Here is a 127497-nt window from a genome sequence, read left to right on the forward strand (position 1 = left end):
AACAATAATAAATGGTTCATAAATGGTCACAGCATTCATATGCACTTTTTTCGGGGGTGGGAGGGCAAGATATTTACATCCGGCCCTCCACTTCAATTTGATTTCTCAAAGTGGCCCGCGGTGGAATTGAGTTTCACACCCCTGCTCTACTAGAACCCCAAACATGACATGCCTGACATAACCAGGTCCGGTAACTGACGTAACCACTGTGAAAAATGCATGGATGTGAACACAGCACAAGCTGAAGCGCTCACACAGTGAAGTGTCTGCAGAGTTTGTAATGTTTTCTTGAAAGGCATATACTCCCAGGATATTCACAGGTACTGGAGCATCAATCCTTTTGAGAACAGATGAAGCAAGGTACCACGTTACATCCTTTTGTGTCGGCCACTTCCAGCCCCCTTTGCATGGATGCAAAACACTGAGGAGCTCCTCTGGCAGGGCCGGTATGGTTTCTTCAGCTATGCCAGGGGAACACTTGCCTTCATACATAACAATGCAGTACTCATTTACTGACAATTCAATGATTTTGAATGGATACTTTGCCATAGCTGTTGCTTGATTCACAATGCCAAACACACTGACCACTTTCCAGTCAGGCTGAATTTCTTCCACAAATGGACCTACTGTGCTGAGCTCAAGTTCAGTGTTGCTAAGCATTCTAGCATAGTGAATGCTGTGCGTGTTTGGGGTTTTCTTTGGACAGTTCTGTTCCCACCTGTTTGCCCATTCATCTTGTGCCTTCTATACCACATGCTTTGTAATATAAATGATGCTCACATTTGGACATGCTTCTTTTGCCACCTTAGCAAATTCTTCTGCTGTGTTGACAACAGCATGCTTTTGCAGAATGCGCCTCCAAACTGCACGCTTTACTTTACATGCAACTCCAGCAACTGGCCCTTTGCCATGTGCTGTGGCAAAAAAGCTCCAATCAGCTTGATGCAGACTACAGTGTACATTGCTCGGCATGGTAAGGGTGGACAAGATGAATCTGTTTTTAAATTGGCTCGCAAGACCATCAGAAAATATGTGCAAGTTAGAGATGTTGGTTGAAGTTGAGGCTTCATCAAGAATAGCCCAATTGTAGCAAACAACTGCAAATGTGTCATGTTGCTGTTCATCACTGAGCACAACATAAGAAGTACTAACAGACTGAGCTGTGAGGACTGCTGGAAACAGAGGCACTCCTTCTGTGATCCAGGGAGCTCATATTATTTCAGCTTGCTTCTTTATAGGGAAATGTTCTGAGAAATCTTCCTGAAGTATAGCTTCACATTCATTTCAATTCATCTTCAGTGTCTTGATTTGGTGAAGTTGCACCTTGGCAATAAAACTGTGGCTCCGCAGAATGGTCCGCTGGGTTTGAGCTCCTCCTTGGCATCGTGTAATGTTGACTCAAGCAGTTCCTTTTTATTGTTAGCCATCTATTGGTAGTAGTGTACAATTGTATCTTCATTATCATTGCCTTGTATTACCTGATAGAACTAGCAAGGTCTTGGTATGTGTCGCACTGGCCAAGGCAGCATTTCATCTGCCAGTTGCAAAGTGACCCAATGACCAGGAGATTTCCATTGGGGATATTTTGGCAAACCTATTTCAAACCATCTAGTAGCATCTCTGTGTTCTCATGGTAACGACAGACAGGCAGGTTGAACCTGCACAGGGCGCAATGCTGCAGACTTTTTTTGATGTTCAGATTTTTACATCAGGATATTCATTCTTGAAGAGGCGGTGAGCTTCAAGATCCGTCATCAGGAGCACTTTTTTATGCATTTTTTTTGTGCATCCTCTCTTCTGATAGTGATGCAGTCTTTTCATCCAGGCAGCTGACGGGACACACAATCAATCTCATAGAATGCACAAACCTGACATTCTGTTTCACTACCTTCAGCTCATTGTGTGGAAGCGTGCTTATCTACCAGAGCCAAACCAAATTGAGTTGCCAGTTTCTTTACCACAACACTTTTCTTCCTGGGGCTCTTTGGAAGTGCCCGGTTTACTCCACTTACTGCCTTCCCTAGTGACTGAGCTGAAAAGAGAACTTTTGACGGTGAGTTTGTCAAATGATTCTCATTAAGTTGTGGTTCTGGTTCATGTCATTTTGAAAGATTTCTCCTATACTTTCTCATTGTTTCTTTGCTCTTTTGTGCTTCCCTTTTCTTCCTACCTATACTCCACTTGCATGCTTTCTGCTGCTCTCTGTTCCTTTATTTCATCCCTACTCTTTTCTATTCTCACATCCTTGCATGATATGCACGCATTCTTTCTGCTGCAGGTATTGGAAGCATTTTCTAACTTTAATCTAGATAAAAGAAAAACAGGGCTGATTCAGCCAATTAAAACACTGAATTCAATACATCTTTTAGAGGAATTTTCATGTTCTTTACTTTTTTTAAATATTCACAGTAAGTTGAGACAGCTTCTGAATGGCTTCTGAACGGCAAAGAAACTGCATCAGCTGAAAATGAGTTCAAACTTAAGAGCACTGCTTGGCAAGAAGTGGCTGCTGTGCCAGGGAAGACAATTTGCATAGAAAAGACACTTTGCATTGGCAGCACATGCTTCAGTGCTCCGGGAGTGTTTATAGCCCTGTGAGTTTAACACTTCATGATTGAGAGCTGCCCTTCATGGCAACAGAATCCAACAACAATGACTTTTATCAGCATCTTCATCTGGGCACTTGTCATCTGCACTCAGGGTAAGAATCATTTAGAAAAAAAAAATATGAAAAAATCTATTTGTTGTACAATATGTGTTAAAAATTAAAATGGGCAAAATGAAAACAAAAATTATTTAAATCCAATGTCTTTTCATAATTTAATTAAATAATTTACTATAATTGTCTATATTATTGTCTATTATTTTCAGAATCCAGTGGACAGTATACTGTGACTCAGACTCCAGCAGTGAAATCTGTTCTCCCAGGAGACACAGTCGCTCTGAGCTGTAAAGTCAGCAGCACAGTGTTCAATAACAACTACCTAGCCTGGTACCAACAGAAACCTGGAGAAGCTCCCAAACTTCTGATCTATACTACAAGTACCCTTCAGTCTGGGATCCCAACTCGCTTCAGTGGCAGTGGCACTTATATTTTAAAACAATTGAACTGTATGCATATTGAGATTGATTTATTTATGATCCACTGGACAACATATTAAAAAAGATGTCCAGCAAACAGTCCTTCATTCCTTATGTGTGCAGCAGCTCCCTGGCACACATGTCTCAACACTTATGGGCCAGTTCATTCTGAACAGGCAGATTTCTAATGCCCCTCCTAGAGAGCAGGAAAGCACTGAGAGGCTAAACATAAAACCACAGGAAGGATAATCTAACTGTACTGTGAGTCACCCAACCTTATCAAGTCCCACCTGTGTTCACAGCTCAGATCTCATAGAACTGTCTGTGACACTTATTGAAACAGAAGTGCAGCACTTAGAACACATATACAAATAGGACTAATCCACTCTTCTATTAAACTGTGAACTTAGTGTTTGATTGAATCCATCTCTGTGTATAGCCTGCAAACAGGCATCAGTGTCCTGCCAAGCTGCACACACTGCCATCATTCACACTGACCACAAGAGGGAGCCAGAGCACCACTGCTGTCCAGAATGTAAAACACAGTAATAAGACAATTGAAATAGGCAGCAGTTACCTCCCAGTCAGCCCAGTTCTCCCATTGTTAACACAAGGCTCCTCACACCAGTCATCAAACACTACAGTGTGACTAGACCCCTAAATAAATATATAGTGACATAAAGAAATACATTCACAGGCACGTAGTTATTCATTCATTTATTTTTATTTTGATGTAGAATGTCCTCCATACAAAGGGAGTAGCCATACAATATTAAGTTCTCAATGTACCACTGTGACAGGATGGGCGTAGTGTGGTGTAAAATAATAGACCCCAGTCCTCTATTCAATTAAGCTCCTTGGTTTTTTTTCTTTTCAATTAGAATACCAAAACGGACTCAAAACCATAGGGAAAATAAACAATAAGGAAGCCGGGGTACACAACAATGTGTAACCCGACAAAATAAAGAGAGACAGGGTTGCAGTCCCAAAATAAACAAACAACAAAAACAATCCGTCTTCCCTTTTGTAATCCGGGAATGGGAAAAACAAAGGGGTGGTCCCGGAGTGTCCCGTTAGTGCTCTAAAAAATACAAGAAGTAGAAGGGTTAGCAAGTAAATCCACAATCGCAAAAACGACCCGTCTTCCAATTCCCGTCTCTCTCTCTCTCTCTCTCTCTCTCTCTCTCTCTCTCTCTCTCTCTCTCTCTCTCTCTCTCTCTCTCTCTCTCTCTCTCTCTCTCTCTCTCTCTCTCTCTCTCTCTCTCTCTCTCTCTCTCTCTCTCTCTCTCTCTCTCTCTCTCTCTCTCTCTCTCTCTCTCTCTCTCTCTCTCTCTCTCTCACAGTACCTTGCCAGAAGGAACAGAACCCCGGGCCACGCCCCCTTTTGTACGCCCCGTCCCGTCCCCATTGGTCAACGAGGGCAACCGTGGTCAGCCAATGCGTGATTGCCACCACGCTTCCCGACCGGGTCTGTGACGTTGCGCACCGCGGCTCCGCCTGCTCCTCCTCCCCAGCGTCCTCACCGGTCGGGAGGGAAATCTAAAACAAGAATTCACTCTCTCTTTGTCAAGACCACATACACCGCTGTTATTCCACAGGTCGAGACAGAATGCACCACTGCATTTAAAAACAAAGTACAATTAAATCAAATATACTATATATTAAAAAGAAATAACACACAACAGGAAATGTACCACACTGTGCAGACTTCGCCTTTACCGCCCCCTGCTGGCCTTGTTAACGATGACTGCTGATGATGAGGGTGACGCTGCCATTGTTTTACCTCACGCTGTACAGAGGACGTGTCGTCCATTACCGTGGCAGCTGATTGAACTGCTTTTGACTCCAAGAGAAAGTCTCACAGCAAGGAGCTCTAGAATCTCACATGGAGTGTCTTCCTTATGTGGAGACAGTGGACACATGGTGTAAGCACAGCTGGGCGACTTTCAAATGAGAAATACAATTGCAGCGATCCGTCACACCAGAACCGTGTATATAATAACTAATTTATGAATGTATTAATTACAAAATGTATTCATTAATGTATGTATGTATTTATTTATAATTTTCACATGGAACATCCTTGCTCATAATTGTCTAACACCCCCTGTTCTGTGTGTGTTAAGCTGGGTCCACACCTGAACCATCAGTTGCACAACGTATTTTCATTCAGCTGAGTGGCTTATGCCTCGTTTCCACTGTCGGCCGCATGTTTCCACTGCAGGCCACAGAGGCCCTGGCTGGCCGTGGCCTGCCTTCCTGCCTCCCTTTGCTTTGTTGTACCTGACTTGGCCAGACAGCAGACACAGGAAGTTCGTCATCACAGAGCTGGGAGCGTGCGTTTGTAGCCATGGAAACAGAACCATTTAACCCTTTCCAATGGCTGCCGTTTGCAGTGTGTGGGAAAACAAAGAAACTACATTTTTGTTTTCAGAGTGGGCTGACTCAGAAATTCAAAAACAGTTAATGGGTGCTGTTCGAAATATTCGAGTTTTTATAAAAAAAATAACGGGTTCTCATGAACTCCACAACAATGCCGGGACAAAATTAAATAAATAAAAAACTGCATGCTGTGTACAGGAACATTAAAGACAGCAATAATCGGAGCGGGAACAGTCCTCAAACATTTCCGTTCTGTGAAGAAATGGACAGTGTTTTGTGGTGCCGGCCAGTGAATGAGCTGAATGGTGTTGTCAATAGCATAGTAGCTTTCTGGAGATGGCACGATGCAGCAGCATTGCAGTACAATGTGTACAGGTATATATTACTCGAGCTACATTCCTTTCGCTTGTCCTGCGAAACAATTGTAACTATTCCCCCACAGTCTGATAATGCGTTTTTCAAATGTTGATACAGTAGCGCTTGTTAAGCACCTACACCAGGGCTCAGCAACCTTTTAGTGCAAAAGAGCCAAACGGAATGAAATCTTTGAGCAAACGGTCCGCAAAGAGCCAATCGTACAATTAAAAAAAAAACACATAAACGTAAATTCTGTTGACTGGGCCGGCCAGCAGTGTAAACGAGGTATTACATGTGGATGTCCGTGCAGACAGCTGCTTGAAGTTGAGCCGGGCTCTGCTTTCCAAGCAACCTACTGAGCGACTTCTGTAGACATACAGATCACGTGGCAATTCAAGAACTCTGATTGGTTCTTATAATGCTGACTGCATGGCTTGCATAACCAATCATAAAGAAGCGCTCATTTAAAACATAGCGGTAATATTAAAAGATTTCATTCAGCTTTAGGGAATATATGGAATTTAAAATAACAACAGTTTAGCAAGGCGAGGGTTGTGTGCGTCTTTCCATGTATATATAGACTATTGCTTATTCTGTTATTCTCACAGATCGGTATAACGATATCAGTTACTATGAAAGACACTAAACCTTGAGCACGCCTGATCTCAGAAGGGCAGACCTGTTTAATACTTGGATAGAAGACTGCCTGGGAACACAAGGTGCTGTAAGTTTTTCTTTCGGCAGGGGGCGCTATTTCTCCACATATTTCTAATACTGAAATATCCTGGTAGCTCCTGGTAGCTCATCAATTTTGCTTTTATTTTAAACTCGGATCACTGGATTCAGAGTCCAGAGTGCTAACCATTACACCATGGAACCACCCATACAGGTCCCCCATTGCTGGGACTCTCGTCAATTTTGCTTTTATTTGAAACGGTTTCAATGTATTATGTCTGCAGCTATCCTATGGAACAGGTGCTGAAACCACATCCATTCATCTTCCAGGGACAGGTTTCCTGTGAAACTGCAAGCAAATGTGCATAATCAGGCTCTTAAGAACAGGTTAGAGGCTTCTATACCTGTCCTGTTCTGTGAAAAACAAGGAGTGTTCCACACTCTGGAGTCTACTGGAAAAGGAGTGCATGTATTAAAACAATCTGGAAGCAAATGGTTTAACCTGTTGGGGTGACTAAACTTTTATTAGGTCATTGAATCACACAAAGTGGCTCAAAGGACACTATAAATCAATAAGAGTCTCTAAACCAATTAAAACGCTGAATTCATAAAGATGCCAATACATCTTTTAGGGGAATTTTTCTGATCTTTACTCTTTGAAAATATTCACGGTAAGTTGAGTCAGTCAAGCCTGTCTCTCATGGCATGAGAATATCTCTCTACAACCTTAAAATGAGAAAAAAACAAGTAAATACAAAGTATTTACATAAATCTTGCAACCAAAATTCCCCAGATATTTCCTTTATGATATCTTGGAGAGGGCTATAAAAAGAGAAAGGATCAAAACTCACCCTCTTTTCATGCACATCTCTGGTCCCCGGAGAGATCTTAATAAATTCCAGTTGCTCAATATACCAAGATCACTGGATAAAAGTAAGTTTTTAGTCGATTTATGATATATATATATATATATATATATATATATATATATATATATATATATATATATATATATATATATATATATATAATCCATGTGATTTCCACAATGTGATGGTTTATCTTATTTTGCCTAGAATAATGTTAAATATAAAATATTATAAAGATAAAGTAGTATACAGTTTGAACACATTAGAAGATGTTCAAGGACGCACATTTTAATGACTAGTCAACCAGCTAAAAACATTATTTGATTTTCCTGTCTTTATTTTTAACAAAGACAATAACGTTTGCAGACAGCATGTTAGTGTTCTGTTCAGCGAGAAGTACTGAATAACTGTTTGCACTGTTCCATGTTTGTTTTCAGCTCATTGAAAGATGATATTCTACAATGACATTTATCCATTTTACCCTCAACAAAGGTGGCTGAGGCTGCTTCTTCAGCCTCAGCCAGCTCATAATCATGCTGGTGTTTTTAATCCTTGCTTGCAGTTTCCTTGTTATACTAACAGTCATTTCTAATATGAAAATACTGTTTCCAGCTAAACCGCCACATGCACCAAAATGTGAGTGTAACAGATTATTGTGTTCCAGTTTCGGACTGCAAATGTATGTAATGAACTTCTCTTCCACTAGGCGTCGCTTAAAACACAAGAATACACTGTTATTTAATATTAATAACCCTCTTTCCAAACAATACACTAAATAATATATCCTTATCTTTATGAAACTTTCTTTTGTAAGACATATCACAATGCTAACAAATACAAAACGCTTTCTTTTCTTTTAGTTGTCATTTATAAAACGTCACGAACCACTCAGACTGTGTTTTCTTCCTCCACACTCAAAAGAGAGCGGAACGGTCATCAATGAACAAGAACAACTACAGTGAAGTAGTATTCAAGACCCGCTTCGCGCTCAGAAGAAAACACTGTAACTCCTCATCATGGTTAGCGAGACCAGACACTTTAGAAACACATTTCACTAAAAACAAACTATAGAAATGATCCCTGAAAGTATAGTCTTAATAAATATGTGGGTAAAACAACTTCCCTACTCCCGGCATGTATCACTGCAGTGACGGTGTATGATTCAGTTTCCTTTCTAGTATAACACTTGTTCATAGTAATGTTAATACTTGCCAATGCGTTTCAAACACAAAATTCACATAATGAAATAACCACTCAATTAAAGTATAATGTAAAAAAGAGAAGTTAAGTAATACCCAGGGTGCACCTATCTATGAATAATTTAAAGAAACAACCAATCACCAATCTCTCTAGCCGGGGGAGGATTCAGTCCCCGCCCACCTGCATAGTATTCAGGAGGAGGAAGGCTCTGGTCATTTCAAGGGTTTTGCTGCAAATGTGTTTCTTACCCTTTAAGTGCCATTGTCCTAATCTGAGGCTACTTTGTCATTTTTGGCGCATTTTTTTAACTGGCATCTTATTTAAATGTTATTTTAACTCTATTGTTATGATAACTTACTCTAATTGTGTTAACCATAACAGTTAAATCTAGATGTAACGTATCAGATTACATAAACACACCTTGTATTCAGTTTTTTTTTTCAAAAAATAAATCTATTGGTCCTCTATGGGTAGAGGCCGATAAGCTGCATACCTGCCGTTTCTACACATTAATATTTATGGAATACACACACTAAATTGAAATGTAATAACACAAAGACTTGCCTTCAGTTAATATTTTAGAAAAATCTACTTTGTTAACAGAAGTACAACAAGCTAGCAGAGAATGGTTTCGATCCATCGACTTCTGGGTTATGGGCCCAGCACACTTCCGCTGCGCCACTCTGCTACAGCTGCCTCAGAACTGAATTACCAAGCAACAGGAAAAAAAAAACTGAACATCGTTTTAACCAGTCACACGGCAGTGGCCGGGCCGAACCATGGAAACGTTACAAATCAAAGATGATCCATTTTCTTTTCTCCCAAATATGTTATGCAAAGTATGCAACTTTTATTTATGTTGCTTTTGTTGGTAAATTAATACAATACATTTTTGCATTCTGCCACGTCATTAGACGAGCAAAGCCCCTTTGTGCCAGTGCGCATTCAGAGGAGACTCGCTGAGAGAATCCGTCTTCTGTGTCAATCAGTACTGCCAGCTTTCCCACGTTGGCGGTATGTTGGTCATCATAGCTGCTTTCCAAGTAATTGATCCGAGACGATTCCCAACCAGTACACCTGTGTTTATGCCCACGTTTCAAATAATTAACATTATAAAAGCAAATCGCATTGTTTTATGTTTTCTAGATGAGAATCAAACACACTTCCGACAACTTCATAGCCCTGCTGGCTACGAACATGTATTGAGTCGGCTGTTTCCTATGACCCTGGTGATACCGAGTGTTTTCCTAGTATCGTCAGCATTAACATTTTTGGGATGCTTGCTGTGCACTCTAGCATTGCATAACAAGCATGTACTATGCTAGGACTTTGTGGCGCAGTAGCGAGTTCAAATCACGTCGTGGTCAATATCTGCTTTGTTTCTATTCCACACTACTTCATTTTTTAAAGTGTTTGGATTTGAATGTTTCCGGACATTTATTTATAAAATTTAGCCTACACAACATATTGATTGTATAGCGATCAAACCGAGATTTATTGTGTTGTGATTGTTATGTTTCATTTGATACTGCACAATAAATTAAAGTGACAGAATATCCTGACTCCCTAATTCCCTGGATTTTATGTTTCAAATCCCGGGATTTCTGTATTAGAAAAAGGTCCGGGAATCTGAGACTAGATTCCATAATTATTATGCATAGATGACCTTTGTTTATAGATAAAAACATGATACAGCTAGCTGTTTTTCTTTTAAATATTTTCTCTTACTCTGTTGTTGATCTTATTTATTTGTTGGTTAGTGTTAGATACACATGCTGAAGGGCTTCAATCTTCTCTTTTATCCTTCCTCTCCTCCCTGAGCCTCTCCCAGGGAGTGAGTCAGAGGGTGCTGTCCGGTGCTGAACCTCCAGCAGACCAACAGAAAATGGGCAGAAGCTCTGAGCTTCTCCCAGAGGCCAGGCTGGGAACGTCACTGATCTCCGCCTCACTCTAAACTCATTAAAGAACCAGAGGCACGAAGGGCTGGAGACAGTGCTGTGTATCAACTGAGACAGTGACTTTACTGAAGAATTACACAATTAGATGTAGTTTTCCAGAAAGCTTTTGACAAAGTCTGTCATAAAAGATTAATTCTCAAACTGAACGCAGTAGGGATTCAAGGAAATGCATGCACATGGATTAGGGAGTGGTTAACATATAGAAAACAGAAAGTACTGATTAGAGGATTATCCTCAAAATGGAGCGAGGTAATGTGGAGGTGGAATTTATATCTAACATTTAATGCTTAATCAGCAGGGAGCATTTGCCTTCATAATCTGCTTAGTTACAGTAATTTTGTATCTAAATGACTATGACCCATGATGTTTGTGTATAAATATATGTGTTTTTATTAATTAAGTATTTGCTTATAAGTTTTCATTTTATTATTGCTTCGGCTCAGAACTCGGGGCGCAGTTCCGCTTCAATGTGTCTGTAAGATGTGTTTATACTTCTGCAAAATCATGGCATGCTCCGGCAGCAAAAGGAAAGACAACAGAAACTAGAACAGAGAACAAGGCCTAAACAGCACGAATACGTGCAGGAATGAACATACACTGACAGTACTGGGTAACAACGACAAAAACTATGAAAAACAACTCCTTTTAAGGAAAGTCTCTGTTCATCCTATATGACGTCAATGTACGTATAAATCTCATGAGAATATCTCTCTACAACCTTAAAATGAGAAAACACCAAACAGCACAAACTCACTACACTCTGTGACCACAAGAGGGAGAGAGAGAGTAATAAAATGATGCTCTTTAATCCAGAGCAGTGGTTCTTAACCTGGGGTCCTCAGAGACAGTCTAGGGGGACCACAGGAAAAAACTGGGAACTTTTCACTCAACAGTAGCAATGTGCAAAATCAAAATGTTTGCTGCTTCAATGGATTTGCTTTCCCAAAGTTTATGATGGATCTGTTAACCTGCAGGTCTGATTTTAATATTGTACAATTAATAATTACTTATACTGTGTAAGAAAGCTATATAAATCACAGCTGTGGCTAAGATGAATTGTTTGCGAGAAGGGAGAAGAGAGAGAAAAAGCTTTGTTTGTACAAACTCAACACAAAGACAACTATAAGCTATTTGTTTTTCTTTTGGCCTGCAAGAGAAAACTTTTTTAGTTATTTTTTAGAATGGCAAAGAAACTGCATCAGCTGAAAATGAGTTCAAACTTAAGAGCACTGCTTGGCAAGAAGTGGCTGCTGTGCCAGGGAAGACAATTTGCATAGAAAAGACACTTTGCATTGGCAGCACATGCTTCAGTGCTCTGGGAGTGTTTATAGCCCTGTGAGTTTAACACTTCATGATTGAGAGCTGCCCTTCATGGCAACAGAATCCACAACAACAATGACTTTTATCAGCATCTTCATCTGGGCACTTGTCATCTGCACTCAGGGTAAGAATCATTTAGAAAAACACTTAAAAAAAATCTGTTTGTTGGATAATTTACAAAAGTGTCAAAAAGAAAAGAAAAAGTCTTGCCTTTTAATGTGTTTTCATAATTAATTCAATCATTAATTTAATTTTCTATATTATCTATATTTTCAGAATCCAGTGGACAGTATACTGTGACTCAGACTCTAGCAGTGAAATCTGTTCTCCCAGGAGAAACAGTCGCTCTGAGCTGTAAAGTCAGCAGCGCCGTGTACAGCAATAGTTATGGCAACTACCTAGCTTGGTACCAACAGAAACCTACAGAAGCTCCCAAACTCCTGATCTATGTGGCAAGTACCCTTCAGTCTGGGATCCCAACTCGTTTCAGTGGCAGTGGATCTGGGACTGACTTCACCTTGACCATCAGTGGAGTCCAGGCTGAAGATGCAGGAGATTACTACTGTCAGAGTTTCCACTACCCCAGCAGTAGCTGGGTGTTCACACAGTGCTACACACCCGTACAAAAACCTCCCTCAGCAGGACTGCAGGTGAAATTGTTCATTTTCTGATATTTATATACAAGCTGAAAATAAAGTATAAGTATAAGAAAAAAAAGTAAACCAAACATTTTACTTCTCTTTCAGTAAATGTATATATATATATATATATATATATATATATATATATATATATATATATATATATATATATATATATATATATATGAATAAATTGCATATTTAACTTCAAATTGTATTATTTCCTTTTTTTTTCATTTTACTCTTTTAATGATTCCACTTCATCAGCAACACATTCTATATACAAACAGAATGATGTTTATTTTTTTAAAGCAATTGAACTGTATGCATATTGAGATTGATTTATTTATGATCCACTGGACAACATATTAAAAAAGAAGTACAGCAAACAGCAAAGCCCATTATTGCAGTGATGTGTAGTTACACTTTCTGTCTCTGTGGAGTCCAGCTGGATATTTCTCATTGTGTCAATCTGATGTGTTTAAATGTATTTTCAAAACTAATATGAAATAAATGAATAACATTGAACTTTAACATATCTTTTATGAAAATCAAGACACAAATTACTGTTACTTACAATGAACAAACCATGTCTTCTTTTGAAATAGAATTTTACACGTTATTCTTAGTTACTGAAAAAGATATGAATACTCTATTGATATACCTCAGATTATAACTTATTACAATAAAAAAAAACAATGTATCTAAATTGAAATACAAATAAATAAATGAGGTATTAATAAATTCCTAAGTGAATTCTTATTTTTTATTAAGGAGCAGCACATCAGTGTTATTGAAGGCAGTTCATTCTTCATTGTCTTGCCTCCTGTGTCATCCTTGTTACCCACCTGGTCTCCTTCATTCCTTATGTGTGCAGCAGCTCCCTGGCACACATGTCTCAACACTTATGGGCCAGTTCATTCTGAACAGGCAGATTTCTAATGCCCCTCCTAGAGAGCAGGAAAGCACTGAGAGGCTAAACATAAAACTACAGGAAGGATAATCTAACTGTACTGTGAGTCACCCAACCCTATCAAGTCCCACCTGTGTTCACAGCTCAGATCTCATAGAACTGTCTGTGACACTTATTGAAACAGAAGTGCAGCGCTTAACACATATACAAATAGAACTAATCCACTCTTCTATTAAACTGTGAACTTAATGTTTGATTGAATCCCTCTCTGTGTTTGTATAGCCTGGAAACAGGCATCAGTGCCCTGCCAAGCTGCACACACTGCCATCATTCACACTGACCACAAGAGGGAGCCAGAGCACCACTGCTGTCCATAATGTAATAACAGTATAGTAATAAGACAATTGAAATAGGCAGCAGTTATCGTACCATGGTAAAATAAATAGTACCATATAGTACCGTGGTGTAGTGTTGCATTATACTGTAGATACCAGGATACTTCTTAGAAATAAAAAGTACAATCGTATTATCATGGTGGTACTGCATTATAGTACCATAATAGAGCATTGTACATTGATAGTATCGGATACATTGTGTTTTTCTATCATTTGTTTTTAATTATGTATCCATGAACGTTATAGTACTGTATTTAACTTCAGGTTTTTAAGTCTAATTTATTTTCATTGAAAAATGATCTTGTTTTGAAAGCAATACTTAAAAAACGTGAACATGGATACTCCATGCTTTTTAAAAAAATAATCTATTTTTTTTCAACAATAAGTCCCTTTTGCCATTGTATAGTAGTGTTTATTTGTTTTCACCCAGTGAACCCCTTTTTGATTTCTTGTTGTTTTGTGTAGAAACCTTTTATTTGGCCATTGTGACTATTTTGTGTTTAGGCTATTTGTTTAATTGAAGTCTTTTGTTTAACTGCAACCTTGCTATTCTGTCACAAATGCTCTTTTTTCAGGTTCAGATGGAACCCTTGTTTAGAAGAAAGGCTGATGGCAGCTCAATCTGACTGATACAAAGTAATCCATAAACTGGTATCGCCCCAGAAGGTTCAACCATGTAAGTTCGAATTTGAATCAATGCTTATAAAAATAATAATCTTCACATTATGACTACTTTATAGGTCTCCCTTTCAGTGCTAATTTCATTATCTATTACAATGCATTTTTATAACTGATGGTGTGATTTGAACTTGGGTGCTATATAATGAATGTTCTAGTATACACATATCAAATACTGGCATTATTATATTTGGAGGAAAACAGTCAGTTGATATAAATGATATGTGGTCCAGTTACCATACCAGGAACCTATTGCTGTTGTTTTTCAGCTCTGATGACTGGTGCTGAACTGAGCAACCAAGAACACCAGAAAAATCGTACCTTCTTACACTGGACCATGCAAATACACAGGTACAGTGAACTTGATAAAGGATTGTCAGTATTACCATTAAAAATGTAGGAATAAAGCTTCTAAATTATTAGCGCAATTTTCTCTGAAATTCCACACAAGGAGCTGGTAGCAGTGTTTGATTTTTATAATCTTTCATAAATAATTATAACGTAGAGGGATTTCTAAATTACAAATACACAATTTATTTATTTTTTTGCAGGGGAACTAATTGGTGTGGAGTATTTGTACAATCAGTTCTCCATGACGACGGTGCCATGATTGAGAGGTTGGAGGCTGGCTCTGATCTGTCTATTGAATGGGAGGAAGATGAGGGATTTCCTGACACCGAAGGGTTTCAGGATCTAACAGTTCCAACACTAGACAGAGAACCTTCCTGCAGCTGTTTCAGTCCAATTGCTCGTATCAAGCTGCAATGTAGCCTATGAGAATCGCGAGCACAATTCAAGGGGAATTAGCTCAAATGGTAGAGTGCTCACTTAACATGTGAGAAATAGCAGAATCGATTACTTAATTCTCCAAATAATTTTAATATATGTGCGTATTTAGTCCCAACGCATTATGGAGATACATACAGTGTGACAATTCTTTGTAACAGAGACAACCGCCCTACATGTGTATTTTAAAGCACAGTCTCCTAATTTGTAATATCCCGCAGACTGAAAAACTGCAGTGCGCCCTCCATCGTATGCCTTCCGAGAAGCACAAAGGGAGATTTTTTTTTTTTTTTTTAACAATTGAAGAGTTTTTGTTAAATGAGAATATTTTGAAGAGTTTGTGTTAATTGAAAGTTTGAAGTTTGCTTTCATTTGTAATGTGTTTGTAATGAAATATCAATTTTTGTGTTTTTACCAATCATTGTACTGTATACTAGCTACTGTTGCATGTCCATGATTTTGCTACTTAGCTTCCCATATGGTCTAGCGGTTAGGATTCCTGGTTTTCACCCAGGCGGCCCGGTATGGGAACGTCTTTGTTATTGTTATTTTGTTACAGAACTGTGGTCATACACATATATAAACACACACACACACACACACACACACACACACACACACACACACACACACACACACACACACACACATATATATATATATATATATATATATATATATATATATATATATATATATTATACAAAAATATATTTACAGAATGATGCAAATGTATTTGACTCTATTCACATCCCCTCACATTTTTAAAATCCTCCACAGGTTGGATTGGATACTGTATAAATGCAGAACCAATCGTTCCAGATGGAAGAGACCATTCATTTTTAAATATATGTAATTCGATTTTTCATTTGATATTATTTGTATTGAGGCAGGGAGGCTGCAGTTGTTTCTAAGCGACAATGAATCTTGAATAACATTCTTAGGGTTCGTGTCATATGACTTTGTCTCATCCAACCTGTTTCTGGTGACGTCCAGTGGATTATATTTGGAATCTTTTGTCGTTCAGTATTTTCTCAGACGACAAATTAATAGCTCAATTGGTTAGAGTGAAAGAAACTTCCTCCAGTCAGCCCTGCTAGTTCAGTTGGTCAAGCATAAGACTCTTAATCTCAAGGGCGTGGGTTCGAGCCTCACGTTGGGCGTCCTTTTTAAATACAAATTGAAGATGTTTCTTTGAGACAACGGAGCAATGTCTGATTCACATTGTATACAATATTGCAACAAAATTACTTATTGGTCATTGTCAAATAGCAATTGCTATTGTAAAAAGCATGCATCGTTTATAGCTATAACGATATTGAAATAAAGAATCTTACTTTTCTGGGTTGGCTTCAATCCGTTTCTTTTTTACAATTGTCATTACATCATTCATGGAGCATCAGTTGGTATGTGCGTAATAAACCCAATCGGGCCTTGATACGACCCCCAAGAGTGTGCTGAAATAAATAATGTGGTTTTCTACATTCACAAACGCAGATTGTCAGAATGGCCGAGTGGTCTAAGGCGCCAGACTCAAGGACTCTGTCTTTCTAAAGAATTGTGTGTTCTGGTCTCTGAATGGAGGCGTGGGTTCAAATCCTACTTCTGACAGTTGACTTTTACTTATTTTTAAAAATAATAAATTTCAGCACTCAATACCATTTTAATTTCCATTTTAAATCGGACTAAAATAGTGTTCCTAAAACAGATTGCATTTTTGTTGTAAAAAGACTACTTGTTAAAGTCACTGAAAAATATTTTGTGTCCAAACATGTTATTTAACTTGATTGTTTTAAAATTCCAAATAACATATTACTTTGAAAAACATCTCCGTCGACCACTGGATCGTGGTCTCAGGCTGGGATGTGGACCATTGAGAACAGTATAAACCATCTATTACTAGACGCAGCTTACAGGAGAAATGCCCTCTTTTAACATGCTAGGATGATCGACTTCGGCATTCTCCAACTGCTGTTTACATTTTCTAACACGTTATGAGGAAGAACAATATTTTGGTGTCCAAACATGTGTTATTTAATTTGATTGTTTTAATATTCCAAATAACATATTACTTTGAAAAACATAATATATGTTTAATACAGTCCTATTTGAGTATTTAAAATATGGTTATATTCAGATGCCAGCAACGGTGTGTTAATTTAACGAAGCGCCTAACGCCGCTCGGAACGTTCGCATTTTTAAATCCTAACGGTCTCTGCTCAGCTGAGTGGAATGTTCACGAGCCGGTTGCCTAGCAGCGTCTCCCCCTCCTTCTCTGCCCCGCCCTCTCGCCCTCTCTCATTGTACCAGCTAGGAGTTCAAATTTAGCTTCGTTATATTAGCGCAATTCTTTACTAACTTTTACAAATTAGCTTATTAGGGGTTCGTGTTTTTAAGATGGTTCAGGTGCACTCCGGGCAGACTGACTGCAGCATCCTTACAGTATACCGCACTGCGCTCAGCTTTGTTTGGCCGCTGATACACAAAATAATGAACGACTGTTTAACTAAATCACATGTATTGCTTTTTAATGCTAAATATGTATCTGGTATTCTAAGTATTATCAACAATTAATAATTCAGCTCTATTCATATTCAGAATGTAATACAGTATTAAAACTATCAAACTGACTGGAAACATGGAACACATAAGTGCTGTTGTGTATAGACAATGTCATAAACGCCGAAATGAACATGGACAGTCTTTATTAAGGGCTGACTCGTTTAGATGTTAGAGAGATCTAGGTGTACTGGACAAATCTACTGGATTTTTTTCCAAATCGTAAGTGTACCGCCTGTGATAATACATTTATTTATACAATTTAGCCTATACAACATATTGATTGTATAGCGATCAAACAGATATTTATTGTATTGCGATTCATTTTTATGTTTCATTTGATACAGCACAATAAACTAAAGTGAATCTGAAATTACTGTTGACCAGTCTTCATTGACACAGTTGGGTAATAAAGTCATATTAACACTTCCTTGCATGAGATAGTGAAAATGTGCGTAACCTTTCAGTAAGTATTTTAAATTCATTTGGGAAGGTTTAAGATTGTGAAGAAGTTTAAATATGCTGCGTATTTGCGCATTGGGAACTTTGCATAATGACGTTTTTATTAATGCCACTTTCTTACGGACAGTAGTCGGGGTGATGATACAAGACCAGAACCAATAAACCTGTTACTTGCTTGTCCTTTCACTACCATATTCTATTGTGCTTGTTCAGAATACGCGTGAATCCTGAAAACATCTCGTTAATATTTAAACAAAGCCAGCAGTCACTTTATTGATCACCCTGTGGATTAACCGCTATTGGAATACAGATGATTGTGTTAAAGATGTTAATAGACTTTCTATGTACACGTTTTAGAGCTAAGCGTTTCTTGAGGCAGTTCAAGCGCGGCACTTTCAGGCAACCAGTTCCAGTGTTTGCCTTTTGGACTTACTCTGGAAGGAATACAAAAAAAAAAAAAACATTTGTTGAGAACCGCATTTGGGAGAAAACTTAACAGTTTCGAAAAGCATTTGTAAAGGCTTCGGATTCTATTATGGTGTTGCCGAGCTGTTGAACGTTTTTCATTACAGGTTTACTGGATTGCCAAAAAGAATGCTATCTCGAAACATCAGTCTAGTCACGCCAAAATAGCTCAGTTGGGAGAGCGTTAGACTGAAGATCTAAAGGTCCCTGGTTCGATCCCGGGTTTCGGCAAACAACAAGACGTTATTGGTTTTGTATTATTTTGAACTAAAAAAAACAGAGCACATTTATTCTTCAGCGTAATTGGATGAAATAACAGCGTATCAGAGTGCCATTTTCTAATGTGATTAAGAAATGCAAAAAACATTGTCCCTGGGTGGGCTTGAACCACCAACCTTTCGGTTAACAGCCGAACGCGCTTACCGATTGCGCCACAGAGAACAACCTGTTAAGCAGCCAAAGCATACGGGAGTGATGAGCAAGGCGAGATTCTGCAGAACGTGATCGAGGGAGCAGAACTCATCAGAACCTGAGATCACATCTAAGAAGAAAGCAACACGGGGCAGGAAATTCTATGTAATCAATTATGGCAGCACAGCATATGCCGTTTTGTTAGATAACACCCTGGGAGACAACAGAGCAGTGTGTGTAAATAGCTACAATGGAAACCATATACTTACGACTTAATTTTGATACAGAACTGTGGTCATGTGTAATCTGTTTTCATTATGATAAGAAAACTACAGTTCAGTGGATTATATTTGGAATCTTTGGTTCTGTCATTCACTATTTTCTCAAATAAGGTGACAAATTAATAGCTCAGTTGGTTACAGTGAAAGAAACCTCGAAAAGTCAGCCCGGCTAGCTCAGTCGGTAGAGCATGAGACTCTTAATCTCAGGGTCGTGGGTTCGAGCCCCACGTTGGGCGTCCTTTTTAAATACAAATTGAAGATGTTTCTTCGAGACAACGGAGCAAAGTCTGATTCAGTTCACATTGTATACAGTATTGCAACAAAATTACTTATTGGTCATTGTCAAATAGCAATTGCTATTGTAAAAAGCATGCATCGTTTATAGCTATAACGATATTGAAATAAATAATCTTACTTTTTTGGGTTGAATTCAATCCGTTTCTTTTTCTTAGAATTGTCTTAACATCATTCATGGAGCATCAGTTGGTATGTGCGTAATAAACCCAATCGGGCCTTGATACGACCCCCAAGAGTGTGCTGAAATAAATAATGCGGTTTTCTACATTCACAAACGCAGCTTGTCAGAATGGCCAAGTGGTCTAAGGCGCCAGTCTCAAGGACTCTGTCTTTCTAAAGAATTGTGTGTTCTGGTCTCTGAATGGAGGCGTGGGTTCAAACCCCACTTCTGACAGTCGACGTTTACTTATTTTTAAAAATAATAAATTTCAGCACTCAATACCATTTTAATTTCCATTTTAAATCGGACTAAAATAGTGTTCCTAACACAGATTGCATTTTTGTTGTAAACAGACAACTTGTTAACGTCACTGAAAAATATTTTGGGTCCAAACATGTTATTTAACTTGATTGTTTTAAAATTCCAAATAACATATTACTTTGAAAAACATCTCCGTCGACCACTGGATCGTGGTCTCAGGCTGGGATGTGGACCATTGAGAACAGTATAAACCATCTATTACTAGACGCAGCTTACAGGAGAAATGCCCTCGTTTAACATGCTAGGATGATCGACTTCGGCATTCTCCAACTGCTGTTTACATTTTCTAACACGTTATGAGGAAGAACAATATTTTGGTGTCCAAACATGTGTTATTTAATTTGATTGTTTTAATATTCCAAATAACATATTACTTTGAAAAACATATATTTTTTAATACAGTCCTATTTGAGAATTTAAAATATGGTTATATTCAAATGCCAGCAACGGTGTGTTCATTTAACGAAGCGCCTAACCCCGCTCGGAACGTTCGCATTTTTAAATCCTAACGGTCTCTCCTCAGCTGAGCGGAATGTTCACGAGCCGGTTGCCTAGCAGCGTCTCCCCCTCCTTCTCTGCCCCGCCCTCTCGTCCTCTCTCGTTGTACCAGCTAGGAGTTCAAATTTAACTTCGTTATATTAGCGCAACTCTTTACTAACTTTTACAAATTAGCTTATTAGTGGCTTCGTGTTTTTAAGATGGTTCAGGTGCAGTCCGGACAGACTGACTGGAGCATCATTACAGTATACCGCACTGCGCTCAGCTTTGTGTGGCCGCTGATACACAAAATAATGAACGACTGTTTAAATAAATCACATGTATTGCTTTTTAATGCTAAATATGTATCTGGTATTCTAAGTATTATCAACAATTAATAATTCAGCTCTATTCATATTCAGAATGTAATACAGTATTAAAACTATCAAACTGACTGGAAACATGGAACACATTAATTGCGATCGATTCGATACCTATAGGATTACATAAGAGCTGTTGTGTATAGACAATGTCATAAACGCCGAAATGAACACGGACGGTCTTTATTAAGGGCTGACTCGTTTAGATGTTCGAGAGATCTAGGTGTACTGGACAAATCTACTGGATTTTTTTCCAAATCGTAAGTGTACCGCCTGTGATAATACATTTAAAACTAAGAAAATGTACAAGCCATACAACGAAAAAAAAGAGTACAGTATCTTACAAGTGATTGTGCTTCAGCTCATGTCATTAATGTGATTTCTTGTCCTAGCCATTTGCAATATGATGGTAAAACTACTAGACAGTTACAATTGCGCATTAATGAGCGAGCATAAAAGTTCAATTAGGAGAAAATATATTCATCCACCACTAGCTAGACATTTTGTAGATGCCAAACATTCCGTTTCAGATCTTAAATTCTGTGGCATACAAACATTTTCAAGATCGCAGTGGTGGTAATGTCACGGGTGACGAATGTGTTGATTATTATTTTATTCAGTGTTATCACTTGTGATTTTTGAATTTTAATTGGATTGGTTTTCCTTTTTTGCACAGTTTGTTTATTTGAATGATTGTTTTATTTTTGAGCATTAGATGCATTTTAATGTGTATTTGTTCACTTAACCATACGTCATCCACTCTCTGGTCCAGACCTCCTCTTAGGGCTCCTGTCCAGACGCCTGTTTGGGCAGCCCTCTCCATAGGGTGCTGCGCTTCAGCTGAAGTCCTCAGGAGAGATCCTGATATCCTGACATAAACCACGAACGCAAAGGTTCTTGTCAGTACCTCTTTTCAAATGTCTTCAATCACCAAATTCCGCAGTCCTCCCAGAGTGAGTCTACGAGAAAAAATAACAAAACGAAACTGACACTGTCCGTGCACAAAAAAACCCCAACCACTCGCTGTCTAATCTCGTCCTCTTTATTTTCGTTTACTTCCCTCAGCTTCTCTCTCTTTCCTTTTCCGGTATCTCCTAGTTCCATGCTCCCAGTCTATTAGTTCCTCACCCTTTTTATACCTCAAAGCCCTTCTAATTCCAGGTGTGTACAGGTACCTGCAATTGTTTGGGGCGGGACCTGAGGTCCGTGTGCACAGTGCTTGTGATAAACAAAACAAAAAATACTTTAATTACGAACTCCGTTTCACCCGTGCACCAAACAAAACAGAGAAATAATAATCAACACAGCAAAAACACAGTGCAAAGCAAACGGAAAATTGTGAAAAGAAAAAAAAACGATCTAAATAAAATATTCACACAATACTAATTAATATGTGCAGAAAATAAATAAATAAACACAGGCATAGGGTCATTTGTATACACATGTATTTATGTTTCTTTTGGTGGCAAATTAACCCAATACATTATTGCATTCTGCGACGTCATTAGATGATCAAAGCCCCTTTGTGCCAGTGCGCATTCAGAGGAGACGCGCTGAGAGAATCCGTCTTCTGTGTCACTCAGTACTGCCAGCTTTCCCCCGTTGGTGATATATTGGTCAGTTATAGCTGCTTTCCAAGTAATTGACCCGAGACGATTCCCAGCCAGTACAGCTGTGTTTATGCCCACATTTCAAATAATGAACATTATAAAAGCAAATCGTATTGTTTTATGTTTTCTTTACTATTAAAGCTGAGAATCAAACACACTTCCGACAACTTCATAGCCCTGCTGGCTACGAACACGTATTGAGTCGGCTGTTTCCCATGACCCTGGTGATACCGAGTGTTTTCCGAGTATCCATGTTTGGCATGCTTGCTGTGCACTCTAGCATTGCATAACAAGCACTCACTACGCCAAGATTTCGTGGCGCAACGGTAGCGCGTCTGACTCCGGATCAAAAGGCTATGTGTTTAATTCACTCGAGGTCAAAGCCTCGCTGCTTCAATAAAAAAAAAAAAAAAAAAATTATTTCCAAAATATCCTGACTCCCTGATTTTATGTTTCCAATCCAGGGATTTCTGTATCAGAAAAAGATCCAGGAATCCGGGATTGGATTCCCTAATTATTATCCGTAGATTTCCTTTGTTTACAGATGATGTAATTGGCATTGAAAAAGTGATTGTGAATCATAGAGGTGGAGACCTACATACAAAATGAATTCAATGGGAGTCTTTTTGGACACACCCCCTGAATACACTGTCACCAATTGGGATGAGCGAGGAACTGGATTTGGTAGCTTTTTATCATTTAGAATTTGGCCTCCTTTATAATTTGGTTGTTTTTTCATTAATGTATGTAATATTTTGTTCAGTTATTTATAATCTATTTAATTAATAGTGATGCATTTAGAATGAGTTATTGAAAACCAATGAAAGGTGAATGATGCTTTGTTTAATACAGTATTGATGGCTGTGTTGTTGTATATGTTATGATCCACTAGACAGCATATTAAACAAGAAGAACAGTAAAGCCTGAATCACAATATTGCAGAGATGTGTATTATATACACTTTCAGCCTGATTTTCGCTGTTTGTGTCTGTGTGGAGTCTGGCTTTATATTTTTGACTGTGCAAAGCCACAGGACTTTTGTGAGCGGGGCCTCTGTTTAGAGGAGCAGCGCACGCCGCCTTCACTGGAACTTTGATTTGGAGTTTCTGGATGTTTTGCTTTGCTTTTTGTACACTGGGCTGTATGTCCTCCATGAGTTCCCATAGCTGGTAGCGTCACGTGAGTGTGTGTGTGAATAAATCCTGAGTGCCTGTGTCTCTGTCCCTCCCTCTCTGCCTCTCACCTGCCTGCCTGCCTGTCTCAACCGCTGTGAAACACACACTTCTCACACACTGGATTGAGAGAACTGACTTTTTATCTGCTTGAAATAAAATGAAAGGAACGTACTTCTGATTGTGCAACCATTCTTTAAATTCAATTGTATATATTAACATGGTATGCACCTCAAACAGATGGAAGATTGAGTTTGTGAGGCTTCTTTATCTAACTCAGGTTTTAACTTATTATTATTATTTATTTCTTAGCAGACGCCCTTATCCAGGGCGACTTACAATCGCAAGCAAATACAAATACATTCAAGTGTTACAATATAAGTCATACAATAAGAACAAGAAATACAATAATTCTCAAGTGTGACAAACCACAATTCAATAATACAGCAGATAATAGTGAAAGTTACATCAGGATATGATTAAATAGTGATAGTTACATCAGGATATGATTAAGTACAAAATACTACAGATTAATCACTTGGCAGATTACAATATTCTGAGGTACAGGATTAAATGCAGTAAAATAGGGGGCAGATAAGAGCAAAATAAAGCATATTTAAATGAAGGGTGATAGTGTCCCAGGATGCAACAGAGGAGTTCTATAGGTGCTGTTTGAAGAGGTGAGTCTTAAGGAGGCGCCGGAACTTATAATAAATTATAATTAACTTATAATAAAGATAAAGTTATCTCAATTTAAGACACATTTTTTAAATAAGCAATTCATATATTTCTGAGTGAATTCTTATTTTTTATTAAGGAGCAGCACATCAGCGTTATTGAAGGCAATTTATTCTTCATTGTCTTGCCTCCTGTGTCATCCTTGTTACCCACCTGGTCTCCTTCATTCCTTATGTGTGCAGCAGCTCCCTGGCACACATGTCTCAACACTTATGGGCCAGTTCATTGTGAACAGGCAGATTTCTAATGCCCCTCCTAGACAGCAGGAAAGCACTGAGAGGCTAAACATAAAACTACAGGAAGGATAATCTAACTGTACTGTGAGTCACCCAACCCTATCAAGTCCCACCTGTGTTCACAGCTCAGATCTCATAGAACTGTCTTATTGAAACAGATGTGCAGCGCTTAGAACACAGATACAAAGAGAACTTATCCACTCTTCTATTAAACTGTGAACTTAGTGTTTGATTGAATCCCTCTCTGTGTTTGTATAGCCTGGAAACAGGCACCAGTGCCCTGCCAAACTCACACACTGCCATCATTCACACTGGCCACAAGAGGGAGCCAGAGCACCACTGCTGTCCATAATGTTTACTTGCTCTTATCTACACCCTATTTTACTGCAATTAATTCTGTACTTTTGAGTACTGTAAGATGTCACAAGTGTTATTTAATCTGTAGTATTTTGTATTTAATTATATCCTGATGTAACTATCACTGACACTGTTATCTGCTCCGTTATTGAATGGAATTTTGATATACTTGTACTTGCTAGAACCGAAGTCATTGTATTTTTATCTTGCTCTTATGTATTTACTTGTACTGTGATTCTTGAAATGTATTTTTGTTTACGACTGTAAGTCGCCCTGGATAAGGGCATCTGCTAAGAAATAAATAATAACAATAATACACACACACAGAGACACACACGAATACACACACACACATACACACACACACTGACACACACACATACACACATACACACACACTCACAAACACTCTGACACACACACACACACACGCACGCGTTGGCAGCACGAGAGGGAAGGTAGAGAGAGAGCGCGAGAGGACGAGCAGAGCGAGGGTGCAACACGAGCCGTCATACCGGTGCAGCGTTTGAATTTTTATTGTTGTCAAGTCATTTTCATCAAGTCCCAAATCAAGTCTCAAGTCAATTCTTTCACATCTCAAGTCTCAATTCAATTCGTTGAAGTCTCAATTCAATTCGTTCAAGTCTCAAGTCAATTCGTTCAAGTCTCAAGTCGAGTCCGAGTCCCAGACTCGAGTGCACAGCTCTGTCTAAAGGGACCTCGCAGTAGAATTGAGGTGGTCAGCACAAGAAAGAATATCAAGGCGACGGAACAAGCCTGCTACAAAAGCGGCGCTATACTAAACATTACCGATGCGTTAGGAATAGACACCATTCATTTATTCATGCTTTTACATATCAGCTAATTGCATTCCGCATTTACAGAAAATACATGAATATCGTGAACATTTGATAAAATCAAAAAATCAAAAAATTCCACTGACTCACACTGCTTTCACTTTTTACCATTTACTTCTCGCCCTTAGCTTGCGTCTCAATGCGTGATGACGTTTGTTTTGTTGACTCGGTTGCCATAGGAACGTTTAAAACTCTGCGACAAACTTTACTCAAATGCACAGCTGCACAGAACACACCCCCTCAGACATGTGCTGTCTATTCACGGGAGCAGACTACTGAACCAGTTAGTTCAGATGAGCGCTGGATACACAAGAAACAATCTGACAATTTCACAAATAAATCCGTTTGTGTTCAACCCTATGAGAGGTGGAATGTAACAAAAATGTGAACTGCAAAAGACAGAGCGTCAAACATCAACGACAAAGTTCAACATTTGAATTGAAATAACAGCTGTCAAATAGACAAAGCACAACACTCGAAGATAATGTGCCAAATTGAAAATGCTCAACACGTTAATTGAATTAATTATACATAAAATAATGAATGTAATTAAGCTCAAAAATTGAAATGGGAACTTCAAATCTTAAATAAATTGATTACAATTCAAATTTCCAGCACGCCATCCGATTTGTGTTTAGTCTGTTCTAAATCAATACTGCGCGTTGTATTTCAGGTTAAGCGCTGTGCTTTCCATTTGCCACTAGGTCATTCTATTCCCCGGGACTGCCCCTGTCATGGCAAATCTGACATAGAAGAGATGCTTTGCACTGTTTCTTAAATCGAGTGGCCTCAAATAAAGTGTCTACATTAATGTCTGCCTTGCCTACCTGTCATTCTGGTGAAATTGTAAAAATGTGTAATTGACTTGTGGATGTTAAATGTCAAACTGGCGCAGGCAACACATCTGCCTGGATTCCTGCATGATATAAATGTGTTTCTTCATTTGCGCGGCCTGCTTTTCATTATTCATTGGGGTTTGTTTACTACATGCCTCCATAACGGAGCCTTTAATCAGACAGTCCTTGTCGGTGACAGTCCAGTTTGTTCCGCACGTACTTCTGCCAAACTTAAATTCAAAGTACAATCTTCTAAATGGGTTATTATTATTATTATTATTATTATTATTATTATTATTATTATTATTATTATTATTATTATTATTATTATTTATTTTAATTAACGTACTGATTGAAAATTAGAGGACTAATATGAAAGAGGTGCGCGCATCAATTGCAGCTAATTAGCTCCCATTAGCACCTGAACCTCTTTATAAACCCATTGCGCTCTAAGGAACACTAAACTCAACTACTGACGGTTTTGTTTTTATTATTGTGTCTTTATAACGGTGAAAGAAGTTCACGGTCGGGGCTGCCTTGGATTTAATGATGCCGTGTTGTCTTAGATTTGGGTAATTGTTGATCTTTTCTCTACTTTAGAAACGTTCATTTTATTGTGTGTTTCTCACATGCGTGTTTTTGTTTCCAATGCAGAATAACATTGCTGTTAGCAGTGTTAGTCACTGAAGTTTGGACGCAGAACCCCCCTCTAGGTACGATAACGGTCGCTTCAGCAGAGCTGTTCTTTTAGCTTCCTGTTTATTTGCCGGTTGTGTGTTTTTCAAGTATCGTTGTCTTCTGCAGGCTCGGTGAGGACAGAATGTCAAGGGAGTGTGATGATGATGATGATGATGATGTTGGAGAAGTCTTTTGTTGGGAAAGTATTTTCGCATCAATGTGATTGGTGAGTGATCATTTTTCTTGAATGGAAAGCTTTTGATGTACAAAGCCTGTTGACTCGTAATGTAATGACGTGAATTAAGTACAGAGTACTTCTGCACTGTATGGCAGCAACGAGGCTTTGTTTTTGTAAGATGCAGAGTATGAAAGGCTCTTGCGTTAGCTTTAAAAGCATGTTGCTGTTCACACTAAATAGACCTGTGTTGCTACAACCTTAGTCAGATTTGTTGACTGCAAGCGCAGAAATAGGGATCATTTACTTTTAAGCTTACTGTTCTGAATGGGTGTATAATTCTACTTGTATGAATCGTTTTTACAAAATTGCAATAAGTAGATGGCACTGGACGGTGGGGGTGTTCACTTTGTTATATCTCTACCTTGCTTGATCATGTGTACAGTTTCTTGAAAGGCCAACCGGATTTCTTTTCCATAGACAATAAGGGGGTGCTTGTGTCCCTCTCTCCAAGACTGGCTGCACAGTGTGGATATAGCTTAACTGTTGACTTCTTGGGAAATGCCAAGGTCCTTGCTTCTGTGCTGAGCTGCTTTGCTCAGAACACAGTGAGTCATCATTTTATTTCTTGTAAACTTGTTTCTAATGGTGACATGCTGGCACTAACTTTATCCTTTGTTTCCAGAATGATGAGACCTACAAGCTGACAGTACAAATCAGTGTCTTCTCAAACAGTGCTATGACTTCAGCTTCCTCCTATGTTCAGAGCATGACATGCCCCTATTCTCCATGGGCAGAGAGGGAGATTATGTGTGAAAGAAACTACATGGAGGTAAAGGCTGTTGGGATGTGATAATGCTGTTCAGTATAACTTGTTGGGTTGTGTGGGTATTTTTAATTGTCACTACAGAAGTGCTTCACTCGTGATTAATGTGAATTCTCTTTAGGTTTCTGTGAGAAGAGGTATGCCACTTATTGAGCCAAACTTTGTTCAAGATGATCCTGATTGGTCCCTTGCATACCCTGAGGTAGAATCATGTGACTTTGCATTTGCTTCATTCACGTCCCCTTGGTCTTGCCTATTGAGGTCTACTCTACTGTCTCATCTAGAGGAAGCAAAAATCTAATGCCCCCCTAACTTTAACCTGTCTCCCAAGAGGGTGGCCATATTGGAATTGTGTGGCATTTAAGGCATTGGCTTTGCATGTATTCTGATTGCTTTGGTGAAATATGATTGTGGAGAAGTTAACCCTTTCTTGTCAGTGTGTAAGCCTTGTATTTCAACCACTGAGATAGTGGCTTCATATGTGCAGGGTTATAAACCCTTCATGCTAAATGTGTCCTGATTTACTTTTTGAAGTCTGCTGCATAGGTGCAATTTCAGGTATTGTCCTAAAGTTTGGTACACTGATGTATTAAGGTCCAGTACAAATGAATGGCTGTAAACTCTGCCTGTATCGGATACAGTCTACTTGCTTTCACGTAGGCTCTTTCGTACGCAGTTGCATTTGAGGATTTACTCTGTTCCATTAGATGCCCGCTGAACCTAGAACTTTCAGTGATGCGTTCTTAAACTTTCACCTTTTCAGTTTTAGTTCCTGTTTATTAAACAAGACATCTGTTATGACAAATCCTTTAGACTGGGGATGCTTTGTGTTCAAACTCCCTAATCTAATGAGATTTTCTTCTGCTAGGCAACTGCTGCTGACAACAGCATCTGGAAAGTTGTGTTCCATCTCCCAGCAAATAGAAAGACAACCATGACTGTTGCTCAGGCCATGACAAATGGCTATGGCATAAACACTACACCAACTCGAATTCTGGTTAGAGCTGCATACAACTCCATAGAAAGCCAGCCTCAGGTGGTAAGTAGTCTAGGCTTCATTGTTGTCTAGTACAGTATATCCAGACTATGAAGGTAGATTTAGTCTTGCTTTTATTTTAGTAAGTTCCCCCTCCCCTCCAACAGATCCAAACTGTACCAATGGCTGTGCTAAGATCAACCACCTTTTATAAGCAAAGATGGATGGTCATGATGGTGGACACTGCAGTTGCATGTCCTACTGGTGAGTAAGCTTTTGGAGGGCAACGGTGATCAAGAACTGTTCTACGTTTAAGTGAGTTTTCTATACCAAGTCTATGGTGTTCCTTTCTGTCAGATGGAACAGCCTTCACAGAACAGATGATTACATGGAATGTTCCCCGTGTTCTACCTCCCCTTGTTCCGACACCACAAATTACTACCCTTGATGTTCAAATGGGAGGTGATGGCCGCAAGCTTGACCCTGCAACGATTCATAATAGAGATTTATAAACTGGATGTTGGTCCCCAGCTAATCACTGTAAAAATTCCTGTGGGAGCTGATGGTGGATATTACAAGGTATGTAGAAGTTCAACATTTAAGTCATTCTCATTTAAAAGCTTGCTTCCTAAGATGCTTCTGTGCTTTCAGAGCCATGTATTGGACAACACCTATGTGATCTCTTACTCTATTGAACCAATGCTGGAGCATACCTGGCAAGATGGGCCTGAGAAGACCAAGTACACAGTACTTCATCCAATAACCACTCCTTTCATGCCTCGGCCACCAGTTGTCAAACAGTATGTAGAACTTGTCTACATGCAGTAAATCGAAGGGATTTGCTGCAGTGCTCCACTTCATATCCTTCATTTTAACTGCATGCTTTAATTTCAGACACTGTTCCTAAAGCCAGAGTGTTCAATGTGACCCTGGGGACATTCCTGCCTGATGTGGAGCTGGTCAAAATTATAGTTGGACCAGAGACGTTAACTGTGCCAGAAGCCAACCTAAAAGGTTATAATGTCCCGGAGCATGTCTTTCCCAATGGATCCAAGACCTACACTCTCCAGGTGCCATTTGAGGACCCCAATGTGAAGCAAAAGGTAACATCCCACCTGTTCAACCATCCAATTGCCCTTTGAAAACACTTGCTTCCTGTGGACGTGTTGCTTGCTGTCTGACTTTGGGTTTAATCCTACAAACCCTTGCTTTTCTTTCAGGTAACTCCTCCAGACACCAGAACCTACATTCTGCCCCTGACCTACTTGCTAAATATAGTGCCAGAGAATACACCCTTTAATCATCCTGCTGTAGTTGAAGCCATTCTCAAAGACATCAGTAAGTGCCTGACTCTTTGGTCTACAACTTCCCTTTTCTAACCAATCCAGTCAATTGCCACAACTGCTCTTCCTCTTGCAGTTCCACCTACAGTAACTGGCTACTGTGATGGTGCTGCATTCTATACCATGGTAACATATGGCAACATGGGTCGCAACTGGATTCCTTTTGTGGGCTCAAGAGAACTTGGTGGAAGTCTGCTTGCCCTGTACAAGTATAATGCCAACTCTACCAATTTCTGGATGACTGTGCCATACAATTCAGCTGATGCCACATACGAAGTAAGTGATGGAACTTTAAAATGTGGCTTAGCTGTTTTTGGGTTCACCACATTACTGACCTGATGTATTGTCTAATGTAGGTGATCGGTTCTTCAGGCATCAGAAGCAGGCTTGACTTGACCTTGAAGGATATTGGGACCATGGTTGTGGTGGCTGACTTCTCTCTGTCCTGCAGTTTCCCTACAAAGATGATTGGTAACTCTCCTGCAGACCAAGCATTCTGTATAATAGCTGCATGAATTGGTATTTAAGCTATAATCTGTTTCCTTAACCTGGATCCAAATGCTGTGTTTCAGATTGCTTCACCAATGGAACTGTGGCAGCTCTTGCTGTGAAAGTGGAATCTGTCCCCAGCTTGTCTCCAAGTCAACTAACTTTAAGGGATCCAAGTTGCCGGCCTCTTCAGTCTGATGCTATCAATGCGGTTTTCTACTGCAATGTCAACTCCTGTGGAACAACTAGAAGGGTTAGTATTGACACATCGAAAATCCTATTTGAGGAAGTTCATGTTGACAAGGAGTGGCCACAACACACCTGGATCATTCTGGGGACCCATGGTGACCTGTGTTTTGTATCCGCTGAATTGCTTGCATGAATCGGACACTTGTCATCTGAAGGATGCCACCATTGTATTGATCAAGGTGCTGTGATACAGGACATGATTCTTGGATATGGTATTGGATGTGCTGCCTCTAGACCTTTTGGGTCAGTTGCAGTGAACTGAAAGGAGCATACTAACTGGGGATGATCTTGTGGTTAATACCGAGGACGGGACTAAACTAGTAAATGAGTTAATACCAATTGCAGCTCAAGGGTCGCCAGCTGTGTATTTGCAACAAACCCAAAATAACTGCTGTTGCCCTCCTAGAGGTTACTAAAACAATATTTAGTCTAGCAGTTTCTATAGACAGCCTTGTGGTATTGTTCTAACATGGAACAAATATAGTAAGTCTCATGTTCAATTGTGAAACTGAACTATTTATAACCAAAGCTTTTTTTTATTTTTAAAATTGTGAAATTGGTTAGTACGTAGCTGGGGGTGATCCTGAGTACCATATTGGCTAGTCTGCAACTTGGTATGCAGCTCCATACTAAATCTACAAGTTAATTGCAACCTGAGCCTTTGTGATTTCTCTTCCCGTTTGACAACAACCTCCTGACTTACGAGAATGAAGTACTGTTCACATCTTACCGGTAAGGATTGCAATCAAATTGAGTATCCTTGTGGTTGAGGCTGAAACTCTGCTAACCCCATCTCCTCTTTCCAGGTTGAGAGTTGCCTGTCACTATCTAGTCAATGACACCAAGGTAGTGCAGTTCTTGTACGAGAATAATTCTGCACCTGTAGTCCAGCCTGGCATGGGGGACCTTGCAGTCATCATGCGGCTTGCATTGGGAATGACTTGGCAATTAAAATAATATAGATGCTCTAGTAGCGTGTTTCCACCTATAAAATTCTCCCTTGCATCTCTGCAGATTCAACCTACAATGACTTCTATGGAGCTCAGGATTACCCTGTTGTGAAGTACTTGCGAAGACCCTTGTATTTTGAGGTAGAGCTCCTGTACAGCAGGGATCCACAGGCTGAATTGTTTTTGGACAACTGCTGGGCAACCTATTCTGCTGACAGGAATAGCTCTCCAAAGTGGGATGTTGTTGTGGACAGGTAAGATCCTGGAATATGATATTGCTGCTACAAAACCTAGGAATTGGAGTTGTGGCTGATGTGCTCCTGACCTACTTTCTCTTTCTAGCTGTGAGAACTCTGCAGATGAATACTTGACCATCTTTCACCCAGTGTCCAGCAATGCAAGAGTGCTGTTCCCTTCCCATCTGAAGAGGTTTGAAGTGAAAATGTTTTCCTTCACAAGCGGCTGGGATGCACTGAAAGGACAGGTAAAGTGGAGTGTTGGTATGGGGATCTTGTACCTCAATGTGTGGTTTGGATTGCTTTGCAAGCAGCAAATGGTCACTGTGCTCAAATCTTTAGTGAGTTGGAATGAAATATAACTGCACACTTGCAAGAAACACTTGCTATGATGCAATATATTTGTTTTTCAATTCAGTAATCCTCATTGGATGATGGTCCTGCCTGATCTATTGATGCTTGTTTTGCTTGACAAGGTGTACTGTCTTTCAGATTTACTTCCACTGCAGTGTTGTGATTCAAACCGGCCATCAGACAGCCTCTGTAGCAGACGGTGCATTCCAGGGAAACAGAGGCTTGGTAAGAGCTCTGTCTGTTGGGGGGGGGGGGGGGGGGAATTTTGCATGCATTTGTTTTGATGGACTCCTCCTAATTCCTCCTGTAGGTCGCAGTGCTGAAGGGATGGACGGTGGTGCAGTAAAGGCATTTGTGTCTTCTGGCCCAATTGAGCTGAAGAGAGATGGATCCCTTCACTTTATGCCTAGAAGCGGTAATATGCATGATGTGAACACAATTGCAGTTAAAGTAAAATATATAACTATCTCTTTATATTCCACTAACTTTCTTTCTTCTCTTGCAGCCCAATTCAATGTGTCGTCCCTTCTGGGAGCTGCAATGGGTGTGTGTTCAGTGGTTGTCTTCGTAGCTGGAGTTGTATATTTTTGGAAAATGCCCAAAAGTGTGTATTGATAAATAAAAATCTTGCTTGTAAAGACTGGTTTTTGGTGTGTGGGTTTTTTTTATTTTTTTTTTATATATATATATTTTTTATTTATTTGGTGGGTGCTTGACTAATTCTACATAGATTATATATTGGTGTGTGTCAGAATGGCCATGTTAATGGGATTCTCTCCTCTTACTGCATTGAATGCTTTGCTTGTTTCCTGATCAGGCCATTCTCAATATGGTGTGTTACTCAAGGACTCTTCATTAATTCACTGTGTGAACCCGGGTCAAAGACTTTCCTTCTCCATTAAGTTATAACCCTCTTTATGTTCCTTTTTGCTTTGACATGCTGCTTTCAGTATGCAAGTTTAGGGTGAAATTATCAACACTCCTATATATTATACCTTATTCTAGCGTCACAAAAAGTGTGTAGATTTATATGGGCTGATTGCTTGTTTTTTTTGTTATGAATGCAAGTTTGTATTCATTGTGTTCACTGCAGTTTATACGTCTTTTACTGGAAGTGGTCCCTGGTGAGATCTCCAAGTAAGGTATTAGTTTAACTTTTTCAGTTTTGACACTGTACAAATGAGTCTTACATTTTTTTTTTTTTGAGTTATTGGTTAAACAAACCACTACTTGGCAACATGTTCTCTTCATGTTTGTTTTGACTGTTTTATATAGTCTGTTACTGGATAAACTCCTTTTACAAAACACGTTCCATAACAAACCGGTACACCCGATGCGGGGAATCTTTAGATCCGCGCACCAGTCTGAACCAGAAGTTCCATTCTTTGAGCTGTTCGGTAAAACAGGAGAATTAACATATCTATGAGAGAGCTGAGATATTGGAACTGAATTCACTACACCCGCTGGCAACCCCTTGTGTAATGTGTTTATACTATATAGAGGACACTGAGTTTGATGCAAGACTCGAGCAGACACATTCATATTATTAAACCTACTCGCAGACTCTCCGGCGCCGTCACTCTGAGTGCTCTTTGAAACAGACTGGGTTTGTATTTATATTCATGTTCGGTTAATCAGAGATTATCGACGGCCCGTCTGTAATACTACCGGAGATTTTAATTGCCCAGTTTGTACCGCTCTGTGCAGCACCGTCCCGTTTGTAACACTGTACGTGAACTGCATTCTGCTAAACAAAACATCACAACAGCAGCAGCAGCGCCATCTACTGGACAAAACCCAGACATACACGTTGAAACTGATCCAGTTCAATATCTACAAAGCCTAAATAAGAAACTATTAGCGAAGCCCCGAAAAAGAAAATATTATTCAAAACGGTTTAAAATCAAATGTTTAATTGTTAATCTCACCATTTTTAGTTACTGTGGAACTACTTCTATCAGTGGAACACAAATAAAAAATATTAATATTAAAGTCTTCTTTATTTACCAACAACACCACACTCCTAGACCCATTTAATAATAGCAATAATACACTCCAGGGTGTGTGTGTGTTATCATGAGATATATCACCACTTCCTGGGCGGTTGAAGAACTCGACTTCGTCTAGTGCCTCCCAACGCACCCAAGGCATGGTGATATTACCTCATGATAACACACACACCCTGTCGAGTATTACTGCTTCATTAATGTAGTCATTAGGTTTATATGTCACATTCCTTTGTTGTCACTGTATTGATTTAGATATTCGGGTTGGATACCTCGGAAGCCAGCGGAACTCCAGCGTTTCTCCGACAACCACTGATAACCCCTCCCGTGATGATCGGCGCTGCCATGACAACCCATGACATCACCCGCACAAGTTACAACACGGCGAGTCATTTTTTGTAGCACAATATTAACGTGTTATTGTTTTCACAAAATAACATCAATAAGATTATCAGATCACCTGCTAGTGTGTACTAAACAAAACCTCAAATATCAGTGAATTGATACAGAGACAAGCCGTGACACCAGCAAGGGGTTAAAATTAAATTAATAAATACATTACGACATGAAACAAAAATACATGTGGGTGTATTTTAATCAAAAATCCATGCATCCATAATTCTGATTATAATCTCGCAGCTAATTATTATCAAATGATCAATTTCTATATTTCTCGGAGTGCTAATGTGGTGTTATAGTTTAATATATTAATGGATTTTAGAAATCATCTATGCTAGTCTGCCCCTCAACCAGTTTTAAATATAATTTAGATTTAAATGGCAGGTAGTATATAAATCCATTTCTAAAACAGGTCGCATTTTGTAATTTAAATAGGCCTACGTCTGAGATACCAAAACGTATTTTTGTTTCATGTCGTTATTAATGTATTTACTTATTAATTTGGTTAAACTTGAATCTAGCCTTACATTTTAACTTCTTGAAGTTACCACAGCGTGTCTATGTATGAATTACTGACGAGTAATATTTGTGATTTGATTACTCTAGCAGATGAACTGATAATGTATGGATGTTATTTTGTGAAAACAATACATTGTTAAAAAAAGAAATACTACAACATTTAATAAATAAATAAATTATACACCAAACTGAAGCACATTTGTTTAGTCTTAATATCATAACAAATATACTTATAAGTACGCACTTCCTTTTATTTGTTGGAAAACGGTCTGGAACTGAAGTAAAGTGTTTTTTTTTAATACAGTGCTATTTGAGTATTTAAAATATGGTTATCTTCAAAATTAAAATGCCAGCAACGGTGTGTTAATTTAACGAAGCGCCTAACGCCGCTCGGAACGTTCGCATTTTTAAATCCTAACGGTCTCTGCTCAGCTGAGTGGAATGTTCACGAGCCGGTTGCCTAGCAGCGTCTCCCCCTCCTTCTCTGCCCCGCCCTCTCGCCCTCTCTCGTTGCTCCAGCTAGGAGTTCAAATTTAGCTTCGTTATATTAGCACAATTCTTTACTAACTTTTACAAATTAGCTTATTAGGGGCTTCGTGTTTTTAAGCTGATTCAGGTGCAGTCCGGCAGACTGACTGGAGCATCATTACAGTATACCGCACTACTGTCAGCTTCGTGTGGCGGCTCATACACAAAATAATGAACGACTGTTAAATAAATCACATGTATTGCTTTTTAATGCTAAATATGTATCTGGTATTCTAAGTATTATCTACAATTAATAATTCAGCTCTATTCATATTCCCAATGTAATACAGTATTAAGACAGGCTCCAGTATTATAAATAAATAAACACGCTTTAAGAGAAACAGCAGTGATGTTTATTGACCATTCACATACATTCTCTATATGTTTCTACATTGTGGTTGCACAGGGACAAGGGACTCAGTGATGTTAAAAAAAAATTAGAGCCTACAATTAACTAATATAGAAAGGAAGGGGGGAGAAATGTATTGCCTGTGTGCAGTACCTTACACTTTCCTCTATTAAATGTCATTTGCCATGTGTCTGCCCAGTTCTGAATGCTGTCTAGATCATTTTGAATGACCTTTGCTGCTGCTACAGTGTTTGCAACTCCTCCTATTTGGAACTGCAAACACAAGTCAAAAAGGAAGTTAGAAAGGCCAAGAGAGATAGATATGAATGAACATTGCTAAGGGGGCTCAAACCAATTCCAAAATGTTTTTCCAATATTATAACAGCAAGGGAACATTCAAAGAGAAGGTTAAATGTCTAAGAGATGCAAATGGCAAAATCATAGACAAAGAAAACAAAAATAGCAAATATATTAAATGATTACTTTTCACAAGTTTTTACAAAGGAGGATACGGACAACATGCCCCACATGTCGACCTGTTCCTATCCAGTTTTAAATAACTTTAGCATAACAGAGGCAGAAGTGTTAAAGGGACTAGGAGCTGTTTTTTTTTATTTATTTATTTATTTTTTTATAAATTTAGTCGTCGCCAATTATTTTTACCCCAGTTTTCACCCCAATTTAGCATGCCCAATTATTATCTGTATCCCTGGCTCACCGCTCGCAACCCCCCCGCCGACTCAGGAAACGGAGGCTGAAACACGCGTCCTCCGAAACGTGCTCCTTCCAAGCCGTCATTTTTCGCACTGCAGATCCACAGCAATGCTACCAGACCTATAGTGCCGGAGGACAACACAGATCTGGCGGCCCTATCGGCCACAGGGGTCGCTGATGCGCGGCGAGCCGTGGATTCCCCTGCCGACCTAAGCCCTCCCTACCCGGGCAGCGCTCAGCCAATTGTGCGCCGCCCCCTAGGAACTCTCGGTCACGGTCAGCTGTGACATAGCCTGGATTCGGACCTGCGATCTCCAGGCTATAGGGCACATCCTGCGATTTTAACATCCAGCCTTTACTGGATGTGCCACTCGGGAGCCCCAGGAGCTGTTAAAATAAACAAATCCCCTGGGCCAGATAAGATCCTCCCAATAGTACTCAAAGAAATGAAAGAAGTTATTTACAAACCGCTAACCAAGATCATGCAACAGTCTCTGGACACAGGGGTTGTAGCGACAGACTGGAGAATTGCAAATGTAATACCGATCCACAAAAAGGGAGACAAAACCGAACCAGGTAACTACAGACCAATAAGCCTGACTTCTCTTATATGTAAACTTATGGAAACTATAATAAGATCTAAAATGGAAAATGACCTATATGGTAACAATATCCTGGGAGACAGTCAGCATGGTTTTAGGAAAGGGAGATTGTGTCTAACTAACCTGGTTGATTTATTCTCAAACTGAACACAGTAGGGATTCAAGGAAATGCATGCACATGGATTAGGGAGTGGTTAACATGTAGAAAACAGAAAGTACTGATTAGACGAGAAACCTCAAAATGGAGCGAGGTAACCAGTGGTGTACCACAGGGATCAGTATTAGGTCCTCTGCTATTCCTAATCTATATTAATGTGAAATAAACCAGTCCAAAACGAGACATTGATGCTAATAGTTTTATTGCTGAAAAAGCTTTACAGAAAGAGAGAGGCTTTTACCCAGTTTCATGTAACAGCAGATCGTGTTGTTTTGGCAGGACAGCATTTATACTGGTCAACAGTTTGAGCATTTGTTGTCATGAATGCAAATAAAGAGATTTTAAAATAAGTGAGAGATGAAGAAAATCTCTATATAAACACAATGTTTTTGTCAGTCTGTGAACAAGGCCTGTCACGGGACACTTGTGACATCACAGGGTGGCTGTGAGGAGCTGGGAGAAGAAAGGAGTCTACTGGTCAAACCTGACCCGGTGCAGTGATTATGAGCTGGGGCAAATCAATCAAGCACGCTCTCCAAGTAACGCTTTGTATATGTGCCCATGTGCAGCTGTGTTTCTATCCAAACATGTGTGAGCATGTGATCTCACTGAGAATCTGAGACGACATGTTAAATAAGTACACCTTTCCATACAATGTAAAGACCTGCTTCATGAGAGGCAGGGAATCACCCAATAGAAAAACAATGTTTTCTCTATTATATATCCTTGAAGAGATTGACCAAATGCACAACAGGGAGCAGCTGTTTTAAACAAACTGGGAATGGCCTGATAGAAATAAGTATGGGTGCTGTAGCTGTGTGTGGGGAGAGGGACCACAACAGAAAGGTTACAGCCATGCTACAAAATAAGGTTGCTGGTGTGTTTAAGCTTTGCTTGCAGGTCTGCTGTCAGGTAAACTCCAGCACTGTGATCCCTGGGCGCTGCTGCTTCTCAGTAGTGCTGGCATCGCCTGCAGCGGTAGGTACGCCAGTCTGAAACCAATTGAAGACATTATCAGCAACCTGGGCAGAAAAGCTATTGTTCTGATTGATACCCTACAGAGCATTGCACAGCTAGGTAATGAGACTGTGGGGTGGTAATGGTCAGCATTGTCTAATAATATAGATAATCAGTGTCACACTGAGCTGCATAATTGAACTCCCTCCCATGTGTAGATAGCGTCCTCCACACTCTTTGTATTGCACTCATTTGAATTACAAATTTGAAAAAAGCTTAGTGTAATTCAGCATGCAATTTCACAATCCCAAAGGGTATGGAATCAACTGCTAAACTGTGGAGCCACCACAACCTCTCAATACAATCCTATCAATAAAAGACATGGAAACCCTCTATACTAGTTCAAATGCCAAACACGTTTCTGAGGTTTTATTCAGAGCAATCCTGGATCAAAGCTCATCTGTTTTGACCCCTGATTTTATATTTTATTTCACTAAAATGACAAAAGTTCCACAGGAGATTGAGGTCAGTGGACCCTTCTTCTCAACTCAAAGCCAACCCTGACATAATGACCTCCCACAGAGAACTACTGTACACACACCATAAAACAGCAGCAATCCCATTCATCAGATCTCCTGGGATTATTTGTGGAGTTGGTTACTCCGGCATGAGATCACACACATGTAATAAGTTTAAGTATACATTTCATGACTGAAGGAGACAGGTTAGACTTTCCTCTTTCCAATAAGTTACGAATGAGATCAATCGATCAATAGTTTGAGACAATGCAGTTGAAAGATGAATCATAAACTCGTCTTGATATTTCCAGTTGAAGGATTATGATGGATGGCATCTGTTATAAAACTTATTCCAACAATTCTGTGTCTCTCTTGGAGTTCCATCCATATTTGACCTGGTCGACCTCATGTTCTAAACTGATATGGAATGACACTTGGTTTTCTATTTCAAATTGTTCTAATATATCCCTCAACCAATGTATACAGAAATAATAAGGCATACTCACAGCGAGCGCAGCGGTACCCATGACGGTAGTAGAAATAGTAGTGATAGTGATGAGCTACACAAAAAAGAAAAGATAATTAGGAACAGTCTATTTTTAACACAGAGCTGCTTAAACCCACTGCCTTCCACACTGTAACCCAGAACTCAACCCCCTGAGCTACTCAGGGACAGTGGCCCAGTGGTTAAAGAAAAGGGCTTGATACCAGGAGGTTCACATCACGGCTCAGCCACTCACTCACTGTGTGTGACCCTGAGCAAGTCAAAACGTAAAACTGGGGTCCTATTATAAGTGACTGCAGCAGCTGTTGTTGATGCATAGTACACCCCCTAGTCTCAAAATCACTTTGGAGAAAAGCGACTGCTAAAAGACTAATGAATAAAAAAGTAATACTCAGATCCACAAGCATGCATATTGCCTTCCACTCTGCAGGGCACCACTTTCTCAAACCACTGAGCTAGTCAAACCCACTACCTTCCACACTGCAGCTCTGCACTCTAGTCATTGAACTGCTCAAACCCACTATCTTCCACACTGCAGCTCTGCACTCTAGCCACTGTGTCACTGAAGCCTCTCAGCAAAGCTACACTGATAAACAATTCGTGCCCTGATTGAAAATAATACATAAAACCCACTGATTGCTGCATCAAATAAAGTAGAATCCATTTACTTACCATAGTAGCATCTGTACCTTACTGTGAAAGATAAAAGTGATATATTGAGTTCAGTCCATTTGAAGTCACTGCAGTGGCTGCTTCATACAAGAATGGGGCCTCAGTAGTGTATTAGAGAGCTATATACAGTGCATTGCGAAAGTATTCGGCCCCCTTGAACTTTGCGACCTTTTGCCACATTTCAGGCTTCAAACATAAAGATATGAAACTGTAATTTTTTGTGAAGAATCAACAACAAGTGGAACACAATCATGAAGTGGAACGAAATTTATTGGATATTTCAAACTTTTTTAACAAATAAAAAAACTGAAAAATTGGGCATGCAAAATTATTCAGCCCCTTTACTTTCAGTGCAGCAAACTCTCTCCAGAAGTTCAGTGAGGATCTCTGAATGATCCAATGTTGACCTAAATGACTAATGATGATAAATAGAATCCACCTGTGTGTAATCAAGTCTCCGTATAAATGCACCTGCACTGTGATAGTCTCAGAGGTCCGTTTAAAGCGCAGAGCATCATGAAGAACAAGGAACACACCAGGCAGGTCCGAGATACTGTTGTGGAGAAGTTTAAAGCCGGATTTGGATACAAAAAGATTTCCCAAGCTTTAAACATCCCAAGGAGCACTGTGCAAGCGATAATATTGAAATGGAAGGAGTATCAGACCACTGCAAATCTACCAAGACCTGGCCGTCCCTCTAAACTTTCAGCTCATACAAGGAGAAGACTGATCAGAGATGCAGCCAAGAGGCCCATGATCACTCTGGATGAACTGCAGAGATCTACAGCTGAGGTGGGAGACTCTGTCCATAGGACAACAATCAGTCGTATACTGCACAAATCTGGCCTTTATGGAAGAGTGGCAAGAAGAAAGCCATTTCTTAAAGATATCCATAAAAAGTGTCGTTTACAGTTTGCCACAAGCCACCTGGGAGACACACCAAACATGTGGAAGAAGGTGCTCTGGTCAGATGAAACCAAAATCGAACTTTTTGGCAACAATGCAAAACGTTATGTTTGGCGTAAAAGCAACACAGCTCATCACCCTGAACACACCATCCCCACTGTCAAACATGGTGGTGGCAGCATCATGGTTTGGGCCTGCTTTTCTTCAGCAGAGACAGGGAAGATGGTTAAAATTGATGGGAAGATGGATGGAGCCAAATACAGGACCATTCTGGAAGAAAACCTGATGGAGTCTGCAAAAGACCTGAGACTGGGACGGAGATTTGTCCTCCAACAAGACAATGATCCAAAACATAAAGCAAAATCTACAATGGAATGGTTCACAAATAAACATATCCAGGTGTTAGAATGGCCAAGTCAAAGTCCAGACCTGAATCCAATCGAGAATCTGTGGAAAGAACTGAAAACTGCTGTTCACAAATGCTCTCCATCCAACCTCACCGAGCTCGAGCTGTTTTGCAAGGAGGAATGGGCAAAAATTTCAGTCTCTCGATGTGCAAAACTGATAGAGACATACCCCAAGCGACTTACAGCTGTAATCGCAGCAAAAGGTGGCGCTACAAAGTATTAACTTAAGGGGGCTGAATAATTTTGCACGCCCAATTTTTCAGTTTTTTATTTGTTAAAAAAGTTTGAAATATCCAATAAATTTCATTCCACTTCATGATTGTGTCCCACTTGTTGTTGATTCTTCACAAAAAATCACAGTTTCATATCTTTATGTTTGAAGCCTGAAATGTGGCAAAAGGTCGCAAAGTTCAAGGGGGCCGAATACTTTCGCAAGGCACTGTATTTCAAAGGAGTGTCTCTCTATTTGTACATTTCTATTATTGGCAAAATCCAAAGCCAGGGCTCCTTCTTTATATCCCCTCCCACAGGATACAGAACACCTCACTATGTGAGTATGTATTAAATGAAGATGGCATTTCTTATTAAGAGCAGCTAATTCATACTATTATACAATAATACCCCATTCCATATTCTCAACATCAGCTGTAGGAGGCCCCATTGTTAACATGTATTCATTTCTTGTGAAGCGCACAGTACATGTGTATTGTATTGTAGTGTACAGTCACATTTTTATTAAAATATCAGATTCACACTTACCACGAGCACAGATGCTGTAATCTGGAAATGAAATAAACACACACCATTAAATACAATTTAAAACAATATATACAATTCATTTCTATATATTAATGTACCATAATGAAATAAAATACTTACAACAGTAAGCTGTTCCAAAGAAAAAGAAAAACAGAAACAGTGGTTATTGGATTTAATAGTTCACTTTATATTCATGTTTGAGTTCCATTTACTGGAATGTTTTCTGTTCCTCTGAGAATATCAGTTGATTCTGATAGCTGTTACAGGCTTAATGAAGACACCAAGGGGCTCATTTCAAAGTGTTTCCACCAGTCTGTCCACAACTATGAAACCACTGCATGGTAGAATATGCTGTAATACTGAAGTGTTTCTCAATGTCTTCAATCAATTGACTTGCAGTCTACAATCCATGCAGTTCACCCAAACCAGGAGCCAGCTCCAGAGAGACACACACTTACTTCTGTAGTGTCTTTTGGACAGAGCATCCTTCTTCACTACCATGGACTGTGTCAGGACCACTTCAGAATCCACTTCAGGAGACAGAAAGCACGTGAAGATCATTAAACAAACAGTAGGTTGCATCCCTTCTATTTAAACACAGACCATGTTGAGGAACTCTCCAAATCTGGATTAGGATTTCAATGTACATTAAAGAAGATTGCTGAACAGTAAGGAGCTTCAGATTTCATTTTGTTAGAGTGTGTGTTACAATGTTTTCACCTGAGTTCAGGAGCTGCTCTTCAGTTCTAGTTGCCTGTCTTAGATATATGTACAGAATGTAGGCTGGATCAGTCAAAGTGTCTTTATAGAAGAGCCAGTGACTGGATCACGCTTCCTTCTGCTTTCAATTCACTGCTATGCACTAGATGGTGATGGCACTTACTAACAGAAAGATATTTCAGTCTGCATTACATATGAAAAGAATCACACAGACTTATGCACAAAACAACTGTGGTCAACTATGAAAGGCGCTATATAAAATAAACATTGATTGATATAAAGGTAAGGGAACAGGACAACCTTTTAGTCAAGTTATTATATCTCAGTTGGGCAATCCTTCTTACTGACATGTAAGGAGATCAATTAATACAATAAGTCTTATTAAAGGTGCTGCATCAACACATTTAAATGCACATGTTAAATGCAAACAGATTAAATATTTTCAAAGTGTATATCCCTCAAGCTTTGTGTTTTCCTCTTCCGCATCAGTGTGACAGACAGACAGACAGACAGACAGACAGACAGACAGAAACACACTCAACAGAAGAAGCTATAGGCCGTCTGTACTCACTGTCAGCTCTTTTCTCCATCATATTGTCTCCTATCAGGTAAAACAGAAATAGGTTTATACAGTTAGAAGTACATTAGGAAACAGATCTGGGCACTTTGTGTTAGTGCCAGTAGAGAAACAGCAGCTAAATGTGCTCAGATTCACTGGGGTTTGGCCTTAAGTCTATCATCTGTAATTCACAATGTGTTCCTCTTGAAGGTTTAACGTTGTACCCACACACTACCCAGACGTGCTTTTCAAAGGACTCACCCAACTCCCGCTCTCCTTTGAGTCCATCACTGTCCAGTTCAGCATCACTGTCGCCTGAATCCTCTGCCTCTGGAACAGGGAGAAGAGAGCTTCATGAAGCAATGAAGGATTCCCTCGACTGCAGTGCACAGCTTCATAGGACACTCAACACAGGGAGGCAGAGAGTTCCCCATTACATTGCAATGCAGAGCTGTGAGGTTTAACCAGGAGATTTCTGGATATACAGTAGCCCTTGATGTTATGCATGATTAGTGATGATTAGTCAGGTTGAGTTTCTAAACAAATTATGTGGTCTGTGCTTTTTTGTCATTGCTTAACTTAAATCCTGCAAATAAGAAACTTTCTTTCTTTCTTTCTTTCTTTCTTTCTTTCTTTCTTTCTTTCTTTCCTTACCCAGCGCTCTCCTGTTCTCCAGTGCTCCTTCCTGCTCCTCTGAGTCTTCCAAAGTGTTGCTGAGATCTGTAAACACAGGCTGTGGTTACATTTTTAATGAGAGCAGCCCTGTGTTGTATCCAGTGCTATGAAAGGAATGACAGCATGGAATGGAGAATGCAAACGGACTGATTAAGATTTTTAGGTCTATATGTTTCAAGGATATGTATATTTTGTGAAAAAGGTAAATCAAACTGAATGAACATTTTAAAATCTCAGTGTATTTTATACACACCCTGCAATGGTTAATTGAAGAGATGAGCAGGAGGCAAGAGCGACTCGAAGGGAAATTTCAAATGCAAACCTTGATTTGTGTTTTCCCCCCAATATATTTAAATATTTACAGTTGATGACTGTTTCATTTCTAATAAGTTCTTATAAATGATAAGAAACGACGAGTTGATTTGGCTATTCACGTGGATAAGCCACAGCTGCATTTTACAGTACCAGGGAATCCTTCTGGTCTGAAGCAGCCTCTTAATAAGGGGCCCCCATGGTGGGAGGTGGTTGATGCAACACATGGGAGTTTTCAAGCTCTCTAAATGCTGTGTCTTATTCTAGTGGAGTACAGGCTCATCAAATCAATCCCCAAGACAAATAGACAAACCTCTGTGTTGAGAATATAGGATTGAGTTCTGGAAGAATGGATCTTACCCAGTTCTCTCTTGCTGGCCTGGTAATCATCATCTCCCAGCTCTTCAGAGTCCTCAAGGAGGCTCCTTGCATCTGCACACAGAGGAAATGGAGGGGGGAAATCATTCTTTTAAATGGCAATGTACAAATTAAGAACAAAGAAGGATATTCTTATGGTAAGTTGATTATTCAATAGTGCAGCATTGAGGAAAAGCCTGCCTTCTCCACTATGTTATCTCATGGAAGACTGTCTGCTATCTCCCTACCCTTCTGTTATTCTGATGAAAGTCAGTCAATGCCATCTCTTCCCCCATTTATTTTAGGTTGAAGGCATTCAATGCAATCCCTCCCTCCCTCCCCATGTTACTCAGGAGAAAGGCAGTCTTACCAGCCCCTGACAGAAGCAATGCTGTCAGGACAGAGAGGAGAATGGCTCTTGTAGTCCAGGCTTTCATCTTGACAAGGTGCTGATGCTGCTTTTCCACTCTTCAGCTGCTCTGGTCCCTCCACCCTGCTCTGTTTTATACCCTCTCCCAGGCAAATGCACTCCTTCACCACTAAACCCTCATCAAGGACCCTTTCTTTCTCTACACTGTGATACTGTGTGATGCCCTCCTCTTCCAAATTTCCATACTTCACTTGAAAACTATTTCCTCTATACCCTATGATCCAAATCTATTGACACAGTGTCAGTGATCTCCATTGTTCTCTTAACACAGTGCAGGATCAGTGCTGGGATCAGCAGGTGCAGACAGGTGGCCCCATATACAGTATTAAAGGCAATAGAATGATTAGTTATCAGTCATGCAAAATGAAGCATTCTCTGGAATTTCATTTCTACAGTACAGTACTGCAAACACTCAGCTCACAAACATGTTCATTATACCAGGTGTTGTGGTTGAGCTGCTTCTTTCATTAGCAAATCAGTCAGCTGCTGTACGGTGTGGAGTGCATGTTTCTTATTGAAACATTTCACAATTGTATTACTAAGTCTCTTTTTAGAAGGAAAAATGTAGGATTGAAATACCCAGTGGGTATGAGAGAAAGACCTTGGTGTTGTGATAGACTCATTTCTACCAGCAACGGGGAAGCAATCATAAAGGTGAAGACTAATCCCAGGGCTTAAAATTAACCCAAACTAATACCTCAAGCATAGCACTGACACCAGGGCCAGAGGACACTGCTGGAAATTAAGTGTGGATAGCCATAGGACAGAGGGTAGGAGACACCTTCTCACAGAGTGTGGTGAGGGGATGGAATGGGTTACCAAGTCATGTTGCTAGGGCTGGGATCCTTTAAGACCCTACTTAACAGTTTTGAGATCAATCAGCTGCTGCACTGATGGGCCGGATGTCCTCCCTGGTTCTGTGTTCTGAATTCTGGATCTCCAGTGTGCTGGCATTGATTGGTAACTCCTCTCCAGAGTCAGTTGTTTTCCTTGTACACTCAACCAACCCTAAATATGCTGAGAGAACAGTTGAGGGAACTAAATCTATTCAGTCTGGAACAAAAAAAAAAGACTAGAGGAGACTAAAGGTTTTAAAAAGTTGAAGTTAACTGTAGTCACTCTTTCAAGCACAGCAGAGACAAGTACTAGAGAGAGAGGGGAGTATTCAACACATCGGGAGCAGAAATCACCTTGTTAAGAAGCAATGGTATGCAGCCCATTAAAGTGCTAAAAGCTCTCTGGTGCACCCTGCTGGAAACAGTATTGATTTTACACTTCAAGCTGCCCGCATGATAACTGTGGTATACTGTGCTGCGTCTTGAGGTACCGCAGATTCACCATGGTATCAGGGAAGATTCCACACAAAACACTGCAAGAGGCTGAGCAGTGCAGGAGGAAAAAGAGAAACTTGTACTCATAATAACAATCTATTTAATATATTACTAATGTGATGTAACACAATCAGAATGCTCAACAACATGATGAACACAGATTTTGGTGAGTTTTTGATCTGAACAAATTGTGATTAGGGGTGACCAGATTTATCAAGCCACTTCTGTTTTCAGTTAATATTTCTGTATTTAGTCAAATGCACTCCTGTTGTTTAGTTGTCCCCAAGTGTCTGCATTTCTGAGAATGTTCTCTAGTCCTGTAAGAGTCTGCAACTGACTTCACTTCTTCACACTAAGTGCAGGGATAGGATTACACACCTATGTGAATGTTATGGTGTCTTTTAAGGTGTCCTAACTGGTTGAATCTCTTCCCACAAACAGCACAGTGATAAGGTTTCTCTCCTGTGTGAATGCGCTGGTGGATTTTAAGGTTTCCTAAATTACTTAATCTCTTCCCACACTCAGTACAGTGATAAGGTTTCTCTCTTATGTGAATGTGCTGGTGTGAATGAAGATTTCCTAACTGTGTGAAACTCTTATCACTGGTCTGTATGTGGGAAGGTTTCTCTCCTGTGTGAATGCGCTGGTGTCTTTTAAGCAGTGATATATGATTGAAACTCTTCCCACAATCAGCCCAGGAAAACGTAGTCCCTCCTGTGGGATTTCCCTTGTGAGTTTCAGGAGCGTCTAATTGACAGGAACTCTTCCCACCTTCAATAGAATGAGGCAAGGTCTTCAAGTTGCCCTGGGTTTCAGAATTGTTAAAACACACAGAATGTGCCGTCTCTGTACTCTCCACAGTAAGTGGGTGACTGTCCTGTAAAGAAGGGATTTTAACTGAGTGAGTTCTCAATGTCTTCACATACTCTTCTTGGGGTGTCGTTTCTCTGTGTTTCTTGCACTGTGGTTTGCCTCTAGAAGAGTTTTTGCACTGGGGTGATAGAGTGGAGTCGTGTTCTCCTTCATCTACTTTAGAAGCTAAAGAAAGAAAGAGAAGAGAGACAAAGGTTATTGTACAGAATTCTTCCACATGCACTGTTCTGAACACAAGCGAATGAGCAGTTCAGTGATTGGTTGCTTGAGATGAGGCGGATTCATTTACCAGTTAGTGTCCCGCAAGTTTCAGTCACAGCAATTTATCTAATATATATTTATTTTTTTTGATAATAATTAATATAGAAATTCCATTTGCAATCCCACGCACTGCACCGTGTCTTTTTATTCTAGCTGTATTGAAGACACACGACATGCAGAACTATGTAGGGCTGGAGGGGTTTGGATTTTCCACAACTCATTTTTTTATAAATCAAACTTTCTTGTGTAAAATATCTGTAGAGCAAAGATCCGGTAAAACTACAATGCCCAGAATCCCCTCCCAGCTGAAACTGATTCACTGGTCTGCTGTACAGAACACCTCCACACACGTACTTACTGTACTGTGACAATAATAACACAGCAATGCTTACTGTGAGACACACAAAAGTGAAATGTGGTGTTGCGAGCAAACATTACAGTCCTCAGGATAGTTGCCATGAGATGAGCTTTTAAAAATGAAATAAAATAAGACTAATTTTGGCGATCCTGCTGCATACATTCTCCACAGGAACTCTCTACTGAAATGTTTCTTCTGGTGACGCTGAATAACCCGACTGGATTTGGCATCACCCAGTGATGGGACACGTGATCCCTGCAGCTCTGTAAAGCTGTGGGAGCAGCACAACTGCAAACAGTCTACCAGGAATGAGGGAAGGCAAAGATCTAACACAGGGGTGTCCATCCAGACACAGGAGTATCACTTTATATAACTGAGTCTGTTCAATGTGGAGCGGAATGGCCTCCAGGACCGTGATTGGACACCGCTGATCTAACAGCATTCTAAAGAGGCGTGGCAGCGGCTGCACATCTAGCAGGTGCCTCAGAAGCAAGCACAGTGATGTCCTTGTTGACATAGTGGCTGGGCAGCTCCCCTTGGTTAAAATATGAATCTCAAGCACACTGCTGGTGTTCAGTACCAGGTTCTGCAGGATGAACAGGCAGCTCAATGCTGCTTGTTTTGTAGGATTACCTCTAAATCCCAGTTCACATTCAGATAGAGAGTCATCACACAGGTTGGATCCCAGCTTGTTGTTCTCCTCAAGTGTACAGACATGATTTTCATGGGGAAGTTCCTCTGCGATGGGGACACATTCCTGCTCTATGAATTCCTCTTTAATAGGAACACATTCCTGTTGAGGGACCTCTTCATCTTTAACACATGCCAGCTCTGTAACCTGCATTAGACTTGCACACCACTCCTGCTCAAAGGACTCCTCTTGTGTGTAAGCTGCTTCTATCTTTGGCCACTCCTGTGCTTCAGATTCAGGGATAGCGTGGCTCTCTTTGGGATCTGTGGGAAACAAAACTGTATACAATTAGATCTCTTACTTACTAGCTATGTTTGTTGGTTGCTTTGATCAGGGATTTAAAGTTACTGTTCCTCAGTTATTTCGTATAGGGGTGAGCCGGTATAATAGTTTGGTGGTTTAGGTACATGATGGTATTGATACCATTCCTGTTATTCTACATTGCAATTATCGGTTAACGCTGTGTTTGTGTTCCTATGAACAAAGTGAAGGAAAAGGCATTTTCATATGAACATTATTATTCTACGTCCTGTACAAAACAAGCCTCAGTGCTGCTGGGCTTTCTCACCTCCTGTAGCCTCACACTGGAGCATTGCATCCACTTCTACCTCCCTGTCAATCACCATCATGACTGCCGTTCTGCCTTTGCATTGTTCTAATGCAAACATCCATTTCTCTACTGCAAACATGCTTAGAAACCAAGCCAGGAGACTTGCAGTCTTAGCAAAGTGTCTGAGGAATGTCTTTTTGTTACCTGATCCTGTATTGTGAGAACGGTTTTGAAGGAAACGGTCAACGCAGAATACAAGTTTCAATGTGTCAAATACAATGAGCAGACAAGCGACTGCAGCAGGATAGCCTGCTTATTCTCAAAGCAGTTTCATTTAAACATGTGATTTACACAACTCAAACTTTTTAAAGTGCAGCCATATGTTTTTTGTACAAACTCCACCTGTGTAATAATCATTAGCAACAACACTGGAAGCTTACTTGTGCAATGCCACGTGACCTGTAGATATAAATCAAATAACATCCCTTGTAGTATTAAAATACATTTGTAATGGTGTGGCTCTCCCTATTGTATGTATCCTGTGCAAACTCATCTCTGCTCTTAAATAATAACCTGGATTAGTAAATGTTTATAAGCAATATGAGCGACCGTTTCCTAATTCTGCTTACCATCAGCTGAACAAAGTACTTTATTTAGAGACTTTATTTAGAGACCGTACTGTGTTGTATTTACTTCCTCCAACTTCAAACCTTAATTGAACTTGTGGAACCACTCGGGTCCAAAATCTTACAGTGGATTGGTGCAGGCAGGGTGCTGCTGCCGCCCCTTTATTGACACAGTGAGGTCTGGAAAGATCGTGTAAATGTGTGTGTGTGGAACAAGAAGGAAACAGCACTAAAGCAAAAGAACGAGCAGCGAATGAGCCGCGACTGTACCAAAGACAAACTCAACAGCACTGGAGCGGAATACAATGAAACCATTTATCTAACAATAGATTTGCAGTCAAACAGTTCAATCAAACACTGAAACCCCATGTGCTGCTGCCTGTATGTTGATATTAAATCACAAATCATTATTCTAACCCTCTGCAATATGGTCTGTGACTGTCTCAGTGGGACTCTATACAAGACATCACTTTACCAGAAGGATACCATTGAAGCCTTCTAAATTAGACTGGTTAAGATTTACCAATCTAGTACTTTCTAGAATACTTATTTAAATATATAAAATAATACAATGCCTCGATTTGACTCTTTATAACCAATATCAGGACAGAGCTGCGTTTATTATAATCAAACACTTTAAAACGTGTCTTAAGAGAAATTCTAACCAAGATCTTTCCAATAGAAGGTGGTTTAAGGTGTTTGATTGACCAAGCAATACCACACAATAACATCAATCTTACCTTGAAATATTAAAGGTTGTTTAATGTCTGCATCTGCAGCGTTTATACACCCTCGCACAGCTTTCAGCTCGTTCTCTGATATTTCCAATCTCAGCTTCAGACTTTCATTCTCTTTCTCCTTTTTGTTCCATTTCCACTCTGAATTCAGTGAATTTGCTGCCGGCAACTTTAGTAATCGCGCACAAGACGGTGTGTAGAGCCGCTTTCACTGCGTGCTCGATGGTAGAGGCGAGCTCGTCTTGAAAGAGCGACACGGACACACTGACGCGTCCATCTTCACTGGTTTGAGTTTCAGACTGGAGTAGCGGAATCCTCTTTTCATATTATTTACTAATATTTATTTTTAACTGTAGCCTTCCCATTCAAATATATTCATCACTGCTTCTGGTGTGATAAAGAAAGAACACAAACAACATGCTTTGCAAGGAGTAACTTTACTTTGGTCTTTCAGAATCGCGCAGAGCTCTGCTGGAGCTTCAACGCGTTTGTTTCTCAGTAAATCATCTCATTGAAAAGCTCGACTTGTCTGTAGCTGCGACTGACGCGCTCCGCTCTGTGTGTGAAATTCAACACAGAAAAGGGATGCTTTCCTTTTCACGGAACTCCGTGCAGGTAATAAACAAACACAAAAATCACTAATTATTAGAAAACATTTCATCCCAGCCTAAATATTTTAAACAGCAGGAGACAGCGTGTTGTAAAATCATCACTGACTGCAACCACCTCTCCACACATGAACAAAACAAACCTCTCTATTTCCTGCACTGAAATGAAAGCGTCACTAGCAGAAGGCGGGCCTGGTTGGACCCATCGCTTATTATTGGCTGTATAAACACTCTATCCCCAGCATGTGAGCCTGATTGGCTGTAGAAACACTCTATCCCCAGCATGTGAGCCTGATTGGCTGTAGAAACACTCTATCCCCAGCATGTGAGCCTGATTGGCTGGCCTCCCTGTCGGAGGCGGTTATGAAACTGGATGCCAGAGTTCGCCATGTTGGCTCTTTCAGCGCTGTGTTCAATGCGATGCATTCAGGCGCGTTAGTAAGTGAGCCGCTCAGAAAGCACACGGAGCTGAATTTAAATGACTTAACGCTCTGCTACAGGAGAGCGCTGAGCGACTTTTAAAAATGGAGAATAATAATGATTTGCTTGTTAGTGTTTGTGAGGTGATGGTTGATGAAATGGCCCCGTGTGAAGTTACTGTCCCCTGCTGGACCTCGCTGAGTTCGGCGCTCTGTTTGGACTGAACCTCATATCTGGCTGTGTTTAATACCGACAATACCGACGTTAATAATGAACATTATGAATAATATTAATACTACAAGCCTAATAATAATACATTAATAACTATAAAACAGCTCCACATTTAAAAAGAAAAATGAAATTAAATGATACAAATTCTAAAACAACCATTTTTACATTATTGTCTACATGCATCATCTCAAATAATTACAATGTCATTTATCAGACCCTTCGGCGTTGTCTTTTGAAGAATTAAACCTGCCAGACCGAACGCAGGCTAACATTCAATCAATCTATCTATTAATCATATATATTTTATATAGCACCCCATATGCGCTTCACAAAATCTACTTAAAAACAACAAAATATCTAATTGTAAGGCTGGTCGAACAAAATAAGTCTTCAGTGTAATTTTAAACAAAGAGCGCTTTCCACGATTTAAGATACTTTAGAGACAGAATATTGGAATTGGCAGCTGAAACTGGGGGATAAAACTGCCTGTGATCAAAGTGGGCAGAAAAGTTGCATACTCTGCATACCGTATTTGGGAGAAAAGAAAACTGATCATCCCTGATTTGTAACGTTTCCATGGTTCGGCCCGGCCACTGCCGTGTGACTGGTTAAAACGATGAGTTCAGTTTTTTTTTTTTTTCTGCTGCTTGGTAATTCAGTCATGAGGCAGCTGTAGCAGAGTGGCGCAGCGGAAGCGTGCTGGGCCCATAACCCAGAGGTCGATGGATCGAAACCATCCTCTGCTAGCTTGTGTTTCTTTTGTTAGCAAAGTAGTTTTTCTAAAATATTAACTGAAGGCAATTAATTAATATTACATTTCGCTATCAAGGATAATATAATGCACAAGGATACTTGTCTTTCATAAGAGCTGAAATAAATTATAGCGCTGAGATTATATATGTTACTAGCGCAAATTTCAAATTGATCAATGCTAATGTTAAAACAATTTAAGAACATTTTAAATAGGCCTTGACTGATATAAAAATATAGTAATGTGATTTGCACTACGCAGGACTAGATGAACTTAAATAAAAACATTACATTTGAAAATAACTTGTGCTTATCCCCACTTACAAGGAAGAGTGGCATCCGTTTCTTTATTAATGAACCAAAGATAAAGACGTTACAAATGAGAGAAGAGTGCCATCTAGTGGAGAAAGAAAAAGCACAATGGCAATAGACAAGTTCTGCAGTATAGCCTATGGGAGTTCTGTTACAGGCGAATCTCTCCATCTCCATATTGATCCAGGTCCATTTCGTTGTTCGAGGTGATCTTGGTGCAAACAGAACGAAGATCACGTGTCGTGTCATTGAGATCTCTCTATCTCACTTAAACAGACGGCTGCGTTTCTCAAGATGCTCCAGCAAGCGCTGCTGCTTGCAAATGGAGAGCATGTAAACAAACTGGACAACTAACATTATCAAGCACGTTATTTTTTTTAATCAAGGTTTATATACACACAGAGTTGGGCAGTGTATTTCACTGGATTAATAAAAAACAAACATAATATATGAATGTTAACACTGAAATTCAAACTGGCCTCGGTTCTACTCTCGATTTAGAACAATGCACAACCAAACCTTTGAATTGCAAAGTACAACAGAATGCATGCCAGTGGAGGCAGCGATATACATGAAATAAATGAGATACCAACAAAAGCATAGTGTTCAATAATTAAGAACGCTTATTATAACTCAAATGTAATGTTTCTTGTAATATTCGCAGTTTTGTCGAAACAATCCATATTTAATTTTTCCCGCCGAAATTAAACAGATTCGAATCGATTTTTACAAGAAAAATAAAATTCATAAAACCCGATAAACATTTAGTTTATGAAACTAAAACTACATGTATTCCCAAATAAATACGTAAGCCTCCTTACCTTAAACATTTCCATTTTAAAATGTGCAGAGAACTGAAATGAGAATTGTACTCTTTTTGCGGTATTTGGGTGGCTCTCAGAAGAGCCTTTGTGTTGTAAAGACGGAGCGGGGGCGGTCTCGGTTTACTTGGAGCTGGTGTACTTGGTGACGGCCTTGGTGCCCTCAGACACGGCGTGCTTGGCCAGCTCTCCGGGCAGCAGGAGGCGCACGGCTGTCTGGATCTCCCGGGAAGTGATGGTGGAGCGCTTGTTGTAGTGAGCCAGGCGGGACGACTCGCCGGCGATGCGCTCGAAAATGTCGTTGACGAACGAGTTCATGATGCCCATCGCCTTGGAAGAGATGCCGGTGTCGGGGTGGACCTGCTTCAGCACTTTGTACACGTAGATCGCGTAGCTCTCCTTCCTGGTCTTTCTGCGCTTCTTCCCTCCCTTAGGCTGGGTCTTGGCAACAGCCTTCTTGGAGCCTTTCTTCGGCGCGGGTGCAGCTTTCGGTTCTGGCATTTTCCTTCTCTGATGCTTTTTGAAAGATGAATGAGTAACCAGCCCCCAGAGCCCCAGTATTTATACAGCCTGTATGCAAATTATTACTAAACAACCCTTTAGAGTGAGAAATTTGACCTGGTAACCTAGCAACGCTCCCGAGTGACGGAGTACTTCGATGTGATTGGTTGTTCACTGGAAACGCAACAGAGGGGGTGGTGACTTTGCCGCGAGCTGAGATCTTTTTTTTTTCTTTCTCTCGAGTTCAGGTTTGAATTCGGCGCCTTTTTTCTTGATCGGTTAGTTTAGGTCTTTTGTTTTTCATTTATTAAATACATGAAGAACTCAGTATACAGCAATACTGAAATCCACACCCGATGCGTCTTAAATATAGAAATATAAATAATCAAATCCACGTCACTTTTTGTGCTCATTAAACACGTTAAATGTAGAAACACACGATCAATGCTGATGCTCTTTGATTTCTTCCTCATCCCAGAGTCCCGATTGTTTCACAGCAGCTTGAATGGCGAAACTTCAACTCAAATACAGAAAAGACGACATCGTGGAGCTCAAAGCTGAATCAGGATCTGCTGCTTTTAATTTATTATACTGATTACAAAATGTACTGAAAATAAAATTAGATAAGACTTTTTTTTTTTTTTTTTTTTTTTTTTTTTTAAGTGTTTTATTTCTTATCTGACTTTAATTCTGCACGGAATCGGATAAAACCGAGCTCGTATTTTCTCATTATTACTGAAAATGTTCACTTTTTAAAATACAATTCCATTCAATTAATTGATTTTTATTGATTTATTAACTGAAATGCTTATTTTAATTTTATTTTTTTCTGGATTTGTGTAAAGAGTTAAAAATCCAACACTTAAGTTTCAGCCTAAAATACTCTCGTTACACAGCGTGAAATAGGTCTAAATAGCCATTTTAAAACAACAAAGAAAACACTGGGGAGATAACAGTATAAAACATTTTGAAAAATGTGATTTTATTCTTTTGAAGATTTTAGTGGTGTACTAAAATTTAGCTTGTTTCAGAATTGAAAACTCTTTAAATGAAAAGGTGGGCGGCTCTTAAAAGAGCCTTTGTGTTCGTGTCCTTGTGTCCAAATCTTTAACCCCCGAATCCGTACAGAGTGCGACCCTGGCGCTTCAGAGCGTACACCACATCCATAGCGGTGACGGTCTTTCTCTTGGCGTGCTCCGTGTAGGTGACGGCATCCCGGATCACATTCTCCAGGAACACCTTCAACACCCCGCGGGTCTCTTCATAGATCAGCCCGGAAATTCGCTTCACTCCTCCGCGGCGAGCCAGGCGGCGGATAGCGGGCTTGGTGATGCCCTGGATGTTATCACGGAGCACTTTGCGATGCCGCTTAGCGCCTCCTTTCCCGAGTCCTTTACCACCTTTGCCTCTTCCAGACATGCTGTAGATCCGTATTATGAAAATAACACAATACTTGAAACGAGGGCTGAGGCTCTAATACATACACGCAGACCGGACCTGATTGAAAAAGAAGCCAGCAAAGAAGAGCGCGCACACATTAGACCCGCCCACCACTGAGCCGTGTCTGTGAGCGCGTGTTAACCACCAAACTGCTGACTCGCATTCCCTGCATAGTGTTGCTGATTAACAACGCGAATGTGAATGAATTTATGGAAATGTCCTTTAACCTGATTCCAAATAAGTTTTTACACATTGTTTTCCAACATAATGGTTATGTATTTCTGCAGGCAAACACACAGTGGAAAAATAACCTTTTTTCCTCACCAGGAGGCAGAGGTGGCATTGCCTATGAAATACACTACTAATGAAATATTTAAACTACTCAGAGAATGCTGTGCTGATGCCAGGGTAATTACATTGTTGCAACAAGTGTGGGTCAGGGGTGAAGAGAAATACAATTCAACAAAGTAATTCTCCCAATCGATTACAAGGGGATGATCCGGCAGAACGTGATGCAGTGTATTAACCGCACCGCACATAAAGGTGATTAAATGTCCAGTTTTACAAACTTCACGCTTCAAACTTAAGTTGTGTTTGCCTAGCTTTCTCGTTTGTGAAACCAATCATACAGTTACTTTAAATAATACAATTGTCATCTTATATTCAAAAAAATCTAGCGAAGTACAGAGCGAGCAGTTTGGTTTCGCTGGAGGATAGTGCAGTTTTGGTCACCTCAATTAAAGATGCAGTAAAGGTCCTGGTTAAAGAATACGTTATATTGTAAACACAAGCCTTCTGCTTTGATACCCCCGGTTGTTTGTGTACATTTGTTCCAATTTCATTATCAAATTGTATATTTTGTGCTGCGTGAAAACACAAGACAGGACGTTTTCATAATGAATCTGTTGCCTGCGGGTCAGTTGAGTCTACACGGTTCTCATCGTGTGGATAAGTTCCGCTCTCCGCCTTCCTGCTCACATTCTGTGACACACAGAACAGTTTAGTATTAAGTTTGAGTTTTCTCCGTGTTGAAATATTAGAAATGGCAGAAACTGCTCCAGCACCAGCCGCTCCTGCTCCGGCTAAAGCTCTCAAGAAAAAGACCGCGGCAAAGCCCAAGAAATCGGGTCCCAGCGTGTCGGAGCTCATCGTCAAGGCTGTGTCTGCCTCCAAGGAGCGCAGCGGGCTGTCTGTGGCGGCGCTCAAGAAGATCCTGCAGGCCGGCGGCTACGATGTGGAGAAGAACAACTCCCACGTCAATAGAGCCCTCAAGAGCCTGGTGACCAAGGAGACCCTGCTACAGACCAAGGGCACCGGCGCCTCGGGCTCCTTCAAGCTCAACAAAAAAGCAGCTGAAGCCAAGGAGAAGGCGGCCAAGAAGGCGGCAGCTCCAAAGAAACCAGCGGCAAAGAAAGCGGTTGTCAAGAAAACAACGAAAAAGGTTTCGGCAAAGAAAGCAGCGACACCCAAGAAGACTCCTACGAAAGCGAAGAAACCGAAAGCTGTAAAGAAGGCGCCCAAGAGCCCGAAGAAAGCGGCTGCCAAGCCTAAAAAGGTCGTAAAGAAGAGCCCGAAGAAAGCGAAGACAGCGCCTAAACCTAAAAAGGCGACCAAGGCAGCTAAACCCGCAGCGAAGAAGGCGGCTCCTAAAAAGAAGTGATCAGTTAAAGCGACGATGCGACATTGAACCCAAAGGCTCTTTTCAGAGCCAAAACATCTTTCTAAAAGAGCAGGTTGTCCTTGTAAACACAGGGCGATGTGTGGAATGTGCTGCCGTGGAACGTGTTCCGCTTTCTCGGTGGAACAGCCCGCTCTCCTCGGCGAGCAGTCCAAGACGGTGAAACATGGCGCCGCCCCGCAGGTACAGCTGTGGACAAAGGTGTTGCATTATCTCGAATTCTATGATTGAAACACCTTTAAAATAATTAATAACCTCATTTACATCTTTTATTTGACATGTAATCAAATAAACTACGAAATGATGTCGTAAAAGTCTATCAAAAGCCATAATGCAGTTGTACAGTATTTCGTGTTAGATTTGGAAACGTCACATTGTTCAATTCTTTTATTTTTATTATTATTTCTTAGCAGACGCCCTTAACCAGGGCGACTTACAATTAAAATTATCACATTGTGCACATTATACATTAGATCAATGACAACTGTATCTGCAATACTGGAAAACTACAATAAACAGACTCGATTTACGATGGTCTGTACTGTACAGCGAGATTGTTTTTATGTATTTGACTCAATTTTATTAATGTTGCTATTTTACATATTATATAAATACTGGTTTGAACTTGTCGACTGAAAAAAAACATCACCAAGCACAAACCCCATCATCCCCACATCGCTGTCAGCCAAGATGCTAGAACAGAAACAGAACAAACTGATTCTGAGAAAAGACTCGAAGCTGTTCCTGTTACACACCGAACAAGCTGAGCGAGTCCGAGCCGGTTCACCTCCCGAAATTCCGCCGATAATAAACGAGGCATTTTTTTTATATCTGATATCAGATTTTTATTTTGGCCTAAAATGTAGCCTCTCTTTCCATCTATAGATTTGATGGTTTAAAAGAAACACAACGTTGGGAAGGAAAAGCGAAAAACGCTCTTAATATAATGTTAACATGTTCCAATTGCGAAACTTACACATATAACACTTACCGTGTAAACTACAGCTGTTTATTTAAAATTGGAATATAACACTTTCAGAGAAGTGGGTGGCTCTTAGAAGAGCCTTTGAGTTTCGCTGTATTTTAAGGGTTTTGCAGTTTAAGCGCGTTCTCCTCGGATTCGGCGGGCCAGCTGGATGTCTTTGGGCATGATGGTGACTCTCTTGGCGTGAATGGCACACAGGTTGGTGTCCTCAAAGAGCCCGACCAGGTAAGCCTCGCTAGCCTCCTGCAGCGCCATTACAGCGGAGCTCTGGAAGCGCAGGTCGGTCTTGAAATCCTGAGCGATTTCTCGGACGAGCCGCTGGAAGGGCAGTTTGCGGATCAACAACTCGGTGGATTTCTGATAGCGGCGGATTTCCCTCAGAGCCACAGTGCCAGGTCTGTAACGGTGAGGTTTCTTCACGCCGCCGGTAGCGGGGGCGCTCTTTCGAGCAGCCTTGGTAGCAAGCTGTTTCCTGGGCGCCTTTCCACCGGTGGACTTACGCGCAGTCTGCTTAGTTCTTGCCATTTTCAAACTCTACTACACAGTATTTAAAAAAAAAAAACCCTGTAAATGGCACAAGCAGCCGATAACAGAGACTATATAGGAACTGAGCTACTCTGATAGGCTATGAGATCTGAAGGACGGGTCTCTGTTCCTCATTGGCTATATTCCAGACTCTCAATGATTGATTGGAACATTTGAATTCTGCGCGCGCGCATTCTGTTAAGCAGTTATTGTTTCGGAGCTGTTGGCGCCTTTTTTTAAATAAATACAGTATAGTCACTCAGGACAACATTGCTTATCCCCAGTATAAGAAATGCATTCCATTCAGATTAAGCAGTCTGGGTTCAAAATTGTAACGGAGAAACGCTCAACAATAGGCAAGCAATACTTATTTATGGCGAGAGAAAATACATAAACCAAGCATGTACCATTAACACTAAAGAAAATAGACCAATTCAAAAACTATAATCAGACTGAAAACAAACAAACAAAAAACAAAACACGGAAAATACATATCCCCGCAATAAAACACAAACACGGGAGGAGGTGGATTTCCAACTGGAAGCATGTTTCAAGGTAGCTCGATCGAAAACAAAGTAAAGCAGTCAATTGATATTGTATCAGATTGTCTCTTTGTAAAGAACGTGGCATTAATGTGGGAACGTGAGCTACACGCGCTGAGGCGAGGCGTGTGTTTGATATCGCTCCAAACAGACATGGCAGCGCTGCACTGCCACACACAAATACAAACTAACTATTTATTGCTTCAATTCTCACCAGTCGGTATTTTTCAGACAATAAAAATAAACCGATTCGATGTGCTTTTATAGAAAAGTGGGTGGCTCTTAAAAGAGCCTTTGGGGGTTTTTAAGCCTGGCTTCTATTATCTTGCTGTATACATTTGAAAGTATTTAACTACAAAATATAGAAAAAAGCATATACTGAATATATTTTATACTATTAACACTGATAATTTTTTTTTCTCTGAGTTTGTATGGTGTAGCACTTTTTTCTATATCATAGCAAACTGTATTACAAGTATATACTGTATACAGTATATATTGTATTTGAGTTTATTTTTATTGTATAATATACAGTATATATTGTACTTGAGTTTATTTTTATTGTATAATATACAGTATATATTGTACTTGAGTTTATTTTTATTGTATAGCATACAGTATATTGTATTTGAGTTTATTTTTATTGTATAGTATACAGTATATATTGTATTAGAGTTTGTTTTTAATTGTATAGTCTATTTTACTGTATATTTATGATGCAGGTATTCCCTCTCAGGGTAATTTATCCTGGAGTGTGGTCGCTTTAATACTGAAGTTCCTGACAGGTGGATTCTGTCCATTACCATTCCCAACAGAATACCCTGGACAGCCATGTTGAGGCCTTTTCCACACAAGTAATGTTTTGGTGCCCTCTGGTGAGCTTTCCTTGTACTTGTAAATGTGTGTATAGGATTACTATCAGCAAAAAACAAAACAACAACAAAAAACAACAACCTTAAATAATATTAGAAAATGAAAGATGGAATAAAGTGATAATCTTGCCCCATTACAGAAAAATAATGAAAGAATATAAACAAACAAACAAGGTTTATTCATCTTGTTGATTTTCAATTTCTTCTAACTGGGCTCCTTATTGCACTCATTCTGTGATCTTTTTACAGTATCTGTAAATACCTCTGGTTTGTGCTAAAGCTGAAAAAAATCCATCACAGTGCTGGATTTTCTGGTTTTCAGCCAGGTGGATAAGCTACTATAGTCATATTCTTACAGCCAAGGACAGGTGTCCTGGTAGGGTTAAAGCTAGCCTGCACACACAAGTAAAGTAGAGTTGATGAAATCGTACTTAATAATAACAAGAGCAAAGTCTTCTGTTGAGATTAGTTTGGAATCCAAAGCGTATAAAGGTTCACTTCATTACTGCACTGAGTGTGGAATTGCTTTGTCCAAATCAGATCTCATTATATTGATGAGTTTCTCGAAAGCACTTCATTATTTCACTGTATGCTCTGTTCTCTGCTAATTTTCCACAGTTAAATCCTGAATCCCTGCTTCCCTTCATGTGTCAAATAATTGCTGTGTCTTGTTGTTTTCTGTGTGTCTTCCTACAAATATTCAGCAATTGAATTCTCTTCCAAAGTAATAATAGAAATGCAGTTTATTGATTACAAGCCTATTATTATTATTATTATTATTATTATTATTATTATTATTATTATTATTATTATTATTATTGAATGATGTATATGTTGAATAATAATATTTTAAACTAATGTTATTTGTGTGTCATATTTATTGGTATTACTTTGAATGTATTGTTTGTGGTGTGTGTGCTCTTTAGGCAGCATGGTGTTTGCAATGCTGTAAACAAACAGTGTACTATTTTTCACCGTGTTTATTGTCTGCTTATACTCGCCAACCGCGGCTTCGGCCCTGCGTCCCCCCCGGTACACGCTCTGCGCTGACCAGGTGTGTGTGTTGACCACGCGGTTAGGGTCGGCACATAGCGTAGCGGCCTCCCTGGTGCTGCGGTACCGCGGCGCACGCATAGCCCGTGATGTTATTATCTCGGGGCACAGGTGCTTAATATAAGCGACACATGGTGCCCAGCGCCTCAGTGGTAGTGCACAACAACGCTGCACGATACGCGGTGCACTTAGTGCCCTCAGTACTCGGAGTGTGCAGTGCTCGGATCACACAGAACACATGTGCACGCGTGCTGATACCTCTACCACTCTAGTGTGATTACACACGGTACACAGTTCACGTAGATACGGTGCCTGGGATGCACAGTGCAAGCAGTGCATGTGGTGCACGTTGCGCTAATTGTGTAGGCACAGGTCAACCTAGCATATAGCTCACAGTGCTGCGCAGTACCCAGTGTAAACAGGGTACTCGGCACAAGGTGTACAAGGTTAATATCCTTGCTGCAACAATAGTGGTTGTATACACTATGCTAACACTTGCCAGTGTTCGTCGCAGTGCAAGCAGTGCCTCAGTGCTAATGCACAAGGCCAGGCCTATGTCGGGGTCTCATCCCTGTATGGACATTATGGATCTCAAGGCCAAGATGACCCAGGTCCTGGAGCTCTTCCCCTGTCCAGGTCCCGCAGCCCCAGTCGCCATACCCCCCCCCCCTCTTCCTTTGGAGTGCAGGAGGGGTGGGCAGGGTCATCTCAGCTGGTACAGGGGGACACGCTGTCTATAGCGGCCTCAGGTGACGGGGCTTCTTTCTCCTCGGAGATGCAAGTGGGTGAGACCCTTGCCGAGGAAGAGCCTGGTTCTGAGAGTGTCTCAGAAGCCAGTACCACCCCGCTGTCCAGCTCCATTTTGGCACTCGTGGGACGTGCTGCAGCTTTCCTGCAGCTCCCCTGGACGCCAGCATCAGAACCACGCTGGTCCGTTTTCTGGACGCAGGTGCTGGCTTCCCGCCCCCAGAGGTTCCCGGCCTTCCCAGATTTTTTGGAGGAGGCACACTCCTCCTGGGACCACCCGGCCGCGGGACTCAGTGTGCTGAAGCAGGCCGCATCGCTCGCCTCCTGGTAGACTCCACCATTGCAGCCTTGGTTAAGGCCCCGCCAGTGGGTGGTCTTATTAAAGACCCGGCGTGCCCGAACCCCCAATGCAGGGTGACGGAGACACATTTGAAGCGAGCCTACGCAGCAGAAGCGCAGGCAACTCACTTGGCTAATACAGCTAGTGTGCTGACCACGTATTTAGATGGTGTATTGCGTGAAGCCCCACTCCCCGGGCCTGTGGCCACGGAGCTGCGCCTCCTGTCCAGCACACGGCTGCAAGTCTCCGGTCTCCAAGGGCAAGCCCTTGGCTGGAGCCTGGCTAGCTTAGTGGTGGCTCGTAGGCAGCTATGGCTGTCTCAAGCCAGGGTCCCTGATGTGGATAAGGCTGCGCTGCTTGATGCGCCGATATCCCCAGGTCATACGTTTGGGACAGCAGTGGAGGAGATTTTGCAAAGATCTCACCAGGAACGCGAGACATCCAGTCAGGTGGCCGCATTGCTCCCTCCCCTTGCCTCTGCATGGGGTAGGTCGAGCCGCTGGTGAGCTCCCCAGACTCGGACTGTCACACGAACAGTCCCAGTCCCCACAGCTCCACTGGGTGACCTAAGGCATCGCCCTCAGGGCACACCAGCAGGTAACCGAACGCAGGTCGTGGTCAGTCCACAAACCAGCGTCATAGAAGATTTAGGCCAGCACCCTAAATACTCACTCAAAATTGCCAAGCCGCGTGGGGCAAATTCTATTTCCTCTCGGCCACAAAGGTCCTTGTCCTTCCCAAACCCAAGGTGGCGTAGTCGACAAAATCTCTTGGTATCATACAGGTTACCGTGGACACCCTACCCGTGACACATACATGTAAACTACACCACAGTGAGCAGCTCCTTCCTCCAGACACAGACCACACTGGAGTGTTTAGATTACTGGGTGTGAGGAGCCTTGTGTTAACAACGGAAGAACTGGACTGACTTGGGAGCTCACTGCTGCTGCCTATTTCAATTGTTTTATTACTGTGTTACAGTATGGGGCAGCAGTAGTGCTCTGGCTCCCTCTTGTGGTCAGTGTGAGTGATGGCAGTGTGTGCAGCTTGGCAGGGCACTGATGCCTGTTTCCAGAGAGGGATTCAATCAAACACTAAATTCACAGTTTAATAGAAGAGTGGATTAGTTCTATTTGTATATGTGTTCTAAGCGCTGCACTTGTGTTTCAATAAGTGTCACAGACAGTTCTATGAGATCTGAGCTGTGAACACAGGTGGGACTTGATAGGGTTGGATGACTCACAGTACAGTTAGATTATCCTTCCAGTAGTTTTATGTTTAGCCTCTCAGTGCTTTCCTGCTCTCTAGGAGGGGCATTAGAAATCTGCCTGTTCAGAATGAACTGGCCCATAAGTGTTGAGACATGTGTGCCAGGGAGCTGCTGCACACATAAGGAATGAAGGAGACCAGGTGGGTAACAAGGATGACACAGGAGGCAAGACAATAAAGAATAAACTGACTTTAATAACGCTGATGTGCTGATCCTGAATAAAAAATAAAAATTCATTCAGGGACTTCTGAGTTCCTCATTTAAAAATGTGTCTGAAATTGAGATAACATCATTTTTATTATTATAAGTTATAATCCAAGTTAGAAAAAGAAGACTAAAACACCCAATCTTCCATCTATTTGAGGTGCACACCATGTTAATATATGGGGCATTCAATACCAACTCAACCAGTGCAGATTTTACTAGAATAAATTACCTGGGGTTTTTCTGACATGCTGAGTGCAGAAACTATGGTTGTTATTTTTTTTTTATTTCTCCTTCGACCTATGACCTTGCAAGGGTCAACAAAAAATGATAAATTATGTTGTAATCAAACTGCCATGTTTCTTCAATTTTGCATTGTCCGGAGTTAGATCTAGACAAACAAGTGACAGAGTTTGCTTCCAGTGGCACTAGCTTGGAGCTGAGGAGTTATCAACTTGCTTATGGGACTTGGAGTTTTTTGTTATCATGACATATTTGAGTGAATACTGCTCAGTTCTCCCGAGTAATCCAGGCTGATTCAAATTCAGGATGCTCTCTAATTAAGTATGACCCCATTTTTTGGGGGTTTTGCCTGTGGGCTTCTCACCCTGGATTGTAAATCAAGGTGTTTCTTCACCTCTTTAAATGCTGGTGATGCCCATCGCCTGGGCCTAACTACTGTTCTCAGCTGTTGACAGGACTTGGAGACGACATTGTAGTTTCTGGAAAAATTAGCAATAAACAAATTTCATTTTGACATTTTCTTTGACAAAGCATTTCAACTATTGAATGACACCTCTCCATGCATCTGACATTTTAATATTGCTTAATCCTGTCCAATAAAATGTGGAATATTTGAAGTAGTGTCCGATACATTCAGCAAAACTTTTAAGGTTCCAAGTCAGGTCTACATCAACAATTATACAATTCTTAAGACAATTTGTTAATTCGTAATATTTTACCTCATGGTTTGACTTTTATCTTTCAAAATTTGAGTTAAGAAAAAGTTAACAAAAACAAAGACCATTTCAATGTGTTAAAATATTTGTCCTTAATTGCAACCATATAGTAAAACCACTTATATTTCTTTTTGACTTTCTTCTTCTCTCCTCAAGCTGCCATCTGTTCCAAATGTTGGATTTGTTGCTTTTTCTTTTTAAGGAACACCAGTAAGTTTTCATGGCAGCTAGAAAATAGAAAAACATATTTACATATCCATGTACCATTTTACTGTACATATATAGGCTGATATACTGATAATACATTGAATCTCAATGTCTTTGAAATCACGTAATTCCACAGCAATGTCTATTTATCAAACTGAAAAATAATGTAATTTTTTATGTTTTAACAAACTCGAACACACACACACATGGGAAAAGGGCAGGATGGATTGAGTTCATATCATTTACTTATGTTAAAAGTTTCATGTTAAATGTTAAAATAAAATGTATTTTTTTTTTCTAGTTGGAGCAAGTGTGAGAATATTATTCGAAATATGTGGGGAAATAGCGCCCCCTTTCAAGCTGTAGGTAGAAAAGCTTACAGCACCTGGTATTCCCAGGGGGTCTCCCATCCAAGTACTAACCAGGCCCAACCTTGCTTAGTTTTCGAGATCAGACGAGATCGGGCGTTCTCAAGGTGGTATGGCCGTAAGCGAAAAGCTGTGGTGGTTTAGTATGTTTCATAGTAACTAATACCGGAATAGTGCTACACGAGAAAAAAAAGCATTGCTTAAAATGAATGAATGAATGAATGAATAAATACATAAATATCGACATAAATGTATTTATTCCCATACGTATTTATTTATTCATTCCAATATTTACATATTACTTTATTTATTTCGATAATTGCGGGTGGTCGGACAAACTTACAAGATTATCGTCTGTATTGTTCTTTCAGTAGCCTAAATACCAAATTTAAACGACACCAAAACTAACCACGGGGTAAGAACAAATAAAAAATAAGAAACGCATATGCACGGCCATAAAACGACACACACACACACACACACACACACACGCACACACACACAACCTGAAAAGCAAACATTATACTGAAGGGAAAACAAACACGTAAAGAAGCAGAAATGAAATCCACACACCGTTATTAAAACAGCCGATCTCAGTTGTATTGTGTAATGAATGATAAAGGGCTAGATGTGTCATTGGACTCCGCTGACGAGGGGCAGCAGTAGGTTTAGTGGTTATTTGTTTATGCTCGACAGATGATTCGGTCAGGATGGACACAGACCTGCACTTGCTCAAGGCAGACATATTTTAAACTCAAGTCTCATTCTGTATCACCAACACTGCATTGCCATGAAAAACTTGAATAAACCATCTTTGGAAACACTGGTATTAAAATATGGTATATGTACGAATCTTGCAAAATTAAAAAAAAAAAATATATATATATATCGGTAGTTTGATACAGCCTCTGTTCTTCTATACAATATTTTATATAATTCTATGCATTTCAGTGGGTAGTTCTAACCGCAAAGTCAGACTCACCTAAATTTTTCCCAGTCTTTCCCCACCAGCTTTTTGTCACATAATCTGGCCAATCAAATGTTCCATTAAACATTTTAGACTCGCAAGTAACCAATCAGAAGCAAAGCATTCATTCTGCCCACAGAACAAGCTTCGTTTCCAAAAACTCAACTGAACCGGACGCATCATTTTAAAGCGCAAGATTTGCGGCGGGTTTGAGTTTTGAAGATTAGTAGCGGGTGAGTTGTTAACAATTTCATAAAATCCTGGATTTATATTGGTCAGTGATATAAGAACAAGCAATTAAAGTAATTGTGTGCTTTCGTAATAATACTAACCTGCAACTAAGCAAATGTAACAGTCTGGTGATTCAATGAATTGTAGCGCTTACTCGGTGGGAACCTTTGTTACAGGGAGATGGGGTCTGGTAGGAAGATGTTGGAGAGCGGGATTCTGGGAAGAGCTGAGTTCGTGGTACCGGATGTGTGATTTTCAATAAAGTGTGTTCATTTAGAAGTAATACACAGTGTGAGTCTAATCGTTTGTGGAAACCCCATAATTTATAACACTGCTTGTACGAGAGCAGCCTGTTTCCTGTTTGTGTGTGAATACATCATGTAGTCAAATGTTTGCGCATTTTCTGAAACGTTAGTATAAACTACACGTTGACAATGTAATCCATGTTTAATATGTGTGTGTGTGTGTGTGTGTGTTTGTGTGTGTATGTCAATGGTTAACACGATTTCTGCTTCAGGGTTAAACCGAAAAATCGCCGAATTTGCAGGAGTGTTTTTGAATAGACGCACGCGCAATCAGTAATTTAAATTAAACATCTTCATGTTTTGTGGCGATTTAAAAGTGAAATCCACCTTAAGAGTCAGATCAGAATAATTCTGGTATTTTTAAGTCCACCTTAAATTCTGGAGTCTGAAAGTGAAATACAAATCCACTGCACTCGGGCGAGCGCTTTTACTGGGTGTGCCTGTCAGGAGCCCCCACTTAAACCTCTTTGACAGGACTTATAATCTTTCTTTTTTTTTATTTTTGGCAGCTACCGAGCAGAACCCCATTTGATACTGTGGACAGTTTAAAGATGGAATCAGTCCCGATTAAAGAGGAGCTCCCTAAACTTGAACTGGTCCCCATTAGACTGGAGTTCTCTGGACTGTCTTCCCTCCCCATTAAACAGAAGCTCTGTGAGATGCCATCTGACAGCATCAAGTCGGAGGTGTCTGGGATTAAAGCTGAGCGCAATGAATTGGAGATCTCCCAGACAGAAGAACCCCTTCCTGTGAATGAAGAGGTGCTGGAAATGGTGTGTATTACTAAACTGGAACCCCTCCAGAGACATATATAGAACTATGTGTACTCTCTCGTGTTCTTATCATCACCCAAGATGATGGACCCAAATCTCACTTGAACTCTGCTGATTGTAGCTCTAGATCTATCTATAGATATATATCTGTAGTTTTGACCGTAAAATAACAGAGTTAAGTGATCTTTAACAAAGAACCCATGAACGTGACCACAACCAGAATGGTGAAAATGTAGTCACAGCAGTTATAAGATTTTCTTTTTTAAAGAATTATTTATGGGTTGGTTATGTATGTCAGACTGACTATAAGATATATCTGTCAGAAGTTCTCTACCAATAAATCTCTAGGCAAACGTATTCGACTGCATTGCTGTGTATACAAACTGTATAGGTATTTTGATCTAAGTGCTTTCAATGTATTTCACGCTAGTAATGTGAAACCATTTTTCTTTTCATTTGTGATCAGCAGGGATGCCCTGACATGTCTCAAAACACAGAGGGGGTTGAGCCCCCTTTTAAAATGCTGACTTTGCCTGAGGGGGGCTGAGGTCTCACATACTCGATGCTGGTGGGCAGTTGCTATTCGTTCATCACATGATTTTTTTTTTTTTTTATAATTCACCATAATCCTAACAATCCTAACCGAAACTTCAAAGCACAGGCAACCTCCAAAACCCTTATTTTATTTTATCCCCACGGGATGAATGAAGTGCATCCAGTACTTTCCCAGGCTTCTTGTAGAGTGTAGGTGTAGCGGTTGATCAAACACAACAGGGTGATGATGTGCACATTGCAGAAGTGTCACTGGTGCTTACATTAAAACATTTACAACTCATTCAGTTGGTGGGGTTCATAGATGTTCTTTGCATTCTTCACAAAATGTAAAAAATACAAATTCTCTGCCAAAATGCAAATTGCGCATTTTTCCACAGTATTCTGTTATAAACAGATTTCTAGGATCCCTGGGGATTAACACCTACTTTGAGCAATCGATCAAATCAATCCATTTTTAAATAAGTTGATCTACACAAAGTCTGACATGATTAAAGCATCATTTAGTAATTTAAAAATGACTTCTTTTATTCTATCGACCCTCATTTATGTACACTGCAGTTTGTTTGTTTTGAACTTCGGCTCCCTGCTGCAGATGGGTTGAACCCTATTTCAAAACACAAAAAAATGTTTTTTTAGGACTGTACCATTAACGTCCATTACAAATATAATAGGGTGTTACGTACTGTTCTGTGTAAAATGCAGTGTCTGTTGTGGCATTGCAGTTTACACTGAGAAACATCTGCTTCAGAACCGGTACTGTGCCGCCACTGAACCACCTCGAGAGACGGGTCAGTGACAGAATAAAGAGTCTCTGCATTTTACCAGCATGTCCCATTGACACTGAAAGTGATTCCGCATCAGTGCCGCCACAAACACGGTGATTAGTGCTAATCAGATATGAAACCAGCCCTTAATCTTTTTTTCTTTTGTTTTCTGACAGTTACCAAGCAGAACCACGTTTGATGCCTTGGACAATGTGAAGATGGAATCTGTCCCGATTAAAGAGTAGCTCCCTAAACTTGAACTGGTCCCCATTAGACTGGAGTTCACTGGACTGGCTTCCCTCCCCATTAAACAGGAGCTCTGTGAGACGCCCTGTGACAGCATCAAGCCAGTGGTGTCTGGAATTAAAGCTGAGCGCAACGAACTGGAGATCTCCCAGACAGAAGAACCAGTTCCTATGAAAGAAGAGGTGCTGGAAATGGTGCGTATTAAACTGGAGCCCCTGAAAGAGGAGGTACTCTTGAAACCAGGGAAGGAAGAATCCGAAGACTTGAAAGCAGCCCCCACTGAGCTGGGTCCGGTACACCTGCGGGAGTGTAGCGTGGTGCTGGAGAGAATCTATGTGAGAAAGCAAGGCTCTGGAGAGGAAGGCTCTCCCAACAGCACGCAAGGAGGTGGACAGGACGACGAGAGCTCACATTCAGAGTGCAGTCCAGCAGGTGAGTGACTGACTAGCTGTGACATTGTCATTCTACACTGAGTGATGGCCACAATGTGACTGAGAGGCTGAGAACAGATAGCAGGGCTCCACATTAGCATCCAGGTTCATTTCGCATACTTGTCTACACTGAAGCAAATCACCGTGTCTGTGGCGGCACTGATGCGGAATCACTTTCAGTGTCAATGGGAAATGCTGGTAAATGCAGCGACACTCTCAAGGTGGTTCAGTGGAGGCACAGTGCCGGTGTGAAGCAGATTTTTCTCAGTGTGAACAGACGCCACATTTTATATAGGACAGTATGTAACACCCTATAATGTGTGTAATAGATGTTACTGGTACAGTCCTAAAACTCCCCTTATTTTTTCGTGTTCTGAAATCTGGTCCTGCCCACATCTGCAGCTGATGACACGGGGCTGAAGTTCGAAACCAACTGTCTGACCAGCGTAGGCTACAATATTGTATATTTTATGTCACAGGTTGGGTAATAAATAGCTTAAATATTTAATTTCACCTCAGAATATAAATGATAAAAACACAAATACTGTTAAAAATACCATATGTTAACAGCATTTCTGCTTTATATTATAAAACAAAGTTTAATTTATTAGAATAAGTTAGAGTTCTGGCTAAAATGGTTTATTCTTTAATTAAAATACTGTAGCCTACTGTTTTATGTGTATGATTACTTGGCACAAAAAGTTTGAAACAAACTATCAGTTTAACTTGTCTAAGCAACATACTGAAATGTGAGTTACCGGTAGACTTTATGTTTTGTGCTCTTGCAGATTTGAAGAACAGAATGTTTTTGTTTTTTAAAAAACAAATCCCTATTTAATGTGTGCAGCATACAGTGTATTCTTTTGAAGTGTGACACACCGGCAGCATGTTTTAACACTGCATGATCTGCCTTCTATGTAAATGGAGGTATGCTGCCAAATTGCAGCTGAGCCTGTAATATCGCTGTGTGAATGCCGTACTGAAGGGTCCTTTTTGTAGGTTTACTTTTTTGCTTGAGTTTTTTTTTTTTTTTTTTTAAAGTATTTTTTTTTACTAATTAATAAAAGCATGTCATGATCAGGACCCATCCTTCAATAAAAGGGCCGTTATGGCGTTATGGCAGAACAAGTACACACATGAGGAAATACATCCACTTTGTCAGTCTGTGCATACAGTAAATTGGTCAGCAGAAATCAATATATTTTGGAGGTGATTATTGTGAAGAGTCTGAATCGGGATTCATTTCAAGACGTCATATACACAATTTGGGGGTGTGGCCCTCCTAGGCGGTCACCTTGCTTGCCTTGCCCTAAGGCCGGCTCTGAGAGACAGTGCTAATCTCTGTAGCCGGACATGTACAAAAGTATTTAACAGCAGTTAAATGGACATTAACACATACCGTGAAACTTCTATTAAACGGCCAGGCATTTATTTACAAAACTCACAAGCAGACCAGCGCCTATTGGAGACTGCCAATTTATTTGAGACCTGGCGATTATATAGACGAGGAAACTTTGGAAAATGAACAAGCAGAAATAAAAATGTGTATTGTTAATATACTGTAATATGTAAGGGTTTAAAGAGATTAGACAGCCAGGCATGGGTTATATAAATGCGAACAGGCCACTTGAATCAAGCATGGAGGGTTTATTACAGTGAAAAGGGATACAAAACAACCGTGCCAAACTCAATCTTTCTCTTCTTATCTGGACTCCCCTGAACTGACGGTACAGTAAAAACAAGCTCTATATACAAATAAGTAAATTAAAGATATAAACTACTAGCACTTTTGTTTATAAATATAGATCAATGTTGTCTATTAATAAAGATAAGTAATGAAATAATAATAGGTCTAATACTGGTAATAATAAGTTCAATCCATCCCAGATATAGAATGCAGGTAGGTTAGGCTTACAGCGCAATAATAATAATAGTTTGTTTTTTCTTATGGCCCCTGGTGGTGATGTCTCCGTTCAGTATATCCAAGTAACCATTTCCATAACCGCTTAATCCTTTACAGGGTCATGGGGAGTAACCATTATGTATTGTGATAACAGCATCTTCCAGATATCATTTCAATTTCCATTTAAATCATGATCTTATGTACACTTTGTATAACTAAACTTTGTACTTCTGCCCTCATATAATGCGTCTTTATTTTACACATTGCAATTGAAGGTAACCTGGCTTCAAAACGATACAATTAAATACTGGTCTTTTTTATTCTTAATAAAATTACCCTTTTTATTTGTTATAAATGCAATAAATTCAACACAAAGCAACGCGATATACTGTTCAAAGCAAGAATTATTAAACTTAAACCAGAATGTATATGTTTGATGCCCTCAACACACACACTTCAAGTGGTGCTCCGCAGCCCTTGTGTGCTCACAAAGTCTCCTCGCAATTACCCCAGACCGCTCGTGAACCCACAATGCTATTCATGAGCTACTTGACTAACGACGGTGTTTGGGAAACACATCAGATTTGACACGTTGCTGTTACGATGGTCGAGTTACTTTTGGGAAACGGCACCCTGGATAACTTTCGAGTTAGACCTAATGTCGTTTAAACAATACATTTCTAGCATATTTTTCCAACTATCAACATTAATAAGCACAGTCAACATTGATTATTTGAACATTTTCAACAGTAGTCTTTTTGAAACGAGTAAACACAAGTCTGTTTGCGGATCCTGGAGTAGTCTGTGGACTATGTGGTATCAGTGGTTTTGGTCGTGGTCGTGGCAATAAAATGAAAGCTGAAACACATTGAGAGTGGTCCAAGTTTATTGTGTGGTATATTGCAACCAGTAAGTTCCAGTGTGTTTTGCATTGAAGGGATGAATTCGCAACTCCTTAAAGGGAATGTCCGATCCCCCCCCCCATTAGGAATTTTTCAACAACAATGGATATTGAATGAAGTTGTTACCCAGCCTCCATGTTCCTCTTTCTTTAGGGATTTGACATCTCCAATCTTTGAGTGAAGTCATTATCCAGCCTCCATGTTCCTCTTTCTTTAGGGATTTGACATCTCCAATCTTTGAATGAAGTCATTACCCAGCCTCCATGTTCCTCTTTCTTTAGGGATTTGACATCTCCAATCTTTGAATGAAGTCATTACCCAGCCTCCATGTTCGTCTTTCTTTAGGGATTTGACATCTCCAATCTTTGAATGAAGTCATTACCCAGCCTCCATGTTCGTCTTTCTTTAGGGATTTGACATCTCCAATCTTTGAATGAAGTCATTACCCAGCCTCCATGTTCCTCTTTCTTTAGGGATTTGACATCTCCAATCTTTGGCAAAGCAGTAGGTTTTATGTGTTTTTGTTCATCGGTATTTTGTTCTGGAGGTACTGCCTGTATCAATTGTGGGTTCTCGCTTCCCCTCTGTTAACATCACTGTGGAGTTCTCCTTGTTTCTTAATCACTGCTTCCACCAGATCTTAGTTCATAGCAAAGCAGTAATCGGCTTGTTGATCTCTCATTGAGGGAACACAGGGATCTGGCCAAGGGTGCATTTCAGTGACTGCTAGCAGGCTCACCAATGCACACAGAACAGCAGCTTCTGAAATGAAAAATCAAGTGAAGGATTTATTCTTTGTTAATATTTGAAAACCTTAAATATATATTGCATGACTTTTGCCCCAACCTCCCCATTGAAATATAGGTCTAAGACTTTAATTTAGAATGTATTCTAGACAATATCAGCCTTTAAACAATTTGCACTAATCCACATGAAACCATTTATATGTCGGCTGTTCCCTTGTTTTTACAAACCATCATATTCCCCTCGCCACATGTGTCTATAATTTCACGTGGTCCCGTCCAATTTGCTGCCCAAGGCCACTTTTGTAAAAAGTTTTTAATCATTAGCTTTTCCATAATCTCAGTCTACAAGCCATTAATTAGTTAATGGCTAAAGTAAAACTTGTTTTCTTATTACAATGTCAATGTGTCTTACTTTTAAAATGTTCAGATTACTTTTAATTTTTGTAATATGAATTGCATTTATTCTCATGGATCTTTCTCAGTGGAACTGGTAGATAAACATCGTAATGGATCTGCTCCTAAAGACCATCCACAGTAATTTATCAAATTTGGCTAATTGGGTAAAACTTCAATGTAATTTAATGAACATGTCCATAACTACCAGATTGAGTTAACAGCCAAGGTCTTTCAGTGTTTATCAAAAGTAAGAAATAAACAATTTAAATGATTCTTACAACAAAATGCTTTATGTGTTAATTAATTCTATGCAAAATCAATCACCAAATTCATGTTATTTTCTTCCTAATCACTTCTAAGTATTCAAAGTATATTATTTAAAAAGTGGGCATTGAAATGAGTGTGTGTGTGTCTGTGTGGTGAGAGCCTGTAGTCCCAGAATGCAGCTGGACATCTTTCTCTCCATTCTCACACAGTCCGTACAACACAGCTTGAGATCCCAAACACAGTTCAATTTATTGTATTTATTTGTTTGTCGAAACCAAATTGTACCCAATTATGTAGGTAAAAATCGATGAAACAGTTAAGAGATTTGATTAACATTCCCAGTCCTCTAATTCACTCTCCCTCTAGAAGCTATAGTGTGTGCAATATGAAACTTAATGTTATGTTCTTCTTTAAAAGAGACGGCTATCTCTTACAGCGACCTTTTTGAATAGTCAGAGTTTTCTGGTACTTTTTTTTTTTTTTTTTTCAAAAACAATTCACATACATTTTGAACTTTTATATGTTTCCCATAACATCACTCAAGCATTTTGACACTTGACATTGAAGACTATGACTTTGGCACTGACTGGCACTCAGTTCTCTTTTAAAAGCCCAATCATTTGACAACTGCCTGATCATATTCCTCCCACTTTCGCTGTAGAGTCCAGCCAACCCTGACCCTGACACCTGTCAAATACCAGACGGACATGGCTGCCTTTTCTAACCTGGATGCCCTGCCGTCTGCTAACCGCTGTCTCTAATTTTATCCTATTGTTGCCCCCTGGGTTTCTGTTAGAAGGCGCACGTTTAACCACCACATTTTCCCTTAAGCCCCATGTCCCCATGTAGCAGCACTAACCCATCTGGCTGCAGTGCAGGGCATAGGGTCAGCAACACCCGCTCTGGTGGTGGTGGTGGTGGCAGTGGCCACACTGCTGCTAGTGGTGACAACAGCCACTCCTCTGCTGCTGCTGGGGCAAACGGCCACTCAGGCACGGGTGCTGTCGGCTCCAGACGCTCCGACAGGCTCACTTTCTCTCCCCGTGGGAACCATAGCTCCGCCCCCTCTGGTTGACATGACTGCCATTCCCCCTTCCTGGGCTGGCGGTAGCTCCTCCCCCTGAGAATGCTGGGCTGAGAGCTCCGCCTCCTTCTCTGGTAACGGCTGGCGGTAGCTCCTCCCCTTTAGACTGCTAGGCTGAGAGCTCCTTCTTTCCTGACCAACAGGATGGCAGCTGCCTTCTTCTGCCCCGCCGCCTTTTCCGCCTCTTCTTATTTTACTGGCTAATGGAACAGAAGCCCCTCCTTCCTTCTCGTCTCCTTTCTTTTCAGTGGCGGACGCGACCTGGAAGCCCTTTCGTCTTACCCATCTCTTCACTCTGCTGTCTGCTTTGCACAAACTGTCAAGGCTGGTGTTGTTTCAAAGAATAATTTGTCCTGTTTAGAATTAATAAAACCTGTAATTATACATTTTACTTGTTTTTTTTAGTTATGTTTATTTGAATCAAACTTAGGTGGAATCGCCACTGTTGGTCAAAATTCTCAGGAATCTACAGGAGGGTTCTGTATTTAATCTGGGGTCTACAGGGTTAATATGACATCTATTGGGGAATATGACTTTATTCCGAATCGGCAGGCTTACCCCCCCCCCTGCCAATATACTAGACTTAATATTCAATCACTCTTATTCATTTATTTCTAATACACAGATTTAAAATGATCTTTATTGCTAATCGGCGGGTTTGTCCTCCGATATATTGGAGTTAATATTCAATCACCCTTATTCATTTATTCTATTTTTATACAGCAGATTTGTGAATCAACATATAATCAATGAGTTTATTTCCAATTACTCTCTCATTTACAATCAACAAACAAGGTTATCGTACACACAATTACTCCCAGAAAACTCCTGTAACCTTGACAAGCTTATTGTGCATTCAACTGCTCTCTGGTTTCTCCTGCAACCCAATCTAACAAATGACTCTCTGGGTTCTCTTGCAACCTAGGCTAGCCTTTCCCATTTGCATGTTCAATTACTCTCAACATAGGCAAGCTTTTTTTATTTTTTTTATAAACTTAGTCGTTGCCAGTAATTTATTATTTTCTCCCAATTTGGAATGGCCAATTATTTTATTACGCTTGGCTCACCGCTACCACCCCTGCGCTGACTCGGGAGGTTGAAGATGAACACACGCTGTCCTCCGAAGCGTGTGCCGTCAAGCCGACCGCTTTTTTTCACACTGCAGACTCACCATGCAGCCACCCAAGAGCTACAGCGTCGGAGGACAACGCAGCTCTCGGTCAGCTTACAGGCAAGCCCGCAGGCGCCCGGCCAGAATACAGGGGTCACTGGTGCGCGGTGAGCCGAGACACCCTGACCGACCTAAGCCCTCCCTCCCCCCGGGCGACGCTCGGCCAATTGTGCGCCGCCCCTTGGAAGCTCCCGTCCTCGATCGGCAAAGGAATAGCCTAGATTCAAACTCGCGACTTGCAGACTATAGAGCGCATCCTGCACTCACGTGGAGCGCCTTTACTGGATGCGCCACTCGGGAACCCCCCAGCATAGGCAAGCTTAACTGTATGTACAGTCCCTCTCAGGAAATTAGCAATAACAACTTGACTCCCTGGTCTTCGCAACCAGAATGGGATCAGGACCATTATACTCTGTATAGTACAGGGTTGCCAGATTTCTACAGTGTTTATAGCCCAAAGTCACTTCAAAACTAGCCTCATTTGTTTTTTTTACTGAAACCAAGCTTATTACCATTAACATGTAGCCCTATCCTTCAATGCTGCTACTGTTTCCCAAAGATGAAAACAGTTCAATCTTTTAAAGTTATGCCACCAATCTAATTAGATGATCACATCATTTAAATCAATTAAACATCCACATCAATTAAATACACCTAACAAATTAAAAAAGGCAAGTTGTTGGCTCTTTTTTGCAAACACAAAAGTTAATTGAAAGTATGCCCCATGCATTGAAATAACACATAAAAAAACATTTTTAACCTCTTACCTTCAAACTCCTCGTGTAAGGGCCAGCTGTTATCATCACGCAGGTGTATCTCAAGTCAATTTTAAATGTACAAAGAAAAAAGTATGTACCAAATAAAACATTTTTACTTTTATATATATATATATATATATATATATATATATATATATATATATATATATATTAGTTTCAAAAAAGCTCCTCTGAGTCTGCACCATCTTCTGCGTTATTTGCTTCATATATGTCGCCTGTAAACAGTGACAGCATTGCTTTGGATGGCTGAAATTGGTTGCAGCAACACTTATTATGCTGCATATATGCTCTGACCCTAAGAATGTTTTCCAACAATTTCTCTTGCATGCGGGTCCTTAGTTTGGTTTTGATTAGGGCCATTTGTGAAAAAGCACGTTCCACTGATGCATTGCTAAATGGTAGGGCTAAAAGAGATAAGGCAAAAAGACCAAGTTCAGTGAAATCTTTATCACCAGCTGCATCGGAGTGTTTAGCCACTTCAACCCAGAACTCTTTAATTTGGCTGTCTTCAGTGTGCTCCCAGTGTACATTGTTCAAAGCTCGCCATTGCTGTTCGAGTTTGCCAAGATCTCCATTGTAAAGTGGCAAAAATGATAAATTTGCGAGCTGTGGCTTTTTGGAACTGAGTACAACAGTTGGGCTGAGAACGGTAAGTGACTCAAGTTGCTGGATATTAGGAGGCAATCTTTGTTTGATCTCTTTCAGAAACTCGAACATGTAATCTCTGCATCTGCGTTTGATATCCTCTGCTTTCTGAGGTTCGATCTTTGATTCTGACAGTTCTAACTGGAACTTGATCCCGAAGTCCACTGCTGAAAGTGGCAAGCTGTTTCTGTCGGACGTTATGTCAAAATCCATTACAGATGACCATGTTGGAAAATCGTGAGGTTTCATGATTCGTTGGATCAAACTGCGGTAAAATGTCATTAAATCAGCAAGAGGTTTCGCTGGATTGGCACCGTCAAGCTGAAACAGCTTGTTTATTCTGTTGACCTCAGTGACGAGGGGCTGAAAAAAACCCAGATACATTCTGTTTACGCGGTCTGAATGCATCTGGTACAGCAGTTCAGCATTGTAATTCCTTTCAGTGTCCTTTGTAAGCTGAAAGTGCAACTTTAGCTCTTCATACTGAGAAAGCACTCGATCAACACACTGGCTAATTGCAAGCCATCTTGTGTCAGAAAGCTGCAAAATCTTCAGCGGGGCTTCTCCAACATTAATGGTGGCATAGAGATCGCGGTACTTCTTTTGACGCTGAGTGCTGTGGGAAAACCACGAGTACGTCTGTGATACCATGTACTCGATGTTTCGAGGAAGTACGTCCATTGCTTTTGATGCACAGAGCTGCAGTGAATGACAAACACACTTGATGTACACAATTTTTGGATTCACCTCCCTTAACTTTGTTAGTACCGAATTATTTTTCCCACACATTGTATTGCAACCGTCTGTTGCCAGACCAATGCATCTTTCCACTTCGTTTGTTTTCCTTTAAGAATTTGAACAAGGCTGTTGCAATGCTGTGAGAATCACCGGCTGGCAAGCTAACAATCCCGGCAAATGATGTCACGATACGTTCAAGTTTTCTGCTGAAGTACCTGAACACCACACAGAGTTGCTTGTTTGCACTGATGTCTGTGCTTTCATCCACAATTAGAGAGTGTGGCTCTTTGGCGATGTCTTCAAGCATCTCCTGATGAACAATGGGCCCGATGACACATTTTATAAGTGCTGAGCATTTTGTTCTATGAAGACTAATATCCTTCTGTACAACTTCCCTGACTATGCATCCCAAATGATCTACGGTGTGGATGCTGGAAAGGCAAGCAATATGGGCTGCCAGATTCAACTCACATATTTTAATGGAATTGTCAACTTGTTTCTTAAATCCTGTGTCAAATAAGCTTCTTGTATTTGAATAGGGAGCTGCATTTCTAATATGTTTCTCTGTCTTACTGTGAGCTAACAGATCGCTGTGATGCGCTCGCACTTCACATTTACAGTACCTACACGCTGCTTTTGAGTCATCGCCAGGTACACGGCTAATCCATGCTTGTAACCCTTTTTCTTTCTCAGTCTTTGCAGTATTTTTTCAGTATTTAGATTACTTCTTTATTTTTCCTGCTTTTTAGCGGTTTCGATGTTTCTACCCTGTTTCTTAAAATGGCTGCTTTTCACTGTCAATTAACACAATCATTCGTCTCTCACTCCTGTTCACTCGCATGGTCATGCGCAGTGGTGGTTGTGGTCATGCGCAATATGTTATTTTATTGGGAAACAAAGTTTTACATAGTTTGTGTGCACTGCGGCGGGTAGGCTGCAAAAGTTTATACATTTTTAATAAAGTTATTCTTTTTTATATGTATAAAGTAAACTAGCCCAAAAAACCACGAGACCTCTTGAAAGTAGCCCAAAAAGTAGCAACCAGCGACTCCTAAATATTTCCCGCGGCTGTCTTTTTAAAGGAAAACCGCGGACCTGGCAACTCTGGTATAGTATTTCAAATACCCAATCTCTGTCTACTTTACACCACCCCTTAAATCTGTTTTTCGAAAAAGACTAAAAGTTCTAGGCTGACTCTCCTGATCAAACCTTCAGATCGGCACAGGGCCCCAGAATCAGAGTGCACAGATTCCTCGTAGAAATGTACAGCTCTGTTACCTCCTACAATCTCCCTATCCTAATCTAGCTGATCTGGCTAGTATTAATAACAGATAGGTACCCATTGCAACCCTTTTTGACAAATAATAAACAATAATCAACAACACCAGAAAAAACAGTATACTAGGTTACTATTCCTGTGATGAATAAATTAAACTTATACTCACTCATCCTTAGTATTCCTCTAAAGTTCAGTTAAAGAGAGGTTAGAAGGTTCCTTCATGCGTTCAGATGGATGAAATCAAATCAGTTTTGCAGCCTCCCTGGTGCGGACTAGACTACAGTTACCTACACTACCTAACCCAGAAAAGGTCATGAAACGACATAATGAGGAAGGAACATTTGCTGCATTTCTTACTTAAAACCGTCTCTGATTTTTCTCTCCTGTTTGTTTTTTCCAGGTTCCAGTCCAGCAGTTAAAGCAAGGACCCAGTTAAGGAATTTAAAAATACTGAGGGGAGAGAAATTAAAAAATACCAGAGGAGAGAAACCGTATCACTGCTCTGACTGTGGAAAGAGTTTCAGGCACTCAGGAGACCTTGTGATACACCAGCGAATTCACACAGGAGAGAAACCCTATCGCTGCTCTGACTGTGGAAAGAGGTTCAAGTCATCAGGACACCGTACAGCACACCAGCGAATTCACACAGGAGAGAAACCGCATTGCTGCTCTGACTGTGGAAAGAGTTTCAGGAACTCGGGAGACCTTTCAAAACACCAACGAATTCACACAGGAGAGAAACCTTATCGCTGTTCTCACTGTGGGAAGAGTTTCAGTCGGTCTGGAAATTTTGAATTGCATAAGCGAACTCACAAAGGAGAGAAACCATATCACTGTTCTGACTGTGGGAAGAGTTTCAGTCGGTCAGAACACCTATTAATACATCAGCGAATACACACTGGAGAGAGACCGTATCACTGCACTGACTGTGGGAAGAGTTTCAGTCGATCAGGACAACTTGTAACACACCAGCGAATTCACACAGGAGAGAAACCATATTACTGCTCTGACTGTGGGAAGAGTTTCAGGGATTCAACAGACCTTGTAAAACACCAGAGAACTCACACAGGAGTAAAGCCATATCACTGCTCCGACTGTGGTAAAAGTTTCAGTCAGTCAGGACAACTTGGAAAACATCAGCGGATTCACACAGGAGAAAAAACGTTTCATTGCTCTGACTGTGGGAAGAGTTTCAGTTCGTTAGCAAACCTTGTTTCACACCAGCGAATTCACTCAGGAGAGAAACCGTATCACTGCTCTAACTGTGGGAAAAGTTTCCGTCACTCAGCATCCTTTGCTGTACACCGGCGCATTCACACAGGAGAGAAACCGTATCACTGCTCTCACTGTGGGAAGAGTTTCGGTCACTTGGCATCCTTTGCTGCACACCAGCGTATTCACACAGGAGAGAAACCATACCGCTGCTCTGACTGTGGAAAGACTTTCAGACGGTCGGGACACCTTGTTTCACACCGGCGCGTTCACACAGGAGAGAAACCGTACCGCTGCTCTGATTGTGGGAAGAGTTTCAGTCAGTCAAGATCCCTTGTTACACACCAGCAAATTCACACAGGAGAGAAAAAAAAGAAAATGTAAATAATGTTCCCGCATAAAAATAACTTTTATCCATTTTGCTTCCTGGCATTTCAGCACAGCAGTGTGCTGCTGAATAGTGTGGCTGCCCAAGCCGAGGAGACAGTCAGAACAAATCCTTAAATGGAATTTACTAGTGTAACGACCTCGCCCTTAGCACAAAGCCAACCACTATGGAGTGATTACCTCCCTATATTAAATATATCCCATGACAAAAACAAGTTCGACAAACAGCTGTTTAAAGGGGTGATCTCAAATGCAAAAATCCAAGTTAGGAGAAGCAATTAGGCCAATCTTGTCAAGCAAATAGGCACAATTGGAAAGGTGCTGGGGCCCAAGATTCACACAATTCTTGCTTCTAACTTGGCGCCTTTTTTTTTGATCGCTTCGCTCCACTTCATCGCTCCTCTTGAAATGCTCTTTGTATGATTGAAGTGACTGAGACACACACTCACATTGTAATACGAAAGACATAATTTCGGATTGGATCAGAATCTGAGTGCTCATGTTCAACACTGTGTTGTTGTTTTTTTTTTTTTTTTTTTAATAAATAGAGCTATTAAAAAATGATATGTCCAAACTACAAAGTAAAATGCGCAATGCAAATTTAGGACACAGTGTAAATGCTCTTATTGGAAGTCCAGGAATGCTGAATTCAGCTCCATCGATTGCTATGAGCTACAGCTGTATCACAGAGCAGCTCTCCTGGTAAACCCTTTGAAGGAGGAAACAAACTGCTATTGTTAATTATTTTGCATAGAATGGCACAAGGCAGCTGTAATAGAGTAAATGTAGATGCGCTTTTAGACTGTGTGTTGCTGCTAGCCCCACCCTGTGCAAATTCAAAGTGTAAAACCAGATAACACAACGAGCAGGGCACAAGCTAAGCGATGAGCTGTATTTGATTAGGGAAATAAAAGCTGTTTACTTTGACTATCTGCGTCAGTCTGGATTCTTATAGAAATCAAATGTAAGACAACAAATATACTAGAAGTGTCAGGGGTGGAAGTTGCAGGTTGAGATTTTAGAGTCAGTGTTTCCCTGCATGCATCACTGTGAGCAGCTCCTTCCTCCAGACACAGACCCACACTGGAATGTTTAGATGACTGGGTGTGAGGAGCCTTGTGTTAACAATGGGAGAACTGGGCTAACTGGGGAGGTAACTGCTACTGCCTATTTCAATAGTCTTATTACTGTGTTGTTACATTATGGACAGCAGTGGTGCTCTGGCTCCCTCTTGTGGTCACTATTAATATCTGCTCTGTGTCTCTCGGAGGTCAAATTAATTGCTCTTTGTCATTAAAATGCTGTTTTTATCATCAAACTCTTTGGACTACTTTTCTGAGTATGAACACATCTCTTCTGTATGCAGGTTTTTAAATGATGAAAACAAGAAAAAGAATGAAGTAAAGCAAATAGATTATTGTTTACTTCCTCACATTGTTAAGTAATAGCAGCACTAATGTCCCCCACGGTGGGCTCTAAGACTAGATCATTGACCTGGTCTTTCTTTAAATGATCTTTCACGTTGGACACATTCAAATGTCATCACTGTCATTAAACAACATTTTACATTCATACTGAAATTATTTTATTAATATTGCTTACTTAATAAAATAAAAAAAAATCTTCTAAAAATTATAAAATTCAGGGGCTCCTGAGTGGAGCATTCAGCAAAGGCACTGTGCCGGAGTGCAGGATGTGCCCTATAGCCCGGAGAGCGCTGGTTTGAATCCAGGCTATACCACTGACACAGCCTAATCAAACCCAGCTCTGTGCAGTCCGACTGTAGCAGCTCTGCAGCTGCTCTCAGCCTCAGCCCCTGTGGTTACTGTCTATGAGCCAGAGCAGTCCCTGCAGAGCTGAGGGAGGTTTTTGTACGGACGTGTATCACTGTGTGAATGTGTAGCTATTGCCCTGCTGACAGTAATAATCTCCTGCATCTTCAGCCTGCACTCCACTGATGCTCAGTGTAAACTATGTCCCTGATCCACTGCCACTGAATGGAGCTGGAGTCCCAGAGTGACGGTTAGAAGTAGAATAAATCAGGAGTCAGGTTTCTGCAGGTACCAGTGGATGGAGCTGGTACTAACAAAGCTGCTGGCTGTACAGCGGATAGAGACCGTGTGTCCTGGAGAACAGACTGAGCTGTTGGAGACGGAGTCAGAACAACGTCTGCACTGGACTCTGGAGAAAAAATACAACAAAAAATGATTATAAAATAATAATGCAAGAGTCAAATTAAATAGTGTTGTGTTAGAATACAAACAAAATGTACAGAAGCGGCTAGACAGATTTACTTCAATGAAAAGTTCTGTTTAAAATGAACTCCAGTCAAGCTTTCAGATTTATAAATAACTATTTAATTATCACCTTGAGCAAAGATCCCCCGTGTCCCCAGCAGTAGAAGCAATGGCATCATTGTACTGTGTGTTTCAGTGACTCTGAAAGGGCTGAGCAGTGACTCATCAATACTGTGTGTCTCAAAGTGTTTGGAGCAGTGAGGCAGGCACCGGTATACAAAGCAGCTTCCTTTCTACAAATCCTGCTGCTGCTGCTGCTGTCACAGATAGAGGAGATCTGAGCCGTGAGTGAGCACCAGTGCAATTGATAAGGTCGGGTTCACTTTGACTGTTTTCTTCTATTTTTCCTCCAGTCAAAGCTCTCAGTATATCACTGCTGTCTAATATAACTGATCTGTTTGTCTAAACTGACAGTAATATTTCTGTTTCTGTCATCATTTCAATGCTATTGTGTATTAAAGGGTATGTAGTGCCCTACCCCTAGTGGTATACCTTCCCACGTGCTGCTGCTGCTGTAGAAGTAATGGACCTGTCATTTTTCTTTTCATTGGTCACATTTTGAATGCTTCTTACTGTTATAAATTGGACATCTACTTCACTGTCTTTCACAGGCCTTTTCAAGATGTACCTTGAGCAAGCTGCTAGGAGTGTGTTTTCATTATGTCAATCAGAATGATATTTAACAAGCCAGGGGAAAAGGTATCAAACTCCTTGTGGCAAAGTGGTTGCTGATTATGAACAGGTGCAGAGGTGATGCAGTGCAGGAATAAACGGACGAGATTTGTAATCCGGTATGGAAAAATATACGTTTTATTTTTAGTTATAATCCAGGTCTGGTGACGAAATAATAAGCGATGCGTAAAACACAGAGTACAGTAACAGGGATTGCAGCCCTAAACAATAAACACAGCATCTCTCCCACAATATACAACCACGGTCACCAGTCCTGGGTGCGTGCTGTAGTGCTCGTGGCGGGTGATACAGGTTAAAGAGTGACAAATAGTGCAGTGCTGTTCCGGGTTCAGTGCTGGCTCTTACTAACAGCTCCAGAACGTGTTAGCTGTCTATAAACACACAAATAGCAATTATAGACAAGACAAACAAAACAAAAACTCACAATATTCTTAATACACAGTGCACGGGTCCTTCTGGGTCTATTTCAAAACCAAAAACGAAGGAAAAGATTCTCCAGCCCCTTTTATGTGATTATGCATGACTCCTTGGTAAACGATTGCAGCTGATTCTATTGCCTGCAGCTGCTACCTCGTTTACCTTCCAGGTCAATACATTCCCGCACTGGAGTCTCGTCTTTTTCCAGGCTGATTGACTTCCCGACCCAGGGAATGAACTGTCAGGCCAACCCATACAAAGCCTTTCCCTTTCGCTACTTTGTATCCTCACAGGTCAAGAGGGAGATTTACAACCAGAACTCATTATATTTCCATCACACTCGTGTATTGATTTCTTTATTGATTGATTTTGTTTGATGTTTGTGAAAGGGCGCACACAGTGACTGATCACACTCCATTGCCATGGCGATTCCAGCTCACTGAGAAACACATGGCTCTTGTATTGACATGTTGTTTTGAGAAATATTGGAAAAACCAGCTTTCTTTCATTTGGAATGAGACTAAATTAGTGGGGAGTCTGTAAAAATATAGTACATCAGTGAATTAACTAATGAAAACCCATTTAAATGAAAGCCTTTTCTATTGAAGTTTAATTTATTTTCCATTAGTTTGCCCCTGTTTTACACTTATATATTAAGAATAGCCCCACAAATTGATGAAAGTGTTTTTCTAAATGATTCTTACCCTGAGTCTTCCTTGGCACAGCAGCCACTTGTAGCCAAGCAGTGCTCTTATGTTTAAACTCATTTTCAGCTGATGCAGTTTCTTTGCCATTCAGAAAAAAAACTGAAAAAAGTTGATCTTGCAAGCAAAACGAAAAAATAGAATATAGTTTTCTTTGTGTTGAGTTTGTACAAACACAGCTATTTCTCTCTCTTCTCCCTTCTCTCAAACCATTCATCTTAGCCACGGCTGTGATTATGTAGCTTTGTTACACAGTATAAATAATTATTAATTATTAATGGACCCCAGGTTAAGAACCACTGCTCTGGATTAAAGAGCATCATTTTATTACGCTCTCTCTCCCTCTTGTGGTCACAGAGTGTAGTGCAGTTTGTGCTGTTTGGTGTTTTGACGAAACATTGACGAGAGTCCCTGCAATGGGGGAACTGTATGGGTGGTTTCATGGTGTAATGGTTAGCACTCTGAATCTAGCGAGCTGAGTTCAAATCTCGGTGCATTTGTGTTTTATTTGTCTTACAAAAACACTTTATACACTGGTTTTGGTTTAACTAACGAATGCTTTAAACTGGTTTAGTGTCTTTCAAAGTAACTATTATTATTATTATTATTATTATTATTATTATTATTATTATTATTATTAGTAGTAGTAGTAGTAGTAGTAGTAGTAGTAGTAGTAGTAGTATTTATTTCTTAGCAGACGCCCTTATCCAGGGCAACTTACAATCGTAAGCAAATACATTTCAAGTGTTGCAATACAAGTAATACAATAAGAGCAAGAAATACAATAACTTTTGTTCAAGTGTGACAAACCATAATTCAATAATACAGCAGATAATAGTGATAGTTACATCAGGATATGATTAAATAGTGATAGTTACATCAGGATATGATTAAATACAAAATACTACAGGTTAAACACTTGACAGATTACAGTATTCTGAAGTACAGGATTAAATGCAGATAAGAGCAAAATAAAGCACATTTAAATGAAGGGTGATAGTGTCCCAGGATACAAACAGAGGAGTTCTACAGGTGCTGTTTGAAGAGGTGAGTCTTAAGGAGGCGCCGGAATGTGGTCAGGGACTGGGCAGTCCTGACATCTGTAGGATACACTACTGATACTGCAGATTCCACCCTCGCCCCGCAGTGGAGGAGCGACCTTCCTACAGATGTCAGGACTGCCCAGTCTCTGACCACCTTCTGGCACCTCCTCAAGACACACCTCTTCAGACAGGACCTGTAAAACTCAGCTCTCCCCTTCTGGACAATATAGCACTCTGCCCTTAATGCACTTTAACTTGCACTTATCTGCTCCCGATTTTACTGTATTTAATCCTGTAGTATCGTATCTTATTTTTTAAAAAAATTAGAGAGTGTGTGTGAGAGAGAGAGAGAGAGAGAGAGAGAGAGAGAGAGAGAGAGAGAGAGAGAGAGAGAGAGAGAGAGAGAGAGAGAGAGAGAGAGAGAGAGAGAGAGAGAGAGAGGCGACCTGGGAAATGTTTGAGCTGATGTTTTTTTTTTTTTTTTTTTTTTTTAGTAACCCAGCTAGCTAGCTAGCACAGGACGGCTAGTCGATTTGCTAGCGGAGCTTAGCATAGTTATACATAGCTGACTAGATCTCAAAAAGTGACTAACGTTACAAATATTGGTGTAGTCGTTTTATAAAAGCAATAAGTCACAGCCAAGGCGTTATTTCAAGCCATTAATAATTATTCCCAAATAACACAAACTCTTCCATTGTTAAAAAAAATATATATAAAAAATCTCCCTTTGTGCTTCTCGGAAGGCATACGATGGAGGGCGCAATGCAGTTTTTCAGCCTGGGGAATATTACAAATTAGGAGACTGTGCTTTAAAATACACATGTAGGGCGGGCGTCTCTGTTACAAAGAATTGTCACACTTTGTATTTATCTCCATAATGCGTTGGGACTAAATACGCAGATACATTAAAACTATTTGGAGAATGCGGGCATCGATCCCACTACTTCTCGCATGCTAAGCGAGCGCTCTACCATTTGAGCTAATTCCCCTTGAGCTATGCCAGCGATTCTCATAGGCTACAACGCAACTTGATATGAGCAATTCAGATTGTCGGCAATGTAGTCTGCCAATTGCAAATTCAAAAAATAAATAAATTAACTAAATAGCAAATATTTTGACGAGAGGTATGTTTTCAATTTCTTCAAAAAGTAGTCTCAGCTCGTTGATTCAGTCGCTTTAAAATCCACCTCTGTGTCCCGATGCAGCAGCGCTGTGTGCTGTGGCTAGAGCTTGTTTGACGAAGCAGACAATGCAAAAATGCCAATACTTGTTATTGCATCACATGGCAGACTGAAGGTATGCTTTAACGGCTTGGCTGTCTCAAGTTAGTTTGTATTGTTCAACAGACAGTCAGTATCTTAAAAACAAATAAGCGAAATACTCCGTGTCTGTCTGTACAAGTTTGAAATTTAAATGCGCCGCCCCTGCATGCTCTGCGACGCTCAGCCAATAGGCAGGGACGTGACGTTGAAAATAATTGTGGGAAATGTTGGATCAGGTATAGAAGCAAAGGTATATTTCAAGGTCTTAAAACGACATTTCCCACAATTCCTTCAACAAGTAGTGACTTCAACAAGTAGTCTGTTTACAACAAAAATACAATCTGTGTTAGGAACGCTATTTTAGTCCGATTTAAAAAAGAAATTAAAATGGTATTGAGTGCTGACAAGAGTTTGGTATCAGCTGTTGATTTCACTGAAACAATCTTTATAGTAAAATGAACACATTTATTCCTCTGGTCGTGTATTGTCTCGCTGACTGCTATCCATCTGGAAGTCACCTAAAGGATAAGGCACTGGCCTCCTAAACCAGGGATTATGGTTTCGTCAGTTTTATTTAAAACAGTGTGTGTGTATTTGTTCTTGGTCTGTGATATATGTGGTCTGTGTTTATAGATATTGGCACGTTGCACCAAGTAGTCGTGGCCAAGTGGTTAAGGTGATGGGCTTGAACTCTGTTGGCGTTGTGTCCCTTTTTATGTCTTCGTTGTTAATTCTTAAATGCCTGTTCAGCTTAAAGGTATCAATTATTACTTGCTGTACATTAAATTTGTCCAAACTAGTATTTGCAAACACATTACAAAATTAAATGGTGTGGAATAGAAACAATGAAGGCTTTGACCTCGACGTGATTTGAACACGCAACCTTCTGATCTGGAGTCAGACGCGCTACCGTTGCGCCACGAATTCCTGCCGTAGTGCATGCTTGTTATGCAATGCTAGAGTGCACAGCAAGCATGCCAAACACATGGTAATGCCGACGCTGATACTATTAAAACACTCGGTATCACCAGGGTCATGGGAAACAGCCGACTCAATATTTGTTCGTAGTCAGCAGGGCTATGAAGTTGTCGGAAGTGTGTTTGATTCTCAGCTTAAAAGTAAAGAAAACATAAAACAATGCGATTTGTTTTTATAATGTTTATTATTTGAAACGTGGGCATAAACACAGTTGTACTGGCTGGGAATCGTCTCGGGTCAATTACTTGGAAAGCAGCTATGCTGACCAATATATCACCAACGAGGGAAAGCTGGCAGTACTGAATGACACAGATGACGGATTTTCTCAGCGCGTCTCCTCTGAATGCGCACTGGCACAAAGGGGCTTTGATCATCTAATGACGTGACAGAATGCAATAATGTATTGGGTTAATTTACCAACAAAAGAAACATAAATAAAAGTGTATGTATTTTTTGTGAATAAACTATCTTGCTTCTACGATGGGACCAGAGACCTTACATCCGCAATCTAATGATCGGCCAAACCCAGAACTACCTTGTCTTGACCAGGGAGTCATATTGTAAAAACAAACTGAAGCGGTTCCACTGGGGATCGAACCCAGGACCTTCTGCGTGTAAAGCAGACGTGATAACCACTACACTATGGAACCTGGTCAGAAAGTGAGTTTTGTGTTTGAAACGCATTGGCAATTATTAACATTACTATGAACAAGTAATATTCTAGAAAGGAAACCGAATCAGACACCATCATGCCGGGAGTAGGGAATTTGTTTTACCCACATATTTGTTAAGACTATACTTTCAGGGATCATTTCTATAGTTTGTTTCTAGTGAAATGCGTTTCTAGTGTCTGGTCTCGCTAACCATAACGAGGAGTTACAGTGTTTTCTTCTGAGCGCGAAGCGGGACTTGAATGCTACTTCACTGTAGCTGTTCTTGATCATTGATGAACATTCCGATCTCTTTTGGGATCGAGCCCCACGTTCGATGTCCTTTTTAAATACAAAATGTAGATGTTTCTTCGAGGCAACAGAGCAATATCTGATTCTGTTCACACTGTATACAGTATTGCAACAAAATTACTTTTTGGTCGTTGTCATATAGCAATTGCTATTGTAAAATGCGTGCATCGTTTATAGTTATAACGATATTGAAATAAATAGTCTTACTTTTGTGGGTTGGCTTCAAACCGTTTCTGTTTTAACACTTGTCATTACATCATTCATGGAGCAACAGTTGGTATGTGCGTAATAAACCCGATCGGGCCTTGATATGACAATCCTAGGCTGTGCTGAAATAAATAATGCGGGTTTCTGCTGTAATGAACGCAGTTTGTCAGGATGGTCGAGTGGTCTAAGGCGCTAAACTTAAGGACTCTGTCTTTCCAAAGAATTCTGTGTTCTGGTCTCCATGTGGAGGTGTCGGTTCAAATCCTCCTCTGACAGTTCAATTTTATTTATTCTTAAAAGGAATAAATGTGTTCATTTTACTATAAAAGATTGTTTCAAGGAAATCAACAGCTGATACCAAACTCTTGTCAGAACGCAATACCATTTTAATTTCCATTTTAATTCAGACTAAAATAGCGTTCCTAACACAGATTGCATTTGGTTGTAAACAGACTACTCGTTGAAGTCAATGAAAAATATTTTGTCCAAACATGCATTTAACTTGTTTTAATATTAAAAATAATATATTAAATTGAATAACATCTCCGTCGGCCACTGGATCGTGGTCTCAGGCTGGGATGCGGACCTTTGAGAACAGTATAAACGATCTATTAGTGGAAGTAGCTTACATCAGAAATGCCCTCGTTTAACATGTTAGGATGATCGACATCGACATTCTCCAACTGCTGTTTACATTTTCTAAAACGTTATGAGTACGAATACAAAGTTGGACACTTTCCTTGTAAGTGGGGGTAAGCACAATTTATTTTCAGATGTAATGTCTTTATTTAAGCTCAATCTAGTCCTGCGTAATGCAAATCACATTACTATATTTTTATATTAGTCAAGGCCTATGTAAAGTGTTCTTAAATTGTTTTAACATTAGCATTGATCAATTTGATGATCCGTTTTCTTTTCTCCCAATACGGTATGCAAAGTATGCAACTTTTCTGCCCACTTTGATCATAGGCAGTTTTATCCCCCCGTTTCGGCTGAAAACCGCATCTGGGAGAAAACTTAAGTGTTTCGAAACGCATTTGTAAAGGCATCGGATTCTATTGTGTTGCCGAGCTGTTGACGTTTCTCATAATACACAGGTTTACTGGGGTGACAAAAAACACAAGTCTTGTCAAGCCGAAATAGCTCAGTTAGGAGAGCGTTAGACTGAAGATCTAAAGGTCCCTGGTTCGATCCCGGGTTTCGGCAAATAGCAAGACTATTTTTGTTTTGTATTATTTTGAACTGAAAAATAGAGCGGTTTTTTTTTTGTTCTGTGTAATTGGAAGAAATAACAACGTATCAGAGTGCCATTTTCTAATGTGATTAAGAAATGCAAAAACATCGTCCCTGGGTGGGCTTGAACCACCAACCTTTCGGTTAACAGCCGAACGCGCTAACCAATTGCGCCACAGAGACCAATCGGCTCCACCGAACCTGAGACCACATCTAAGAAGAAAGCAACACGGCAGAAAAGTCTGTAATCTCAATTAAATGTATGCAACCCAATGCAAGCAAACTTCAAGCCTTTTATATTTATTCCCATGTATGTAGTCTGCCATTTGCAAATTCAATAAATAAATAAATTAATTAAATAGCACAGTTTTCGACAAGAGGTATGTTTTCAGTTTCTTCAAAAAGTAGTCTCAGCTCGTTGATTCAGTCGCTATAAAATCCACCTCTGTTCAGATGCATCAGCGCTGTGTGCTGTGGCTCGAGCTTGTTTGACAAAGCAGGAAATGCAAAAATGCTAAAACCTATTATTCTGGCTGGGGACAGGTAAGTAAGCTGGGCTGAGTTGAGTGGGGGACGGAGGGGGGTCATGCTGGGACGCCAGAATCACCGTCGAGCCCTCTTGAGGTGTCGTGGGCTAGTCGACGAAACACTGAGGATGGAAGGTGCCCACTTGAAAACCCCAGAGATGTACCCTACTTAGCTCAATCCAGACGGTTGTCATGCTGATGCGCTGGGGAGGCCGCACTTTGGTTGATCCCCGGAGCCAGCATCGCAGCCGTTGTGTGTGCTGATGCGCCAGGGAGGCAAAATAAGCTGATCCCTGGAGCCAGCATTACACTTCAGCCATTAACACCAGACAGAAGGATATCTACATCATCATATGGAAGGAAACGTAAATGGATGGAGACACATATGGATCACATTAGTTTACTGTAAAGCTACGTCTTAGTTGGTGCTTATCTTGGCGAGAGCCGAGTTCAAATCAGCATGAAGTTTTAACATCTACTCTCGTGTAATGGAAATCATGAAGATCTGGATACGTCCAGTGACTGCTGTGAATAGTGCAGCTGGCAACAAGGGAAAGACCTTGTGACAGCCTGGAGAGACAGCTGACAGGAGGAAAGAGACCCCATTGGGGCTGGTAAGGGTTAGCTACCCTTGTCGGCAGTATCCAGCTCTGTGTTTACAGGATGCTGGAGACACCCGCCCAAGGCTTCTAAGAAATTAAAGAGTAAAATACCCCTAGAGTCTGCGAGAGCGGGGGCGGAAGATGACTCAACGTTGGACAACACGGTTAACGACTTAGGAACGGAAACGGATATGAGTATGGAGAGTACTTCACAAAAGACTAGTTCAAGATCTGCAGTTAACAAAGACATGTAACTCCAGGTTTGTGTCTGCGGCTGGAGCAAGGCGACAACGGTCAGGGGTTTGAAGATTCATCAAGGGAGAATGAAATGCTTGAGGGAGAAGGGACAAGGGCCTCGCATTGATCAGTACTTCTTACGAAGTCAGTCAAGTCAGTCGAATGAAATCCAGCGACAGGAAGCAAACCACAGTTCGCAGGATATCAGCACCCCTGTCATAGATGTGAGGAGGACTTGCATGGACACAGTTAGTGATGAACCTAATGATCCTTGTGAACCCGGTCAGACAAACCAGCATAAGAGAGAAAAGAACCTCAACGGGCACAAGCCTGGAGTTAAATGGCCAAGAGCTTGTGAGAAAACTGCATGGGACACAGTAAACACAGATCTCTGCGTTGCATTGGAAAGATTAAGTGGAACAGTTGAAAAGAAGCTGGATAAATTTGGGGACATCATCTACGCATATGGAAGTGAGAGGTTTGGAGTTGAAAAAAGGAAGGAAAAAGTACAAACTATTCCTGGAAAGTCTAGACGGCAGCAGGAGATTGAACGCTTAGTTAGAGAAAGGAGACAGCTGAGGAAGCAATGGCGAAGAGCAGAACAAAGTCAGAAGGAGGGACTCAATCTCTTACAAAGGGTCATAAAAGATAAGCTTGCAACATTGCGCAGAGCTGAGCGCCTACGGAAACGCTACAAAAAGAAGGAGCGTGCGAGAGCGAACTTTTATAAAGACCCATTCAAATTTGTAAAGAAGTTATTCACCAGTGAGAAGAATGGCACACTAAAAGCATCTAAGGTTGAGCTGGAGAGATATTTGGAGGAAACACATACAGATTCAAAAAGGCAGGAGCCTATGTCAGTTCCGTCAGACATCCCACCTATCAATCCACCAGAATACCAAATGGAGGACTGTGCACCTAAGTGGAAAGAAATAGAGCAAGCTGTGAAAAAAGCAAGGGCTTCATCATCTCCAGGGCCTAATGGAGTTCCGTACAGAGTGTACAAGAGTGCTTCAGGAGTTCTACGAATTCTGTGGAAATTGATGAAAGTGGCATGGGAAAAACAGGTTGTACCAAGAGCATGGCGCCGAGCAGGTGGAGTCTTTATACCTAAAGAAAAAGATTCTACAAGCATCAGTCAGTTTCGTCCCATTTCCCTATTAAACGTAGAAGGCAAGATTTTCTTCAGCATTATTGCTCAGAGATTGTCAGCTTACCTATTAAAGAACTGCTTCATTGACACTTCAATACAAAAAGCGGGCATTCCAGGTTTCCCAGGTTGCTTAGAACACATCAATGTGATCTGGCAACAAATTCAATCAGCTAAAAAGGAGAGGAAGGAGCTCCATGTGACATTCCTGGATTTGGCTAATGCATATGGTTCAGTGCCACATGAACTACTTTGGGCAGCATTTGATTTTTTCAGTGTACCGATGACAATAACAAATTTAGTGAAAGCCTATTTTGGTGATTTGCAATTCAGTTTTTCAACTTCAGAATTCAGCACTACATGGCAATGCCTAGAGGTTGGAATAATGGCAGGATGCACCATTTCTCCACTGGCTTTTACCATGGCAATGGAAGTAATCATTAGGGCATCAAAATGGGTAGTAGGAGGAGAGCGCTTGGCTTCTGGAATGCGACTACCACCAATTCGAGCATACATGGATGACATGACAACCATGACTACAACAGTAGCCTGCACTAATCGATTATTGGGCAAATTAACCAATAACATTGAATGGGCACGAATGCAATTCAAGCCCACTAAATCAAGGAGCATCTCTATAATTAAAGGCAAAGTAGTAGATAAAACATTCTTCATTAATGGTGAGGCAATACCAACAGTGTCTGAGAAGCCAGTGAAGAGTCTTGGGAGATGGTACGACGGGGATCTAAAGGACACAGTTCGTGTGGGAGAAGTTAGACAACAAGCAGTGGAAGGGTTGAAGAGCATAGACAGCTGCGCTCTACCAGGTAAACTAAAACTCTGGTGCTTTCAGTTTGGTCTACTGCCGAGGTTGCTGTGGCCACTGACTGTGTACGAGGTTTCTTTGACAACAGTAGAGAAGCTGGAAGCTTTAATCAGTTCATACATCAGGAAATGGTTGGGAGTTCCACGCTGCCTCAGCAGAGTGGGACTTTATGGTAAAGGAATACTGCAGCTACCAGTCTCTGCTCTAACCGAGGAGTTTAAGTGCGCCAAGGTCAGACTGGAAATGACATTAGTAGAGTCACGCGATAAATGCGTAAGGGAGGCAGCACCTGTGTTGAAAACTGGAAGAAAGTGGGCGGCAAAGAAAGCTGTGGAAGATGCAAAGGCTGCCCTTCGAATTGGTGATATCATGGGGCAAGTTCAGCATGGAAGAGGGGGTCTTGGTTTCAGTTCAACTCCTCCTACATGGCACAAGGCGGCCCCAGCTCAAAGAAGGAAGCTGGTAGTCAACGAGGTGCAAAAGCAGGAGGAGAGGATGAGGTGTATAAAGGCCATTTCCCAGGCCAAACAGGGAGAATGGATGAGATGGGAGAGTGTGGAACAACGCAAGATTGGCTGGCAAGACCTATGGTCAATGGAACAGAGCAGGATCAGTTTCCTCATCAGGTCAACATATGATGTTCTCCCATCACCACAGAACCTAAACCTCTGGGTAGGAGAGGATCCCTCATGTCCTTTGTGTTCATCACCTGCAACATTAAGGCACATTTTGACAGGATGTAAGGTGGCTCTTAGCCAAGGACGGTTTACTTGGCGCCATGACCAGGTGCTGCGATGTTTGTCCTTAGCATTGGAAGACAAGCGTAACATGACCAATAAGTTGCCACCTGTTCCATCAAAACATTACACACAAATGACAACATTCCTCCGCCCAGGAGAGCAACCACCAAGAAAAGGTGTTAAAACCAATCCTCGCCCAGGACAACTGGAAGCTGCTAGAGACTGGAATATGCTGGCAGATGTTGGTCAACGGCTTATTTTTCCACCTGAGATTGCCACCACTAACCTTCGACCAGATATTGTCTTGTGGTCTGGATCAGCACGCCTTGTTCACCTGGTAGAGTTAACAGTGCCATGGGAGGACGCTGTAGATGAGGCGTATGAGAGGAAGAAACTGCGGTATGCTCAACTAGCCACTGAAGCGGAACAGCGAGGATGGAGAGTTCGGGTTTACCCAGTGGAAGTGGGTTGTCGAGGATTTGTGGCACACTCTACAACCCGGTTTCTCAGAGACGTCGGATTCAGTGGCCAAGAGTTGCGTCGCACAGTGAAGAACTTATCTGAAGCAGCAGAGAGGAGCAGCAACTGGCTGTGGTTGAGACGGAAAGATTCTGGCTGGGGACAGGTAAGTAAGCTGGGCTGAGTTGAGTGGGGGACGGAGGGGGGTGATGCTGGGACGCCAGAATCACCGTCGAGCTCTCTTGAGGTGTCGTGGGCTAGTCGACGAAACACTGAGGATGGAAGGTGCCCACTTGAAAACCCCAGAGATGTACCCTACTTAGCTCAATCCAGACAGTTGTCATGCTGATGCGCTGGGGAGGCCGCACTTTGGTTGATCCCCGGAGCCAGCATCGCAGCCGTTGTGTGTGCTGATGCGCCAGGGAGGCAAAATAAGCTGATCCCTGGAGCCAGCATTACACTTCAGCCATTAACACCAGACAGAAGGATATCTACATCATCATATGGAAGGAAACGTAAATGGATGGAGACACATATGGATCACATTAGTTTACTGTAAAGCTACGTCTTAGTTGGTGCTTATCTTGGCGAGAGCCGAGTTCAAATCAGCATGAAGTTTTAACATCTACTCTCGTGTAATTGAAATCTTGCATCACATGACAGACTTAAGGTATACTTCAACGTCTTGGCTGTCTCAAGTTAGTTGGTATTGTTAATGTAACACCTCGTTGTTGCCCAGTCATTGTATCATATTAATGAAGTAGAGCTTGCCACTTCTCAGCACCGAGCTGACAATGAGTGTTGTTTTCGGGCACCTGCTGGCTGCTAGTGATGACCACTCCAATCTTCATTCGGGGGGTTGTTGAAGGAAGGGGACACATTTTGAGTGTGCATCTCATACTGGTTTAAATCAATAAGCAAATTTCAAATTGATCATTGATAATGTTGAAACTATTTAAGAACTCTTTCAATAGGACTTGACTAATATAAAAAATATAGTAATGTGATTTGCACTACGCAGGACTTGATTGAGCTTAAATAAAGACATTACATCTGAAAATAACTTGTGCTTACCCCCACTTACAAGGAAAGGGTCAAACTTTGTATTCGTTCTCATAACGTGTTAGAAAATGTAAACAACAATTGGAGAATGCTGAAGTCGATCATCCTAGCATGTTAAACGAGAGCATTTCTCATGTAAGCTACTTCCAGTCATAGATCGTTTATACTGTTCTCAATGGTCCGTATCCCAGCCTGAGACCACGATCCAGTGGCCGACGGAGATGTTTTTCAAAGTAATATGTTATTTGGAATATTAAAACAATCAAGTTAATTACATGTTTGGACACACAGTATTTTCCAGTGACTTCAACAAGTAGTCTGTTTACAACAAAAATACAATCTGTGTTAGGAACGCTATTTTAGTCCGATTTAAAAAAGAAATTAAAATGGTATTGAGTGCTGACAAGAGTTTGGTATCAGCTGTTGATTTCATTGAAACAATCTTTATAGTAAAATGAACACATTTATTCCTCTGGTCGTGTATTGTCTCGCTGACTGCTATCCACCTGGAAGTCACCTAAAGGATAAGGCACTGGCCTCCTAAACCAGGGATTATGGTTTCGTCAGTTTTATTTAAAACAGTGTGTGTGTATTTGTTCTTGGTCTGTGATATATGTGGTCTGTGTTTATAGATCTTGGCACGTTGCACCAAGTAGTCGTGGCCAAGTGGTTAAGGTGATGGGCTTGAACTCTGTTGGCGTTGTGTCCCTTTTTATGTCTTCGTTGTTAATTCTTAAATGCCTGTTCAGCTTAAAGGTATCAATTATTACTTGCTGTACATTAAATTCTTCCAAACTAGTATTTGCAAACACATTACAAAATTAAATGGTGTGGAATAGAAACAAAGAAGGCTTTGACCTCGACGTGATTCGAACACGCAACCTTCTGATCTGGAATCAGACGCGCTACCGTTGCGCCACGAATTCCTGCCGTAGTGCATGCTTGTTATGCAATGCTAGAGTGCACAGCAAGCATGCCAAACACATGGTAATGCCGACGCTGATACTATTAAAACACTCGGTATCACCAGGGTCATGGGAAACAGCCGACTCAATATTTGTTCGTAGTCAGCAGGGCTATGAAGTTGTCGGAAGTGTGTTTGATTCTCAGCTTAAAAGTAAAGAAAACATAAAACAATGCGATTTGCTTTTATAATGTTTATTATTTGAAACGTGGGCATAAACACAGTTGTACTGGCTGGGAATCGTCTCGGGTCAATTACTTGGAAAGCAGCTATGCTGACCAATATATCACCAACGAGGGAAAGCTGGCAGTACTGAGAGACACAGATGACGGATTTTCTCAGCGCGTCTCCTCTGAATGCGCACAGGCACAAAGGGGCTTTGATCATCTAATGACATGAAATACATGAAAGTCACCGCAAGCCTGCACCTCACCACATCCTTCACACTGTTAAACTGCCTCATTATGAGCAGGCCTCTAATTATGCCTTTCCAATACTTTGAATGTGTTATTGTTCAGTTTAACATGAGAACATCTTGGTAGAACAATCATAATGTCCGCAGGACTTATTTTCCTCGGGTTCTAGTATCAAGTTTTGAGTGTGTGGCCGGTTAGCTCAGTTGGTTAGAGCGTGGTGCTAATAACGCCAAGGTCGCGGGTTCGATCCCCGTACGGGCCACGGCTTTTCTTCTTTAAAGAAACCACAGCATTTGTAATGGTGCCAAAATGAACATTCTTTAACAAAATGAACCGAAGCGATATGAAGTACAACCAGTAATATTTCAGACTTCCTGAGCTTTAAACATGTATTAACAATGAACACATACAATTAATTAAAAACAAAGCTTACGTAGTCGGCAGGATTCGAACCTGCGCGGGGAAACCCCAATGGATTTCTAGTCCATCGCCTTAACCACTCGGCCACGACTACATGCTCGCACGAGTATTTGTGAAAATATCCAAAAGAAGTAAACGAAACCCGTAGTAATGCTGTAGATGGCAGTATAGGCTAACTAATGAACCGAAGTCAAATGTCTTTGTTGAAACTGTCAGATTTGTACAAGGCAAGCACACGTGGGAAATGTAAATACAATATAATTTTTGTTAACGTTCATAATAATGAATACATCTTTATTTCAAAATACGTAGCTATTTAACTGATCTTTTCAAGAAACACCCCCATCCACAAAAACAAAGTAGTTATTTAATTGAACTGAAAAATTGACTTGCTTCATGTCTGTTGCCAGAGCACTCGAGCACGTTCTGGCTAGCGTGAGCGGACTTAGCAGATAACAAGATCTACAAAATATTTCATGCTAATAAAACATACCATAATTATGTTCGTTTTTATTATACATGGCAACTTACAGAGACTAGGGTGTGTGAACTATGCATCAGCTGTAGAGTCACTTACATTTACATCTCACCCGAAAAACGGAGCACAAGGAGGTTAAGTGACTTGCTCAGGGTCACACAATGAGTCAGTGGCTGAGGTGGGATTTGTACCGAGGGACCTCCTGGTTAAAAGCCCTTTATCTTTAACCACTGGACCACACAGCCTCCTATAACAAAATCACACCCCAGATGGGACTCGAAACCACAATCCATGGCTTAGAAAGCCAGTGCCTTATCCATTAGGCCACAAGGCTGACACGAAAAGCACATTTGGTAGTAATAAAGAAAGTGGGAACAATAGTATCGTGGTTTAATACATCATATCCAAGCCATCGTTGGTGGTCAAACACAGCAGAGTGTTACACTGGGAAAGGGCCGTACTTGTCAGTACGTATTTGACATTCATGTGGGAAGATTCAAGATTGTGAAGAAGTTTAAGTATGTTGCGTATTTGCGCATTGGAAACCTTACATAATTAGGTTTTTGATTAATGCCACTTTCTTACGGACAGTAATCAAGGTGACGATACAAGACCAGAGCCAATAAAGCAGTTATTTTCCTGTCCTTTCATTACCATATTCTAGTGTGCTTGTTCAGAATATGCGTGAATCGTGAAAACGTCTTGCGAATATCTGAACAAAGCCAGCATTCACTTTATTGATCACCATGTGGATTAACCGCAATTGGAACACAGATGATTGTGTTAAAGATGTTAATAGACTTTTAATGTACACATTTTAGAGCTAAACGTTTGTTGAGACAGTTCAAGCGCTGTAGCAGTGTTTAACTATTTCCTGGATGTTTGCCTTTTGGTCTTACTCTGGAAAAAGTAATAATAATAATAAAAAGTAGGCAAAACCATTTTTTGAGAAACCGCATTTGGGAGAAAAACTAACAGTTTGGAAACACATTTGCAAAGGCATTGGATTCTATTGTGGTGTTTCCGAACTGTTGAACGTTTCTCATTACATGCAGGTTTACTGGCTTGACAAAAAGGCGATTGACGAAAAGAATGCTGTCTCGATAGCAAAATCGCGTCAAGCTGAAATAGCTCAGTTGGGAGAGCGTTAGACTGTAACGATCCCTGCTTCGATCCCGGGTTTTTGCAAACAGCACGACTAGGGCTATTTTTTCTTAATGAATTTTTTTAATTAAAAAAACAGCACATTTTTTCTTCAGTGTAATTGGAGGAAATAAAAACGTATTATAGTGCCATTTTCTAATGCGATGAAGAAATGCAAAAAGCATCATCTCTGCGTGGGCTTGAAACACCAAAATTTCGATTAACAGCCCAACGTGCTAACCGAATATGGTGTTTTATTACATAACACCTTGGGAGTCTCAACAGAACAGTGTGTATGCATAGAGCTAAAAGGGAAACCAAATATATACGATTCAAATGGGAATCGTATTCAGATTTTAAGCACAAATCTGATAGACTTCACAGTGCAAAGGAGGAAGGCAGACAATGCAAATGAGGCAACTGGCTCCTACTTTTTAAATGATACGAGAAACTTGAACCCAATTTAGCTTTTAACCTCCTGCAGTTTGGAATGAGTTTGAAATGTTGTTGTAACACCTCACTGGGCAACAGCAATTGCATTATATGAAAGCTCCTGTTTATTTGTTAGCGGCACAGCTACCGGTGCCACTCAGAGTTGGAGGGAGACGGTCGGCCACTTGCCCATAAAACAATACTTTCCGGGATCATTTCTATAGTGATTTGCCAGCGAAATGCGTTTATAAAGTGTTTGGACTCGCTATCCACGAGGAAGAGTGAGAGTGTTCGTTTTTGAGCGTGAAGGAGACAGCGAGTGTTTTTTTTTTTTTTGGCCAACTGCTCCCTGTTATTGATGACCGCTCCAGTGTTCCTTAGGGGGCTGGAGGAAGCAGACACGTTCTGAGTGGGTATCTTACCAAAAGGTACGCAAGATGAACGATAGGTTGCGGATGCAACCCCGGTTCCCTGAAAGAGAAAATAACCATCAAGGTATTGGACATTGCCGTCAGGCAGTAGGGATTGGCTGAGCTTTATGTCAAAGCTGCCGATTGGCCTCCGCGCAAGCTGCCGTGTAAGCCCGCCCCCCTGGGAGCTTACTATACGCAGCGCACGGAGAGTCACTTCCTCTTTTGCCCTTCAGGCCGTGAAGGCCTCCAGAGCGACCACGCGGCTTGAGGGAACCAGGGTTGCATCCGCAACCTATCGTTCCCTTTCAAGTCGAAAATAACCATCAAGGTATGGGAACAGTGTACCCAAGCCGTCGCGAGGGAGGATTCTCGGCAGTAGGACAGCCTTACGTCATAACGCAACTGCGTAGGCAGTACATCTACAAATATGCGGAGCTGCGCCTCAGCGTCTATGCTCGCAATGACACCTGTCCCAAGGTGGAATAGTCACACCATATTGTCAACCACTTTAGACGTCCGCAACCTGAGGCGTCATAGAGTGCAACACAGATGCTCCAAATGACGGAGCAGAGGATTCCAGTACATTTAACCGGTAGAACCTCGTAAATGTATGCGGTGTAACCCAACTGGTTGCAGCGCAAATGTCAGACATCGGCACCCCTCTAAAGAGGGCCCAGGATGTTGCCATACCCCTAGTGGAATGTGCCTTCAACTGCCCTGGTGGCAGAAGGCCCATAGAATCATATGCTAACTGAATAGCATCCACTATCCAATGAGAAAGGCGTTGCTTAGACAACGGCTGACCCAAAGTTTTAGAACCATGGCATATGAACAGCTGTTCTGTTTGCCTCACAGTCTTTGTGCGATCAATATAACACCTCAATGCCCGCACAGGGCAGAGCATGTGTAACCGCTCTTCCTCTGGGGAAGGAAAAGGAGGAGGATGGAACGCCATCAATTCGACTGGTTGGTTCATGTGAAACGGGGATATGACCTTAGGTAAAAAGGCCGGATTTGGACGCATGGAGACCTTAGAACCGTCTCCTGCGAAACGAGTACATGATGGATGCACCGAAAGTGCATGTAACTCGCCCACACGTTTTGCTGATACCACTGACAGCAAAAACGCAGTCTTAATAGACATGAACTTCATATCCACACTGTGGAGAGGCTCGAACGGTGCCTTGGTAAGGGCTTCTAGCACCACATCAAGGCTCCATGACGGTAAACTGGTCGACCTTGGAGGCCGCAAGCGTCTTGCGCCCTTTAGGAACTGAGATGCCAGGAAATGGCAACCAGGTGATAACCCGTCAATGCGTACATGGCAAGCAGAAATAGCAGCCAAATACACTTTAAGTGTAGAGGGAGACTTACCCTCATCTAACAGCTTCTGCAGAAACTGTAATATCACTGCCATAGGGCAGGAGACCGGGTCATGGCCCTCAGCCAGACACCAACTCTGAAACAATTGCCACTTATACGCATATTGCGACCGAGTAGAGGGTGCTCTCGCACTCTGAATGGTGGATATAACCGCCGTCGAAAGCCCTAAGGCTGACAGACGCTCCCGCTCAGGGGCCAAGCCCATAGCTGCATGAGCTTGGGTTTCGGGTGCCATAGCCCTCCGTGGGCTTGGGACAACAGGTCCGCTCGCAGAGGGAGCTCCCTCGGGCGACCGTGCAACAACTGCACTAGAATCGGGAACCATATCCTCCGAGGCCACCGAGGAGCGATCAGGATCACTGTCGCTTGCTCTACCCTGACCTTCTCCAAGAAGGCGGGGAGCATCGAAATCGGTGGAAATGCGTACAGGAGCCATGGCGGCCATTCGTGAGCCAGTGCATCGACTCCTAGGGGGCTGTCGAGGTGCTTCACCGAGAACCATAGGGGGCAGTGCGTGGTCTCTCGCGAAGCGAAGAGATCGACTTGCGCTGTGCCGAACCAGTCCCAAATGCGCTCTACCACCCGAGGGTGAATACGCCATTCGCCTGCAAGAGGACCTCCTCTGGACAGGAGATCCGCTGCGTAATTGACTCTGCCCGGTAGGTGAAACGCCCGCAAAGAGGCTAAACGCGGTTGAGCCCAAAGCAACAGCCGTGTTACCAACCGGTGAAGACCGGGGGACCGCAAGCCGCCCTGGCGGTTGATATACGCCACTACCGTGGTGTTGTCTGACCGCACTAACACGTGCTTGCCTAGAAGCACTGGCAAGAAGTGCCGCAGGGCAAGGTCCACTGCTCTGAGTTCCAGAGCATTGATGTGGGCCGACCTCCAGGGTCCTGACCACACTCCGCGAGTCCCCGACCCGTTCCAGACTGCTCCCCAACCTTGGTTGGAAGTGTCGGTCGTAATAACCTCCCTTCGGAAGATGGGACCCAAGCGTACGCCCTGGCGGATGTTCGACGGAACTTTCCACCAGCGCAGTGCTTCCCAGCAGGTTCGGGATACCCTCAACCTGCGGTGTTTGTCTCTCCGCGGATGCAACGCGAAGGCATTGAACCAGGCCTGCAGAGGTCTCTGGTGTAGTAAGCCCAAAGGAAGGGCTTGCGAGGCGGCAGCCATAAACCCCAGCATGCGCTGACACAGCTCCATGTTGACTGTTTCTCTCAACCTGAATAGGGAGAGACACCGCTCCAGTGAGGCAACTCTTTGTGTTGACAGGGTCGCTTCCATGGAAACAGAGTCCAGATACAGACCCAAGAATTCGGTCTGTTGGCTCGGCACGAGGCGGCTCTTTTCTGAATTGATCTTCAGACCTAGCCGCTGAAGATGGTCTGTAACCATCACTGTGTGCTGTGCCAACTGCTCCTTTGACTGCGCGCAGATGAGCCTGTCGTCCAGATAGTTCAGCAGTCGGATGCCTTGAGCCCGCAAGGGGGCTAAAATGGCGTCCATACACTTCGAAAATGTTCGAGGAGCTAGAGACAGGCCGAATGGCAGGACACAAAACTCGTAGACCCTGCTCTGAAATGCGAAACGTAGGTACTTCCTGTGACCCAGACAGATGGGAACGTGAAAGTATGCATCTGTGAGGTCTACGGTGGTAAACCAGTCGCCCTGCCGGACAGACTGGACAATGTGCCTGTGCGTAAGCATCTTGAACGACAACACCCGTAGGTATTTGTTCAGTAGTCGCAGATCTAAAATAGGGCGGAGCCCGCCGTCCTTTTTTTGGCACTAGGAAGTACTTGGAGTAGAACCCCTGGTCGGTCAGAGCAGGGTCTACTAGTTGAATGGCACGCTTCTTGAGCAATGCCTGTATTTCTGCATTTAGAGCTGAGGACTGAACCGAGTCCTTCACTGCAGTTACCACCACTCCCCTGAAGGGGGGGGGTTTAACCGGAATTGAAGTGTGTACCCGGTGAGTATAGTCTTGCGCACCCAGATGTCGTTGGTGCATTGTTGCCAGAACAGAAGCTGTGGAACAGTGTAGGGGTGGGTTAATGGCTGCCGGGGTTTCTCACGAGGGGCCTGGCCAGAGCCACGAGGACGCGGTCTGCTACCTTCTCTAGGGCGCCACCCTCCGCGCTGCGGTCTTGCAAACGCGGGTTGGCTGCGTGCTGAAACCCCCAAAGGGGCGTTTTTACTGCCCTGTGGGTGCGCTTGCTGCTGCGGCGGTGCCCTGCGCCATTGGGGCTTCTGTGGCCGCCTTGGCTGGAAGGGCTTGCTTGGCCACATCTTTGCCAGCTGCTGCGACGCCTCACGCACCTTGACGGAGCGTTGCAGCATCTCCTCCACTGCTGGGCCAAACGTGTGCCCCGGGGATATAGGAGCATCTAGCAATGGGGCCTTATCAGGCTCCTGTACCCTGCCCTGCGAGAGTCAGAGCTGCCTCCTTGCCACCACAAGGGAAGCAATGCTCCTGCCCTGTGCTCGCGCATTCAGCTGAGCCAGCTTAACCAAAAGCTGCGCAACCTCACCCAGCTCGGTCCTAAGTCCAGCAGATGGGGACTCAGGCAGATCGCGAATCAGCGCCGCCTGGTAGACTGTCAGGAGGCTGGCCACGTTAGACAGCCTAACTTCCTCTGTAGCCGCGGCATAACCCTTTTTCAGGTGGGCCTCCGTAGTCCTACACTGCCTGTTAGGGCAGGAAGGATCCTTAGCCAGCCCCGATAATGTCGGCGCCTTTACTAGCGCGGCGAACGCGGCGCCCACTGGCGGAAAAGATGCTAACCCAGCTTCGCTCTCCCCGTGCATGGTGAAAGCCCGAAGCCTTGTGAGAAGTTGCAGGGGCAGAGGCCAGGGCTCCCCAGGTGGACTGCACCTCCTTAATAAAATCCGGGAATATCCTGGACTGAAGGGGCGGTGCTGATGGCAACTCAAATAGAGAGCGTCGTGTTGGCTCTAACGCAGGCCAGTCCACGCCTAAGTGATGGGCTGCCCTCTCCACCACTGACCAGATAGGGTCATTAGTATCCAGCACTTCAGGGTCGTCCTGCCCAGAGTGCTGGGATGCCACCTCAGGCTCTGTGTCTTCAAAGAGCGGGTCTGCGTCAGATGCGTCCCTTGAGACAGCATCAGCGTCCCACTCTACTTCCTGGGGTTGGCTGTAAGTCACTGGTGGAGGAACCGTCGGCTGACTAGCGATGGGTCCGGTTACTAGCTCTGGGGCCCGAGGCGCCACATTTGCTAGGGTCATGAGGAGGGATTGCTGTCCCATCATGAGCTCCATAAACGGTGACATCTTGGAGGTGAGCTCAGCCACCCCAGATGTGTCCTGGTAACGCCTACCCCTTCGAGGGGAGCGAGAGTGCCTTCTCCGGCGAGGCGATCGAGATCTGGATCGAGATTCCCGACGGGGGCGAGCGCCGCGAAAGGAGGGACTACAGGAACGTTCCAGAGCATGCCTGACTGGAGACCTCTGACCAGCTGTAAGCTGGGAAGATGGGCACCGAGGGAGCTGAGACGTCGCCGGCAGCGACACGATCGATGACGGTGGGGCCGAGACGGTGTGGGACGAGCCCAAGGATGGGGAACGACCTCCAACCGCCTTCCTAGCTCTCTGGCGAAGGGTGCGTGTCTGAAACCCCGCACATAGCTGGCAGTATGCCCTATCTGCCAGGGCAGATGCGGCATGGTCTGGCCCCAAGCTTGCGACGCAGTCCTCATGAGGGTCGCTGGCAGGCAACTTGGCCTGGCAGGTCACGCAATGGTGGAACCCAGACATGGTGGAACGCCGAAGCGTCTAGCACTGATGTCGAGCACAAAGTGCGTGCGTCGAGCACTGTCGCGTCAAACGCCGAGGTGCGTGCGTCGAACGCCGAAGCGTCGGACACCAAGCGTCGAGCACCTGAAGTGCGTGCGTCGAGCGCCGCCCCGTCGAGCGCCGCCGCGTCGAGCGCCGCCGCGTCGAGCGTCGCCGCGTCGAGCGTCGAGGGTGCGTGCGTCGAGCGTCGAGGGTGCGTGCGTCGAGCACCGAGCGCCGAAGCGTCGAGCACCGAGGTGCGTGCGTCGAGCGTCGAGGGTGCGCACGTCGAGGCGCCGAAGCGTCGAGCGTCGAGCGTTGAGCGTCGAAGCGTCGAGCACCGAGCGTCGAGGGTGCGCGCGTCGAGGCGCCGAAGCGTCGAGCGTCGAGCGCCGAAGCGTCGAGCACCGAGGTGCGTGTGTCGAGGGTGCGTGCGTCGAGGCGCCAAGTGCCGAGCACCGAGCATCGAAGCGTCGAGCGCTGATGGATCGTGCACCGAGCGTCAAGCACCGAGCACCGAAGCGTCGAGCGTGCCCGCCAAGTGAAGACGCTAAGTGCTGGTACGGTGTCTGATGCTGTGCAATACCTACCTGATGGTGCTGGGGATTTTGCACGTTGGTGGTTGTCTTCCTGGACGCTGCAGAATAAGTAGGGAGTAGAACAATTACACACGTGGCGGGAAAGCGCAGCGGTGGGGAAGGAACACTGCAGAGCAGACTACACGCACACGCACGGTCTAGCCTAAGCTAGACCGAGGATGCAGATATGCGCGTGGGCCAAGGCCAACGCAACACGCGTCCGAACAAATATATATATACACAGTATATATGACAATATATATATATATATATACACACAATACAAAAAAAAACCCAAACACAATAATAATAGAAAGAACAGAGGAAAGACGGAGAGGCCACGAAGAAACGCGATGCAAAAGCAAAGCGAGAAAGATATATATAGAAAAACCAATATATATCTAACAATAATAATAAACAATAATAATAATCACTGAAATAAACTCAGAGAAGGGGATAAACCAGCTTCTCAAGCCTAAGCTTATGGAGTACAATCAGTGTACAGCTCTAAGTCCTACCTCTACTGAGGCTCAGCCAATCCCTACTGCCTGACGGCAATGTCCCCTACCTTGATGGTTATTTTCGACTTGAAAGGGAACTAACAGTTTGGAAACACATTTGCAAAGGCATTGGATTCTATTGTGGTGTTTACGAACTGTTGAACGTTTCTCATTACATGCAGGTTTACTGGCTTGACAAAAAGGCGATTGACGAAAAGAATGCTGTCTCGATAGAAGAATCGCGTCAAGCTGAAATAGCTCAGTTGGGCAAGCGTTAGACTGTAACGGTCCCTGCTTCGATACCGGGTTTTTGCAAACAGCACGACTAGGGCTATTTTTTCTTAATTAATTTTTTGAATTAAAAAAACAGCACATTTTTTCTTCAGTGTAATTGGAGGAAATAAAAACGCATTATAGTACCCTTTTCTAATGCGATTAAGAAATGCAAAAAGCATCATCCCTGCGTGGGCTTGAAACACCAACCTTTCGATTAACAGCCAAACGTGCTAACCGATTATGGTGTTTTATTGGATAACACTCTGGGAGCTCGACAGAACAGTGTGTATGCATATTGCTAAAATGGAAACCAAATATACACGATTCAAATGGGAATCGTATTCAGATTTTAAGCACAAATTTGATAGACTTCACAGTGCAAAGGAGGAAGGCAGACAATGCATATGAGGCAACTGGCTCCTACTTTTTAAATCATACGAGAAACTTGAACCCAATTAAGCTTTTAACCGCCTGCAGTTAGGAATGAGTTTGAAATGTTGTTGTAACACCTCACTGGGCAACAGCAATTGCATTATATGAAAGTTCCTGTTAATTTCTCAGTGGCACAGCTACCGGTGCCACTCGGAGTTGGAGGGAGACGGTCAGCCACTTGCCCATAAAACAATACTTTCAGGGATCATTTCTATAGCGATTTGCTAGCGAAATGCGTTTTTAAAGTGTTTGGACTCGCTATCCACGAGGAAGAGTGAGAGCTGGAGGAAGCGGACACGTTCTGAGTGGGTATCTTACCAAAAGGTACGCAAGACGAACTACAGTTGCAAAGCACTGTTGCTTTTTCGATGATTGATTAAAACTATAAATCTGACTGAAAACACGGATCACATTAATTGTGATCGGTTTGATACCAATAGGCTTACATGACAGGTATTGTGTATAGACAATGTCATATACACAGAAATGAACACGGACAGTGTTTTTTTTAAGGGCTGACTCATTTTAATGTTCGAGAGATCTCGGTGTACTGGACAAATATACTGGATTTTTTCCATGTCGTAATTGTGCCGCCTGTGATAATGCATTTGAAACTAGAGATAATGTGAGATAATGTCTGTTACTGGCGGGTAGTTTACAAATGTACTCAATTATGTTACAACTTTTGTGTCTACGAAACATATCTGTAACATTTATGTAATGCCTGTGTGGTTTTTTTCATGAAGTTAATTTGCTAACAGACTGTTCTGATTTGTTTCTAACCGTGAAGCGATCGCTCTGTTTGCCGTATATTTTCTGTCTGTAAGAGGAGTGTCCTTGTGATCCCATATAGAATGCGACGAAACCGGTCGCCCTCCTTAATATAAACAGATAAAGAATAAGTTCACGCACACACCAGGTGATTTACTGTAGCGTCAGACATTGGAGGTTCAGCAGTGTACTGCAGTGTTGTGCAAAGTCGTCGGTGTAAGTCAGGATGGCCGAGCGGTCTAAGGCGCTGCGTTCAGGTCGCAGTCTCTCTGGAGGTGTGGGTTCGAATCCCACTTCTGACAAATCTGTTTGTTTATTTATTTCTTAAAACGTCCACCGAATGCTTGGTAATTTGATTGGTTTTTCTTGTTAGTATTCAAATCACAAGGTCGTTAAATGAGAGAAAGTCACCGCAAGCCTGCACCTCACCACATCCTTCACACTGTTAAACTGCCTCATTATGACTAGGCCTCTAATGATGCCTTTCCAATACTTTGAATGTGTTATTGTTCAGTTTAACATGAGAACATCTTGGTAGAACAATCATAATGTCCGCAGGACTTATTTTCCTCGGGTTCTAGTATCAAGTTTTGAGTGTGTGGCCGGTTAGCTCAGTTGGTTAGAGCGTGGTGCTAATAACGCCAAGGTCGCGGGTTCGATCCCCGTACGGGCCACGGCTTTTCTTCTTTAAAGAAACCACAGCATTTGTAATGGTGCCAAAATGAACATTCTTTAACAAAATGAACCGAAGCGATATGAAGTACAACCAGTAATATTTCAGACTTCCTGAGCTTTAAACATGTATTAACAATGAGCACATACAATCAATTAAAAATAAAGCTTACGTAGTCGGCAGGATTCGAACCTGCGCGGGGAAACCCCAATGGATTTCAAGTCCATCACCTTAACCACTCGGCCACGACTACATGCTCGCACGGTTAGTTGTGAAAATATCCAAAAGATGTAAACGGCTCCCGCAGTAATGCTGTAGATGGCAGTATAGGCTAACTAATGAACCCAAGTCAAATGCCTTTGTTGAAACTCTGTCAGATTTGTACAAGGCAAGCACACGTGGGAAAAGTAAATACAATATACTTTCTGTTAACGTTCATAATAATGAATACATCTTTATTTCAAAATACGTAGCTATTTAACTGATCTTTTCAAAACACCCCCATCCACAAAAACAAAGTATTTATTTATTTCAACTGAAAAACTGACTTGCTTCATGGCTGCTGCCAGAGCACTCGAGCACGTTCTGGCTAGCGTGAGCGGACTAAGCAGATAACAAGATCTACAAAATATCACATGCCAATAAAACTTACCATAATTATGTTCATTTTATTATTATTTATTTAGCAGACGCCTTTATCCGTGGCGACTTACAGAGACTAGGGTGTGTGAACTATGCATCAGCTGTAGAGTCACTTACATTTACATCTCACCCAAAAAACGGAGCACAAGGAGGTTAAGTGACTTGCTCAGGGTCACACAATGAGTCAGTGGCTGAGGTGGGATTTGTACCGGGGGACCTCCTGGTTACAAGCCCTTTATCTTTAACCACTGGACCACACAGCCACCTATAAGAAAATCACACCCCACATGGGACTCAAGACCACAATCCATGGCTTAGAAAGCCAGTGCCTTATCCATTAGGCCACAATGGCTGACACGAAAAGCACATTTGGTAGTAATAAAGAAAGTGGGAACGATAGTATCGAGGTTTAATACATCATATCCAAGCCATCGTTGGTGTTCAAACACAGCAGAGTGTTACATTGGGAAAGGGCCGTACTTGTCAGTACGTATTTGACATTCATTTGGGAAGATTTAAGATTGTGAAGAAGTTTAAATATGCTGCGTATTTGCGCATTGGGAACCTTACATAATTAGGTTTTTGATTAATGCCACTTTCTTACAGACAGTAATCAAGGTGACGATACAAGACCAGGGCCAATAAAGCAGTTATTTTCCTGTCCTTTCATTACCATATTCTAGTGTGCTTGTTCAGAATATGTGTGAATTGTGAAAACGTCTTGCGAATATGTGAACAAAGCCATTATTCACGAGTTCAAATCAGCATGATTTCCATTACACGAGAGTAGATGTTAAAACTTCATGCTGATTTGAACTCGGCTCTCGCCAAGATAAGCACCAACTAAGACGTAGCTTTACAGTAAACTAATGTGATCCATATGTGTCTCCATCCATTTACGTTTCCTTCCATATGATGATGTAGATATCCTTCTGTCTGGTGTTAATGGCTGAAGTGTAATGCTGGCTCCAGGGATCAGCTTATTTTGCCTCCCTGGCGCATCAGCACACACGACGGCTGCGATGCTGGCTCCGGGGATCAACCAAAGTGCGGCCTCCCCAGCGCATCAGCATGACAACCGTCTGGATTGAGCTAAGTAGGGTACATCTCTGGGGTTTTCAAGTGGGCACCTTCCATCCTCAGTGTTTCGTCGACTAGCCCACGACACCTCAAGAGGGCTCGACGGTGATTCTGGCGTCCCAGCATCACCCCCCTCCGTCCCCCACTCAACTCAGCCCAGCTTACTTACCTGTCCCCAGCCAGAATCTTTCCGTCTCAACCACAGCCAGTTGCTGCTCCTCTCTGCTGCTTCAGATAAGTTCTTCACTGTGCGACGCAACTCTTGGCCACTGAATCCGACGTCTCTGAGAAACCGGGTTGTAGAGTGTGCCACAAATCCTCGACAACCCACTTCCACTGGGTAAACCCGAACTCTCCATCCTCGCTGTTCCGCTTCAGTGGCTAGTTGAGCATACCGCAGTTTCTTCCTCTCATACGCCTCATCTACAGCGTCCTCCCATGGCACTGTTAACTCTACCAGGTGAACAAGGCGTGCTGATCCAGACCACAAGACAATATCTGGTCGAAGGTTAGTGGTGGCAATCTCAGGTGGAAAAATAAGCCGTTGACCAACATCTGCCAGCATATTCCAGTCTCTAGCAGCTTCCAGTTGTCCTGGGCGAGGATTGGTTTTAACACCTTTTCTTGGTGGTTGCTCTCCTGGGCGGAGGAATGTTGTCTTTTGTGTGTAATGTTTTGATGGAACAGGTGGCAACTTATTGGTCATGTTACGCTTGTCTTCCAATGCTAAGGCCAAACATCGCAGCACCTGGTCATGGCGCCAAGTAAACCGTCCTTGGCTAAGAGCCACCTTACATCCTGTCAAAATGTGCCTTAATGTTGCAGGTGATGAACACAAAGGACATGAGGGATCCTCTCCTACCCAGAGGTTTAGGTTCTGTGGTGATGGGAGAACATCATATGTTGACCTGATGAGGAAACTGATCCTGCTCTGTTCCATTGACCATAGGTCTTGCCAGCCAATCTTGCGTTGTTCCACACTCTCCCATCTCATCCATTCTCCCTGTTTGGCCTGGGAAATGGCCTTTATACACCTCATCCTCTCCTCCTGCTTCTGCACCTCGTTGACTACCAGCTTCCTTCTTTGAGCTGGGGCCGCCTTGTGCCATGTAGGAGGAGTTGAACTGAAACCAAGACCCCCTCTTCCATGCTGAACTTGCCCCATGATATCACCAATTCGAAGGGCAGCCTTTGCATCTTCCACAGCTTTCTTTGCCGCCCACTTTCTTCCAGTTTTCAACACAGGTGCTGCCTCCCTTACGCATTTATCGCGTGACTCTACTAATGTCATTTCCAGTCTGACCTTGGCGCACTTAAACTCCTCGGTTAGAGCAGAGACTGGTAGCTGCAGTATTCCTTTACCATAAAGTCCCACTCTGCTGAGGCAGCGTGGAACTCCCAACCATTTCCTGATGTATGAACTGATTAAAGCTTCCAGCTTCTCTACTGTTGTCAAAGAAACCTCGTACACAGTCAGTGGCCACAGCAACCTCGGCAGTAGACCAAACTGAAAGCACCAGAGTTTTAGTTTACCTGGTAGTGCGCAGCTGTCTATGCTCTTCAACCCTTCCACTGCTTGTTGTCTAACTTCTCCCACACGAACTGTGTCCTTTAGATCCCCGTCGTACCATCTCCCAAGACTCTTCACTGGCTTCTCAGACACTGTTGGTATTGCCTCACCATTAATGAAGAATGTTTTATCTACTACTTTGCCTTTAATTATAGAGATGCTCCTTGATTTAGTGGGCTTGAATTGCATTCGTGCCCATTCAATGTTATTGGTTAATTTGCCCAATAATCGATTAGTGCAGGCTACTGTTGTAGTCATGGTTGTCATGTCATCCATGTATGCTCGAATTGGTGGTAGTCGCATTCCAGAAGCCAAGCGCTCTCCTCCTACTACCCATTTTGATGCCCTAATGATTACTTCCATTGCCATGGTAAAAGCCAGTGGAGAAATGGTGCATCCTGCCATTATTCCAACCTCTAGGCATTGCCATGTAGTGCTGAATTCTGAAGTTGAAAAACTGAATTGCAAATCTCCAAAATAGGCTTTCACTAAATTTGTTATTGTCATCGGTACACTGAAAAAATCAAATGCTGCCCAAAGTAGTTCATGTGGCACTGAACCATATGCATTAGCCAAATCCAGGAATGTCACATGGAGCTCCTTCCTCTCCTTTTTAGCTGATTGAATTTGTTGCCAGATCACATTGATGTGTTCTAAGCAACCTGGGAAACCTGGAATGCCCGCTTTTTGTATTGAAGTGTCAATGAAGCAGTTCTTTAATAGGTAAGCTGACAATCTCTGAGCAATAATGCTGAAGAAAATCTTGCCTTCTACGTTTAATAGGGAAATGGGACGAAACTGACTGATGCTTGTAGAATCTTTTTCTTTAGGTATAAAGACTCCACCTGCTCGGCGCCATGCTCTTGGTACAACCTGTTTTTCCCATGCCACTTTCATCAATTTCCACAGAATTCGTAGAACTCCTGAAGCACTCTTGTACACTCTGTACGGAACTCCATTAGGCCCTGGAGATGATGAAGCCCTTGCTTTTTTCACAGCTTGCTCTATTTCTTTCCACTTAGGTGCACAGTCCTCCATTTGGTATTCTGGTGGATTGATAGGTGGGATGTCTGACGGAATTGACATAGGCTCCTGCCTTTTTGAATCTGTATGTGTTTCCTCCAAATATCTCTCCAGCTCAACCTTAGATGCTTTTAGTGTGCCATTCTTCTCACTGGTGAATAACTTCTTTACAAATTTGAATGGGTCTTTATAAAAGTTAGCTCTCGCACGCTCCTTCTTTTTGTAGCGTTTCCGTAGGCGCTCAGCTCTGCGCAATGTTGCAAGCTTATCTTTTATGACCCTTTGTAAGAGATTGAGTCCCTCCTTCTGACTTTGTTCTGCTCTTCTCCATTGGTTCCTCAGCTGTCTCCTTTCTCTAACTAAGCGTTCAATCTCCTGCTGCCGTCTAGACTTTCCAGGAATAGTTTGTACTTTTTCCTTCCTTTTTTCAACTCCAAACCTCTCACTTCCATATGCGTAGATGATGTCCCCAAATTTATCCAGCTTCTTTTCAACTGTTCCACTTAATCTTTCCAATGCAACGCAGAGATCTGTGTTTACTGTGTCCCATGCAGTTTTCTCACAAGCTCTTGGCCATTTAACTCCAGGCTTGTGCCCGTTGAGGTTCTTTTCTCTCTTATGCTGGTTTGTCTGACCGGGTTCACAAGGATCATTAGGTTCATCACTAACTGTGTCCATGCAAGTCCTCCTCACATCTATGACAGGGGTGCTGATATCCTGCGAACTGTGGTTTGCTTCCTGTCGCTGGATTTCATTCGACTGACTTGACTGACTTCGTAAGAAGTACTGATCAATGCGAGGCCCTTGTCCCTTCTTCCTCAAGCATTTCATTCTCCCTTGATGAATCTTCAAACCCCTGACCGTTGTCGCCTTGCTCCAGCCGCAGACACAAACCTGGAGTTCTATGTCTTTGTTAACTGCAGATCTTGAACTAGTCTTTTGTGAAGTACTCTCCATACTCATATCCGTTTCCGTTCCTAAGTCGTTAACCGTGTTGTCCAACGTTGAGTCATCTTCCGCCCCCGCTCTCGCAGACTCTAGGGGTATTTTTCTCTTTAATTTCTTAGAAGCCTTGGGCGGGTGTCTCCAGCATCCTGTAAACACAGAGCTGGATTCTGCCGACAAGGGTAGCTAACCCTTACCAGCCCCAATGGGGTCTCTTTCCTCCTGTCAGCTGTCTCTCCAGGCTGTCACAAGGTCTTTCCCTTGTTGCCAGCTGCACTATTCACAGCAGTCACTGGACGTATCCAGATCTTCATGATTTCCATTACACGAGAGTAGATGTTAAAACTTCATGCTGATTTGAACTCGGCTCTCGCCAAGATAAGCACCAACTAAGACGTAGCTTTACAGTAAACTAATGTGATCCATATGTGTCTCCATCCATTTACGTTTCCTTCCATATGATGATGTAGATATCCTTCTGTCTGGTGTTAATGGCTGAAGTGTAATGCTGGCTCCAGGGATCAGCTTATTTTGCCTCCCTGGCGCATCAGCACACACGACGGCTGCGATGCTGGCTCCGGGGATCAACCAAAGTGCGGCCTCCCCAGCGCATCAGCATGACAACCGTCTGGATTGAGCTAAGTAGGGTACATCTCTGGGGTTTTCAAGTGGGCACCTTCCATCCTCAGTGTTTCGTCGACTAGCCCACGACACCTCAAGAGGGCTCGACGGTGATTCTGGCGTCCCAGCATCACCCCCCTCCGTCCCCCACTCAACTCAGCCCAGCTTACTTACCTGTCCCCAGCCAGAATCTTTCCGTCTCAACCACAGCCAGTTGCTGCTCCTCTCTGCTGCTTCAGATAAGTTCTTCACTGTGCGACGCAACTCTTGGCCACTGAATCCGACGTCTCTGAGAAACCGGGTTGTAGAGTGTGCCACAAATCCTCGACAACCCACTTCCACTGGGTAAACCCGAACTCTCCATCCTCGCTGTTCCGCTTCAGTGGCTAGTTGAGCATACCGCAGTTTCTTCCTCTCATACGCCTCATCTACAGCGTCCTCCCATGGCACTGTTAACTCTACCAGGTGAACAAGGCGTGCTGATCCAGACCACAAGACAATATCTGGTCGAAGGTTAGTGGTGGCAATCTCAGGTGGAAAAATAAGCCGTTGACCAACATCTGCCAGCATATTCCAGTCTCTAGCAGCTTCCAGTTGTCCTGGGCGAGGATTGGTTTTAACACCTTTTCTTGGTGGTTGCTCTCCTGGGCGGAGGAATGTTGTCTTTTGTGTGTAATGTTTTGATGGAACAGGTGGCAACTTATTGGTCATGTTACGCTTGTCTTCCAATGCTAAGGCCAAACATCGCAGCACCTGGTCATGGCGCCAAGTAAACCGTCCTTGGCTAAGAGCCACCTTACATCCTGTCAAAATGTGCCTTAATGTTGCAGGTGATGAACACAAAGGACATGAGGGATCCTCTCCTACCCAGAGGTTTAGGTTCTGTGGTGATGGGAGAACATCATATGTTGACCTGATGAGGAAACTGATCCTGCTCTGTTCCATTGACCATAGGTCTTGCCAGCCAATCTTGCGTTGTTCCACACTCTCCCATCTCATCCATTCTCCCTGTTTGGCCTGGGAAATGGCCTTTATACACCTCATCCTCTCCTCCTGCTTCTGCACCTCGTTGACTACCAGCTTCCTTCTTTGAGCTGGGGCCGCCTTGTGCCATGTAGGAGGAGTTGAACTGAAACCAAGACCCCCTCTTCCATGCTGAACTTGCCCCATGATATCACCAATTCGAAGGGCAGCCTTTGCATCTTCCACAGCTTTCTTTGCCGCCCACTTTCTTCCAGTTTTCAACACAGGTGCTGCCTCCCTTACGCATTTATCGCGTGACTCTACTAATGTCATTTCCAGTCTGACCTTGGCGCACTTAAACTCCTCGGTTAGAGCAGAGACTGGTAGCTGCAGTATTCCTTTACCATAAAGTCCCACTCTGCTGAGGCAGCGTGGAACTCCCAACCATTTCCTGATGTATGAACTGATTAAAGCTTCCAGCTTCTCTACTGTTGTCAAAGAAACCTCGTACACAGTCAGTGGCCACAGCAACCTCGGCAGTAGACCAAACTGAAAGCACCAGAGTTTTAGTTTACCTGGTAGTGCGCAGCTGTCTATGCTCTTCAACCCTTCCACTGCTTGTTGTCTAACTTCTCCCACACGAACTGTGTCCTTTAGATCCCCGTCGTACCATCTCCCAAGACTCTTCACTGGCTTCTCAGACACTGTTGGTATTGCCTCACCATTAATGAAGAATGTTTTATCTACTACTTTGCCTTTAATTATAGAGATGCTCCTTGATTTAGTGGGCTTGAATTGCATTCGTGCCCATTCAATGTTATTGGTTAATTTGCCCAATAATCGATTAGTGCAGGCTACTGTTGTAGTCATGGTTGTCATGTCATCCATGTATGCTCGAATTGGTGGTAGTCGCATTCCAGAAGCCAAGCGCTCTCCTCCTACTACCCATTTTGATGCCCTAATGATTACTTCCATTGCCATGGTAAAAGCCAGTGGAGAAATGGTGCATCCTGCCATTATTCCAACCTCTAGGCATTGCCATGTAGTGCTGAATTCTGAAGTTGAAAAACTGAATTGCAAATCTCCAAAATAGGCTTTCACTAAATTTGTTATTGTCATCGGTACACTGAAAAAATCAAATGCTGCCCAAAGTAGTTCATGTGGCACTGAACCATATGCATTAGCCAAATCCAGGAATGTCACATGGAGCTCCTTCCTCTCCTTTTTAGCTGATTGAATTTGTTGCCAGATCACATTGATGTGTTCTAAGCAACCTGGGAAACCTGGAATGCCCGCTTTTTGTATTGAAGTGTCAATGAAGCAGTTCTTTAATAGGTAAGCTGACAATCTCTGAGCAATAATGCTGAAGAAAATCTTGCCTTCTACGTTTAATAGGGAAATGGGACGAAACTGACTGATGCTTGTAGAATCTTTTTCTTTAGGTATAAAGACTCCACCTGCTCGGCGCCATGCTCTTGGTACAACCTGTTTTTCCCATGCCACTTTCATCAATTTCCACAGAATTCGTAGAACTCCTGAAGCACTCTTGTACACTCTGTACGGAACTCCATTAGGCCCTGGAGATGATGAAGCCCTTGCTTTTTTCACAGCTTGCTCTATTTCTTTCCACTTAGGTGCACAGTCCTCCATTTGGTATTCTGGTGGATTGATAGGTGGGATGTCTGACGGAATTGACATAGGCTCCTGCCTTTTTGAATCTGTATGTGTTTCCTCCAAATATCTCTCCAGCTCAACCTTAGATGCTTTTAGTGTGCCATTCTTCTCACTGGTGAATAACTTCTTTACAAATTTGAATGGGTCTTTATAAAAGTTAGCTCTCGCACGCTCCTTCTTTTTGTAGCGTTTCCGTAGGCGCTCAGCTCTGCGCAATGTTGCAAGCTTATCTTTTATGACCCTTTGTAAGAGATTGAGTCCCTCCTTCTGACTTTGTTCTGCTCTTCTCCATTGGTTCCTCAGCTGTCTCCTTTCTCTAACTAAGCGTTCAATCTCCTGCTGCCGTCTAGACTTTCCAGGAATAGTTTGTACTTTTTCCTTCCTTTTTTCAACTCCAAACCTCTCACTTCCATATGCGTAGATGATGTCCCCAAATTTATCCAGCTTCTTTTCAACTGTTCCACTTAATCTTTCCAATGCAACGCAGAGATCTGTGTTTACTGTGTCCCATGCAGTTTTCTCACAAGCTCTTGGCCATTTAACTCCAGGCTTGTGCCCGTTGAGGTTCTTTTCTCTCTTATGCTGGTTTGTCTGACCGGGTTCACAAGGATCATTAGGTTCATCACTAACTGTGTCCATGCAAGTCCTCCTCACATCTATGACAGGGGTGCTGATATCCTGCGAACTGTGGTTTGCTTCCTGTCGCTGGATTTCATTCGACTGACTTGACTGACTTCGTAAGAAGTACTGATCAATGCGAGGCCCTTGTCCCTTCTTCCTCAAGCATTTCATTCTCCCTTGATCAATCAAGTTTTAACATCTACTCTCGTGTAATGGAAATCATGAAGATCTGGATACGTCCAGTGACTGCTGTGAATAGTGCAGCTGGCAACAAGGGAAAGACCTTGTGACAGCCTGGAGAGACAGCTGACAGGAGGAAAGAGACCCCACTGGGGCTGGTAAGGGTTAGCTACCCTTGTCGGCAGTATCCAGCTCTGTGTTTACAGGATGCTGGAGACACCCGCCCAAGGCTTCTAAGAAATTAAAGAGAAAAATACCCCTAGAGTCTGCGAGAGCGGGGGCGGAAGATGACTCAACGTTGGACAACACGGTTAACGACTTAGGAACGGAAACGGATATGAGTATGGAGAGTACTTCACAAAAGACTAGTTCAAGATCTGCAGTTAACAAAGACATGGAACTCCAGGTTTGTGTCTGCGGCTGGAGCAAGGTGACAACGGTCAGGGGTTTGAAGATTCATCAAGGGAGAATGAAATGCTTGAGGGAGAAGGGACAAGGGCCTCGCATTGATCAGTACTTCTTACGAAGTCAGTCAAGTCAGTCGAATGAAATCCAGCGACAGGAAGCAAACCACAGTTCGCAGGATATCAGCACCCCTGTCATAGATGTGAGGAGGACTTGCATGGACACAGTTAGTGATGAACCTAATGATCCTTGTGAACCCGGTCAGACAAACCAGCATAAGAGAGAAAAGAACCTCAACGGGCACAAGCCTGGAGTTAAATGGCCAAGAGCTTGTGAGAAAACTGCATGGGACACAGTAAACACAGATCTCTGCGTTGCATTGGAAAGATTAAGTGGAACAGTTGAAAAGAAGCTGGATAAATTTGGGGACATCATCTACGCATATGGAAGTGAGAGGTTTGGAGTTAAAAAAAGGAAGGAAAAAGTACAAACTATTCCTGGAAAGTCTAGACGGCAGCAGGAGATTGAACGCTTAGTTAGAGAAAGGAGACAGCTGAGGAACCAATGGAGAAGAGCAGAACAAAGTCAGAAGGAGGGACTCAATCTCTTACAAAGGGTCATAAAAGATAAGCTTGCAACATTGCGCAGAGCTGAGCGCCTACGGAAACGCTACAAAAAGAAGGAGCGTGCGAGAGCGAACTTTTATAAAGACCCATTCAAATTTGTAAAGAAGTTATTCACCAGTGAGAAGAATGGCACACTAAAAGCATCTAAGGTTGAGCTGGAGAGATATTTGGAGGAAACACATACAGATTCAAAAAGGCAGGAGCCTATGTCAGTTCCGTCAGACATCCCACCTATCAATCCACCAGAATACCAAATGGAGGACTGTGCACCTAAGTGGAAAGAAATAGAGCAAGCTGTGAAAAAAGCAAGGGCTTCATCATCTCCAGGGCCTAATGGAGAATGGTGAGGCAATACCAACAGTGTCTGAGAAGCCAGTGAAGAGTCTTGGGAGATGGTACGACGGGGATCTAAAGGACACAGTTCGTGTGGGAGAAGTTAGACAACAAGCAGTGGAAGGGTTGAAGAGCATAGACAGCTGCGCTCTACCAGGTAAACTAAAACTCTGGTGCTTTCAGTTTGGTCTACTGCCGAGGTTGCTGTGGCCACTGACTGTGTACGAGGTTTCTTTGACAACAGTAGAGAAGCTGGAAGCTTTAATCAGTTCATACATCAGGAAATGGTTGGGAGTTCCACGCTGCCTCAGCAGAGTGGGACTTTATGGTAAAGGAATACTGCAGCTACCAGTCTCTGCTCTAACCGAGGAGTTTAAGTGCGCCAAGGTCAGACTGGAAATGACATTAGTAGAGTCACGCGATAAATGCGTAAGGGAGGCAGCACCTGTGTTGAAAACTGGAAGAAAGTGGGCGGCAAAGAAAGCTGTAGAAGATGCAAAGGCTGCCCTTCGAATTGGTGATATCATGGGGCAAGTTCAGCATGGAAGAGGGGGTCTTGGTTTCAGTTCAACTCCTCCTACATGGCACAAGGCGGCCCCAGCTCAAAGGAGGAAGATGGTAGTCAACGAGGTGCAAAAGCAGGAGGAGAGGATGAGGTGTATAAAGGCCATTTCCCAGGCCAAACAGGGAGAATGGATGAGATGGGAGAGTGTGGAACAACGCAAGATTGGCTGGCAAGACCTATGGTCAATGGAACAGAGCAGGATCAGTTTCCTCATCAGGTCAACATATGATGTTCTCCCATCACCACAGAACCTAAACCTCTGGGTAGGAGAGGATCCCTCATGTCCTTTGTGTTCATCACCTGCAACATTAAGGCACATTTTGACAGGATGTAAGGTGGCTCTTAGCCAAGGACGGTTTACTTGGCGCCATGACCAGGTGCTGCGATGTTTGGCCTTAGCATTGGAAGACAAGCGTAACATGACCAATAAGTTGCCACCTGTTCCATCAAAACATTACACACAAAAGACAACATTCCTCCGCCCAGGAGAGCAACCACCAAGAAAAGGTGTTAAAACCAATCCTCGCCCAGGACAACTGGAAGCTGCTAGAGACTGGAAAATGCTGGCAGATGTTGGTCAACGGCTTATTTTTCCACCTGAGATTGCCACCACTAACCTTCGACCAGATATTGTCTTGTGGTCTGGATCAGCACGCCTTGTTCACCTGGTAGAGTTAACAGTGCCATGGGAGGATGCTGTAGATGAGGCGTATGAGAGGAAGAAACTGCGGTATGCTCAACTAGCCACTGAAGCGGAACAGCGAGGATGGAGAGTTCGGGTTTACCCAGTGGAAGTGGGTTGTCGAGGATTTGTGGCACACTCTACAACCCGGTTTCTCAGAGACGTCGGATTCAGTGGCCAAGAGTTGCGTCGCACAGTGAAGAACTTATCTGAAGCAGCAGAGAGGAGCAGCAACTGGCTGTGGTTGAGACGGAAAGATTCTGGCTGGGGACAGGTAAGTAAGCTGGGCTGAGTTGAGTGGGGGACGGAGGGGGGTGAAGCTGGGACGCCAGAATCACCGTCGAGCCCTCTTGAGGTGTCGTGGGCTAGTCGACGAAACACTGAGGATGGAAGGTGCCCACTTGAAAACCCCAGAGATGTACCCTACTTAGCTCAATCCAGACGGTTGTCATGCTGATGCGCTGGGGAGGCCGCACTTTGGTTGATCCCCGGAGCCAGCATCGCAGCCGTTGTGTGTGCTGATGCGCCAGGGAGGCAAAATAAGCTGATCCCTGGAGCCAGCATTACACTTCAGCCATTAACACCAGACAGAAGGATATCTACATCATCATATGGAAGGAAACGTAAATGGAGGGAGACACATATGGATCACATTAGTTTACTGTAAAGCTACGTCTTAGTTGGTGCTTATCTTGGCGAGAGCCGAGTTCAAATCAGCATGAAGTTTTAACATCTACTCTCGTGTAATGGAAATCACTTTATTGATCACCATTTGGATTAACCGCTATTGGAACACAGATGATTGTGTTAAAGATGTTAATAGACTTTTAATGTACACGCTCCATTTCAAGTTGAAAATAACCATCAAGGTATTGGACATTGCCGTCAGGTAGTAGGGATTGGCTGAGCTTTATGTCAAAGCTGCCGATAGGCCTCCGCGCAAGCTGTTATTGTATTATTATTGAGGATTATATATTGTTTTACTTTATATATTCCTTCTCGCTTTGCTTCGGAATCGCGTTCTTCGTGGTTTCCCCGTCTTTCCTCTTTTCTTATAATTTATTGTGCTGGGTTTTTGTATTTTATTGTGTATATATATATTTGTTATATATATATTGTATATATTTTGTCTTTCGGACGCGTGTTGCGTTGGCCTTGGCCCACGCGCATTTTGCATCCTCGGTCTAGCTTAGGCTAGACCGTGTGTGTGTGCGTGTAGTCTGCTCTGCAGTGTTCCCACCCGCGGCGCGTTCCCGCCACGTGGTATTGCACTACACCCTCTTACCTTCTGCAGCGTCCAAAAAAAAAAAAAAAAATTTCCCTTCACTATACAGAGGAAGACAACCACCAACGTGCAAAATCCCCAGCACCTTCAGGTAGGTATTGCACAGCATCAGACGCCGTACCAGCACTTAGCGTCTCCGCTTGGCTGGTCAGCTGACGCTTAGGCGTCTGTGCTAGCGTTCCAAACTCGGTACTCGCGCTTCGGCGCTCGTGCTCCGGCGCTTTTGGTGTCAGCGCTTGTGCGCTTGGTGCAGCGCTTCGGCGCTTTGTGCAGCGCTTCTGCGCTTGGTGCTTAGTGCTTCTGCACTTGGGGCTCAGTGCTCGACGCTCGACGCTCGGTGCACGTTCCATCAACGTTGGTGCTCGGTGCTCGACGCTCGGTGCTCGACGCTCGGTGCTCGATGCTTAGGCGCTCGGTGCTCGGTGCCTCGATGCACGCAACCTCGACGCACGCACCTCGGCACTCGACGCTTCGGCGCTCGACGCCTCGACGCGCGCACCCTCGATGTTTGACGCACGCACCTCGGTGCTCAACGCTTTGGCGCTCGACGCACACGCACTTCAGGTGCTTGACGCTGGTGTCCGACGCTTTGGCGTTCGACGCACACACCTCGCGTTTAACGCGACAGTGCTCGACGCACACTCTTGGTGCTTGGCGTCAATACTAGATGCTTCGGCGTTCTACTATGTCTGGGTTCCACCGTTGCGTGACCTGTCAGGCCAAGTTGCCTGCTAGCGACCCTCATAAGGACTGCGTCGCATGCTTGGGGCCGGACCATGCCACATCTGCCCTGGCAGATAGGGCATACTGCCAGCTATGTGCAGGGTTTCAGACACGCACCCTTCGCCAGAGAGCTAGGAAGGCGGTTGGAGGTCGTTCTCCATCCTTGGGCTCGTTCCACACCGTCTCGGCCCCACCATCATCTGTCGTGTCGCTGCCGGCGACGTCTCAGCTCCCTCTGAGCCCATCTTCCCAGCTTACAGCTGGTCAGAGGTCTCCAATTAGACGTGCTCGGGAACGTTCCCGCAGTCCCTCCTCTCGCGGGGCTCGCCCCCGTCGGGAGTCTCGATCCAGATCTCGATCTCCTCGCCGGAGAAGGGGTAGGCGCTATCAGGACACATCTGGGGTGGCTGAGCTCACCTCCAAGATGTCGCAGTTTATGGAGCTCATGATGGGACAATAATCCTTCCTCATGACCCTAGCGAATGTGGCGCCTCGGGCCCCAGAGATGGTAACCGGACCCAGCGCTAGTCAGCCGATGGTTCCTCCACCAGTGCCCCAGGAAGTAGAGTGGGACGCCGATGCTGTCTCAAGGGACGCATCTGACACAGACCCGCTCTTTGAAGACACTGAGGTGGCATCCCAGCACTCTGGGCAGGACGACCCTGAAATGCTGGATACTAATGACCCTATCTGGTCAGTGGTGGAGATGGCAGACCGTCACTTGGGCGTGGACTGGCCTGCGTTAGAGCCAACACGGCGCTCTCTATTTGAGTTGCCATCGGCTCCGCCCCTTCAGTCCAGGATGCTCCCGGCATTCCCGGATTTTATTAAGGAGGTGCAGTCCACCTGGGGAGCTCCGGCCTCCGCCCCTGCGACTTCTCGCAAGGCTTTGGCTTTCACCATGCACGGGGCGAGCGAAGCTGGGTTAGCGTCTTTTCCACCAGTGGGCGCCGCGTTCGCCGCGCTAGTAAAGGCGCCGACATTATCGGGGCTGGCTAAGGACCCTTCCTGCCCTAACAGGCAGTGTAGGACTACGGAGGCCCACCTAAAAAAGGGTTATGCCGCGGCTACAGAGGCAGTTAGACTGTCTAACGTGGCCAGCCTCCTGACAGTCTACCAGGCGGCGCTGATTCGCGACCTGCCTGAGTCCCCATCCGTCGGACTTAGAACCGAGCTGGGTGCAGTTGCGCAGCTTTTGGTTAAGCTGGCTCAGCTGAATGCGCGAGCACAGGGCAGGAGCATTGCTTCCCTTGTGGTGGCAAGGAGGCAGCTCTGGCTCTCTCAGGCCAGGGTACAGGAGCCTGATAAGGCCCCGTTGCTAGATGCTCCTATATCCCCGGGGCACACATTTGGCCCAGCGGTGGAGGAGATGCTGCAACGCTCCGTCAAGGCACGTGAGGCGTCGCAGCAGTTGGCTAAGATGTGGCCAAGCAAGCCTTTCCAGCCAAGGCGGCCGCAGGAGCGCCAATGGCGCAGGGCGCCGCCGCAGCAGCAAGCGCACCCACTGGGCAGTAAAACCGTCCCTTTGGGGGTTTAAGCACGCAGCCAACCCGCGTTTGCAAGACCGCAGCGCGGAGGGTGGCGCCCCAGAGGAGGTAGCAGACCACGCCCTCGTGGCTCTGGCCAGGCCCCTCGTGAGCGAGCGCAGCCTAAGCAGCCCTGAGAAACCCCGGCAGCCGTTAACCCATCCCTAAACTGTTCCACAGCTCCTGTTCTGGCAACAATGCACCAACGACATCTGGGTGCGCAAAACTATACTCACCGGGTACACCCTTCAATTCCGGTTAAACCCCCCCCCCTTCAGGGGAGTGGTGGTAACTGCAGTGAAGGACTCGGTTCAGTCCTCAGCTCTAAATGCAGAAATACAGGCATTGCTCAAGAAGCGTGCCATTCAACTAGTAGACCCTGCTCTGACCGACCAGGGGTTCTACTCCAAGTACTTCCTAGTGCCAAAAAAGGACGGCGGGCTCTGCCCTATTTTAGATCTGCGACTACTGAACAAATACCTATGGGTGTTGTCGTTCAAGATGCTTACGCACAGGCACATTGTCCAGTCTGTCCGGCAAGGTAGACCTCACAGATGCATACTTTCACGTTCCCATCTGTCCGGGTCACAGGAAGTACCTACGTTTCGCATTTCAGAGCAGGGTCTACGAGTTTTGTGTCCTGCCATTCGGCCTGTCTCTAGCTCCTCTAACCTTTTCGAAGTGTATGGACGCCATTTTAGCCCCCTTGCGGGCTCAAGGTATCCGACTGCTGAACTATCTGGACGACTGGCTCGTCTGCGCGCAGTCAAAGGAGCAGTTGGCACAGCACACAGTGATGGTTACAGACCATCTTCAGCAGCTAGGTCTGAAGGTCAATTCAGAAAAGAGCCGCCTTGTGCCGGGCCAACAGACCGAATTCTTGGGTCTGCATCTGGACTCTGTGTCCATGGAAGCGACCCTGTCGACACAAAGAGTTGCCTCACTGGAGCGGTGTCTCACCCTATTCAGGTTGAGAGAAACAGTCAGCATGGAGCTGTGTCAGCGCATGCTGGGGTTGATGGCTGCCGCCTCGCAAGCCCTTCCTTTGGGCTTACTACACCAGAGACCTCTGCAGGCCTGGTTCAATGCCTTCGCGTTGCATCCGCGGAGAGACAAACACCGCAGGTTGAGAGTATCCCGAACCTGCTGGGAAGCACTGCGCTGGTGGAAAGTTCCGTCGAACATCCGCCAGGGCATATGCTTGGGTCCCATCTTCCGAAGGGAGGTTATTACGACCGACGCTTCCAACCAGGGTTGTTGAGCAGTCTGGAACGGGTCGGGGACTCGCGGAGTGTGGTCAGGACCCTGGAGGTCGGCCCACATCAATACTTTGGAACTTCTTGCCAGTGCTTCTAGGCAAGCACGTGTTAGTGCGGTCAGACAACACCACGGTAGTGGCGTATATCAACCGCCAGGGCGGCTTGCGGTCCCCCGGTCTTCACCGGATGGTAACATGGCTGTTGCTTTGGGCTCAACCACGTTTAGCCTCTCTACGGGCGGTTCACCTACCGGGCAGAGTCAATTACGCAGCGGATCTCCTGTCCAGAGGAGGACCTCTTGCAGGCGAATGGCGTCTTCACCCTCGGGTGGTGGAGTGCATTTGGGACTGGTTCGGCACAGCGCAAGTCGATCTCTTCGCTTCGCGAGAGACCACGCACTGCCCCCTATGGTTCTCGGTGAAGGACCTCGACAGCCCCCTAGGAGTCGATGC

The 127497-nt window shown here is 42.5% G+C and overlaps 6 protein-coding genes, 2 long non-coding RNA genes, 18 other non-coding genes, 2 pseudogenes and 1 gene segment (V, D, J or C); 17 read left to right on the plus strand and 12 right to left on the minus strand.

The window, feature by feature from the left end:
* Positions 1-8247: 8247 nt before the first annotated feature.
* Positions 8248-8460, minus strand: LOC131703300 (small nucleolar RNA U3). Its single transcript, XR_009309765.1, has one exon. It is a non-coding gene; the product is annotated as a small nucleolar RNA U3 (small nucleolar RNA).
* Positions 8461-11926: 3466 nt separating this feature from the next.
* Positions 11927-14421, plus strand: LOC117965104 (Ig kappa chain V region K29-213-like; the record flags this gene model as incomplete). The annotated part of the segment is given in 3 exon segments: positions 11927-11966; positions 12119-12467; positions 14367-14421. Coding segments are annotated over 3 exon segments (444 nt in total), but the record flags the coding sequence as incomplete, so codon positions are not given.
* A 2334-nt stretch (positions 14422-16755) lies between these two features.
* On the plus strand, positions 16756-16866 carry trnal-caa (transfer RNA leucine (anticodon CAA)). Its single transcript has 2 exons — positions 16756-16793; positions 16821-16866. It is a non-coding gene; the product is annotated as a tRNA-Leu (tRNA).
* Positions 16867-18899: 2033 nt separating this feature from the next.
* trnaf-gaa (transfer RNA phenylalanine (anticodon GAA)) lies at positions 18900-18972 on the plus strand. The gene has a single exon. It is a non-coding gene; the product is annotated as a tRNA-Phe (tRNA).
* Positions 18973-19108: 136 nt separating this feature from the next.
* trnan-guu (transfer RNA asparagine (anticodon GUU)) lies at positions 19109-19183 on the minus strand. The gene has a single exon. It is a non-coding gene; the product is annotated as a tRNA-Asn (tRNA).
* Positions 19184-19596: 413 nt separating this feature from the next.
* Positions 19597-19669, plus strand: trnak-cuu (transfer RNA lysine (anticodon CUU)). Its single transcript has one exon. It is a non-coding gene; the product is annotated as a tRNA-Lys (tRNA).
* A 344-nt stretch (positions 19670-20013) lies between these two features.
* trnal-caa (transfer RNA leucine (anticodon CAA)) lies at positions 20014-20124 on the plus strand. Its single transcript has 2 exons — positions 20014-20051; positions 20079-20124. It is a non-coding gene; the product is annotated as a tRNA-Leu (tRNA).
* A 7231-nt stretch (positions 20125-27355) lies between these two features.
* LOC131703024 (uncharacterized) lies at positions 27356-27734 on the plus strand. The gene is made up of 3 exons (XR_009309642.1): positions 27356-27446; positions 27529-27587; positions 27679-27734. It is a non-coding gene; the product is annotated as an uncharacterized LOC131703024 (long non-coding RNA).
* A 4-nt stretch (positions 27735-27738) lies between these two features.
* LOC131703019 (uncharacterized) lies at positions 27739-30861 on the plus strand. The gene is made up of 10 exons (XR_009309637.1): positions 27739-27778; positions 28208-28335; positions 28413-28559; positions 28675-28755; positions 29422-29592; positions 29697-29793; positions 29887-30108; positions 30181-30329; positions 30424-30632; positions 30750-30861. It is a non-coding gene; the product is annotated as an uncharacterized LOC131703019 (long non-coding RNA).
* A 1456-nt stretch (positions 30862-32317) lies between these two features.
* LOC131696701 (zona pellucida sperm-binding protein 2-like) lies at positions 32318-33791 on the plus strand. The gene is made up of 6 exons (XM_059005971.1): positions 32318-32322; positions 32647-32814; positions 32903-33044; positions 33289-33375; positions 33461-33565; positions 33656-33791. Exons 1-5 carry the CDS (start codon positions 32318-32320, stop codon positions 33494-33496), a joined length of 438 nt encoding a protein of 145 aa, XP_058861954.1. The 3' UTR covers positions 33497-33565; positions 33656-33791.
* A 13824-nt stretch (positions 33792-47615) lies between these two features.
* LOC131702979 (histone H2B 3-like) lies at positions 47616-55313 on the minus strand. 3 transcript variants are annotated; one of them, XM_059005847.1, is made up of 3 exons: positions 54771-55313; positions 49658-49978; positions 47616-48570 (listed from the first exon to the last, which is right to left on the minus strand). In XM_059005847.1, the coding sequence occupies exon 1, from the start codon at positions 55269-55271 to the stop codon at positions 54894-54896; it is 378 nt and encodes a 125-aa protein (XP_058861830.1). In that variant the 5' UTR covers positions 55272-55313; the 3' UTR covers positions 47616-48570; positions 49658-49978; positions 54771-54893. The 3 variants fall into 3 exon arrangements, 2 of the variants coding, with proteins under 2 accessions (XP_058861830.1, XP_058861829.1); XM_059005846.1 differs by having other exon boundaries at positions 54771-54901; XR_009309629.1 differs by lacking the exons at positions 47616-48570; positions 54771-55313 and adding an exon at positions 51632-52379 and having other exon boundaries at positions 49259-49978.
* A 1017-nt stretch (positions 55314-56330) lies between these two features.
* LOC131703009 (histone H4) lies at positions 56331-56725 on the minus strand. Its single transcript, XM_059005888.1, has one exon. The coding sequence runs from the start codon at positions 56688-56690 to the stop codon at positions 56379-56381; it is 312 nt and encodes a 103-aa protein (XP_058861871.1). The 5' UTR covers positions 56691-56725; the 3' UTR covers positions 56331-56378.
* Positions 56726-57690: 965 nt separating this feature from the next.
* On the plus strand, positions 57691-58398 carry LOC131703000 (histone H1-like). The gene has a single exon (XM_059005876.1). The coding sequence runs from the start codon at positions 57754-57756 to the stop codon at positions 58369-58371; it is 618 nt and encodes a 205-aa protein (XP_058861859.1). The 5' UTR covers positions 57691-57753; the 3' UTR covers positions 58372-58398.
* Positions 58399-59435: 1037 nt separating this feature from the next.
* On the minus strand, positions 59436-59917 carry LOC131703002 (histone H3). Its single transcript, XM_059005879.1, has one exon. It carries the CDS (start codon positions 59897-59899, stop codon positions 59489-59491), a length of 411 nt encoding a protein of 136 aa, XP_058861862.1. The 5' UTR covers positions 59900-59917; the 3' UTR covers positions 59436-59488.
* A 6549-nt stretch (positions 59918-66466) lies between these two features.
* LOC131703481 (5S ribosomal RNA) lies at positions 66467-66585 on the minus strand. Its single transcript, XR_009309932.1, has one exon. It is a non-coding gene; the product is annotated as a 5S ribosomal RNA (ribosomal RNA).
* A 978-nt stretch (positions 66586-67563) lies between these two features.
* Positions 67564-83505, plus strand: LOC131702964 (zinc finger protein 135-like). Of its 4 annotated transcripts, none has more exons than XM_059005807.1 (4): positions 67564-67661; positions 68474-68737; positions 70233-70734; positions 81044-83505. In XM_059005807.1, exons 3-4 carry the CDS (start codon positions 70473-70475, stop codon positions 82237-82239), a joined length of 1458 nt encoding a protein of 485 aa, XP_058861790.1. In that variant the 5' UTR covers positions 67564-67661; positions 68474-68737; positions 70233-70472; the 3' UTR covers positions 82240-83505. The 4 variants fall into 4 exon arrangements, with proteins under 4 accessions (XP_058861790.1, XP_058861788.1, XP_058861789.1 ...); XM_059005805.1 differs by lacking the exon at positions 67564-67661 and adding an exon at positions 67762-67950; XM_059005806.1 differs by lacking the exon at positions 67564-67661 and adding an exon at positions 67762-67922.
* A 6008-nt stretch (positions 83506-89513) lies between these two features.
* trnaw-cca (transfer RNA tryptophan (anticodon CCA)) lies at positions 89514-89585 on the minus strand. Its single transcript has one exon. It is a non-coding gene; the product is annotated as a tRNA-Trp (tRNA).
* A 628-nt stretch (positions 89586-90213) lies between these two features.
* On the minus strand, positions 90214-90286 carry trnav-uac (transfer RNA valine (anticodon UAC)). The gene has a single exon. It is a non-coding gene; the product is annotated as a tRNA-Val (tRNA).
* Positions 90287-90425: 139 nt separating this feature from the next.
* Positions 90426-90627, plus strand: LOC131703436 (small nucleolar RNA U3; annotated as a pseudogene).
* A 1311-nt stretch (positions 90628-91938) lies between these two features.
* Positions 91939-92011, plus strand: trnaf-gaa (transfer RNA phenylalanine (anticodon GAA)). Its single transcript has one exon. It is a non-coding gene; the product is annotated as a tRNA-Phe (tRNA).
* Positions 92012-92147: 136 nt separating this feature from the next.
* trnan-guu (transfer RNA asparagine (anticodon GUU)) lies at positions 92148-92221 on the minus strand. Its single transcript has one exon. It is a non-coding gene; the product is annotated as a tRNA-Asn (tRNA).
* A 6274-nt stretch (positions 92222-98495) lies between these two features.
* Positions 98496-98567, minus strand: trnaw-cca (transfer RNA tryptophan (anticodon CCA)). The gene has a single exon. It is a non-coding gene; the product is annotated as a tRNA-Trp (tRNA).
* Positions 98568-99209: 642 nt separating this feature from the next.
* Positions 99210-99283, plus strand: trnai-aau (transfer RNA isoleucine (anticodon AAU)). The gene has a single exon. It is a non-coding gene; the product is annotated as a tRNA-Ile (tRNA).
* Positions 99284-99453: 170 nt separating this feature from the next.
* Positions 99454-99535, minus strand: trnas-aga (transfer RNA serine (anticodon AGA)). Its single transcript has one exon. It is a non-coding gene; the product is annotated as a tRNA-Ser (tRNA).
* Positions 99536-101687: 2152 nt separating this feature from the next.
* LOC131703339 (small nucleolar RNA U3) lies at positions 101688-101908 on the plus strand. Its single transcript, XR_009309804.1, has one exon. It is a non-coding gene; the product is annotated as a small nucleolar RNA U3 (small nucleolar RNA).
* A 7156-nt stretch (positions 101909-109064) lies between these two features.
* On the plus strand, positions 109065-109188 carry LOC131703571 (small nucleolar RNA U3; annotated as a pseudogene).
* A 681-nt stretch (positions 109189-109869) lies between these two features.
* On the plus strand, positions 109870-109951 carry trnal-cag (transfer RNA leucine (anticodon CAG)). Its single transcript has one exon. It is a non-coding gene; the product is annotated as a tRNA-Leu (tRNA).
* A 298-nt stretch (positions 109952-110249) lies between these two features.
* trnai-aau (transfer RNA isoleucine (anticodon AAU)) lies at positions 110250-110323 on the plus strand. The gene has a single exon. It is a non-coding gene; the product is annotated as a tRNA-Ile (tRNA).
* A 170-nt stretch (positions 110324-110493) lies between these two features.
* Positions 110494-110575, minus strand: trnas-uga (transfer RNA serine (anticodon UGA)). The gene has a single exon. It is a non-coding gene; the product is annotated as a tRNA-Ser (tRNA).
* Between the last annotated feature and the right edge of the window lie 16922 nt (positions 110576-127497).

Source organism: Acipenser ruthenus, chromosome 32 (genome assembly GCF_902713425.1).
Source record: "Acipenser ruthenus chromosome 32, fAciRut3.2 maternal haplotype, whole genome shotgun sequence".
In the NCBI taxonomy this organism is placed as follows: domain Eukaryota; kingdom Metazoa; phylum Chordata; class Actinopteri; order Acipenseriformes; family Acipenseridae; genus Acipenser; species Acipenser ruthenus.

What these genes read in the sequence shown, in the direction of transcription:
- LOC131696701 (XM_059005971.1), top strand. An exon ending in TGGGATGTTGTTGTGGACAG is followed by an intron (nt 32,815 to 32,902) that starts GTAAGATCCTGG and finishes TTCTCTTTCTAG; the next exon opens with CTGTGAGAACTCTGCAGATG. An exon ending in TCCAGGGAAACAGAGGCTTG is followed by an intron (nt 33,376 to 33,460) that starts GTAAGAGCTCTG and finishes TTCCTCCTGTAG; the next exon opens with GTCGCAGTGCTGAAGGGATG.
- LOC131702979 (XM_059005846.1), bottom strand. Translation starts at nt 49,868, where the DNA reads ATGCAGGTTACAGAGCTGGCATGTGTTAAAGATGAAGAGGTCCCTCAA. An exon ending in ATGTGAACTGGGATTTAGAG is followed by an intron (nt 48,571 to 49,657) that starts GTAATCCTACAA and finishes TTCTTTCTTTAG; the next exon opens with CTTCTAAAGTAGATGAAGGA.
- LOC131703009 (XM_059005888.1), bottom strand. Translation starts at nt 56,690, where the DNA reads ATGTCTGGAAGAGGCAAAGGTGGTAAAGGACTCGGGAAAGGAGGCGCT.
- LOC131703000 (XM_059005876.1), top strand. Translation starts at nt 57,754, where the DNA reads ATGGCAGAAACTGCTCCAGCACCAGCCGCTCCTGCTCCGGCTAAAGCT.
- LOC131703002 (XM_059005879.1), bottom strand. Translation starts at nt 59,899, where the DNA reads ATGGCAAGAACTAAGCAGACTGCGCGTAAGTCCACCGGTGGAAAGGCG.
- LOC131702964 (XM_059005807.1), top strand. Translation starts at nt 70,473, where the DNA reads ATGAAAGAAGAGGTGCTGGAAATGGTGCGTATTAAACTGGAGCCCCTG. An exon ending in TTCAGAGTGCAGTCCAGCAG is followed by an intron (nt 70,735 to 81,043) that starts GTGAGTGACTGA and finishes TGTTTTTTCCAG; the next exon opens with GTTCCAGTCCAGCAGTTAAA.